The following is a 144,179-nucleotide window of genomic DNA, read 5'->3' on the forward strand; positions in this document are numbered from 1 at the left end:
ACACATCTCCTTCCCAAAGGGAGGCGGACGACTGCCAAGCGGCCCATGGGGCTGAGGCAAAGCGCCTGGCTTCAGAGCTAGCAGGCCAGTGCCTGGCTGCCAGGCCACCACAGAGGGGTCTGCGGCCCACCCGAGAGGATGTGAGACACACTGTGCCAAATAAGGGACAGAATATCCCAGAGTATCACTTTCGCCTCACCAGCTCTGTGCCAAGCAGACAAGGTCTCCGTGGCACACCCAGCCGGGGTAGCTTCTTTGGCCAGGACCCCACTGAAAGGCCCAAGGAACACCACCAATGGGTGCCCTTCCTTGGGAACCCAGGGGCCAGGATTGCCCGCAGGAAGGGGAACGCCATGCCACACCTGTGCACTTTGAATCTGGCCCTGGGAGCCACGTGTTGCCCTCTGCAATAGGAGGACTGACGTCTCTGCGGAAACCATGAATGACCTGGGAACTCAACAAGACACCTGAGCTGGGCAGGCCCGTGCGGTCTCCCAGGGTGCAGCCCTCTCTGGACTGTACCATTACCATCCAGGCAAATGGCCAGCACAGCAATTTGTATTCCGCCCTGGGCACGGAGTGCTGGCACTGCTTGCTGCCTTGTTTGTCGCCAGGTAGGGCCAAGGATGCCAAGCTGGCAGGTGTCACAGCCTGGCTTCCTGCCTTAGCCCACCAGCCCAAGCCAGGAGCCCACTCCATATATGTCAGTGAGAGAAAGGACTCATCCAGGGATCACCGTTGCCTCAGGCTGGGGCTCCACGCCCCCACCCTTGGACCAGGTAAGCTTGACATGCTTGGCCTCTCAACCCACACTTCCATGAGCTTATGCCCCAGGGTCTGTTCTGGCCCAGTCTCCAGCCCTTGACTCCCCGTTCTGGTGCCACAGACATGCCTTTGAGTCCGAGGCCTTGGGGAGCAGAGGCCCCACTGACCCCAGACACCAGTCATTGCCCTCAGGACCTCTGTGCCTTGGAAACCTTGCTCAGGTGGTAAATGCCTCCCTGACCATGAGTCCCCTGCGAGGCTCTCCTAGGCAGAGGCCATGGGTGCTGGTGCTTGAAGGAGTGTGACCAAGGGGAAGCCTGCTGTTCCTGACGCTTACCTTCCCTGGGGCAGACAACGTGCTGGACCTCAGTTTCGATGAGAAAGACGGTAGGGAGTTCTCACTCATTTTGTTCAGCTTTCCAAGGAATGCTGTTGAGGGAGTCATCATCGATCCGAGCACATTTGGGGCCACCTGCACAGCCGACCCATGTGGGCCGAGTAGCTCAGTGGGACAAGCCGAGGGACTCAGAGTCCACCCGCAGTCCGGGTCATGCAGAGCCATGCCACTAAGCCAGAGGAACGGGCAGGCCCCTCTGGCATCAAAACCCCACACACCCTGCTGGCAACCTTCACTGGTGGCCTCTTGGGCAGGCCCGTGAAAGCCTAAAGCCCACGGTACAAGCTTACACTGGGGAAGGCTTACCGTCTGGTCACTCCTGTCGGCAAGGTGCCCATAGTGGGGCACACTTCTTCTGGTGGTCCCGCCAACCACAGGCACTCGGGGGCCAGGAAGGCCTTTTTCTCTTGGCCGATGGCAAGCCTGACATGTCCACTGCACCTGAGAAAAGGGGAACAATCATCCGTGGGAGTGAGCAAGGTACCCAGGGCCTCCACTCGCCACACAGTGCAGAAGGAATCCATGACCAAGCCTTGTGCCTCTCTGCCTGTCCTGTCCCACGGCCCCTTGGGGCTGTCTGCGAATAGGCAAGAAGCTGCAGGCACAGGGGACTGTAGGAGCAGGAGTGTGTGCCTCTTCTTGTGTGTGGAGGGTCAGTGTGTGCTGGGAGGTTGGGCTAGGGGTGTGTGTGGCTGCTCCGCCGTGCAGGCCTGGGGCCCTCCACGGACATACCTGGTGCGCAGATCCTGGCCCTGGAGTCCCGCCACGCAACAGCACAGGACCGGTGGTCTTGCACACCACGGAGCCTCCTTGGACAATTCTGGGACACTAATGTTGGGCAGGGTTTCCCTCTCCCAAAGCCACTCTGGCCAAGAAGCGCCCACCGGCCCAGACACCCATCCACTCCCACAGCTGGCCACCCTGGCAACTTGGACGCCAGCACTGGATGGAAACTCAGGGGTCAAAGGAAAACCCAAAAACTGCCCGCAGGGAGGCTGGCCGCCCTGGCCTCCAGGCTATGGGGCAGAGGCCAACGCAGAGCCCTCCGAGGTGGCCACACGACAACAGGTGCCCACTCCTCTCCACTTTGCCAGAATGACCTGAGCGGCATGGGCCTTGCCCCCACCAAACACCAGTGACAATCCCGACTGAACCACAGCCGTGTTCTAGCCCAGCGTGTCGGTAAGGCCAGAACCAATGGGTGCCAGGGCCCTGGCCTCCAAGGGAATGAGCATCCCCTGGGCTGCCCGGTCCATGGGAGCGTGTTCCTGCCCGCATGGAATTACCCTCTGGCACCCTCTGCCCAACAGACTCCCCTGTTGGCCACAGGATGCTGCAGCGTGGGCATCCGCAGACAGGCTTTGGCCTTTGCAAGGATGCGGCCCGCTGCAGGCAACATGTCCCCTTCCCATGGTCCAGGAACACCAGTGTGGCCCTCACAGTGAGCACAAGGGCTGCAGCCCCACAGGCCAAGGGCACAGTGAGAGAAGACGTCTCTGTCACAAAGGGAGGCCAACCCCTTCCCAACTCCATGTGCTGCCATGGCACTGTGCCTGGCCTTGTAGCTCTCAGGCCCCCACCCGGCTGCGAGGCCACCACAGAGGAGTCTCCAACCCACCAGAACAGACATGGAACAACTGTGTCAAGTCCAATAGACAGAACCTTGTAGAGTAACTCTTTCACCTCCCCAGCTCTGTGACCACAGAGACAAGGTCTCCATGGCAGGACTGGCTGGCAATAAGTTCTTCGTCCAGGGCCCATTGAAAGGCATGAACACCGCCGCTGGGTGCCCTTCCTTGGGAGCCCCAGGGCCAGGAGTGCACACAGGAGTGGGACCACAGTGGCTAATCTGTGCACCCTGAGGCCAGCCCTGGTAGACATGCTTCACCCCCTGAGAGGAGGCCTGAGCCTTCCCAGGAACCCACAACTGACCTGGGAATACCATGAGACACTAGATCTGAGCAGGCCTATGGAATCACCCAGGGTGCAGTCCTCTGCAGACCGTGCCTTTACCGTCCAGTCCAATGGTCAGCACAGCATCTTGACTTCCACCCTGGGCCCAAAGCACAGGCATTGCTTGCCGACTTGTGTGTGGACCGGGGTTTATTCCCAAGGTGGCACGTGCTGCAAACCAGACTTATGCCTTGGCCCACCACCCCGAGCCATGGGCCACTCCACATACACCAGCGAGGGAAGGCGCTCATCCAGGAATCCCATCTGGCTCAAGCTGGGGTTCCCCGCAAGGCTAGGCAAGCTCCCATGCTTGGCAACTCAACACTCTCGGCCATGAGCTATGCCCGAGGTGCCATCCTGGCCCACACAGGTCCCTGCCCTCGGCTCCCAGGGCTGGCATCAGTCATGCCATTGAAATCCTAGTAGGCCTTGGGGACCATTTGCCCCATGCGACCCAAGACACTGGCCATCCCCCTCAGGACCTGCGAGCCCTGGATGTCCCAGTAAGCTGGGGAAACAGTTCCTGGACCGTGAGGCCTCAGGAAAGCTCTCCCATGCTGAGGTCCTCGGTGCTGGTAGTTGAAGGAGTGTGACCCAGGGGAAGCTGCTGTCCCTCACGCTTATGTTCCCTGGGGCAGATAACGTTCTGGACCTCAATTTCGATGAGAATGACTATAGTGAGTTCTCACTCTTTTTGTTCAGCTTTCCACGGAATGGTGTTGATGGAGGCATCATCAATCTGAGCTCATTTGGGGCTGCCTGGCTAACTGAACCAGGCAGGCTGGGAAGCTCTGAGAGATAAGACTATGGCCTCAGAGTCTTCCAGAGACATGAGCCAGGCAGAGCCACACCACTGAGCCAGTAGGACTATCAAGCCCCTCTAGGAGCCAACTCTACACGTGGAGAAAAATCCTTGGGATTCTCTCTCTCCCTTTCCTCTTTCCCTTCTCATGTGCATGCTCTGTTACTTTCACAAAATAAAGAAATCAAGTTTAAAAAAATGAAAGACGCCCTAAATAAATGTAAAAGAGATATCATATTTATAGACTGGTAGATTCAACATAGGAAAATTGTTCATTATACCCACAGTTTTCTAAAGATCTTCTGCAATAGCTATTAAGATTAGAGCAGATTTTTTTGTAGATATAGGCTGATTTTATATATATATATATATATATATATATATATATATATATATATATAGGCAAAGGTATAGCCAAAGCAGTTTTTGATAAGGAAGAATTATGTTAGAGAAATCAAACTATAGTTAAAAAATATTATAAATATACATTAATCAAGGAGTAGGCACAGAGATGTATAGGACAGATTTCAGAAACGGATCCATATAAAATGTCCATTTGTTTTTTCACAAAGATACAAGAAGAACTCAATTTGATTATCAGCAAATGGTGTTAGAATAATTATCATACAACACCAAGGACAAAACAAAAACAAAAAATCAAAACAAAGCCTCAAACTAATCCTCACACCATATACAAAAATTAACTCAAGATAGGCATACCTGAGTAGCTTGGTAAGCTAAGCATCCAACTTTGGCTCAAATCATGATTTCAAGGTTCATGGGATCGAGCACCACATCAGGGTCTATACTGACAGCTCAGAACCTAGAGCCTGATTCAGATTCTGTGTCTCCCTCTCTCTCTGTCCCTCCTCCACTTGCACTCTGTCTCTCTCTCACACACACAAATAAATAAACACTGAAAAATCAACTCAAAATGAATATAGGTCTAAATTATACATCTTTATGAAACACTAAACTATAGGAGATATCCTAAGAGAAAATCCTTATGACCTGGAGTTAGCTATTAAACATGCAACCAAAAATATAAACTTTCCTGTGAGAAATACACTGTTAGAGGATGAAAACAATAAGCCACAGACTATGAAAAAATACTTAGAAATCACGTATCTAACACAAAAGACTTTCATGGTATATGGCAAACTCTCTAATCTCAGCATAAGAAAATAACAATCCTGTTAGAAAAAGAGCAAAAATATAAACTGAAACTTAAAGAAGATACATGGGTGAGAAGCACAAAATGAATGTTCAATATCATTATTCATTAGAATGGTGCACACAGTTTTAATTTTTATTTTATTCTCAAATTATTATCTAAATTCTAGTTAACATGCACTGAAGTACTGGTTTCAGGAGTAGATTTCAGTAATTCCTCACTTACATACAACAGCATAATAAGTGCCCTCCTTAATACCCATCACCCATCTGGCCCATCCTCCTCAACTTCTCTCCATTAACACTCAGTTTGCTCTCTAAGAGTCTCTTGCAGTTTCTTTACCCCTCTCTTTTTTCTTCACCTCACCTCCCAAATGTTTATCTGCTTTGTTTCTTAAATATCACAAGTGAAATCCTGTGATACCTTTCTCTGACTTATTTCACTTGCATAATATACTAGTTCCATCCACATTTTTGCAAATGGCAAGATTTCTTTCTTTTTGATGGCAGAGTAATATTCCATTTTACACACACACACACACACACACACACACACACACACTCATTCATCTTTGGGCTCTTACCATAGTTTGACTATTGTTGAAAATGCTGCTATAAACATCAGAGTGTATGTACACTTTTAAATCTGTACTTTTGTATACTTTGGGTAAATAGTAATGCAATTGCTATGTTGTAGGGTGGTTCTATTTTTTTTGAGGAACCTCCCTGTTTGAAAGTGGCTGCACCAGTTTGCATTCCCACCAACAGTGCAATAGGGTTCCCCTTTCTCCTCATCCTCACCAACATCTGTGGTTTCTTGTGTGGTTAATTGTGGCCGTTCTGACATGTGTGAGGTGGTATTGCATTATGGTTTTGATTTGTATTTCCCTGATGAGCATCTTTTCATTTGTCTGTTAGTCATCTGGATGTCTTCTTTGGAAAAATGTCTATTCATGTCTTCTGTCCATTTCTTAACTGGATTATTTGTTTTTTAGGTTCTGAGTTTGATAAGCACATTATAGATTTTGCATACTAGCCTTTATCAGATAGGTCATTTACAAATGTCCTGTCCCATTCTGTAGGCTGCCTTTTATTTTTGTTGATTTTTTTCCTTCACTGTGTAGAAGCTTTTAATCTTGATGAAGTCCCAACAGTTTATTTTTGCTTTTGTCTCCATTGCATCTAGTGATGTGTCTAGGAAGAAGTTGCTATGTCTGAGGTCAAAGACGTTGGTGTCTATGTTCTCCTCTTGATTTTCATGCTTTATGGTCTCACATTTAGCTTTCACCCATCTCGAATTTATTTTTGTGTATGGTATAAGAAAACAGTCCAGTTTCATTCTTCTGCTTGTTGCTGTCCAGTTTTCCCAAAACCATTTGAAGAGACTGTCTTTTTTCCCATTGGATATTCTTTCCTGCTTTGTCGAAGGTTACTTGAAAATATAGCTGTGGGTCCATTTCTGGGTTTTCTATTCTGTTCCATTGATGTATATGTGTCTATTTTTGTGCTAGTACCATACTGTCTTGATGACTACAGCTTTGTAATATAGCTTGAAGTCCGGAATCATGATGCCTCCAGCTTTTCTTTACCTTTTCAGGATTGCTTGGGATATTTGTGCTGTGTGTGTATGTGTGTGTGTGTGTGTGTGTGTGTGTGTGTGTGTGTGTTTGTGATTCCATACAAATTTTAGGATTATCTGTTCTAGATCTGTGAAAAAATGTTGGTGGTATTTTAATAGGGATTGCATTAAACGTGTAGATTGCTTTTGGTAGTATAGATATTTTAAAAATGATTGTTCTTCCAACCCATGAACACAGAATGTTTCCATTTCTTGATCTTCAGAGAGTGTGGGTAGCTCAGTCAGTAGAGCATCCCACTCTTGACTTTGGCTCTGGTCATAATCTCAGTTCGTGAGTTCAGGCCCTACATCAGACTCTGCACTGATAGTGTGGAGTCTGCTTGGGATTCTTTCCCACACCAATCCCCGCTCTCTGCCTCTTCCTTTCTCTCACTATTAATTAATTAATTAATTAATTAAAAAAATACAAAGTACAGATCTTCTACCTCTTTGGTTAGGTTTATTCTTAGGTATCTTATGGGTTTTGATGTCATTGTAACTGGGATTGATTCTTTTCTTTTTCTGCTGCTTCATTATTTGTGTATAAAATTCAACATATTTCTTTTTTTTTCTTTAACACTTATTCATTTTTGAAAGGCAGAGAGAGACAGAGCGTGAATGGGGAAGGGGCAGAGAGAGAGGGAGACACAGAAACAGAAGCAGGTTCCAGGCTCTGAGCTATCAGCACAGAGCCCAATGCGGGGCTCGAACTCACGGACCACAAGATCATGACCTGAGCCGAAGTCAGCCACTTAACCGACTGAGCCACCCAGGCGCCCCTAAAATTCAACATATTTCTGTATGTTGATTCTATATCCTGTGACTTTGCTGAATTCAAGTGTTAGTTCTATCAATTTTTTTGGTGGAGCCTTTTGGGTTTTCTACATGGAGCATCACATCATCTGCAAATAGCGAAAGTTTGACTTCCTCCTTGCCAATGTGCATCTCTTTTATTTCTTTTTGTTTGGGTACTGAGGCTAAGACTTCCAGGACTATGTTAAATAGTACTGGTGAGACTGGACATTCCTGCCTTTTTCCTGACCATAGGGTTCTTATCCATTATTTTATCAATGTGGTGTATTACACTGATTGATTTGTGAATATTGAACCAGCCCTGAAAGCCCAGGAATAAACCCCACTGTGGTGAATAATTCCTCTAATGTACTGTTGTATTTGATTTTCTAGTATCTTGTTGAGAATTTTTGCATCCATTTTCATCAGGGATATTGGCCTGTAATTCTCCTTTTTAGTGGGGTCTTTGGTTTTGGGATCAAGGTAATGCTAACTTCATAGAAGACTTTTGGATGTTTTTCTTCCATTTATATTTTTTGGAACAATATGAGAAGAAAGGTATTACCTATTCATTATTTTTTAATTTATTTTTTTAAATTTACATCCAAGTTAATTAGCATATAGTGCAACAATGATTTAAGGAGTAGATTCCTTAATGCCCCTTACCCATTTAGTCTATCCCCCCTCCCACAACCCCTCCAATGACCCTCAGTTTGTTCTCCATATTTCAGAGTCTCTTATGTTTTGTCCCAGGTATTACACCTTCTTTAAATGTCTGGTAAAACTGCCTTGGGAATTCATTGGGCCCTGGCCTTTTGTTTATGAGGAGATTTTTTTTAACATTTTATTTTTGAGAGAGAAGAATATAAACAGGGTAGGGGCCGAGAGAGAGGGAGACAGAAGATCTGAAGCAGGCTCTGCACTGACAGCAGCAAGCCTGATGTGGGGCTCAAACTCACAAACTCTGAGATCATGACTTGAGCCGAAGTCGATACTCAACCAACTGAGCCACCCAAAGGCCCCTATTGGGGGATTTTTGATTACTGATTCAATTTATTTGCTGTTTATGGGTCTGTTACAATTTTCTATTTCTCCTGTTTAAATTTTGGTAGTTTGTATTTTTCTAGAAATTTTCCCATTTCTTCCAAATTGCCCTTCCAAAGTTTATTTTATATAATTTTTAATAATATTCCCTTATGATCATTTGTATTTCTGTGGTATTTGTTATAATATCTCCCCTTTCATTTGTGATTTTATGTATTCGGGTCCTTTCTCTTTCCTTTTTGAAAATTCTGGCAAGGGGTTTATCAATTTTATTAATTCTTCATAGAACCAGCTTTTAGTTTCATTGATCTGTTCTACTGTTTTTTGTTTGTTTGTTTCTGTATCTTTTATTTCTGCTCTAATCTTTATTATTTCACTTCTTTGGCTGCCTTTAAGCTTTATTTGCTGTTCCTTTCTAGATCTTTTAGGTATAAAGTTAGATTGTGTATTTGATACTTTTCTTCCTTCTTGAGGTAGGCCTGTATTGCAATATACTTTCCTTTTAGGACTGCCTTTGCTGCATTCCAAAGATTCTGGACAGCCATGTTTTCATTTTTATTTGCTTCCATGTACTTTTTTTAATTGCTTCTTTAATTTCCTGATTGACCCATTCATTCTTTAGTAGGATGCTATTTTTTATGTTATTTATTTATTTATTTTGAGAGGTGGGGGGGTTGCATAGGGAAGAGACAGACAATCCCAAGCAGTCTCCACACTGTCGGCACAGAGCCCAACATAGGGCTTGGTCCCAAAAATCACTAGTTCATGACTGGAGCCAAAATCAAGAGTCAGGCACTTAAATGACTGAGCCATTTTAGCCCCTAGCCTCCATGTATTTGTGGTCTTTCCAATTTTTTTTCTTGTGGCTGACTTCCAGTTTCATAGTGTTGTGGTCTAAAAATATGCACAGAATGATCTTGATCTCTTTGTACTGGTTGAGGGCTGATTTGTGACCCAGTGTGTGATCTATTGTGGAGAATGTTCCATGTGCACTGGAAAAGAATGTGTAAGAATCTGTTTCTTAGGATAAGTTGACTGCAGGGGAAAAGCTCTTATTTTTTCCCGAGGATGATATTAGCTGTGGGTCTCTCATATATGGCCTTTATGATGTTGAGGTACCTTCCCTCTATCCCTACTTTGTTGAGGGTGATTATCAAGAATGGATGCTGTATGTTGTCAAATGCTTTTCTTGCATTTTCTTGTATCTGTTAAGTACATCTTGTCCAGTGTGTCATTCAAAGTCACTGGTTTCTTGTTAATTTTCTGGTTAGATTATGCACACACATTTTAAAATGGCTAAAGTAAGGGGTGCCTGGGTGGTTCAGTCAGGTAAGCATCTGACTTCCACTCAGGTCATGATCTCACAGTTCATGGGTTTGGGCCCCACATCAGGCTCTGAGCCATCAGCACATCCTGCTTCAGATTCTGTCTCTCCCTCTCCCTCTGCCCCTCCCCTCACTTGCACTCTGTCTCTCTTTCAAAAATAAGTAAATATCAAAAAATTTTTAAATGGCTAAAGTAAAACATATTGACTGTACCAAGTGCTCATAAAGATGCAGAGCAACAGGATGTCCTATGCATTTCTGTCAGGAATATAAAATGATCCCAAAACTTAGGAAAATATTTAGGCAGTTTCTATTAAATTAAACATACTCACCACACAATATAGCAAAACTCAATAATGAATATTTACTGTATAGCAAGTGTTGGCAAAATATGTCCCAGTGGCCAACTGCCACTTTTGTAAGTAAAGTTTCATGGGAACACAGCCACACTCATTAATTTAAGCTGCAGTAACTGAGATGTGTACTCTGCGACAGGGACTGTATGGACCTGAAATCTAGACAGTGTATTATCTGACACTTCAAGAAAAAGTTTGCTGATCCCTGCTATTGAAAACAACTTAGGTTTGCAGAGAAACCTATAGATGAATTTTCATAGCAGTTTTACTCATAATAGACCCAAACTGGAAACAACACGAATGCCATTCAATGGATGAATGGATAAATAAATGGTGTACATCCACAGAATGGAATATTGTTCTACAATAAAAAAGAGACTATTGATTCAAACTATAGCTTCAATGTATCTCAGGGGAATGATGCTTAGTGAAATATCCTAAAAGTTACATTAGGTATGATTTCATTTATCTAACATTCCCAAAAGACAAAACCATAGGAATAGAGAAAATTAATTAGTGTATACCAGGAGTAGGATATAACTGTAAAGGGTTAAGGAAATTTGGGGAGTTAAAGGACAAAATACACAACAGTTCTGTATACTGATTTTGGTCATCAATACAAAAATCCACACATGTTAAAATTCAAAGAAATATACACTAAAATAAAAAAAAAACAGAATTTATAATAACTTAAAAAGATTTTGATGTCAAAAGTAACAAGAATAAAATACCTTCAATATTAAGACTTCTGAATACCTAAGCACATTATCATAAGAGAAAAATGGATATGTAAATAAACACATGAAAAAATACTCAATTATATAAAAAATGTGAATAAAAAATACTACCTGATATTATTTGCTGAAATGCCTGTGTTAAAGAGATAACACTCTTTTTTTAAAAGTTAGCTCTATGCCCAATGTGGGGCTTGAACTCACAACCCCAAAAATCAAGAGTAGTAAACTCTAGTGACCGAGCCAGCCAGGTGCCCCAAAGAGAGACTCTTGACACACCCTAAAAAAATCAATCATCAGTCTATAGGACAATATTCCTAGAAGTGTATTAACCAATATTTAGACTAGTTTTATTTGATATTTCAAACTTTCAATTGAAGTATAATATAGATACAGCAAAGTGCATGCATTAAATTATAGAAATCAATAAATTTGCATCTTCCAAAAACAGCAGGTAATCAATAAACATATCCAGAAACAAACACTACCAGCATTCCAGAAACCACCCAGGTATCTTTCTCCATGACTATCTTTAACAGATATTATCTTCTTTGCCCTATGTGTTAATTTTTACTATAGTTTTATAGTAAGCCTTAAAATAACATAGTGTAAAGTCTCTGACTTTATAAGTTTTTCAGAATATCTTTTGCTATTATAGTTGTTTTACCTTTGACATTAATTTTAGAATGACCTTGTTGATATCTACAAAGAAATTGCAATATTTTTTATTTGGATTATACTGAATCTACAAATGAAATTGGGGTAACTGACAGTTCCACTATTTTGAAACTTCTGACCCATAAACAGAATATATCTCTACTTTTATTTAGGTCTTCTTTGATAACTTGATCAGTGTTTTGCAAAGATACTGTACATATTTTATTGCATTACAGAAGTCCCTCATTTTTTGTGCTATTATAAATGGGATTTATCTCAAAGTTCAATTGTTTGTTGCTATTATATAGTAATATAATTGACTTTTGTATATTGGCCTTGTATCTTGCAAACTTGCTAAACTAAGTTTTCAGTTCTGGGAGTGTTATTGTAGGCTCTTTGGGATTTTCTAACATAAGTAATTGAGTTGTCTGCAAAGAAATCTTTGTTTCTTACTTTGTGATCTTTATGCCTTTATTTACATTTCTTGCCCTGTTGCATGGTCATTACTGTACAGAACAATATAAATAGAAGCGATGGGAGAGGACATTGTTGTCTTGTTCCCAGTCTTGGAAGAAAGTACTTAGAAAAAAACACATTGGGTAGTACACTTTTAATACCTACCCTTAACAGCATAAATATTATATGTTGATATACTTCGGTACTTTGAGATAGCAGATATGCACTGCAAACATACATTAATGTAAGTATTATATAAATATACAGATAGTAAAATATAAAAGTGGGTATTTGTAGGATCATATTTATTAGACCAAATTATGTGCTAGTATTCCTTTCATTTACATTCATTCTCAATTTTTTCTCAATTTTTTTTTTAATAATGGAAGTTTTAGAGTCCATTTCAGTATCTGGTAGGGCTTTTTTATTTTCTGATGTTACAATTATTAGTGTTCATGGTTATTTTATTCATTGAGTTCATTTGAATTGTCTTGCTAGATTCTGGAGAAATAAATACACACATTAAAATACATACATACATAAACACATATATAAGCATAAAGAGAACACAAAAACAATTTCTCATTGAAACAATGTATGACAAGAACTTTATCAAGAAAAAAACCATTTACCTATTCCCAAAGTATGAACACCAACCTCAAGGTAACATAAAACCTTCTATGTAATCATGCCAAGGAAGATACAGACTATTTCCCTTATTGACGGATGTTTCAAATTTAACAGAAAATAATGATTAATAATTTAATATATGAAATTTCATTATCTATCCACCTGATTAATTCAACCTAATATCTTTTATGAGACAAATATTATATGGAAAATTGAACTGTTTTGTGTTTTAGAAAAACTTTATTGTGTTTGGGTATTTATCAATTAAATGAAGGCCTTAGAAAGAGCTCATAAAATCCAGCATATAATTGTCCACATCAAAAATATCTAATTAATGTAAAATCTCAATGATGAAAAAAGTAGCAATAATGATCCATAATGATCTTATAAATCTGACCAAAATGATCTGACTATGATAATCTTAATCATGGGATCAACATTACAAAACCATCGTAATTTTTAAGGGAACTTCCAAGCATACCTTAATTCGTATTTCACTGCAATACAAAACAAAACAACTAAACAATTTTCCAAAGTTCTTCATTTTGTTAATCCACACAAAACTCTGATAAAGTAAAATTTACAATTTGGAAATGAGGGTGGATACCAAATAAAAGGACACATAATGAAAATATTCTCCAGAAAGTCATTGAAAAGATGAACACAGAGACCTTAGGGTATGGCACAGATCACATGACATATGAATTTAAAGAAAGCTGGTATAGTTACTCACTGCTCTTCTTAGAAGTGGAGGACTTCATTCCACCCCGTCTAACTCAGAAAAACATGACAGAAAGAAAAGCAAAGACACAGTCTCTGAAAAATTTCTACAGTGAAAAATAACAAACACTAAAATTGATTCCATTGTCAATATTTAATATAGGTATGCAGTGTTCCCTTCTTTCAGCCAACACTAGTGAAACTTTCAGTACTCGTCACAGTTGCTTGACCTCTTAATTCAACCTTTCTTTTGTTTCCTCATTTATTACTTAAGAACATATTTCCTATATACTAATACCTACGTACAACTCTCCATTCAAAGTGAACAAAATGAAGCAAGTTTTGGGTCATACAGTATATCTAAAGTTTCATACTGCTTCATGAGATAGAAGGCTAATGCCCTGCACCAAAAGAAATAAAAGGCATGCTCACAGTGGTATTGTGTTGTCACTTAGGATCATCAAATACAGCCAGGCTCTGAGAGTCTTATTTGTCCTATTAGAGGGCCACTCATCTGGACCTCAGATTGACATCTGGAATGAGTCCCTCAGCATCCTCAGACAATTGTGCTCATCATTGATCCAGACAAACATCCTCCCAAACAAATAAGCATTTCCATAGCCAGGCTTATTTTCTTCAGTCTTATCTACTGAATTATAAAGTAAATGTGTAATGGATAGTTTATTTAGTATCTAAATAATTGAACTCTAATGTACACAGGGCAAAAAAAGCATATGACTTTTCTAATAAAATTACATAAAATCTATTGGGAAAATAAAAAAAAATTGTCAACTGAAATTTCAAGGAGTAATGGGGAAGTATTTACAAATGTGGTAGCAAAAAAGGTGTGATTATAGTAGAATATGAGTAGAAACATTTGGAAAATACTCTTGATTTTCCAATAATAAAAAGATAAATAAATATTTTGGCACATTTAATTATCTCTACAAGATAATTTGCATATATATCAATGATTCCCTGAGATTATTCAGGTTACTTCAAAGAGATTTTTTTTGCTTAATGAGGGAAATTAATAATAATGAATATTTAAGAAACTAGGCACTTGTGGGTGAGAAGCCTATTATAAAAATATTCTACCTTGGGCCTCTGAAATAATGAGCCTAGAATCCCGAATTTCTGACATCACTGGCCACAAATCCTGTGTGATTTCAAAAGCATCAGAACAGCTGTTCATCTCTTTTCCCTGAAGTATGGTAAGTTGTTCCAGTCTTTGACCTGCAGCAAAACACCACAAATAATATAAATAAGATCATAAAATACATGAAATTCATCGATTCTGTAGTGATCACCATAATGCATCCCCACACTTCTAACACTTGCCACATAAATCACAGCTGCTTGGTCCTTTGCCATCTTTGCCATCTCATTTCTTCACTTATTTCCTCTTTGAATTATTCACTCTGTAAATAGTCAACAATCCTCTCTACTATGGAAATTAGTGCCACAGCAATTTTCTCTTTGAGAAATTCTAAAATTATATTCTACCAAATAAAGACTTGATGAAAATGCTCTTTGGTGGGTAAAATGAAGAGCACATGACAAGGGTGTTGTGAGCCTTATATTTGGGAAGTAATAGATAAGAACTTTGAAAATCTATTACAAACAACACAAAAACTGATGAAACAATGGTAAGAATAAAAATAACAGATGGAAAATTTCATAAGATAATGGAAATTATAAAAAACAAATGGAAAAGAACATCATAAAGGCAAGACATAAGAGGACTAATATGGAATAAGCATGGCTGATCCTTATTTAACAGAGAATGCAATCCTGGGAATTCATGGATAGGCTAGCAGAGGTCTTTGAAGGATAAATTCAAGTGAACTGGGGAACTCGAAGTGTTAGGAACAGGAGCTGGACTTCAGAGGCTATACAACATTTCATTCCATTTACTTAAAAACATTTTTTTAATGTTTATTTACTTTTGAGGGAAAGACATAGACAGAGGCAAGAGCAGGGGAGGGTCAGAGAGGGATACACAGAATCCGAAGCAGGCTCCAGGCTCTGAGCTGTTAGCACAGAGCCTGATGCAGGGCTTGAACTCACAGATCCCAAGATCATGATCTGAACTGAAGTCAGATGCTTAACCAACTAGGCCACCGAGGTGTCCCTGTTTGATTCTACTTGAGTGACATTTTGTTAAAGGCAAAACTATAAAAACAGTGTTGTAAGAGATTATGGAGTCAAATGAGGGTTGACTACAGAGTGTAGACAAAGAGGATTTTAGGGGCAATGGAACCCCTCCATATCAAAATTATGGTGTTTTATATACTATTAATTTGTCACAACCCATATAACTGCACATGACAAAAAATGAAATTTAATGTAGGTAAAATAAAAATAAATTACATAACAAGTACAAATATAAACTTGAAAACAGTCTGGGAAAGAACACTGGGACTAGTGTTCATAATACCCACTGCACACTCCTGTGTATTAAACCTGTATATTTATTAGCAGGCACATATGCACAGGAACACCATTTAACCAACGAACAAGATAATCATAGATTAAATGTTTAATACATACAAGAGTGGTATAATTCAAACTCATCAAAATTGCAGGCTAGCTCTAAAATAGTAAGTAGAAGACCACCCTCGTTTGTTTAGAAAAGAAACAGTGTACCCTTCACCAACAGTGACTTTGTTTTTCATTTTCTTCACATTTTTCACAATGTATGAATGTAAAATCCAAGCATTATCATTCAAAAGGACACTTTTCACTTGATGCTTGTGAGAAAGGATAGACCCTGAAGTCATTCATGAAATCACACTAAAAAACATACATAATGTAACATAAAATAACCCTAAAACATACTGAACCACTTGGTTGATGCACCACATCAACGATGAAGCCCACAAGAGGAAGTTTTTCATTGCAGTTCTACATGAATATTATGAAGAAAACCAGTATAATTTCTGTGGCAAAATACTACTCCTCTGAACAATCCCTACTATCCTTGAGTATTATTTAATTCATTTTTTTCTAGATACCTGTTCTATATCTTAATGTTATAAGGCAAGGAAATGCTTTTTATTCAAACCTACATTGATTCCATAACATTTAAACCTGAGAATACAAAAGCAAAAATGTGCAACGATGAAAAACATATACACCCATTGAATCAACAAAGTGTGAGGAAATAGACTTCAACTGTGTATATCACACTTATTCAATTTAATTAATTATGTCTACAATAAGAATTTCCACCAATATTCAACAGAATATTAACTGTGCACAGATGCAACAAATATGATATTAAAAGTCCTGGTCAGGCAGTTCCTCAAAATAGTAACATAGATTTACCATATTCTCACCCCTAAAAAATAATTTAAAAAAATACGTATATACAAAAGCCTCTATACAAATGTTCATAGCAAAGTTGTTCATAATAAACAAAAAGGGGAAATGCAAATATCCACTAAATGATAAATAGATAAGCAAAATCTGATATATCCATACAATGGGATATTGCTCATCCATAAAAAAGGAATGGGTATCTGATACCTGATCAACATGGCTGAACTGTGCTAAGTAATACCTGTATGCACCTGCATTTGAACCAAATACATTGCAAGCTATGATTCGCTTTTATCCCCTAAATCATTTTAATTTTTTCAAAACAAGGATTTTCTACTACATAGCTACAGTATTGTTATCAAAGTTGGTAATTAATATCTGCCTTATATAATACTATAATCTATTTATGAACTTTTTTAGAATTTTTCCAGTTTCCCTTTAATGTCTTTTATAGAAATCCTGAATCAATATTGTATTCAGTTTTCATATCTATTTAGTCTAACTTAATCTAGATATTATGTTTAAAGACTAAATCCCAGTGTTTTTGTGGAGGGGTTTTTTGTTTTGTATAATGTCATGCCAGCTGAATCTAATATGTTCTCCAGAGTTGATTCACATTTATTCACTTTTGTCTGAGATACTACAGAAATAAGGCTACGTTCTTCTAGGTGCTTCCTATAGTGATGCCAGATGATTCCATCACTGATGGTATTATCTTTTATCTCTTACTTAATTCAGGTAGTGTCTACCAGGTTCTCCACCACAAAGTTATCTTCTCTTTGTAAATAATAAGTATATCATGGAGGAGATAATAACAATCTATAAAAGTATCTTGTTTCTCCTCAAACTTTCTCCAAGAAATTTTAGCATCCTTTGATGTTTCCTGGTTGAAACAATTATTATGATCATTCCCAAATATTTTATATCACTTCTACCACATTTATTACAACTTTATGTCTAATGGGACTTCAGTTTCTACACTACTTATCCATTCATTCACTCGTTCATTCACAGATTAATGTTATAAACATCATTATTATTAACCAGTTCTTTTCATTCTTAAAGAGATTTTACATGTTCACACATCTCTGAATTTTATCAGTCAAAACCAGAGATGGCTCACTGCTGTGTCCAGCAGTCCTCTTCAACAGAGGCAGCCTTACCCATCTATGAAAGCTTTCTCCTTCTGTACTTCTACTCCTCCTTCGGTTTCCACGATGTTCCAGAGCCCCAACTGGGAGTATCTTAAATAGTCCATTTCCCCCTCAAAATACCAGAAGATAAAAAGGCAAAGTTAGAAACTATAAACCAATTTTTCTAAACATAATCTAGCCACTGTTGTGGCATAGTCAGGCAGAATTTGTCACAATTCTCTTTATTATTTTGGCCAACATTTTACCTATTAGCTATGAGTTGATAATTATACTTGCAAAACACAAAGTGTGCGCTTCAGAAAAGGGTTCGAATGAATGGAGATAACTGGGGGAAAGTGAACTGATTATGAAACATATAGTCAAAGGAGATAGTTTAGAATCCAGACTATATGGTCATAAATTACACACACAAAATATTCCAATATGAGATTATAACATTTAAGTTTCTATCAGTTGGGGATTGTGTCTTCACTCTGAGATCCTCACTGGCTTTCCCCCTACTATCTGCAGTATTTATGTTTGGATATTGCCTATCATTATATCTCTTCCAAAGGTGGTTTCTTCCATTTAGTGACACTCCTCCTGTTGGCCATTGGTTTGTACTTTGAACTGTGCTCCCATGGGATCCCAGAGCTCTATCTATGAAGTGGTTTCTGCTGAGGAAGACAGTATCCCACCTCCTAAGCACTGCCTCCCCATATTTCCAGAGATCATTGTCTGTAGCTTTACACCATGGAATTTTCCACAAACCAGTATCTTGGCATAATTTTCTCCTATTCTTACAATATCTCAATACTTATACTTTTTAGCATGAGGAATTGCACTGGAAAATTCTTATGGCTCTGACCTTAAAAACACAGGGAGAATGAATATAACCTCAGAAATATGCATTCTTCCCCAAAACATTGTTTTACTCAATGGGTTAGGCAAAATACAAGCACTTTTAATTATCTTCCAATGGCTGTTATACCATAGGGTTGTGGGTTTTTTTTTTTAAGTTGAAAGTAATAGTATGAATCACATAATCAAACACAACCTATTTACACAATCAGACTCAGTTTCTAGCACAGACTGTTTCTATTTTATTTTTTAAAAAGTAATAAATATCTGTACAATTACTATTAGAATTAATTGAGATAGTTCATGAAAGCATTTATCTTGTCATTTGGTACCTACACTAAGAACTCAATAAATGCTATTTGTAATTGAAATACGTGTATTTGAAATCACACACACGCACACACACAAACACAAAAATGAAATAGCAAAATAATGACCAGAACTCATTATCAACATTTTAAAATATTCTTCCTATAAAATTGGTTTATTGACCATATCTGCACAATCACATTTGTATATCATTTTACAAGAATGAAATACAATGTTATTGCCTCAAACATACTTGGTACTCAATAATGGGTATATAAAGCCTGGGTTTTCAAACCAATTAATTTAAACATACATTACCAGATAGAATAGAATATAAACAAGTTGGATAAATGTATCAACATTAATTTACTTAAAATCATGACTTTAGATAAACAGGTTACTAACAATTTTACAAGTACAACTAAGGCTGTAATGATTATCCTTGAGTTTACATACATCTTTGAACACTTAGGTAAATTTTTAAAAATAAAATTGTAAGTCAAAATGTGCTAATTTCCATCTATTTTCCACTGTCTTCTGGAAAGATTATAAAACACCAGGACTGCCAAATTTTCCATGGTTGGTTAACAAATATACCTTTTAATCTGATAGGTGAAAAAAGACAATTGTTGACTTATTGCATTATGGGTGTGTGTGTATGTGCAAAAATACATTTAATTTTATTATATATTTATAATAATTTATAATTATTTCATATATATTATAAAGATTGGTATGGTTGAGCATATTATATGCTCCTGGCCATTCACAATGCTTTTCTTTTCTGAATTATTCCTATCTATATCCCAATTATGTACTGGGATGCTTATCTGAGTGAGGCTTTCATAGAATATTAACACAAAATTGGTCATATAAATTTTAAGTAAATATATGTTTTATTTGACTTCAAAAACAGAAATAGCCCAAGTGTAATTTTAAGTTACCAGATTTTAGAGACTTTTTCTCGTCTAAACCCTCCATGCAATTAACATGAGAAAACAAGAGTAAACTTGGAAGACGTGTACTGTTGACTATTTCAAGTTTTTATAAACTAGGTTAAATAATAGATTTAGAATATATGAATCCTGTTCTGGGATGCTGAAACAATTACAACTGCTCAGATGAAATCAGAACAGACTAAAGTCATTGTATAAGGAGCCTGGATACAATGAAGGAAGCTCAGAGATACCATTTTGATTCAAACTATGCTGAAGGAGAAAAGAAATCAGGCAAGATTTTGGTCACAAATTCCTTGGCAACCTTACAGATGGAATATGAGAGAAATACATTCAATTTTGAAATATAATTTATTGGTTATAACAGGAAAGGAGTTCATGTCACTCTAATTCTTTATACAGTGCTGGTTTTACATTGTTTAGATTATGGTGGAATGTAGCACTCATAGGACTCTCTTGTGAAGAAAATACGGCAAAGGAGGGAAAATAATTTTAATGAAAATAAAATGGAGAAGTAATTCTTAGATATTTTTACTATGTGTCTGAGTTAATCTGATCATTGTTCAGGTTCTTGTTTAACCAATGCTATAGTTCAGGAATTGGTAATTCAAGCCTATAGGCTGCTGTTGTAAAGTTTTACTGGAATACAGCAACACTTATTCAATTACACACTGTGTTTGTCTGCTTTCATACTACAACAGCAGGATGGATTAATTGCAACAGAGATTATACAGCCTGAAAAAGTAAAACTGTCATTTGCTCCTTTACAGAAAAGATTTGCCAATTCATGGTCTAGTATAATACAGACTGAGGCAATAATTCCAAGTAATTAAAACTTGATTATTAAAATATGGAAGTATAGGAAGGCTGGAAAAGCAGAGTCATTATATTTAGTTTATATTTTCCCATTTCCAGCTTATAGGATGAGGAAGCTTTGTTCTGGTTTTCTGAAATCAAGTATGGTAATAAGGCCAGAATTCTTTCTGGGTAGGTCTCTGACTTAATGGCCCTCAGTAGTCATGCTCTCTTTTTGCTTTCTCTTTCTATACATCATCACCAAAGAGACCACTGTTACCACTGTCCACACACATGCAAAGTAACTCCCTTGGTCCTCCATTTCTATGTTCTTCTGTCTCTTATAACTATATATCCATCCTGCCATTAGATACATAGACAGGCAGTGATGCCCAGGTGGCTCAGTGGGTTGAGTGTCTGACTTCAGCTCAGGTTAGCATCTCACAGTTCATGAGTTAGATCCCTGGATCAGGCTCTGTGCTGACCACTTAGAGCCTGGATTCTGTGTCTCCCTCTCTCTCTGCCCCTCCACCACTCACACTATCTCTCTGTCCCTCTCTCAAAATAAATAAACATTAAAAAAAAGATTATATAGACAGGCAGATACATAGATAGATGATAGGTAAACAAGTAAGATGGAGTAAGATGGATGATAGATTATTGATAGGAAGAGATATACTACAGACAGATTATGGAAAATAAATCGATAGGTAGATGGATGAGAGATAAAAGTAGAATTGGGCAGAATTTAAGAATCATTAACATAAGACATAACAACATCATAGTGTTTCTCAAGACTGAGCATTTGTTTCCACAAAAACATGGAATATTTATCTTACATGTCCACTGGAATTTTATTTCTAAATTTCTCATAACATCATAGAACAATCATATGTTTTGATGGTATGCATGGCAAAAACTGCAACAGCTTTACTTTCTTGAATGATTGTCATGGGGTTGACATGTGGGAGTCATGCCAAAGTGACAAAAAATGCCATTCAAATCAAATTTTATATTTCCCAAATTCACGTTGTAACATGCCTATGTCCCACTTATCTTCAATAAAAAGATGGTATTTCAAGATTAATTCTACAGTAAGAGAAGTCACATAAAATGTTAATAACAGTGTATACTACACAAAATATTCCATATTTCTATTCTTTGACCATAATGGTAGGGTTACCAATTAGTTAAATGAAATGATATTTCTGTCATCAATTCACCCTAATCATTTTCTCTTGGCTTTTCTCCTTAACATAATTATCCACACACTCTCTTACTTTTTCGCTGGAAATATGAAAGCTAAACCAGTCATTTAAAAACATGGTATGATTATATTATATAAAACGTTGTGTATTCCCTGCCAAAGGAGCTCATTTTATCAAAACTGTGAAAGAGAAACAGAGAGGAAGACAAATAAAACTGTTAAGAGCTCTTCAGAAATACCCTTTGTTAAAGTATCAAATCCTGCTTTGTTAGCCAAAGTTTTGTTTCTGCAATCCAAAGAAAGTGGTTATATTCAATGAAAAAAATATGCAACGGGCACCTAGGTGGCTCATTGGTTAAGCATCTCACTTCAGCTCAGGTCATGATCTCACAGTTTGTGAGTTTGAGCCCATCGGCCGGCTCCACACTGAAAGCTCAGAGCCTGGACCCCGCTTCATATTCTGTGTCTTCCTCTGTCTGCCCCTCCCCCACCTATGCTCACTCTCTTTCTCTCTCTCAAAAATACACAAACATTAAAAAAAACAGGGGTGCCTGCGTGGCTCAGTTGGTTAAGGGTCTGACTTTGGATCAGGTCATGACCTCACAGTTCATGGGTTTGAGCCCCATGTTGGGCTCTGTGCTGACAGCTCAGAGCCTGGAGCCTGCTTTCAATTCTGCAACTGGACTCTCTCTCTGCCCCTCCCCCACACATGCTCTGTCTCTCTCTCTCAAAAGTGAATGTTAAAAAACAAATAAATAAAAAATTAAAAAAATATGCAGTATTATCTTTAATATTATCTTTAAAATTCTAGGGATAAAAAAGTCAAACGATAATTATATATTCAGTAACAATATACCTCACTAAAGAATGCTTTAAAAATGCTAAATAAAGGGGCACCTGGGTGGTTCAGTCAATTGAGCATCCGACTTCGGTTCAGGTTATGATCTTCCAGTTCTTGAGTTCAAGCCCTGCATTGGGCTCTGTGCTGAGAGCGCAGAGCCTGGAGCCTGCTTCAGATTCTGTGTTTCCCCCTCTCTCTGCCCCTCCCTGGCTCACTGTCTCTCTCTCAAAACTAAACAAACTTAAAAAAAATTTTTAATGCTAAATAAAGACATTCTCAGATAGAAGAAACCTATGAGATGGAAGAAAACAGAAAAATTATCACCAGTAGTGCTAGTGCTAAAGAAAATTCATTGGGAAGGCAGATAATAATAACAGCAGGCAACATGGATCTTCAGGATAGAAGACCACTGGAACTGGTTAATAAATAAATAGAATTTTTGTTTTGAAAATGTTTTGAATTTTGTTTGAAAATGATGTTTTCAAAAACATACCTACTTGGAACAATTTTATCATTGGCTGTAGGATTAATGGCACATGTGATATCTGACAACTGGCATAAAAAGGGTCAGAGACTAGGAAAATTGACATATATGGTTGCAAGATTCTTGTGTTTTGTAAAGTGATATAAGATTTAGTCTCAAAATATTGCAAACAATTAAATATCTATATCTTAATCATTAGAATACCCCCTAAAATATATAAAGAGGTAGAGTTAAAAAGGTAAAAGAAGATGGAATTCTGAAAAAGAAATTCAAACAACCAAAGAACGCAGGAAAGAGGAAACAGAACAACAACAACAACAAAAACAAACAGGAGAGAGACAATGCAGGAGAGTTCAGACTTAAAAATAAATGATAAAAATGGTAGACATTAATCTATTGTTTCAAAAATTAAATGTAAATTTAATAACTAATCCAACTTCTAAAACTTAAAACATATACCAACTATATGCCATCTAAAATGACAAAACTTTACATATAAACATACAGGCTAAAAAAAAAAAAAGATAAGATTTCCATACAAACAGGAAGCATAAGAAGGCTAGAGTGGCTGTATTGATTTCAGATAAATTTCAAGACTATGTTACCAGAGATAGAGACATTTTATAATATAAGAGGGTCAAATTATAAGGAATACATTAATAATCATGAATGTTTGTGACTAATAAAAGTTTCAAATTATGTGAAATGAAACCAAAAGAAATGAAGTAGAACACAAATTCACAATCATAACTGATGAATTTAACTTCAACTCTTTCATTAATTTATAGTACAAGATAAAATATCAGTCATGGAAGATGTGAACACCACCAACCCTCTCCTAATGGACATTTATAAAACACTATAGCCAAGGATTTTAGAACAACTGTACTTTTGTTCAAATTTTCTATGGTATATTTACCAAGATCAACCACATATTAGGCCAAAAACCAAGTCTCAAAAATCATTCAACTAATAGAGAATATGTTTAAATAACCATAATAAAAATTGGAAATCAATAAACTAAAATATCTTTAAAGAAAAAAAAACAGTGAAGGACATATGTATTTGTGTAGCTAATGACATTTTCTCTGATATTCCACAATTATATGTTCTTAATTTAGTTCTGTTTTAAAGTTAAGCAATCCTTATATGAAAGACTAAGTCCACAAAGAACTAAAATACAACTCCTGAATAATGATTTCACACCTGAGGAAAAGATCTGGCAGAAGTAAATATTTTTACACTGTCATTAAAGTAAGGCATTTTACCAAGGTCAAATAAACTTGCGTTATTAAAAATACTATTGAAGAAAATACTTTGAATTTGGAAAAAAATGTTAGAGCAAAGGCAAAAATGTTGACTGAGAACCACAATTCAAACTATTGAGGACCACTCAAGATTGTGACTCGGGAGACTCCTGAGCTTATCTCCTTTCTCGGACAGACTGAATGTATAGCTATATATTGGGCAATTTCCTCTGAAAGAGATCTAGAAACTAGCTAGCTACTCCTACACATTGGACAAATGAGAAAATCGCCACACGGAAACAGGTAGTACAGGCGGAGACACACTGTCACCATAAACAAACCCCAAGGATAACACTACACAATCAATCATTAAGCAACCCCCAACTTCTAGCTTCTTCCTGAATAGCAAAGGGCTTGAACCTTGTATCTAGCACCCCAACTTTTAAGACTCCCACCAGAGAGAGGGTTGGGTTTACAAAACCCCTAGCTCTAAAAGCCAAGGAAGCTTGCATCCAAAAACCTGACAAGAGTATAGCAAACAAAGAAGTAATTCTTACCAGGCATGCAAGCATTCATCAGGGCTATCAATCCAGGAATCAGCCCAGGAGAGAACAGGCAATATTGCCCATCTCACAGTCTTTCTCTGAAAAAAGACTTCCCCGCATTATTTGAAAGCTGCCGCCTAAAGGCCAGTCATCTAATTTAGTATGCTCTAGGGGTTGGCCATCATCTTTCCCACAGACTGGGAAGTAGACACCACTGCCTCCTCTCACTAGTCTAGTGAGCTTTCATAGCTGTGAACTGAGGAAGGGTCAGTCTGACTCCATAGCTAAAAGGGCTTCCATTCACAAGTCCCACAGGCCTGTAGCAAACAAATAAGCAATTTCTAAGAGGCTATCCCATCAGAGATCAGTTCATAAGGAGAAAATAAAATTGCCCATTTCCCTAGCTTTCCCATAAGAGGTTTATCTGAATACTATAAAAGTTGCTGCCTGAGGGCCAGGCTTCTAATCTGGCAAATATCTAGGATCTGGCTGAAATCTTTCACAGAGGACAAGGAAGTGGGTGGACATGTCTCACACCTTCTCCCTTTATCCCACTCCAATAATAAAACCAAATTACCATTATATCCCTGGAAGAACTTTCTACAGATATCTGGTGCCCCAGTTTTTGTAGCAGTCACCTGAGGGACAGGCTGCAAGATCACCTGGCTCTAACAGCCAAGAGGGCTTGCATTCACAAGTTCCACAGGACTTTAGCAAAGTAGTTTTTAATGGTTTAGGAGCACACTCCAATGGCTATATATCCAGGCCCACATCCAACGGAACAGACAAAAAAGCCCATATCACAGGTTAACCTCTGGAAGGAGTTTAATTATATAGTTTCCCACCTGCTGCCTAAGATGCAAGGTTCTAATCAGCCTGTAATTAGGTGCTGATTGTGATCCTCCCCTTTGGTACGGACACTAATGAGTCTTGCTACATCCACAACTAATGAGAGCCACAAAGAAGGCTTGGACATCACAAAGCTTTGAAAGATAACTAGGAACTTAGGCTGAATTGATCAATGAGGTTCATCTAGAAGAGACTATTCTAATAAATCTAATTAATGTTAACAAATCTAATTAAAAGGTAAGTTATTTATCTGATAAGAGAGTTCAAAATAATGATCACAGACATATTTGGCAAGGTCAGGAGAGCAATGCATAAACAAAGTGAAAATTTCAACAGAGATAGTAAAAATTTTTACAAGATTTTATTCTTAAGTAATCTCTACACCCAATGTGTGGTTTGCACCTACAACCTGAGATCGGTAGTCTCACTCTCTACTGACTGAGCCAGCCAGAGGCCCCTAATTTTTTTTTCTTTAATGTATCAAGCAGATTAATGGATAACGATGATGTGGCATGCATATACAATAGAATGTTACTCAGTTGTAAAAAAGAATGAAATCTAGCCATTCACAACAACATAGATGTACCTAGAGGTTATTATGATAAGTGAAATAAATCAAAGGAAGAAAAATACCATATGATTTCACTTATATGTGTGATCCAAAAAGCAAAAGAAATGAACACAGATATACACACACCCCACACACATAGACAAAAATAGTCTCATAAATACAGAGAACTGATGATTGCCAGAGGAGAGGGTTGGGGGGGATGAGCTAAACAGGTTAAAGAGATTAAGAGGTACAAATCTTCAGTTATAAAATAAGTCACTAGTAAAAGTACAGCATAGGAAATATATAGTCAATAATCTTGCAATAATTTTGTATGGTGACAGATGGTTAACTACACTTCCTGTAGTGAGCACTACATAATGTACAGCATTGTCAAATCACTCTGTTGTACATCTAAAACTAATGTAACATTGTATGTAGGTATACCTCAAAAACTGTAAACAAAAAAAGTAGCAAACTAAATTCACAAAGCTAAAGAATACAATAACTAAACTAAAAAACTACATATAGAAGGGTCTAAAAGTAGACTAAAACAAGTGAAAGAAAAATTAGCAAAATTGAGGAAACGGTAAGTTATCCGGTCAGAGTACAAAATTATTGAAAAAGTGAAGATAGCTTAAGGGACTTAGGAAACACCAGCAATGTGACCAATAATACACATTATAGATGTCTCAGAAAAAGAAGAGATAGAAACAAGGATCAGAAGGCTTTTTCAAAGAAATAATGCTTGAAAACTTCCCTAAAATGGGGAAAGAAACAGATATCCAGATCCACAAATCCCAGAAAATACTACATAAAAGAAACCCAAAAAGATTCATAAAAAAAACACATTCTAATTACATTTTCAAAGACTAGGAATAAAATCTTAAAAGCAGCAAGAGAAAGGAACTTGTTACGAAAGGAACTTGTTACATACAAGGCAACCTCCATAAGACTATCAATAAATCTTTCAACAGAAACCTTACTGACAAGAGAGAGAATAAGGATATATTCAAACTGCTTAAAAAAAAACAAAAAACAAAACAAAACAAACAAAAAAAAAAAAAAAACAAAGCAAGAATACTCTGCCCAGCAAAGTAGTTCCTCAGACCTCAGAATTAAAAGAGATTAAGAACTTTCCAGGCAAACAAAAGATCAAAGAGTTTATCACCACCAGAACAGCCCTATAATAAAAGTTCAAGGGTGTTCTTCAGGCTGAAACAAAAAGGATATTAATTAATCATAAGAAACCATATTAAAGTATAAAAATTACTAGTAAACGTAAAAATATAAATTGAGAATAGTCTAAGGTTGTAATAGTAATGAGTAAATCACTTATAACTACAATAAAGATTAAAAGAAACAATTAAACAACTATAATAACAATAATTTGTTGATGGATAGACAATGTAAAAAAGATGCCAGCTGTGACATCAAAAACGTAATATGTTGTGTTAGGGGCACATTGGTATACATTTAAAGTTATTAGCTTAAAATAGACTGCTGTACATAAAAGACATTTTATGTAATCCTCATGGTAACCACAAAGGACAAGTCTATACTAGATACACATAAGATGAAAAGAAAGGTGTCAAAGCATGCTGCTATAAAAAATTATCACATTACAAAATAATAGATTAAGAGAGGAGAAATGAAACAAAGGCATTACAAAACAACAATTTAGAAAACAATTAAAATAGCACCATTAAGTCCAAACCTATCAATAAGTACATTAGCCTTTTGTGTTTTTTTTTATAATTTTAATTTATTTTTGAGAGAGAGAGACAGAGCACGAGTTGGGGAGGGACAGAAAGAGAGTGACACACAAAATATGAAGCAGTCTCTAGGCCCTGAGCTGTCAGCACAGAGCCCAGTGCGATGCTCACACTCACCCCTCAATAAGTACATTAAATGCAAATGGATTAATATCTCCAATCAAAAGACAAAGTGGCTTAACTGATTTTTTAATTAAAAATAAAATTAAATAAACAAACGAGACCCAACTATATACTGCCTAGAAGAGATTCAAGTAAGCTTTAAAGACATACACAGAACGAAAATGAATGAATGGAAAGAGATATTCCCTGCAAATAAACACCAAAATAATGAAGGGGTAGCTATACTTATATCAGAAAAAAATATATTTCAAGCCAAAGTTTGTAAGAAGAGACATAGAAAGTCATTATATAAGGATAAAGGGATCAACTCATTAAGAGGATATGACAATTGTCAATACTTATACACCCAACATTAACACCTAAATATATAAATATTGACAGATCCAAAGGAAAAATACACAATACAATAAATAGCAGGGAACTTCAATAACACACTTTCAACAATGATTAGATCATTCAGATGGAAAATCAATAAGGAAACACTGAACTTCAACTATGTATTAGACAAGATATACTTAACAGATATACACAGAACATTCTATTCAAAAACAGCAGAATACAAACTGCTGTTCTATGAGACAGATACTAGACCGCAAAACAAGTCTTAATAATTAAGAAGATTGAACTCCTATTAAACAGCTTTCCTTAGCACAATGGTATTAAACTAGAAATCAATTACAAGCAAACTGTAAAATTTACAAATATTCCAAAAAAAATTTAAAAAATCAAAAGAGAAATAAAGAAGTATCCTGAGACAAACTAAAATGGAAATACAACATAAAAAAACTTAAGTATGCAGCAAAAGCAGTGTTAAGAGGGTAATTTATTGTGGTAAACACCTACAATCAGAAAAAAAATGATTTCAAATAAACAAACTTTACACTTCAAGGAACAAGGAAAAGAACAAACTAGGCCAAAAGTTAATAAAAGGAAAGAAATAACAAAGATCAGAGCAGAAATTCATAGAGACTAAAGACAATAGAAAATACCAGTGAAACTAAGAGCAAGTTTTTGTAAAAGATAACCAAAACAGAAAAAAACTTCCACTAGACTTACCAAGAAAAAGGAAGACTCAAATAAATAAAATTATAAAAGAAGAGACATAATGGCTGAGACACAGAAATACAAAGAATCATAAGAGTATTATAAACAATGTATGCCAACAAACTGGATAATCTAGAAGAAATAGACAAAGTTCTAAAATACATAAAACTTCAAGACTGAATCATGGAAAAAGAAAACATCTGAACAGATTAATTACTCTTAAGGAGTCTCAATCAGTAGTCAAAAACATCCCAACAAAGAAAAGTCCAGGACCAGATGGCTTCACTAGTAAATTCTACCAAGCATTTGAGTAAGAACTAATACCAATCCTTCTTAAAATCTTCCAAAACCTAGAGAAGGGAACACTCCCAAACTCATTTTATGAGGCCAGCATTACCCTGATACCAAAACTAGACAAGGACACGCAAGAAAATTACAGGCTGATATCCCTGATGAATACAGATGTAAAACTTTTCAACAAAGTATCAGCAAACCAAATTCAACAAAACATTACAAAGATCAAAGACCATGATCAAATGAGATTTATTCCAGGGATGCAAGTATGGTTCAGCATCTGCAAATAAATAAATATACCATAAAAACAAAATGAAAGAAAGAAGTCATAGAATCAGCTCAGTTGCAGAAAAGCATTTGAAAAAAAATCATCATCTCTTCATGATAAAAACTCTCATAAAAGTGGGTTTACAGGAAATATATTGCAATATTTAAAAAAAGCCATGTATGGCACACCCACAGCTAACATCATACTCAATAGTAAAAAGCAGAAAGCTTTTCCTCTAAGAAACAAGACAAAACTGCCACTCTTGCCACTTTTATTCAGCACAGTACTAGAAGTCCCAGACAATGCAATTAGGTAAGAAAAATAAATAAAAGGAATACAGATCAGAAAGAAAAAGGAAAACTGTCACTATTTGCAGATGACCTGATATTATATATAAAAAATTGCAAAGAATCCAACAAAAAACCTTTAAAACTAGTAAACAATTTCAGTAAAATTGCAGGATACAAAAATCAATATACAGGAATCAGTCCTGTTTCTATATACTGACAATAAACTATCAAAAGGAGAAATTAGATACCTGGGAGGTTCAGACAGGGAAGTGTCCAACTCTTGGTTTCTGCTCAGGTTGTGATCTTGTGGTTTGAGTTCAATCCCCACATCAGGCTCTGTGCTGGCAGTGCAGAGCCCGCTTGGGATCCTCGCTCTCCCTCTCTCTCTCTCTCTCTCTCTCTGCCTCTCCCCTGCTCACACTCTCTCTCTCAAAATAAATAAATAAACTTTAAAAAAGTTAAAAAGGAGAAATTAATCATCTGATTTACAATAACATTAAAAATAATAAAATACTTAGAAATAAATTGAAACGAGGTGAAAATCTGCTTACTCAAAACTGCACGACATTAATGAAAGAAAATGAAAATGAAACAAATAAATGAGAAGATACTCTGTTTTCATGGATTGGAAGAATAGTTAAAATGTCCATACACCCAAATCAATCCACGGATTAAATGCAATCTCTATAACACCAATTGAATGTTTCACAAAAGTAGGGAAATTATGAAATTTTTATGAAACCAGAAAAGACTCTGGATAGCCAAAGACATCTTGATAAACAACAAAGCCAGAGGTATCACACTTCCTAATTTTAAACTATATTACAAAGCTATAATAATCAAAACAGGACAGTATTGACACAAACAGACAGACAGATCAAGAGAACAATATACAGGGGTGCCTGGGTAGTTCAGTCAGTAAAGCATCCAACTCTTGGTTTTGGTTCAGGTCATGATCTCACAGTTTGTGAGTTTCAGCTCCACATCAGTCCCTGTGCTGACAGAATGGAGCCTTCTTGGGATTCTCTCTTTCTTATCTCTCTGCCCCATCTCACTTGTGCTCTCTCACATAATAAACAAACATAAAAAAATAGAACAATATACAGAGACCAGACACAAAACCATGCATCTTTGGTCAATTAATTTTCAACAAAGAAGCCAAGAATACACAACAGGGAAAAGATAGTCTATTCAACAAATGGTGTTGGAAACCATGGACAGCCACATGTAAAAAATAATAAAATGAAATAAAATTAGATCCCTATCTTACACCATACACAAGAAAGCAATTCAAAATGTACTAAAGACTTGAATGTAAGACCTGAAATCATAAAACTCCATAGGAATAAACTCTTTGACACTGATCGTGGCAATAACTTTTTGGATGAGACACCAAAAGCAAAAATAAATAAGTGAGGATACATCACACTAAATAGCTTCTGCTGAGCAAAGGAAGCCATCAGAAAAATGAAAAGACAACCTATATAATGGGAGAAAAATATTTGAAAACCACGTATCTGATAAGGGGTTAATAGCCAAAATATACAAGGAACTCCTGTAACTAAATAACAAAACAAACAAAAAACATAACCCAATTTAAAAATGGGCAAGGACCTGTATTCCAAACACATACAAATGTCTAACAGGTACATAAGAAAGTGTTTAACATCACAAATCATGAGGGAAATGCAAATCAAAACCACAGTGTGATATTACCTCACAATTGTTAGGGTGTCTATTATAAACAAGACAGGAGATAAATGCTGTTGACAATGTAGAGAAAGGGGAACCCTTGTACACTATTAATAGAAATGTAAATTCATATACCCACTACGGAAAACAGTGTGTAGGTTTCTCAAGAGACTAAAATGGAAATACCAGATCAACCAGCAATCCCACTTCTAAGTATATATCCAAAGGAAATAAAATTATCTTGACAAGGCAGCTGTACTCAAATGTTCACAGCAGCATTACACATAATAGCCAATGTATGGAAAGAATCCACATGTCCATTAACAGATGACTCAAAAACAAAAAACAAAAAACCCCAAATGACTCAATAAGGAAAAATGAGGTGTGTGTATACATAAGATGGATATAGAAAAAATATTATAATTATATAATTTAAAACATGTAACTGTAATTATTTCAATTATAAAACTATGTGTGTATATACACATATACATTTGTGTGTATATAATATATATACATTAAATCATCTTTAAATATCACTTTACAGATATTATACTTTAAAGATCTTATAACTATGTATGTCAGTTATATCTCAATTAAAAAAATTTTAGGAATAAAGTAGTTTTTAAGCAGTATCAAACAAAAGTCACAGCAAATGACACAATTGAGCCCTTATATTTCCACAGGGAGCAGAGAGAGCATTTCCCTTGCATCATAATAAACCTGATGACAGGCCCAGAGTGGTATCAGTGGTGGTCCTCTCCCTTCCCTGAAAAAATTAAAGAGTTAGCCAAGTGCCATGGCTAAATGAGAATTATAAAACATTCACAGGGAACATATACTTAGAAGAGAGTCCACAAGAACAATCCTATTTGAATTTCCTAAATTCAGACATTTTAATGGGTTTTACCCATTATTTGAAAATACAGACAGTCCCTGTCTTATAATGGTTCAACTTATGATTTTTTTTAAATTTTATGCTGGTCTAAAAGAGGTACATATGCAGTAAAACTGAAGCTCAAATTTTGAATTTTGGCCTTTTCCCAGGCTAGTGATATACAGCATGATACTCTCTTGTGATGCTAGGTAGAGACAGCAAGTAGCAGCCCCCAGGCAGCCAGGTGGTAATTAGGGCAAACGGGTGATGAACTTATAACCACTCTATGCCCATACAACCACTCTGCTTTTCACTTTCAGTAATCAATAAATTACATGAGATATTCAACATTTTATTATAAAATAAGCTTCGTGTTAGATGATTTCTCCCATTTGTAAGCTAATGTAAATATTCTGAACATATTTAAAATACGATAGACTAAAATACAATGTTTGGTATGTTGGGTTTATTAAATGCATTTCCAACTCATGACATTTTTTTAAAACGTTTATTTATTTCTGAGAGAGACAGAGTGTGAGCAGGGTGGTGGTGCAGAGCGGGAGAGGGAGACAAAATCTGAAGCAGGCTCCAGGCTCTGAGCTGTCAAAACAGAGCCCTCCAATATGGGGGTTGAACCCACGGACCATGAGATCATGACCAGAGTTGAAGTCAGATGTTCAACTGACTGAGCCACCCAGGCACCCCTAAACTCATGACATTTTCAACTTACAATATGTTTATCAGGACATAACCCCAATGTAAGTTGAGGAAGATGTGCAAACCACTTTATTCTCAGAGTTAATATCTACATGTCTATGTCTCAGGAAAAGAAAATCATCAAATTTTATGTTCTTCTCTTTCAACATTGTCAAACAGGAGAGATTCCCAAAATACTCAAATAACATCATTTGTCTATCTGAATCACACTATCACTCCATTATTGTTATATTTGTTCTCTCATCATTTATGACTCATTCTTTTATACATGTTTATTTCACAAGTTTTAATGAAATCCTTACTTTCAGACATTGCAGCATAAGACAATAGAAAAAATCCCTGTCAAGTAGGAGCTCAATATATATATATATATATATATATATATATATATATATATATTTTATATAAATATATAATTGATATAAATATATATATATAATTGATATAAATATATATATATATCTTATATTGAGTATTTTTTGTGGGGGCAAAATGACACAACACAAGGCATAAAATGAATCAAAACTGGTATGTACATTGATAAGGATATAAACACATTTAAGAATTTGAAGTAGGGAGCCAAAGCAAATAGGATTCAATGAATGCAGCTATTTACATTAAGGCATACTGACCATCCTGAGACACTTCAGATCTGGGTGCCATTCAACAATGATCTTATCCCAAATTTACCATTTTATTAATAGATGCATTCAGATGCTCATTCTCCACTAACAAAAAGGAGGTATGAAGGTGTGGGGGTCCAGGTTGATCCAAAGATTTCTAGACTTGGGGCACCTGGCTGAGTCAGTTGTTCAAGCCTATGACTCAGGATCATGATCTCACAGTCATGAGTTCTAGTCCCATATTGACTGTAGAGATTAAAAAAAAGTGATTTCTAAACCATTAGTTAGGGAATGACAATGTACATACAGTATTATGAAGGAAACCATGATACAGTGACACAATTTAACAAGGAATTGGTTGGATCTACAACTACTCCAAATTGAATTAATAGCAGTACCTTTTCTAAAGTTATTGAAGTTATGAAGTCTAAGGGTGATGAGTCAGAAGATGTCTTAACCTTACTTGGAACAGCTGACTAAAAGCCAGAAGGAAAGCAAGGAGTACAGATCCTATTTGTTTCATTGTCTTTCTAGAAATCAACACACTATGACAACTTAGTCAACTCCTGTTGAAAGGGCAGTTTTCACCTTTTTATGGTCTCAACAAAGGAGAGTGTTCTTACTCTTCTAGACTTTCCAAACCTAAGAACAAGAAAAGCTCACATACAATTAGTTTCTTGTTTTCTTCAGTGTTTCTCTACTGGACTATCATTAGAAACAAATACATAACCTGATACATCATTAGTCAGTAAACTTTTCTCCAACACGCCTGAATCTCAATACTAAACAAGTGCACTGGGTCACAGAGATGATTATAACTATCATACTTTTGGTAAATAACCATATTTAGCATGGTAGAATGGCATATAGATACACAAAAGAATAATTTTCAAAACTTAAAATTCAAAAACAGCAATATTAATATAGTATTATAAGGACACTGAATTGTCTCACTGATGTCAGCTATATAAATTGTACAATATTGTTCCTTTTAATAATTAAATGCCATTAGTAAGTGACTACATGCTACAATTTAATGTCTTATCATTCACCTGTCCATAACAGAGAAGTGTTGGGGAACCTGGGTGGCTCAGTCAGTTGAGTGTCTGACTTCGGCTCAGGTCATGATCTAGTGGTCTGGGAGTTTAAGCCAGCTCAGAGACTGAAGCCTGCTTAGGGTTCTGTATCTCCCTCTCTCTCTGCCCCTCCCCCGTTCATGTTCTGTCTCTCACTCTCTCTGTCAAAAATAAACATTAAAAAATTTTTTAAAAAAGAGAAATACTAAAAAAATATATTCATTCTATCTGTAAAGCTTCCTATTTGGATTATTTATTTTTTCGTATGAGGGAACACTGTAGAAAAAAAGGACACCAATGCTACATGCCATATCAGCAGGAAAGAGAAGAAGGTTTGCATTCTACTCCTTCACAATTATCAATGGGAATTTATAACTCAACCCATATTTTTTTTATCATAAAAAGTCTAATCCAGCAGATATTCAATTTCTCTATACTAAAATCTACATTTGCAAATTCCAACATAGCAGAGTCTGAAGAATCTATGATTTCGTCAGTCATGGCCAAAACACCCCCAAAAAACATCATACAGGAGCTACCTTGTACTGGGTCTCTTAAATTTTACTTTCCTAGCCTTTTAAGTGATTGACTAATTCATCAAAAACTCACTCATCCACACACTACACAAGAAGTCAACACAATTACAAAATAAAATTACATATCTGCTATATACTAGGCTCTGTAATGGAAAGTCAAATATGAATAGGAAAATATCCCTGTCAAAAGGAGCTCATTATTTCTAGTCTATTAAGACACAGAAATAAAACAAATTTTGTCAAGTGAAATGTTGGAGGAATAAAGCGTGTTATAAATTAAATGGTTCTAACTTAGACTGGTTAGACAAAAATTTCCAGACTCCTTTCTAAAACATTGGGGAATGACAATGCTTAATAAATTTCTGGAACTATCCCAGACTCCATTAAGATAGATTACCCATGGGGCGCCTGGGTGGCTCAGTCCATTAAGTATCCAACCCTTGATTTCAGCTCAGGTTATGATGGCACAGTTCGTGGGTTTGAGCCCCACAACAGGTTCTGCTCTGGCACTGTGGAGCCTGCTTTGGATTCTCTTTCTCCCTCTCTCTGCCCCTTCCCAGCTCATGCTCATGCTCTCGCTTTCTCTCAATATAAACAAACTTAAAAAAAAAAGATCACTGTCCACATTCTTATCTTCTCCTTGACATTAGTGATATTATTTAGTATCCTATAGAACTAGTATCTAAAATGTATCTTCAGGACAGTTTGACCTTGTCCTAATAGCTCCATTCTTCAAAATTCTACCTTCTGTACATTCTGTCTTGCTTTGCTCACTTGATTCCCAGCACCATCCTCTCCTCATGCTCCTTTCATCTGTCCATCATTAGGTTGTGAATTTTTCTTTCACTTGGCCCCTTACCTGTTCCTTTCTTCAACAGTCTTTGTTCAACACCTCACAAATGCCAATATCTCTGGAACTAGTGAGGAATCCTGCCTTAATGAGATAGTCTACTGTGGCCAATGGATGTAGGAGAAGATCAACACAATGCAAGTGGAAACTCAAAGGATAAAGTTGCACAAAGGTTATTACTGAAAAACTGAGTTGTAATGAAGACAACCATTCTATCCTGTATGCATAGAATATGGAATACTGAAGAAGATTTGAAACTATGCAATTGAGATGCATCTTTATTTTATTATGATTCATGCAAACGACTCACAAGATATCAGCATGTGTATGTGTCAGGTTGACACTGGTAACAATATTGCAAGGTGCATTATGGACTTACAGTGCTCCTTTGATTAAAAGTACTACCTACCATCCCCTACCATATAGCGTTTTTATTTAAAATCAATGACATTCTCTTTATTTCCAAAACTAACTGTGCATTTCAATGTCATGTGAAAGCCAACTTCTACCCCATTATTTTTTGAAATGCATTAATTTCCCTTCAAGTACAACAAAATCCTTTAGTGTTTACTCAAAGACGCTAGCTACTCTTGACAATGTTGACAATGGATTCTCCTCATTTACTCATATCTAAATTCTAAAGCATCCATGAGACAATCCTAAGGTGAATATATTCTTACTCCCAAATATATGCCATCTCTAGATCTCATGATTTCACATGTCCATAAGTAAGTCTTGTACTGATTCATCCAAAGTAATATCTAAATCCCCAATTTGGCCCCTGGGCCCAAGTCATATTTCTATACAAAAATATTAACCCTTAAGTTTAATATGAATATAAAACAGGCAAAACAGATCTCTTTCTTATGCATTTTGAGAAACTCAATTTTGCCCAACATAGTAAATGGTATCACCATTAGTCAATTGTTGAGGTCCTGATCATATATCCTATATGAATCTTGTCTCCCCCAGTACCATTCAATACTTTATCAAATAGGACTGACAATACTTTCAGAATACATCCTAAATCCCATTGCATCTCAATAATTCTATGCCATCAACCTAGTACACCTATCATATGACTATTGAATAACCATGTAACTTGCCTTCTTACTTCCTCTCTTGCTACCTTATTAATACTTTATCCAATAACCCTTATCTAACTTGAATATATAAAAATATAGAAAATTTAATAATGGTAAAAGCCAAAAATTGAAATTAAAAAAGAAAACAAAGTAGTTGTCATGTTAGTAATGAATAAAATACAGTCATTAAACAGGGCAATAATTCTTGCCCCAAGCACTAAATTAAAACACTCTACCTTGGAAAATGTTGAATGAGAAATTGTGGGAGGGAAGACATTTTAGGGTCTATAATTCTTGAATATGAAGGATATACCAATTTTTGAATTTATTTTGTGGTAAAATTAAAGATAATATAGTTGTTATATGATCTAATATAATTAACTATGTAGAACAACATAGTACAGAATTATCTGAAACTGTCAAATACAAAGCTGGTATTTTAAACCAATTGCATAGTTTTGCCTCGGAACTAACCTAATGTGGTCACCTATTAAACCAATTATCAGAATAGCTACAGGCCTGAATTTTTGTGCAAATTATTTACCAGAGTAGTAAAACTCTTAATATAGGAAGAGATAGGAGGCTATAATCTTCTCCTTAACTTTTTTCTTAGTCTACCTCACACTGCTCTCTCTGGGAGGAAGAAGCTTCACCTGATTACAGAGACTTCACTATAATTCCTGGGCCTTTTTTTTTTTTTTTTTTTTTTAAATATGGTTCAGCTGGGTGGGTGTGGGTGAATCCATTCATTAGGGAGTTTTTTTTTTTTTTTTTTTTAAACGGTTTTTTATTTATTTTTGGGACAGAGAGAGACAGAGCATGAACGGGGGAGGGGCAGAGAGAGAGGGAGACACAGAATCGGAAACAGGCTCCAGGCTCCGAGCCATCAGCCCAGAGCCTGACGCGGGGCTCGAACTCACGGACCGCGAGATCGTGACCTGGCTGAAGTCGGACGCTTAACCGACTGCGCCACCCAGGCGCCCCTCCTGGGCCTTTTTTTAAGGGGAAGTCAGTGTTTTTGGGCTCAGCCATGTGTTTATTGTCATCTGCATTCTCACTTCAACTTCACGGACTGCTACACTTTGAAAATGCCTTTCTTCATGAAAAAGATACAGCTATGTTGTTCCCTTTGCGTATTCTCCAGGATAAGGACATATGGATTCCATTTAGATTTGACATTTGAAAGGCTGAGTTCTCTTTTGGACTTATCTACACTTCTTCCTGTATGAAAAAGGTTTTGGCAGCACAAAAACTCCCTTCACATCATGGAGATGATAAAATTTTGAGGCTCAATTTTTGAACCTGTTAATAAAACTGTCTTAATAAAAATACAAAAACAATAATTTGATACATGTGGCCTCATAAAAAAGAGGAAAGTGTTTTAGCCAGGAAAATGCCAAAATTTCCAAGATACCCTTATTATGTTATGTATGAAAGAAACTATATTAATATAATAACAGACTTTCCCTGGTCCCTGGCTTCCTACTTATTTTTTTTTCTCCTTCACCTGGAAAGTTTCTTCACTGATTACTTTTTACCTATTTATTTGTACATTCATTTAATTAATATTCCATTTGATTACAATCAGTAATTTTGGCCTACTTCCATTTTCTCCATTATATACTTAATGATAATATTTGCTGAGCCTCTGCTAATGAACTTGTCATTAAAGACTAAATGCAAAGTTGGATACAGAGGCCAGGAGTATTCAGATCACCATTTTTATCCAAAGCCTTAGATACAGCCCCTGTAAATACACTGCATTAGTTTATAATTTATAAATTTGTAGGACAGTTCTATTCGTATCAGATGGCCTGTACCTCTGACAATCACATTCAGATGACTAAAAACATTTCATCAATTCAGCCAAATCATTTTTGAAAACTTAAAATATCTTTATCCTAGAAACCTTACTTAACTAGCATAAAATTTGTGACTGTGAGTAGTAGATGTCTTAAAGATCCCTGGTTACAGAGAACATAGAACAGAATTTAGGGATAAGTTTTAGCCAACATAACCACTGCAGCAGTCTATATCACCTATACAGTGATTACCATAGAAGTCTGGAAGAACAGTGAAAGTTGAAACATGAATAAAAGTTCAGAAGGCCGAGTGTTCATCTTTAGAAAGCACCTTAAATACAGTATTTGCCACCAATGTCAGATCTCTAAAGGGTTATAGAAACAAAGCAATGAGAAACAAAACAGGAACACTACTGATTTACCACCTAAATAGAGTATCAAGTGCATCTGAACCTGGACTCTACTGCTATGCCTCACAGTCAGTTCAAAAAAATTGTTGACCACCTTTCCAATAATAATAATGGCACTGTCACATTCTCTAGCTGGAACTCATGACTCAAAACATGCTTTTCTCCCTCTGCCATGTGAATGCATTTCATAAACCATGTATGAAAGAGTTCTATGTGCCATCCACATTTTACTCCATAGTTTAGATGTAAACTCCATTAAACCCTTCAATTAACCCTTCCCCTGCTTTTTTCTGTCCATCACCATCTCATTTTTTTTCCTAAGTATTTTCAGTAAATACTTTAATAAACATTTCTCACAAGCCATGATACATAAATTCCTCCTAACTACCAACTAATATGCATAACCAAGAACAGAGATTTTGGAAAATCATCAGTGATACTGTTAAGAATCACCTGTAACTACTAAAATTACTAATGTAAAAGTTTGATGACAAATAGGAAATTTATACTTTCAAATGATCTTCCCACAGAAAAACTATTAATTACAAAGGAATGTTAACTTTAAAATAGATACTGGATATCAACTAAACCAAGTAATCAAAATTAATGTCACCCATAATAGGATAAAGTGATATCATTTTCCAGTTGATAAGAGGTAGACACACATCAGTTATTCTTGTCAAAAATGCATAACCTAAACCTATTCAGGATGAAACAAAAAAAAAATCAAAATTTTAGGGATTTTTTAAAAAACTATTATCCAATACTTTTTCAAAAATACAATCATCATTAAAGGACAAAAATTAATGAGAAACTGCTCCAGATTAAGTAAGACTAGACAAACATGACGCTTGAACACAATACAAGATCTTTTTTTCCCAGGTCCAGAAGGATGAAAGATTGCCATAAAGAACAGTATTAGACTGGTGAACTTAATGATAGACTGTTATTAATGTAGTATGTTTATACTACTAACAAATTTCATGATTCAAAAAATTGCACCAAAGTTAATATAAGAGGATTTGTAGGTTCTCAGAGAGTGAATGCTGAGGCATTTGGGTTAAAGAGACATAATATCTCTACCTTACTCAAAAATATTTAATAAAGGAGCACCTCAGTGGCTCAGTCGGTTAAGCATCCGACTTTGGCTCAGGTCATCATCTGGTGGTTCCTGAGTTCGAGCCCCACGTTGGGCTCTTTGCTGACAACTCAGAGCCTGGAGCCTGCTTCAGATTTGGTATTTTCCTCCCTCTCTGCCCCTTCGCCACTCACACTCTCTCTCACTCTATCTCTTGCCCCAAAAAATGAATAAAATAAAAACAATATGGGATTGTGGAGACAGAGAAAAGAGAATAAAGAGGGAAAAATAGACATAGGAGGAGAGCAGTAAAGAAGAGAAAGAACAAACAATGTAGAAAAAGTCTCAGTAAGAGTACATGGGGGGCACCTCTGTAAGATTCTTGCAATTCTAAATATAAAATTATTTCAAAAATAAAAAGTAAAAAAAAAACTGGAATAAGGTATTCATAAACTTCCAAGAAGCATTATACTTAGAAAAGATCATTGGTTTCTAACTAAAAAATAGGAGGACTCTTGTAATTGGAAGAAATGTGTACTACCATTCTTTTTGTCTTAAATAAATAATTCATCACTATGAATTTATATTTATTTATATATGAATATATATGAATTTATATATATATAAATAATATTTAATCTGAATTTACCAAGATGGAGAAATGGATAAACCCATTAGGATATGTACTTTACATCAAATGAAAAGTCTGTAGAGAAACTACATTTATTGGGTTAGAAATACGTCCACAGTATATTTAATAAAAAATATAGCTGCAAAAACCATAATGTCTTTTTGTAAAATAAATTGCACATAAACTGTATGAGCTTAGAAATATTAACTGTAGCATAACTGATTAATGCTTGTTACACCTAGGAAGTAGGAATGAAAGATGAAGGATGAATGACCAAATTTTGCTTTAAACTGTTTAATAATCCTATTATTGGCCCTATTTCAGTGTACTATGTGTCAAACCTGTCTACTAAGACAAGTTAGGCAATGCAGATAGTAGTTCCCTGATTACAATACAGTTTATGTTTTAGAAGTAGTCAATTAAAACTTCCAATAAACACAACCATCTGTATTAAGCCTATTTAGATTAAACAGAAAACAAATAAAAGTCAGGATAATGTGAATAAAAGTGAAATATCTTGGTTGCCTTGAGTTCTTTACTCCAATTTCAAAATTCCAGTGATACCAATAAAATTATAGAACCATGTGTTCTACAGGATGGCATTGCCAAGGCTAAAAATGTCAGTTAAAGAGTCTGGTTCTACCTTAAACAACCAGAGTTGTGACAGCATCGAAGTCTTAAATTTGGGTACTAAGGAAGAGGTCAACTATGGTCAGGCTCTGATCGTGTTCTAAAGTGAGATCTACTAGGTTGAATAAAAACTAAAACTACAGAATATCTATTTGCATGTAACACAAATGTTTTAAGAGGCTACTGTTTTAGACCAACCACTCTAACAACTGAGGGCTCATGATTCAAATGATGAAAGACACATTTTACAAATGGTATCCAAACTGGCACATGGGAGGTACTCAGCTTGTGAGATAGCCTGGTTATAATCTATGGTATGACCAAGGTGTCCATGGGGTTGCATTAATTACATTTACCACATGCAAATCTCATTCCCACTTGTAAAGTAAAACAGAGAAAAAAAAATCAATGAAGTAAATAACAATAGAGAAAAGCTCAAGATATAGTCAGAGAACAAAGAAGTACTTAACATTCTTGGTCATTACTTGCCAAAAAGCAGACCAATTCTATTCCTGGGGAGGTTTATATTTATATTTATATTTATATTTATATTTATATTTATATCTATATCTATATTTACATTTATATCTATATTTATATTTATAACTTGTGCCCTTTGAGATACAATGATGCAATAAGCTTCAAAAAGAGGGAAATAACAACATCAATTTGGCGATGCTGTGGATGGAACCACTGCAGGAAGGTATCTATGATCCTCTTGTATACTTGTTCACCACCTAGGATAGTACAGAGGGAGAGATTGCAAATGAAAATAAACAACAGGTTATCACAAAGCCATTCATCAGGACAAATGGATATCATCTTCTAGCATTTTAGTGATATTTCATGAAAAACAATTCCTATGATCCTAATGCTAAATATCTCCAAACTACAAAAACCAGGTATATTTACTGTAGGAAAATGATGAAACTATAATTTTACTTCTTCAATCATTCTACTAGATTTTGAGAACCAATCTTATATTCCAAATTATTTTCATGTCATTTAACCTTATTTCATTCTTTGAACATTTCTCGTGTAACTACTTAGTGCTAATATATATTATCCATTCAGGGTTAAAAAATAAAAGATAAAGGTACAAAGAAATACTACAAATGTGCTCTGTAAATTTCATAGTGTTTCATAGAAACCTTTCCAAAAAACAAAACCCATTATCAGAGTACCCACATATACATTATCCCTGCTTTCCCAAAAGCTTATTGTGCAGTGTCTGATGATCCTAATAGAAGATGGCCCTAACAGAAGAACACTTCTATTTCAGTTTCAATAAGTGTTGCTTACTAACAAGATATAATGACAAAACCCTAGGTTTAACTATTACATCAAAATAATCAGTTATACCAACATAAAAAGTTTGATGAAAAAAAAAAGGTACTGTCCAATAACTCAAATAAGAATGTATTCCATCAATACACCCAAAAAGATCAGTTAAAATCAGGGTATTGGTGTTAATGCTCTTACCTGTGGTCAAAGTCTCTTTGGTCCTTGCTTATGAAACATGCTTGTGAAAGAAAGAAAAAAATGCTTGAAAATATCTGAAAAAAAAATCTTCATTCACTCATCAAATGAAAGGGTGTTAAGAAGGTACTTCTTTAGAGTAATAGTGGAATATTCCTCAACTCTTGTCTATCCATCTTATCTGATATTAGGAATACCCTAAATCATGCATCTGGAAATAAAAGTCAACTTCCTGCTATCATTAAGACCCATATTATTCGCAGCAAATTATACTTCCAAATATATTTTCTTTCTGATGCCTTTCTATCCTTTTACTTTTTACCCCTACCTGCCTGACTTCCTTGACTCCCTTTATCCATCCATTACTAATGTATTTATTTCAAAACGTTTAATATTTAAATGAATTTAAAATTTACTGAGTATACTGACAGAGATTATAGTCTCTGGATAACATTACATTTTATGGCAAGAGTAGGTAAGAGTAGTAAGTAAAAATCTACATAATCTATATATCAACATTGTCTCAATATATAATAGCTTTTTAAAAATATCTTACATTCCATCTAATTGGCAATCATTCCACAATTTGACAATCCTATGCTTTATCGAATTCATAAATGGTTTGGGATCTTAAAATAGGAAAAACTGATTCCACATCAAACTGGTCAAATATAAACAAATAGTATACCAGTGTTACTGATTCTTACCAGCACTGTTGAAGAATGAAGTCCACAGAAATGATAAACAAGTATAAGAATTTGGATTGATATGGAAATGTCAGGTAGTGAAGCATCTAAAATGTCTCACTTCTTAAGCTGGTAACACCTCAGTTAAAACTGTGGAAAATATGGGGAAATTGTCATATATACAATGACCACCATAAAATACATAAGGTAAAGCTGACTCTTTGATCAACCTCACAAAAGACCTCAAGTTATTAAATAATATACAAAAGTCGGTATAATAGAAACTACTCTCATAAACTCACTCCAATTGTTCTTTCATTTCTTTTTGTTTTGCTCTTTTTAAAAATTTAGGGATACCTGTGAGGCTCAGTTGGTTAAGCCTCTGACTTCAGCTCAGGTCATGATCTCACAGTTGCTGAGTTTGAGCCCTGTGTCGGGCTTTGTGCTGACACTTGGGAGCCTGGAACCTGCTTTGGATTCTGTGTCTCCCTCTCTCTCTGCCCCTCCCCTGCTTGTCCTCTGTCTCTCTCTCTCAAAAATAAATAAATATTAAAAAAATTAAAACTAAATAAAAATTTATTATTGCAACAATATGAGAAAGCAACCACTAATTTTTTTCTAATTTTTAAATAATTAGCCTATTCCCTCAATAGTCCCTCCATTTTTTCCATTCAACTTTACATGGTTATTTTATTATATTAGTCTATTCTTCCAATGATAAAATTTCTGTACCACCGCTTCTTGAATCAAACCATCTATCCATCAATGCATCTATCAAGTCACTCTGAAAACATCAACAATGCTAGCACACTCATGCAATCCATTTATCTGTGCATTGATTCCTATATTGATCCATTACTCTAATCATCCATATCTATACCTATTAATCTAAACATATATCCGCACACGACGCATGCACCCAACATTCCAGTCTGAAATCCAAATTCTAACCTCTAAGTATCTAACTATCTACACCTTCACTGAATATCAAGTCCACCAATCCATATTTATCTCCAGTATTTTTCTGAAAATTTTTTGAAAACATTAATTCTTGATTCTTGCATCTAGCCATCCACTTAATATTCTAGTTTCCATCCATTCTTTCAGCCCAATGTTGAACTAATTCATATATTGCTCTGCCCTCAATTACATAAAGAAATAGTTCCTGGGGTGCCTGGGTGGCTCAGTTGGTTGAGCGGCCGACTTCGGCTCAGGTCATGATCTCGCGGTCCGTGAGTTCGAGCCCCGCGTCAGGCTCTCTGCTGACAGCTCAGAGCCTGGAGCCTGTTTCAGATTCTGTGTCTCCCTCTCTCTGACCCTCCCCCGTTCATGCTCTGTCTCTCTCTGTCTCAAAAATAAATAAACGTAAAAAAAAATTAAAAAAAAAAAAAAAAGAAATAGTTCCTTACACACACTTTTCCAGCCTTCTATTAAAATACCCTTCTTGGAGCACCTGCGTGGCTCAGTCTCTAGATTTTGGTTTAGGCCATGACTCCAGGGTGGTAGGATGGAGCTCTGCATTAAGGCTCAGTGCAGAGTGTGGAGCCTGCATAACATTCTCTCTCTCTCTCTCTCTCTCTCTCTCTCTCTCTCTCTCTGCCCTTCTCCCCCACACATGCTCTATTTCTAAAACAAACAAACAAAAATATGCCATCTTGCATCCACTAATTTTTAAATCCACCTAAGTGGACACTATGCAAAAATTTCATTCCTCATTCTCACATTCTTCATTCTATCTATCCACCCCTATAAACAAGTTTTAAACCATCAATCCATCCCTCCATTCTATGTATTCATTCACCAATCCTTGAATTCTTGCACGTAACTTATCCATTGATATTAGTCACTTTCAAGTTACAGCAACTTCAAAATCTTACTGGCTTAACAAAACAAACATTAACTTCTTACTCATGAAAAGACCTTTGTGGGTCTGATCCATAAAAGTAGCTTTGCCCCATATGACACCTCATTGTTACAGGTCATTCTCCCTTGTGGCATCTCTAATTCAAAACATTATTCTATGATCATCACAAGTAGGAGATTAAGGAGAATCTCATAAAAGCTACTCAAGTCTTCCCCCAAGACTTAATTTGACTGAGTTTTAGTACCTAAGGAACTAAAAAATCTGATTGTTTACAACTTAAAATGACCTTTAGGCCCCAACTCTCTCTGAATAGAAAAGCTCTGCACCTCCCTTAGAGAATGTATCTCACACCACCTATCTTTTTTTTTTTTTTTTTCACACCACCTATCTTAAAAATAATTATGCAGGGTAATAGGTATGGACAATGTCAACAGGCTGATACAGTGTCAGGAAGAACAAAGGACAAGTGAGCATCTTCCAAGTACTAGTAAAATGTTCTCCCTCCTCACAATATCATAATAGATAATATCTTCCAATGAATATGTATCTTGCATTCTATCCTTTATATTTTGCAGCTTTTATTATGGTTGCCTTATCCTTGCTCCATACTTGAACACTGGGAAGTTAGGTACAAATAACTTCTTTTTTTAAAGTTCCTATATCTCTGGACCAAGAATAGGCAAACTGACACACAGATCAGTGCAAATAACCTGATTCCAGTGCACAACTGAGAGATATTGGGACTGTTAGCCAGGTGATTCCTTATTTTTGTTCCCACTGAGAAGGGTGTAAAGTTTAATGTGCATGTTGAAAGTAAAACCAATATGTGAAGCCAGAGAGGTGTCATTTGGTAGATGTTACTATTGTTTAATAAGTTCTTTCTACTCTCTTTGAAAACATGGAGGAAATACAGTTTGTAAACCTTCTAAGTTTACCTTCTAAAACGTGCATGATTGATTTCTTTTATCTAAGAAAAAACTTGTAAAGAAATTATTTCATGAGTTACTTGCAATTTTCCATGTTATCTCTCCAAGTGACAAAAAAACATAAAATTTTATGCTGTGATGGAAGCGACAGGAGATTATCACTGTTTGTGACATTTGGCCTACCAATAATTGCCATGAACCTATGACCCCTAACAAATTCTTGTCACTGTGAGAAATTTATCTTTGCGATTTAAAGTAACTCAGATTTAGCAATTAACCTTCCCTGAATCCACCTACCTATATATTCTTTTAGGCCCATATCCATCAAATCATTCATTCTTGTGTCCATCTATTAATCAGTTCATTTTGCATTATCACTTTATATCCACAGTATCTTATCCACACTCCCTTCCACTCTTGCATTAACCTATATATACACGATAAAGAAGATGTAATATATATAATTACTCAGCCATCAAAAAGAATTAAATCTTGCTATTTACAATGATATGGATGGAGCCAGTGTGTATAAAAGTCAGAGAAAAATACCATATGATTTCACTCGTGTAATTTAAGAAGCAAAACAGATTAACATATTGGAAGGGAAAAATAAAAGATAGGGAAGCAAACCATAAGACTCTTAACTCATGAGAACAAACAGAGGGTTTATGGAGGGAGGTGGGCGGGGATAGGCTAAATGGGTGATAAACACTGGACGTTATATTTAAATATTTAAGTGATGAATCACTAAATTCTATTCCTGAGACCAATGTTACCCTATATATTAACTAGAATTTTAATAAAAACTTGAAGCCCAAAAATAATCCTACATATACACTAACACATTTATACATGTATTCCATCCCTGAATATTAAATTATATATATCCTTGTTTCTTTTTAATTTTTTAAGCTTATTTACTTTGATGGGGGTGGCAGAGAAAGGGAAACAGATTGATGAGGGGCTCAAACTCATGCACCATGAGATCATGAGCTGAGCAGGAACCAAGAGTCGGTCGCTTAATTGACTGAGCCACCCAGGTGCCCCTATATCCTTGTTTCTTAATTGTATCCAGAAGGCATTTCTGAATTCATCCATCAATCCATGCATGAAGTTGTCCATTTAAATAGAAATAGAGAGAGAGAGAGAGAGAGAGAGAGAGAGAGAGCGCAAGCACCAAGCAGGGGTGGAGCAGAGAGAGAAAGGGAGTGAGAGAATCCCAAGTAACCTGTATGCTCAGAATGTAGCCTGACACAGGGCTCGATCTCAGAGTTCATGAGATCAAGACCTGAGACAAAAATCAAGAGTCGGATGCTTAACCAACTGAGCCACCCAGCTGCCCCAGTATCATCTATTCTTTATTCCATCCATCTTCCTGACCTAATGACATCAGTATATCCTTCATGCATCCATTACTTGATTAACCAGTTCTCACATTTATGCAATCATCCCATGAAGTAATCTTAGTTTTTGCCAATTCCACTCAGTGATCAACCAGCTAGGTAGGCATAACTCACTACAGTGGAGAGTACTAAATAGGCCCTCAAGTATTTGATTAAATCAACTTCTTTTTCACTAATGGACATCAAAATAGCCTCACCACAGGATTAACCTCAAATGACCTATTTTAAAGCCTTTGCATAGTTGTGATGAGCACCAGATGTTATATGTGTCCAATCACTAACTTGTACACCTGAAACTAATACTGATTGTATGTTAACTGGAATTTAAATTAAAAACTAAATTAATCAATTAATAAAATTTTCACATAGAATCTCAGGTATCTCTATTAGGACTTTGCAATATTGACCAAATCCTTTAAGAGCTACCTCAAATCATTCTGAAAGATAATGAAAGGAGAAAGCTCAGGATTTGGGAAATGTTCATTACACACACACACACACACACACACACACACACACACACAAAATACCACCTTTACCCTTATACGACTTTTAAAGCAATACCTATTATTTTCTCAGGATACTGACAAAATCACCAAAACCTTGAATTCCTACCTAAATTGAAATTTAACCAATACTTTTATTTCTAACTCTATTCCATAAAACACCATTACATAACTAATTCTCACATCCAATGTCCTATTTATCAGAATTATTTTGAAAGCCCTGTACTATTTTCAGATAGCACCTATGTACCAGAAACAAAGACCATTAACAGTTGTGATAAAATCACCAGAAATACCATTTTGCTCTCATCACTTCCTATAGCCCAATACTATTTTATACTTATATCCCCAAAATTATTATATAGTAACATACATATATTCATCAATCCATTATAAGGTTGTATGTAACTATAAGATGACTACTTAATTCCTATCCATAAAAGTTTTACATTTTATAATCCCAACATTATATGATTTTGCCAGATTCCCCTTCTTTCAGATTGCTGAAAGAGACTGCTGTCAAACATATTGACTTACTATAAATCTGACAGTTGAGAAGATCATTATATCCTGGTTGTATTTTCCATTGTAATTAATTATAAGAATATCCAAGAGTACTTCTTCATGATTAATAACAATTTACATTTCTTCTATAAACTGTTAAAATAACTTACTTATATTTTATTGGTAGTTTTCTTCCCTCTATTAGAATCTCTTATATTAATTAGGGATTTCAACATTCTTATTACATATATCTCTTTAATTATCAATTGGTATTTACTTTGCCCATTGCTATTTAACATCAAATTTATCACTTTCTTTCTGAACAATTCCAGAATTTGAATAACCTGAAATAAAATTTTCCTCCCTCCTAGGATAAAGAGAAATTAAGTTTACCATGTTCTGTAATTCTGATATTTCTTTAGTTTTAATTAAAACCCCTGAATCACTTAAAGTTCCTCCTGTTCTATATCAGCAGAAATAGGACACATTTTATGTTTCTGCATTTGACTAACAATTTCCTCCAATGATTTCAGGTAACCCCACTGCAATATCTTCTAATGCTACTGTCAACATCTGGATTTTCTATACTTTTGTATTACTGTGCATTCAAGTACCTGCCAATAACAGTTTTCTAATTGCATTGCTAGCCATTTCATCTTTCATTCCTATTCTATATACAGTTTTCCTCATATTTATCGCTCAAATTTATAACCAAAATGTCTAACTCAAAAAATGAATTTTTAAAAAATCAAAATTATATTTTAAATTCCCTCATAAGTTACTTCTTAATTTATGATGCTAAAACTTAAGATAAACTCAATTATCATTGCCAATTTTAAAAACTCAACTCTGAAAAATATTAGGTACATCCTGCCTTTTGCAGTGATAGATATGAGGAACAGATGTATTGAGAGCAAGATTCTTCTTTGACATATTTACTGCATATAAAAATATCTGAATCACCTTAGAGGAACCAGATAGCCTGTCTTTATACACATTCTCATAAATATAATGCCATTCTTAGCCTGGAAAAGAGCCTTTTATTTGATGTACTGGACCATAGTGAATTTAATTAATAATACTTCTGGCTTATCACCTTAGTATTAAAAACTATGCCTTTAATGTTTACAAAAAAAGTGATATAACTGGAGCAAGAAGGTGGATAAGAGAGAAGGAAACAATAAGCAAAGAAATGGTATTGATACTTTAAAAAGCTAACCAAATGCCATATTATTTCATTCATATGTGTAATTTAAGAAACAAAACAAAGGAAGAGACAAACAGGAAAACAAAATGGACCCTTAAATATAGAGAACAGATGGTTAACAGAGGGGAGGTGGGTAGGGGGATTGGTGAAATAAATGAAGGTGACTAAGAATACACTCAGTGTAATGAGCAGTAAGTAATGTATAGAATTCTGCAATCATTATATTGTACATCTTAAATTAACATAACACTGTACGTTAACTAGAATAAAAAATCATATTTAAAAGGAAGCAAATTGAGAGTATAAATATACCTCCAGATTCTTTTCTGTCCACTGTTCCTGTTTCTAACTTATCCACATTAGAAACAGTCATTTCTTCATGGAAAATGATAGAGAAACAAAGTGCTCCTGTACTTTTCCCTAATCAGAAATCTTTCCTCTATTTTCTACTCATGAAGGCAAAGAAGTGGGGTTGAACATGTAAGACAAAATGTAAACAGACTTAAAGATGGCAGGGGATAGCACTAAACATTCAATGTAGAATATTCTGTGACTTCTACTCTGAAACAAACATAAAAAAGTGCTATCATTCATAACTAAATGAAAGAAATTAAACACTCCTTTCTGGGTGTCTCTTGATAAAGCTTATTGTCTTCCCAACAGACCATAGAAAAATAGAAAATAACAAAATAAGATCTTACATTGAATGAAGACGAAAGACCACATGTGAGCATACAGAAAGCAGTAAAAATAATTATTTCTGTAAAAATTAGTCAAGGGATTCATAAAACAAAAGGATGTAAAACAGGATATCAAATATATGAAACCTGGAGGGGAGAGGAGTAAATAATGAGTTTAACATTAAGCGACCATGAGGCTTAATGTAGACTGCTATAGGCAGAAGACGGCATATATAAACCAACGGTAACCACACATTAAAACATAAAAGTAATAGATATGAAAAACATAAATGTAACAAACCCAGGAACATCTTAAAACCAAAAAACCAAAGAAAAAGATGAGAATAAACCTACAGAAACTATTAAAATCTTGAGAACAAGCAGTAACCTCTTTGACATAAGTCATAGTAACTTCTTATTAGATATGTCTCCTGAGGAAAAGGAAACAAATGCAAAAATAAATTACTGAGACTAAACCAAAACAAAAAGCTTCTGCACAGTGAAGGAAACAGCAAAACTAAAAGGCATCCTACAGAATGGGAGAAGATATTTGCAAATAACATATCTGACAAAATGGTTAATATCCAAAATCTATACAGAACTCATGAAACTCAACACCCAAAAAATGAAAAGTCCAATTAAAAAATGGACAGAAGATATGAATAGACGTCCTCAAAAAATTAAAAATAGAACTTTGCTACAATTCAGCAATTGCACTACTGGGTATTTTCCCAAGAATACAAAAATACAATTGAAGGGATACATATGCCACAATGTTTATAGCAGCATTATGAACAATAGCTAAACTATGGAAAAAGCCCAAGTGTCCATCAAATAATAAATGGATAAAAGACATGTGGTGTGTATACACAATGGAATATTAGCCACAAAAAAGAATGAAATCTTGCATTTGCAACCACATGGATAGGGCTAGAATGTATTATGCTAAGCAAAATAAGTAAAAGACAAATACTATATGATTTCACTCATGTGTGGAATATAAAAAATAAAACAAATAAGCATATGGAAAAGAGAGAGAGAGAGAGTCAAACAAACAGACTCTTAAGTATAGACAAAAACTGATGGTTATAAGATGGGAGGTGGATGGAGGGTTGGGTTCAATGGGTGATAGGAATTAAGGAGGGCACTTGTGATGAGCACCAGGTATTGCACGGAGATGCACAATCACTAAACTGCACACCTGAATCTCATATTAGATTGTACATTAACTGGAATTTAAATAAAAACCTAAACCCACAAAACAATAAAATGACAAAGAAGTTAGTTCTATGTATCACTATTTACTTTAAACGTAAATGGACTAAAAGCTCCAATCAAGAGACAAAGGGTATCACAGTAGATGTAAAAATAAGACCCAGGGGCCGCTGGCTAAGTTGGCAGAGCATGTGACTCTTGATAGTTGAGTTTTAGACCCATGGGCATAGAAATTACTTTAAAAAATAAAACATCAGCAATCCCTATCGAAATATGACCAGCATTCCTCACAGAGCTAGAAAAAATAATCCTAAAATTTGTATGGAACCAGAAAAGACCCCAAATAGCCAAAGCAATCTTGAAAAAGAAAACCAAAGCTGGAGGCATCACAATCCCAGACTTCAAGTTGTATTCCAAAGCTCTTATCCTCAAGACAGTATGGTACTGGCATAAAAACAGACACTCAGATCAATGGAACAGAATAGAGAACCCAGAAATGGACCCACAAACGTATGGCCAACTAAACTTTGACAAAGCAGGTAAAAATATGGAGAAAATGTTTCTGGGAAAACTGGACAGCAACATGCAGAAAAATGAACCTGGACCACTCTCTTACACCTTACACAAAAATAAACTCAAAATGGATGAAAGACCTAAACGTAAAACAGGAAGCCATCAAAGCCTCCTCCCCTAGAGGAGAAAGCAAGCCAAAACCTCTTCAACCTCGGTCACAGCAACTTCTTAGTCAATACATCTACAGAGGCAAGGGAAACAAACAAAAATGAACTATTGGAACCTCATCAAAATAAAAAGCTTCTGCACAGCAAAGGAAACAATCAGCAAAACTAAAAGGCAACTGACAGAATGGGAGAAGATATTTGCAAATGACCTATCAGATAAAGGGTTAGTGTTCACACTGTATAAAGAACTTATCAAACTCCACACCCAAAAAACAAATAATCCAGTGAAGAAATGGGCAAAAGACAGGAATACACTTCTCCAAGGAAGACATCCAGATGGCCAACAGACACATGAAAAAATGCTCAACATCGTTCATCATCAAGGAAATACAAATCAAAACCACAGTGAGATACCACCTCACACCTGTCAGAATGGCTTACCATTAACAACAGATGTTGGCGAGGATGCCAAGAAAGAGGATCTCTTTTGCATTGTTGGTGGCAATGCAAGCTGGTGCAGCCACTATGGAAAACAGTATGGTGGTTTCTCAAAAAACTAAAAACAGAGCTACCCTATGACGCAGTAATTGCACTGCTAGGTATTTATCCAAGGGATACAGGTATACTGTTTCAAAGGGGCACATTCACTCCAATGTTTATAGCAGCACTATCGACAATAGCAAAAGTATGGAAAGAGAGCCCAAATGTCCATCAATGGATGAACGGATAAAGAAGATGTGGTGTGTGAGTGTGTGTGTGTGTGTGTGTGATGTGTGTGTGTGTGTATATATATACATATGTTTTCCATACACACACACACACACACACGTAAGTACTACTGGACAACCAAAATGAATGAAATCTTGCCATTTGCAACTATGTGGGTAGAACTGGAGGGTATTACGCTAAGCGGAATTAGTCAGAGAAAGACAAATATCATATGACTTCATTCATATGATGATTTTAAGATATAAAACAGATGAACATAAGGGAAGGGAAGCAAAAATAATATAAAATCAGGGAAGAGGACAAAACATAAAAGACTCTTAAATATAGAGAACAAACAGGGTTGTTGGAGGGATTGTGGGAGGGGAATAGGTTAAATGGGTAAGGAGCATTAAGGAATCTACTCCTGAAATCATTGTTGCACTATATGCTAACTTGGATACAAATTAAGTAATTAATTAAAAATAAAATAAAAATAAAAATTATAAAAAACTAAAAATTAAGTAAATAAAAATAAAAAATTAAAAAAATAAGACCCATCTATATGCCATCAAGTGACACATTTCAGAAAGTCACCCGCAAATTAAAGTGAGGGGATGGAGAAAATGTATGTAAGTGGATATCAAAAGAAAGAGTAGCAGTACTCACTATAGTGGACAAAATGGACTTTAAACCAAAGTATTAACCTATTATTCTCAGTGTATTATAAAAAACAGAAAAGAAAGGAAAACTTCCAAATTCATTGTAAGAGGCCAGCATTACCCTGATACCAAAACCAAGACTCCACTAAAAAGGAGAACTATGGGCCAATATCCCTGATTAACATGGATGCAAAAATTCTCAGTAAAACACTAGCAAATGAATCTGACAATACATGAAAAAAATCATTTCATCACAATCAAGTGAGAGTAATTTCTGGGTTGCAAGGTGGCTCGACATTCACAAATCAATCAACGTGATGCACCACATTAATAAAAGAAAGGATGAGAACCACATCATCATTTCAATAGATACAGAAAAATTATTTGACAAAGTACAACATCCATTCATGTTAAAAAAAAAAAAAAAACAAACCTCAACAAAGTAGGCATGGAAGGAACATACCTCAACGTAATAAAGGCCATCTATGAAAACACCCATAGTTTACAGTAAGGAACAAGACAGGATGCTCACTCTCACCACTGTTACTTAACATAAGGGAGGTTCTATCCTCAACAATCAGACAACAAAAATAAAGGAACCCAAATTAGCAAGGAAGAAGTAAACCTTTTACTATTTGCAAATGACATGATACTCTATACAGAAGACCCAAAAGGCTCCACCAAAATACTGCTAGAACTGATAAATGAATTCAGTCAAGCTGCAGGATATGAAAGCTTTGTATGGAAATCTGTTGTCTTTCTGTATGTCAATAATGAAACAACAAAGAGAAATTAAGGAATCAATCCCATTTACAATTTTACCAAAAACAATAAGATACCTAGGAACAAACTTAACCAAAGAGGTAAAACACCTATTCTGTGAAAAGTGTAAAATGCTGATGGAAGAAACTGAAGATGACATAAAGAAATGGAAAAAACATTCCATGGTCATGGATTGGAAGAATGAATATTGATAAAATGTGTATACTACCCAAAGCAATATGCACATTTAATGCAATCCCTATCAAAATACCATTAACATTTTTCACCAAACTAGAACAAATAATCCTAAAATTTTTATGAAAATACAAAGACCCAGAATAAACCAAAGCAATTCTGAAAAAGAAAAGCAAACCTGGAGTCATCACAATTCTGGCCTTCAAGGTGTATTAAAAATCTGTAGTAATCAAAACAGTATGCTACTAGCACAAAATCAGACACACAGAAAAGTAGAACAGAATAGAAAACAAACCCACAACTATATGGTCAGTTAATCAACAAAGCAGGAAAGAGTATCCAATAGAAAAAGACAAGTTTCTCAAATGGTGTTGGACAGCAACATGCAAAACAATGAACCACTTTCTTATACTACACACAAAAAAAATAAACAAAAAATGAATTAAATACCTACATGTGAAACCTCAAACCATAAAAATCCTAGAAGAGAACACAGGCAGTCACTTCTTGGGCATTGGCCGAAACAACTTTTTTTTCTAGACAAGTCTCCTGAGGCAAGGGAAACAAAAGCAAAAATAAACTATTGGGATATATTTTAAACCTTCTACATAGTGAAGGAAACCATCAATTAAACTAAAAGACAACTTACTGAATGGGAGAAGGTATCTGCAAATGACACACCCGATAAAGGGTTAGTATCCAAAGTATAAAGAAGTTATACAACTTCACATACAGACACACACAAAAATAATCCAATTAAATAATTACAGAATTCATGAACATACATTTCCCCAAAAGAGACACACAGTGAGGCACCCAGGTACCTCAGTTGGTTAAGTGTCCAACTTCAGCTCTGGTCAAGATCCTACAGTTCTTGAGTTCAATCCCTGCATCAGGCTCTCTGCAGTCAGCAAAGAGCCTGCCTAAGTTGCTCTGTCCTTCTCACCCTGTCCTTTTCCCGCTTGCTTCTGCTCTCTAAAATGAACATTTAAAAAAAAAAAAAAAGGACACACAGATGGCCAACAGACACATGAAAAGATGTTCTTCACTCATCGTCAGGAAAATGTAAATCAAAACTACAATGAGAGGGGCACCTGGATGGCTCAGTTGGTTAAGCATCTGGCTCTTGATTTCAGCTCCAGTCATGATCTCCCAGTTCATGGACTCTAGCCCACGGATTTGGGCTCGATGCTGTCAGAGAAATCTTCTTGGGATTCTCTTTCCCTCCTCCACTCACACATTCTCTCTCTCAAAGATAAACATTAAAAAAAAAACTATAGTGAAATATCAGCACACACCTGTCAGATTGACTAAAACGAACAACATAAGAAACAACAAGTATTTGGAAGAATGTGGAGAAAAAGGGACTCTCTTGCACTGTTGGTTGGAACGCAAACTTGTATACCCAATGGAGGTTCATGAAAAAGATAAAAATAACTACCCTACAATCTAAAAATCGTATTACTGGTATTTAGCCAAAGAATACAAAAACAGTAAATCAAAGAGACACATGCGTCCCTATGTTTTTTTCACTATTATTTACAATGGGCAACATATGGAAGCAGGTCAGGTATCTTTACTGATGAACGGATAAAGATGTGGTGTGTATGCATATGTATGTATGCGTGTATATTTATGTATATATACATATGCATACACACATCTTTACATATATACTATATACATATATATAAAATGAATTACTCAGCCATCAAAAAGAATGAAATCTTGCCATCTGCAACAATGTGGTTTGAGCTATAGAGTACTTTGGTAAGCAAAGGAAGTCAGAGAAAGACAAATACCATATTCTTTTCACTCATAAGTGGAATTTAAGAAACAAACAAGCAAAGGGAAAAGGTGAGAGGGACAACCCAAGACTCTTTTAACTGTAGAGAACTGATGGTTATCAGAAAGGAAATGGATGATGGGAATTGAGTGCACTTCTTGTGATAAACTCTGATGTTTGGAATTATTGAATCCCAATACTGTCCACCTGAAACTAATATAACAATCTATGTTAACTATAATGTAATTAAAATATTTAAAATTCATAGTGTTCTTAAAATGAATTACTAAATACTGTATTACAATCAAAAAGATTCCTATAAGTGACTAAAGAATTAATAAAACCAAACTGATATGACATTTAAATCTAACAGGATTTGGGGGAAAATATTAAACCCTACCACAGGGATGCCATATACTACTTGTAGAATTAGAAGTGTGATAATTTTAAAAGGCAAATAATCTGATTTCTTCCAAACATAAATAGAAATTATGAAAGTTAAAAAAGAGACACAGAGATGAGGGGCACCTAGGTGGCTCAGTCAGTGATGTGTCTGGTTCTTGGTTTCAGGTCAGTTTATGATCTCACAGTTCATGAGTTCAAGCCCCACACTGGGCTCTGCACTGACTGTGGAGCCTGCTTGGGATTCTCACACTCCCCTCCCCTTCTTCCCCTTTCCCACTCATGCAGGTAAATGCACATGTGCCCTCTCTCTGAAAATACATAAATAAACTTTAAAAAGAAAAAAAGAGGTGGGGTGCCTGCATGGCTCAGTCAGTTAAGCATCAGACTTCAGCTCAGGTCAAGATCTCATGATTCATGTGTTCGAACCCCACTTCAGGCTCAGAGCCTGGAGCTGCTTTGGATTCTGTGTCTGCCACTCTCCCTATCCCTCTCCTGCTCCTGTGCGTGTGCATTCTCTCTCTCTCTCTCTCTCAAAAATAAACATCTAAAATAAAAAAAAAGAGTCATTGCAAATTCAAAGAGAACTACAGATTAACAAACCAAGTGGAATGGAATGCATAACTATTCAAGTGCTGATTTGAACAATAACTATTTTCAAAACCTGTTTGAATGATTTTTAATCTATAAATAATTCAGAGTACTTTAGGTATCCAGCTGTGATACACCATAAAAGGATTTATTATATTTCATATATTTAAAAAAATATAATTTTTATTTTTGGAAGAGACAGTGTGAGCAGAGAAAGTGCAGAGAGAGAGAAATAGACAAAGGATCCAAAATAGGCTCCAGGCTAACAGCAGAGAGCCTGATGTGGGATTCTAACTCACGAACCAAGAAATCATGACCTGAGCTGAAGTCAGATGCTCAACAAATTGAGCCACTCAGGCGCCCCTCCATTTTACATTTTTTAGCAGGTAGCATAATGATTATCTTTTAAAAGTAATGGGGTCCACAAATCTTGAGACTCAACAAAATACATGAGAATAAATTATAAAAGAAAACTAGGCCTTAGTTATTTTTCTCTAGGATGGGACATGGTAAGTACATATCCATATTCTATTTGGGACACAGTGTATGAAATACTCTTGCAAAATTGATAGAATGGTCAAATATTCAATATGTAATGAAACAAAAAAAGAAAACAGATCAAGACATCAACAGCAAGTCATTTAGTGGTTCCTAAAAGAGATAGAATTACAGATCTGTAACAACAGTGAACCTTTCACAATCACTTATATAGTGCTCTGTACATTGGGAGACAATGCCTCTTTCCAAGCACCTCTAATACATTTAGAAATATGAGCTATACTTTTGTTATAGTCTACATAAATATACAAGTATTTATGCATAATTTATAAAGGTATTTATACATTCTATAAATGTTTCTAGATAGTTATAGATAGGTAGGTATGTGACAGAGAATGTATGAAAGAGACAGACACAAAGAAAACCTCAAAGCAGAAATAACCTGGACCACATTAGCTCACCAAAATACATGTAATACACTAGAAATAGTAGGTAAAATCACTATGAATGTAACAGAAAAATATAAAGTTCTTCCAAAATGAAATGAATTGCAAAAGATTAAATATTTTAAAAAAATATTTAACACATATGAAACAAAAAAGCATGGTAAAATGTCCTATATTAAGGGATTAAAAGATTTAGTATTAAGAATAAATACTAATAACCAAAAATAAGATACAAATGGCCTAGATAAAAATGCATGGTGCCTGCTTGGATCCAGACTTTTTCTAATTATTAGATCTTTGGAAAATATGACAAGTTTACATGAAGATTTATTTTAAAAGGCAATAAGGGATTCTACTTAATAATAGATATGATATTGTGGTTATTTAAAATTATGATGTATATGCATACAAAAAATTCAAGATTGAAATATACGATTTGCAGTTTTCAATATATGGCAAAATATTTTTAATTATTCTAGTTGCTCAGCATGTGAAAACTCATTATGATTTCATTATGAATATGAAACTTTTCATAATAAAAACAGACCATACCTAAAAGAGTTAAACATGAAAATACCATATGATTCCTAGCTATTTCACTCCAAGATATATACCCAAAGAACAGGAAAACAGGGACTCAAGACATTTTCATGTCAATATTCACAGCAGTATTATTGACAATGTGGAAGTCACAAACCTTATTATTCAAAGTCAAAAAGTGGAAACATCCAAGTGTTCAAAAACAAATGTTACATATACACACTTTGGAATATTACTGAACCGTAAAAATAAATGAAGTTCTGATACATCGCTTAATTCCTAAGTACCATTCCCTATAAGGAACCAAGTATCCTTAGAGAAACTGATGGTTCCACAAGATAAGAACAAAATAAACCCAGGTACTATTAGGTGGTCAGAAAGTAAGTAAGTACTCAGGAAAGGAAATATGGACATGTTAAAAAGACACAGAAGCCACCTTAAAAGAGACCTGAATGGCCAGATGGACAACGAGATTAAAGAAAAGTAATGAATTTAATCCATGGAATAAACAAAATACCACGAGTCCACACTGAAATGAATAATTAAATATTAAATGGGGAAGGAATAACTCTTATAGTACAAAATTCCAATTAATAAAATGTAGTACTGAGAAAATTTTTAAGAATCAATTTGGCAAATGCCATAGTGTATTAATTTTTGCAGGCAACAAACATCAATAAGTTCTAAAATTAGCAGATAAGAGTGTTAAAATATTTGCAGAACCTTCTCCTACTGATACTAATTATGTAACAGTATGTAATAAAAGTAATAGCAGTAGTCACAAGACATATCAATAGTATGTGATCCCTAGTGATGTACTGAGAAGGGAGTATCACTTCTATAGCAATCTCATCAAACATGCATAACCTCCAGTCCAATGATGAAAATCACACAAGCCCATACAGATTAACATTAATAGTTGGATATTTTGTCAACTCTTCAAAAGGATCAAAATTATGAAAACCAAAGAAAACTGGGCAACTGTCCCAAGCAGAAGGACATTAAAGAGACTTTAACAACTACATGCAATGTAGGATTCTATTTTCAATCATGGATTATAAAAAGATCACTTAAGAGCAGTGCAGCAATTTCCTTTTGTAGATAACTGTATCATGTAAATGAAATATATTAATGTAAGAGGAGGACAGAGAGCAATTTTGCAAGCCAAAAGTTATTTCAAAATAAAAACTAAATAATTAATACTAATACTTCTTGTTTTCAGCCTATACAAGTAATACTCCAAACATTTTGGTAGAGCAGATAAACCAAATACAGACCCCTGACGAAAACAGGACAAAATATGCTGTATATTTAGGATTATATTTTCAGAAACTGCAAATAAAATTTTAACAATTATAATAGGAAAATATATATGGAATATACACACACACATACATGCACATACATACATAAAATGTAGTTCATTGAGAGCAGATGCAAGAAAGTTTAATTTTTAGCCTAATCAAGAATTATGATTGCAAGCATGATCACCTATAACACACAACAAAACATTTTATTAAACCTGTCAACAAGTTTTGTGAAAAATGCTCAAAAAAAAGAAAGCAAGTTTCCTAAAATGACCCCTAAGTAAGCAAACCTTAAACTAATAGGATTAGTATTCATGATCAAGTAACCAAGGGCCCTTTTCTGCTTCCATATATTCTATTAAGAACCACGAACTAAGAAAGAAAACCAGAATTTTGGTATTTCAATTAAATACCATTAGAAAAGTAAATTAAAAAAAGGCTTTTATATTAATAAGAAAATAAAGTAGGTTCACAATCCCCATCACATTAATAAAACTATGAAATGACTGGGAATGAATGAAAAAATATAATCTAGCATTTTCCCAACATAACAAGTTGATTAAAAATAGAAAGACATACCTTGCAGTTGGAGAGGAAGACTCAATTTTAAAGAGATCTATTCTCTCCTAATTAATCTATTAAATTTGGTGCAAATGAAATTAAAACTGCATTTTTTCCAACTTGCAAAATAATTTTAAGCATCAATTGAGAGAAAAAAATGTGACTATAGACAGGGAATATTCTGAAAAAAAGAAGAGAAATGACATAGAACTCAATGGAATAGACTAAAAATCATCAGTAATTTTAAAGTATCAATAGAAGGTAAGGCAAGAAAATAGAAATGCAGCTGATATTATTTGGGAATTTCTAAATTACTATGGTAGAAATTAAAATAATTGGTAACTGCTTAAGTTAATTATTTGAGTAAGTAATGCTTTAAAGCCACAGTAACGATTGATGGGGAAAAAATGACAAAATAATTAACAACAAAAGAAAATACAAAAGATAGTAATGCAGTCATGTTTTAAATAAAAACACAAAACTCAAAAGGCATGAAACACAATATTGTTATATTTCAATATACAACTTCTGTACACCAAAAAGTAAAATATCACAGTAAAATGGTGAAAAAACATGGTATTTCATTTGCAAAGCATGGTAAATGGTTAAAATCGTTAGTCATAAAAGATCTTTTAAAAGCCAGTAACAAAGACACTAGTATTCCAAGGGAAATGAAAAAAAACAAAAAACAAAATAACACAAAACACAGAATAACAAATGACTAGTACAGTTTAAGGACATATGAAGATGACTGAAATGAACAATAACTGAAGAAAAACAATTTCTTTGTAGTAATCATACTATCAAAAATTAAAACATTGACATCCAATGTTTGTACTGTTTTAGAAAAAATAAGTCTCATAAACAAACACTGGGAGACAATATTGATGAGGATAATTTACACAATTCTGGGGAAATCTCTACTTTTAACTCAAAACATAAATTTTGGAAATACTTAATTCCAATGAAGTGGAAGTAGTAGGACTATTTCAACAACTTAGCTGGAGAAGTTAAAAAATAGATTACATATAAGCATGTTCACTGAAGAGAAAATTTGTAGCTAATGTATGGGCCCAAATGACTACTGGCATTATCAATTTGTTTATTGATACACCCCAAAAGGATATGCACAAAACTCCTTAACAGCAGATAATGTTGGGGAGTAGAATTAGGAGGGAGGAAAAAGCATTTAAAAAGTAAAAATACTACCCTTTACAACTTTGTGTCCTTTCAAATCTGGAAAAAAGGTAATTTATTTTTCTGCATCAATTTTAAATTTACCCTGTTAAAAGTGAAAATTATAAATATGTGCACTTAATATTTATGGGAACATTGAAATGAAGCCTTGCAATCATATCATCCTGAGCTTCTCTGTGTAATAGCATCTCCATCATTCAAGCTCCCGAGATTTAGTGCAATGTCAATAATGAAAACAGTCAACATGCCTGGTTACAATTCCCTCCAATGATAATCTTTAGGTAACTTTCAAACAAGGGCTTTCTCAGTCCAGTTGTTCTGGAGGAGTGTCTTACTCCAACACATGAAAGGAGGAGTCTCCATACATTATAAAGACCGTTTTTGGATTTGAAGATGGTGTCAGAAGCAATAACATCAGTTTCCTATTTGGTCATCACCTGAGAGGACACATTAGGAAATGCGTAAAGTTAGGAAGCATACATTATGCAATTATCAGTAGGATCTAATAAAATTATATACAATGAAATGCAACAGCCATTTTATTATGAAGAAATAACAGATGCATCGGAATAACTTTTGAAATTTTCTAGTAAGAAGGCTAGAGATGGCAACTACATTTATTGTGGTGAGCACTGCTTAATGCATAGAATTATCAAGTCACTATCACTATTCACTATTTACAGACCTGAAGCTAATGAGATCAACTATACCTCAGTTTTTAAAAAGCCAGATGTTGGTATCTTGTTATTCCTTCTTCTTACACCTTTGTAAATGGACTGATCCCAACATTCTCATGATGTCTGTGCCTCTTTTATGTATTTGGATGCCTGTATCTCTAGATTGCTCATTCATACACAAACTATTTAATCTATATGCCTTTGTCTACAATAAACATGACAACAGTGCAAAAAAAAAAATCCAATGAAAATAACAAAAGGACCTTAGTCCCTTTGGTAAGAAAAAAAAAAAGGTAATTATATAAAAGACAGAGGCTACAATGGAATTTAATAAGATTTAGATCTTAACCCATTATTCCAGCTGGTTATAAAAATTCTTAAGTAGGTACTTCACCCAAGTTGAAGTTGTCTATTTAGTTTAGTTGTCTATTTAGCAATGTTTTATCCTAAGGGAAAAAAAAAAAACATTTTATCATAAAAGCCTTTATCTTTTAAGGTTATTCTGGGATTAACAGAATAGGTCATTCTGAGGATTACTGCAGGTAGGCAATAAGGCTCTCTGAAAACGAATGTTTAAAGAATTTGTCAGCATTTACTCTTGGCCGTGTATCACATGAATTAACTTTCTAGTGGGAAATAAAGGAAATAAGAGAACCACAGAACTCCTGGTCCATCAGGAGATGGGATTCACTATTTGCTATAATATTAATGGTTTCATTAACAACTGCTCCCTCTCACTCTTTTTATAGTTCATTAGTTTAGTACTTCTAAGGTTATACATCTCAACGTCAGCTTAGTGTACCTGGGCTCTTCTCTCTTTTGCCCTCCTCAAACTCACTTAATGCCCAAAATCATGTACTTTGTTTTCTTTCTTGAACTTCTTGTCTTTTGCCTAATTTATTACCAAAGTTACAATTCAATAAAACTTAATTCTATGCCAGGCAATGAGTAAGATATTTGTTGAAACATATCTGCAAGAAATCCAGAGTACATGAAAAGTGAAATTCTGAAAATCAATTTACTAAGATCATAAAGACAGATATATGATTTGAGAGAACTGTTGTTAATGGATCCCAAAATTATTTAAAAACATCAACTACTAAAATTATACAGCTATAGTTCTCAATTACAATATCTTCTTTCATCTGGTCCTACATGTAACTCTAGGTGAACAGTAACCTTGGCACACGCCCAACATGAGACAGACTATCTACTAGAATTTGGGCTGGTCATATAAAAATGTTAGTGAACAAAATGTGGCAGAAGTGATACTACATGACTTCTGAAGTTGGATCATAAAGACCACATGCCACTTTCAGAAGGTTCTCTCTGAACATTCATTTTGATGATGCTTCCTCCGTTAAACTGATTGTGTGAAGGTGCTCTAATTTAGCTAAACCCAGCCTTCCAAGTCTTCCCAAAACAAGTGCCAGACATATGTGTGAAGAAGTGTCCAGATGACTCCAGCCTCTAAGCGTTTGAATTAATATTAAACACCGTATCTTCCCAGCTGATCCCATATTCTGCCATTGTCAGAAATCTTCACCCACAGAATTCATGAAATGGCACAATAGATGTTTTATGCCACTGCGTGTCAGGATTCTTTATTACTCAGCAACATGTACCCCAAACAGATCTCATTACCCGCTAGCTGCCACCAAAAATTAATTAATCTTAAACAAAGCAGAATATTAACTCCTGCCTAATCAAGTGCCCCTCCCTGAATAAAATAAACACTTATCTGTCCTTACAATCATTTTGCCAAGCAGTATTCCCGAAACCAGAGATGGGAGATGACGAATACTCAAATGAATAATGTTGCCAACAGAGGTCTTATGGTACTGATTCTTGCAATTACAAACAAAGATGGCAAAAGTGTGTTTTCTTAGAATTATCTCCTGACAGGAAAAAAAGAAGAAACATTGGAAGATAAGACACACATACTTCTTATAAAATAGAAAAAGCAGCAAATAAGTGGAGGCTAATTTTGAACTTTGTTACAAATTTCTTTTAATGCTTAGGAAGAATTCCTCATTAATGAATCCCCTATAGCTGATTCAACATTCCAACATCAGATATTACTTTACCAAATACTTTAAGTTTTTATTAAAATTCCAGTTAGTGAAATATTAGTTTCAGGTGTGCAACACTTACATACATCACCTGTTTCTCATTACATGTGTACTCGTTAATCCCCATCACCTATTTCACCCATCTCCCTCGACCACCTCGCCTCTGGTAATCATAAATTTGTTCTCTATACCTTGCTTTGCCTCTATTTTGTTTTGTTTCTTAAATCCCACATATGAGTGAAATCATATATCATTTGTTTTTCTCTGACTTATTTTGCTTAGCATTATACTCTCTAGCTCCATCGGCCTTGTTCACTGCAAGTGGGAAGATCTCATTTTTTATGGCGGAGTTCCTTATCCATTCATCAGTGAATGGATACTTGGGGTGTTTCCATAATTTGGCTATTTGTAGATAATGCTGCAATAAAGGATGGGGTGCACAGATCCCTCTGATTTAATATTTTTGTATTCTTTGGGTAAATACCTCATGATTACAATTGATAAATCATGTTTTTAACTTTTTGAGGAACTTTCATACTGTTTTCCACAGTGGCTCCACCAGTTTGTAATCCCACCAACAGTGCAAAAGGGTTCCCCTTGTTTGTTTGTTTTTTACCAGTTTCCATGAACTTCTGCCTTTATCACACTATAAAAATACTTGCAAAAATTCTTTATTTCAAAATTTCCAATTAATGAACAATAATTTTCTTTATAACATTAATTAGATCATAATGTTTGGTTAGAAATAAAAGCAATTGAAAGAAGACATAAATAATCTCCTACATTCTACATATACTCCACACCTTTACTTTGGTAAAGTTATCTTTTTTTATAGAATTAACTTACTCACTAATTCTCAGGCATGGCTGGATATTCCAAAGTCTGCACCAGTGATATTTTCCTCAGTCTAGCCAAAGCCTTGTTCTAAAACAGAACTTCTTGATCCAGAACCTTCTTACCTGTAGTTCCCAGTTAAGACTTATGAATTAAGAAAGACCATAGGAATGTCAGCTGTCCTCAGATTATCTGTAAATCTCTTCCTTTCATTGTGCTCATCTGAGAAGTAATTATACAATATAGCCAATTAGATACAAATAAGACACCAGGACACACAAATTAGGATGATTTTAGAATAATCAGGAACAGCGAATGGAGATAAACAGCTGATATTACTACACAGAAATAACACAAATGTACTGAAATGTTTTTCATGCCAGTTCTGAATCATATAAGAAACCATAAAGACCTACTTGAAATTCTGACTCAACTACTGTAAAAACTAGGAAAAATCCATTCTCTAATTACTACCATTAATTAAGATTAACTTTCAACCTATTCCAATACTCTTCCTCAAACAACATGATCTAATCAGTAACCACAAATATGTAAATTTATGAAAATTTATCCTTTATAGAAAGTTTCAATGATTTATTTTAATCATTCATGTGTTTGTAAACCCAAATATAATTGTTTAGCACCTACCTGAAATCCTATCCTCTCCCATGTTCATTTCTGGAGTCCCACAATGCTGTTTCAGTGTGTAAAACTCTCTGCTGCATTAGAGTCTCTAAACCACATGCTCTTCATGATCACTCACAAACAATTCATAATGGCCACTGGGAATACAAAACTGGATACAATAGCCCAATACTCGCCAGATATTGATAGGCAAGGATGAAAGGCAGGCATAAACTGGATGTATCTTTAAAATCCCCTTTTTGCTGTTTAGATGTTCCTTTTGAAATACCTTTAAAATTCAAAATGCAGGAAGTAGAAGCAGTCTTCCATTCCCATCTCTCTGTACAGTAATGTTATAATTTTGCCATCCATTCTTCCAGACACCTTTCTAACAATTAATATGTTAATTTCAGATTGTCAAGTAGCAATATATAAATAATAAGACAGTATTTTACTACTTAATGTACACATGTACAAAATTTTTAATAATGCTAAAATATTCATTATAACACTGATCAGTCAGCATTACTTAACTCTATAATCATGTCAGAATAATTACATTCCTCAGGAACAGTAATGATTGACATTTCCAATTAGAACAAGGCATATGCTCAAACCTCTGTAAACACACTATTAGTTGATGTTTGTTCAAAAACTGGCATAATTTTAAATATCCACACAAAACACCCTTTTGTATCAGACCATGTTCCAGTGTCTAAATTATATTCATATGATGAATAAGCTACAACCATTATGATCTTTTGTTGAGGTATATTTCAGATGCTCAACTATTATTTATACTCAATGTATAACATACTTCAGTGTAAATTTGAGATGTGGAATAAATTCCCAGCAGCAAGTAACACCATTTTAAATGTTTACACACTTGAATTTCAATTATTATGGCCAAACTGCTATTCAAAAAAAATACTGATTTATACCTTAATTTATAGGTCAATTTTCTTCCAAAAATGTTCATAATTTATTATTGGCTACTGAGTTGAACATTTTTGACTTTTGTTTCTGATTATCACATAACATACAAATATAAGCAAACACTGGAAATTTTTAAAAAGGTCTTAGAATAAAATATTCATAAGCACAGAAGTTTTATTTTCATTCAGATGTCTATATATGGTAACAGATTAGAAAACAAACACATATGGAGTTAATCATTTTATATTAAAAATAACACACTTAGGGGCACCTGAGTGGCTCAGTCAGTTGAGCGTCTGACTTCGGCTCAGGTCATGATCTCAGTTAATGGGTTCGAGCCCCGAGTTAGGGTCTGTGCTGATGACAGCCCAGAGCCTAGAGCCTGCTTCAGATCTGTGTGTCCCTCTCTCTCCGCCCCTCCCTCACTCATGCTCTCTCTCTCAAAAATAAACATTAAAAAATATTTTTAAATACATACATTTAGATATAACATGAAGCAGGATTATGGAACTATTTAAGTTTAGATTTGAATATTTCCATAGTATTCCAAAAATAAAATGCAAAGCAATAAGCTAATGAGAGTACTATCATATTTATACTCCTAAAACTAAATGTACATGTGCACATATGTATTAACATTTATAACATGTATGTATATGCATGTATACACATATAAATTTACAAAAAGTAGATTTATATAGCATAGCAAAGTAACAACAGTAAGAATATCTTCCACAAATATATCTGTGATTTAAAAAAGACAGTTTCCTTCTCACGTATTCTTTCCTCTTTCTAAAGGTAAAAATCATCCTGGGATATTTTGTTTAAGTATAAAATCTATTATTTTCTTATACATAAAAACCTAACAATCTGAAGAAAAGGAAGGTGATATATCTATCCCTCTCCCCAAAAAACCCACTTAACACCAAAATGTTATATAACCCTAAGAGAACAATTGTTAATTACTTATTACACTGCCAACACTTACAAAAGACAACTTATGGTATTTTACAATAATGAAATATTTACAAATTTATACTTTGTGAAATACCATGCATCTAAAAACACTAGGTATTTTTAAATGATGTATTTGTTATTTACAAAGTTGTCTTGAATATTTTCATTCTGTTCAGTTAAATACAAAACTGAAGAGCTCAAAGAGGGACAACATTTCTCATAAAACAGACTTGCTATGATTAAAATACATAATCAGCAATACAACTGTAAGTTTAATAGTTGTATAGCAATACAATACAAAATTAGGACTTAGGTTTTTTAATGTATAATACAAGGACTAAACAGTGATTAAAATGTAAAATTTTCTTTTAGAGAATGCAAGAGTAACAGTACACCTTTTTAGTAACTTTCTCTTTCTGATACCAAAATTGGCAATAGCTCAAGAAACTTGTTATCAAGAAAATTGTTATCAATTGCACTGCTATTAAAACACTTGATAACAATGAAACTATGAAAGTTTACAATGAATTATTTACAAAATTATACGTTGTGAGACTCTACACATCTAGAAAAGACTAGATGTTAAAAACTAAAACCTTGTATCTATTATTTACAAAGTTGTCTTGAATATTGTCATGCAACCAAAGGAACACATACAGAATTGTGTATAGTTCCAAGAGGTAGTATAAAATCTCTTTAACAAAGTCATTTATATCTCCAATGTTAACAATAAAAATAAATATGGGGAAGATATGAATAGGTGAAGCACAGAGGATTTTTAGGACAATGAAAACATTCTGCATAATACCATGATGGATACATGTCATAATACATTTGTCCAAACCCACGAAATGTACAATACCAAGAGTTAACCATGAAAAACTATGGACTTTGGGTAATTATGAGGTATTGATGTAAATTCATCAGCAGGAACAAATGGTAAGTAACTCTGGTATGGTATGATGATAATGGGACTGATTATGCATGTGCTGTGTGAATAATGATGGGGATTACGCATGTGCTGGGGCAGGAGCTAGATGGCAAATCTCTGTACCTTCCCCTCAATTTTGCTATGAACCGATCTAGATCTGCTCTAAAAAATATCTTAACACAAGAATAATGTAAGGTACATATACTAGGGAAGCTCCAAATGAAATACATTACAATACACCTTGTAACATCAAATGAATTTACATGGTGTATGTTTTTTAATATACAGTTTATACTTATACAATGGCATACTATTCTACTATGAGAATGGGTTAAATGCATAATCTTTTCTATTTCTCTCAACAAAATGAGTGTATGATAAATATTGCATAGCTCCAAGACCCTATTTATCAGTGATCAATTTCCTTGCCATGACAACTTTAAAAGACAATAGTCCTAACACATTTACAATGAAAATGTTTACAAAATTATACTGTAACACTATGAATACATCTGGAAAAATTAGATGCTTAAAACCAAATGTTTCACTTGCCTATTATTTCCGAAGTTGTCTTACTGCTGTGTAACAAATAAACACAGAACTGCGTAATTTAGATTCTGAAAAATTTTCTTTAGTAAAATGAATTTCATCAAGAACCTCAGTACATCTGAGAAAATAAGATATACCTCATGTCCCTTAATAAGTAGAAATATTTTTATATAAAATGGGCACAATTTAACTATTGAAGTCTAATTTTTCTTCTAAATGAAATATGTGAGGCAATGAACTTTTAACCACCCTCTTTCCTGACTATATACGTGTGTGTACACACAAACATAACAAAAATAAGGCTCAGAAGCTTTTAACCCAATTTTCAAATAAATTGTCTTTAATAATCCCAGCATTCCATGGAATCCTACACAAAGGTGAACAACATCCTCAAAAGAAAACGGTTTCTACCTTCTATCATTTTGTTTACCAACATTTCTATATACTTCCTAAGTCAAATGCTATAACTATTATAAATACCAGTGTTTAACAACAAACCACAAAGTGCCATCCATAAGAAATTCTTAAAATAATTCTGAAATATGTCAAACTTATAGTTTACCAACAGCATGACTGTAACATACATGATGTTCACTATCTCTATAAACCAAAAAATAGATTCAAAGCCAAAGAATCTTACATTACTGATGAGAATGGAAAACATCCACCACCCCATCCATTCTCTCACAACCACTGAACATGCAGAGAAACTAATTATATTGATTTTTATAAGTTTGATATTTAAACATGTTTATCAGCAATGTCTGTATATCTAGAAATAAATATTTTATCAAAAACTACATACACAGAAGTCTATAAATCATAACAGCAGAGACTTATTTTACTATTTCATGTCTACAAGCATAAAAAAAAGTTCAGTATAAGAAATTACTCATTTCATATTTAAAATATGAATGGCAATAATTTCTGTACTTTAACAATGAATGTCTAACTAAAAAATCTCAAAGCCACAGAGAGAGAGGCAAACCAAGAAACAGACTCCTAACAATATAGAACAAGCTGAGGGTTACCAGAGGGGAGGTGGGTGGGGGAGGAGTTAAATAGGTGATGGGAATTAAAGGAGTGCATGTGTGATGAGCACTGGGTGTTGTATGGAATAGCTGAATCCTAAATTGTGCACCTGAAACTAATATTACACTGTATGTTAACGAACTGGAATTTAAATAAACTTAAAGAACTGAAATAAAGAATACAGAAAGAAAAAACATCAAAATAAAACCTAATGCTTGAAGATGCTCTACTACATCTATAATCAATGATTCTACCTTTAATATTTCAATAAAAATATACTTCCAAAAATACTGACAGAAATTATATATCTAAAAATGATTTATAAAATGACACTTACCTCCTATACGCAAAACAAAATAATATAATCCCTATCACCAAATACATCCCAAATAGACATGGTGTAGTAATTCAATTTGTCAAAGTAAAGTGTTTTTTTACATTGTCTCTCAAATTGATATCCAAAAAATATACGCAATCAGCAAATCCTATGCAGATATTCTAAAACAAAAACTAACGTCGGTCTATAACTTAACTAGTCATTTAACGGTATCCTCCGGCAACTAAAGCTCATGAACAACACCCTGTATTATCCACCATCAAACAACACAAAAAACAGATTAAAGCCGAGTGATAATTATTTGGCCAAAAGGTGTTCCTATTGTATAATTTTTAATAAACAGTTGTCTTATATATACATATACAATACACCTGTGGGTATATATACATATGTATATGAATGCAACCCCTGTAAAATTAAGGATTAAAAGTTTAAAGTAAAAATTATTTTATCCTGTTTTACACACAGAACAATCTAACAAAATATCCTGAACTTCAGCTGCTCAATTATTTACTTAGACATAATCTGACAGCTGTTATGAAAATTTTTCATTCTACATATTTACAAAACATGCTGATATAATTATTCCTCGGCTTTAAGAAAACATAATAACTGTGTCTAATTATATACACATTATATAAAACTTTTCTTTGATCAGGCCATCCTTTTAAGAACATAGATTTGACAGACCATTACAAACATCTCTAACAAAAACTTGTAAATCACCTATACTATTTTATGTAGTATTTTAAAGCAAGAACAATTCAGTTATTAAAAGTCAAATTACACTGGCAAATAAAAACTTTTCTAACCTATTATGTTTAACCACATGTAGAGATTTTTCTAGTAACTGTATTTCCTATTTGCATACAAACATATCTAAAAACCATAAACAAAGGCAGAGCCACAGTTAAAATGACATTTCCACTATGATGAATCTTCTATAAAAAACAATGTGAGATATTATACTAGACACTGCACATTTATTCCACCCTACAATTTGAGCCTAATAATCCAATGAACACAGAGGCTAGATATAGTATCATTTTTGTCAAACAAAAATGTCTATCCATATAAGTTGATATGTATTTACAGTGATGTCTATGTAGGTAGAGAATTAGATGGTAAAGAACATTACATTGTATATAACACTTTAACAAAAAGTATAACAATATTACTGAAAAGGAATTAATGTTGAGGCAATTTAACAATTCTATTGGAAAAAAACAACAACAAACTACACCTATTTAACATGACAGGATTAATAGGATATATGTCGATTCCCAACTTCTGAGCATCGAGTAAAGCCTCTAGGCTGTTCAAGAACTGTTTCTGCACATATGCATACACGTATAGCCCTCCAAAATTCCCTATTCTCTACCTTCTAAATTCTGTTTTTATTTGCCTACTACAAATAAGGCAGTCTAGAAACTCCTCTCGACAACCAAAATTATATTCTAACATTTAAAATGCCCCAAATATCAGTCATCTCCATGATTAATAGGATGGTTTAACACAGTACTTTTTCCATTATATACATAGCAATAAAAAAGCCCATCAAATCCTAAACATGCATAGAAGCTGGACTCTTATGCAGTAATTCCATCATGGGAATTAAATCTCATACCATAGAAACATTAACATACCATAAAGATATTAACAAATATTTACAGAATAACATCTACAACCACACAGAACAGCCTTAATAAAATTTCTTGTGTAACAGCTGCATACAGAACAATCCTTGCCCCGCACCAAAAGCCTCTCAAAAATCATTCAATGAAATGATTCTAAATGTGTATCATTCAAAGGTATTCTAACAGTTCTATTTTTATAATCATGTATTAAAAATATTTCTTCTAAATGTTAGCAATCGCAATACCTTAAAGTCACAATGCAATTATATTTAGTTATTTCATACAGTATATTCTCAAAATAAACATTAATAACTAGTGCCTTTTTTCCTGATTAATATATTAAACATTCCTCATGTCCATTTCCTCTCCCCTTATCCATAAACATTGAAACAATGAATATAGAATTGTGTGTATCTTTACAAAATGGCCTCATTCCTTTCTAAAATCTTTTCCAGAAGGCAGTTTTACCAAACATGCTTTTAAAAACTTACCTAGGAAACCAGCTCTATTATCACAGCAACCATTTTTAAAAACAATAGATTTGTTTATAATTGTAGTCTCTGTGCTTGAGCATCAGAGTGCAAGAAATATAAAGCAAAGAAAGAATAAAATACAATAAACTATTACATGTTGAATTTCATTCTTTTCACTAACATCCAAAGAACAGTTCATATATATTCATCCTTCACTGAGTATTTTATATTGATTTCAATACCATTACCCAATCACAATTTTCTTAAGCATTTATTTTTAAGCTATATATGTCCAGTAATTAGTCAATAAGTTTACATTCCTAAAATGGTGTGTGAGGTGAAGAAAAAAAAGAAAATATTTGTGTTTATCATGTATGTATTAAAGTCACGTATACAAGGCTCTTACTAGTAAATATTTTTATGGTAAATTGGTAATCCACACCAAAAAAAAAAATACTGAGATTTTTACCAAATCCAAAGATTGCCAATGAAATATAAATATTTGAAAAGCAAGATGAATTTCAGGACAGTATATATCTCTATTTTCTCTGTGATTTTGTAGTTGGTGAAGCTTCTAGCTCAAGTTGGGATGTGTTGTCCTTCCCTTTCGTTCCATATATTCCTAGAATGCTGTCTTATATTTACTTGAGATTGTCCATTCCAAACCAACACTACAAGTTCCATTCACTTGAAACTATTTTCAATTCAGTAGATAACTTCATACATTTGCATTCTGGGGAGTAATTTGGAATTAGAGATGCTGTGCTAATCATGTTGGACCATGAAATAAATATAGAGTACAAGATCTAGGGAGTGTCTCTACAGGAAGGTCCTGGTCAAAGACCCCTTGAATCAGCATGATGTTCAGGCTTCATAGCAGTCCATAAGTATAATTGCTCAGGATACTCCAGAAAAATTTGAAAACTACAATCTGATCAATGCAGAGGCTCTCAGGATATACTCTCCTGTTCACGTCAGTGGCAAAAACGTTTGCACAGTATCCTAAATCATCTTGGATTATAATCACATTGTTTATTGCTGCACAAATTTCGTAAGATTCATATCAGGGGAGTCTTAGGGCACAAAATTTAGGAATCCAAATGTTCAGTGACTTAAAGTGGCAAATTTCCAGTTTTGACAGTGGCAAAAGATCCTCTATTATCAGTTTATATAATCTTTGTCCTCTTCTCTGATTATTGCTTATCTCTAATACTCTTAAAAACATGCCAAATGCAGATTTTTGAAGAAATGTGACTTGGTTTGTCATATCTTTCCCAAATACTGCTCTGGCAGACAGATGAAACAGAGAATCTGAAGCTAGAAGTAAGGGGATCAGTTAGAAGCTTTAATACAGTTAAAATACGACAATTACAACAACAAAAGTCATCTAGAAAGGTAGCTTCAGAACTGCTATCTAATGGAGCTTGAACAGTTGTCTATTGTCCAATAAATTTTCTATGTTTCTGAATGAAATCCTTGTCCATGTTTCTTGGGTTCCATTTATGTCCACGAATGACACCCACTTTCTCACCTAGTTGGTATCACCTTTTTACATCTATGTAAAATTGATTCAAATGATCATACAATGATTTTTAAAGGGTGTTTATGAATGATTCGGAGACATTTCACATGCTTACTTGCCAGTATCTTCTTCTTTGAATTATCTGTACATGTTTTGTCATTTTGAATACAATTGTTCCAAGTCTTTTCTTTTACAGGGCTGTAGGAGATGTTTGTGTACATTACTAAAACCAAGAGAATAAAGAGCCAATAAATTTTGCCAACCAAAATAATGATACATTTTCACATTTTTATCTGGCCAAGTACTGTTACATACTGACAAGTAAACGGTCATATACTCCTCAACAATGTTCTCCTGATTTCTAAGAAATTTGCACAAATGTAAGTTCAACTGAAAATGTCCTTTTTGAAAAATTTAAACATAGAAGATTTATTCTCCTGTGTGCTATACTGAAACAGGTGTAAGTACCCAATAAAAAAGTAGACAACCTTAAGGAATACATTTTCTCTTTCCTCCATGCCCCCCCAAAAAATTTGGCACTCTCTAATTAACAGAGTAATCAAGTTGAGTTTAAGATAATTTTGTGGGGGCACCTGGGTGGCTCAGTCGGTTGAGTGCCCGACTTTGGCTCAGGTCATGATCTCGCAGCTCATGAGTTCGAGTCCCCCGTCGGGCTCTGTGCTGACAGCTCAGAGCCTGGAGCCTGCTTCAGATTCTGTGTCTCCCTCTCTCTCTGCCCCTAACCCACTCACATTCTGTCTCTGTCTCTCTCAAAAATAAACATTAAAAAAAATTTAATAAAAAAAAATAATTGTGTACCCTCAGCAAAGTAGTACAAAAAATGCCAGTGTTTTGTGACTCAAACCATTATAAAACATGAGAAATTTGAGCTTTAAACTGAAGCCACACTTTGCCTATACATAAAAGGAAAATTTCTTGTGTCTTTTGTTCATTTATGCATTAATTCAACACATAACTATGATAACAATATACCAATATAACAAAAATTACTAACTATCCAAACTTCTACCAGATGCCAATTATTATGCCAGGTCTTGGGAGATACAACAGTAAGGACACCAAGACTTTCTAGCGAAGCATTAATATGCTTTGCTCTCCCTATAAGGGAAGAATATGAGAAAATTAAGTCTACTATGCCTTCTTATAACCATGTTTATGAATCATGCTATAATCTTAGACAAAGAAAAATATTATTAGTTAAACCGGGGTTTTTATGCATTGTTTCTTCACTGTGACTTCAGCAATCTTTGAGGGATGAAATATTTCTATTACTTTGCCATCACATAGGGCCATCATTCACTCAGTTGAAAAAAACACTCCATCTATTTCAAATACAAAACCATTGTCCAGACAATCTCACTAGAGAAGGTTATACCTTATACAAGATGTAATTAAGAAAAATTCCCCAAATATTCTTATTCAAAAATAAGAAAACCAATTTCACTGCATTAACTAATTTTCAGAAATCATGTCACAATTTTAAAATATCTTATGTAATTTCTTCTTCACTCCAAGCCACAGGAAAAAAAGTCACCTCGTTCCAATTCTCAGTTCTTTATTTGCTATATCATGGGGGAATGACTCTGATTTGACCTATAACTATATTCTTCAGCATTTTCAAGCTTGGATAAATCCCTGGCTACTTTTCGATGTTTATAAGTAAACACAGACAGTCCGTTATTAACACTATTCCCATAAATAAGCACCATTATAAAAAGCAGATATCAATAACCAAATACAGCTGCCAAAGTATTCACAGATAAGCTATAATAAAATATATTATACTGAAATTTCCCCAGAAAACAGACTCAACCCCAAACTCAACACCCAGAAGTTCATGGGTAGTGGCAGTTTCTGGCCTACTTAAAATGATACAGAAGTGGATGCTTAAAATAAAACCAAACTAGGGTGCCTAGCTGGCTCAGTTGGTAGAGTGTACAACTCTTGATTTCAGGGTTGTAAGGTTGAGTTCTTTGCTGTGTAGAGATTACTTAAAAATAAAGTCTAAACACACAAACACAAACATAAGCCTATAATGCAAATAATTCAAGTTATGCAGTTCTGTGACCAACAGAACATAAACCAGATAAATCTTCCCACAAAAGTAAAAGTATTAGGCAGAAGTTATGAGGTCCAGAAAATCAACACACTATTCAGAGATCACATCTACTTCTAAAATGTTTTTTTTAAACATTAATGGCTCTCTGTAAATTTTTGTTTATTGGTCATTTTTATCCAATGTGAACTTGGTGAATATTTTTGTACTTGATTCGTTATCAAAAAGAAATTTACTTCCTCAAATTAAGTACATAATTTAAATGTATACTGGCAATTTGTTGTCTGAATAAAACTCAGTTGTTTCTTATCAGCATATGTCAACTTCTCAGACCTTGACCTACTGCTGAACCAGAAACTCTGACACAAACTGTACAGGCCCTCCAGGTGATTCTCATGTGTACTGAAGTTGGAGAAAGTCTGATTTAATCTAGACCGTCTAGAAATATACAACTCTACCTATTCCAATAACTGCATAATGAACATATTTGATCAGCACATCTTGCTAATCACAGTAATTTCAACATAAGACACAATACTGCCTATTCATCTCAAGAAAAGACACAGAGAATCTAACATGGCAAAGCTGGCTGAAACCCATACACTGCTGTTAATGACAAAGTAGCAGGTAAATGTTAGTAATTCTGATTCCTAACCAACCCCCACTGGTCCAATATTCAAGGAGGGCAGCTTTCCTCTTGCCAGCAACTGAAAGAATCCAAACACTGTTTTCAATTTACAGGTATCCTTCACACTTATACAACACTAAGGACATGTTACAATCACTGAAACCATGTATTTTTCCTTCTTATCTTCCTTTCTTCCACCAATGCTCTCACCATCTATTGCTAATTCATTCCTTCTATTACTCTCACCAAAGTGTTCCAACCATACATAAATCAGCTAGACTTGACCTCAGAATCCCTTTGTAGGAATGAACACTATCATCAGATTCAAGAAACAAGGAGTCTGACCATAAAGCCAACTTACCCCCTCCAAAACAAAAATAAATCCTGATCATCTTCTAGGGATTCCTATTATAGGGGATTTTCTTTCAATCACCTATAAAGAAACAGCACCACGAGAATGGGGCTATTTGGAAAGGGCTGAGCCAGCAACTACCACTGCTTGCTTTCTCCCAGTAATAACTGACTACCATAGGTTGTACCAAACATCCAAAATCAAATGACCCTTAGTCAACACTACTCCTCAACAGACTCCAATGAGTATTCCCTTCCTCCCTCATTCAAATGTATGCTTTTAATCAAATTCAGTTACTAGAAAGGGTAACTCATTTCTCTCAATCCATCCAGCATATCCCTACTGGACAGGATCAGGAACATTAAGTCAAAAAAGTATGAGGTTTATAAACATACTAAAATTTATGGCAGGGAAACAGGGACTTGATAAAGGAAAGACCTTAGGAAAGACCTTAGAAAAGACTTGTTCACCATTCTTCTTAAAAAAATTGTAATTTTTCTGAACCCCAACAGCTTTTCACTATAAACTATCACTTCTCACAGTATCAACACCCACATTATCTATACACAGACCACACACACACACACACACACACACGCACATACACACACACACACACACACACACCTTAACAAATTAAGTGACTAAGGATAATATCTTGATATAGTCAACTATCAATGGTACATCTTTATAAAGGTTTTTCCTAAATTACCTGTTTAATTACTACTCAACTCCCTTACTACTATCAGCAAATCACAAGGACCTAATCATAGAATACCAATCACAATAACAATCACGGTAACAAAAAGTCCATTACTTATACAAGTAAAGATAAATATTAAAGAAAAATGTAAGACTAAAGACCTCATTCAAAAATTCAGGTAAAAAAAATGCATGGTACTTATTAGCATATCATCTCTAGGGCTCAGTATCAACAACTGCAAAATGTCAATTTCATCCCCTTAAATCACAAAGAGTCAAAACTTCTAAATCCCCATCTATGTCTTGCCAAGATACAGAAAGGTCATTAATTTATTAAGACAACTAAAGTAATCCATCTGGAAACAATTAGCAAAACTGAAAGCAACCGATGGAATAGGAGAAGACATTTGCAAATGACATATTAGATAGAGGGTTAGTATCCAAAATCTATAAAGAACTTATGAAACTCAACACCCAAAAAACAAATAATCCAGTGAAGAAATGGGCAAAAGACATGAATAGACACTTCTCCAAAGAAAACATCCAGATGGCCAACCGACACATGAAAAAATGCTCCACATCACTCATCATCAGGGAAATACAAATCAAAACCACAATGAGATACCACCTTACACCTGTCAAAATAGCTAACTTCAACAGCTCAGGCAACAACAGATGTTGGTGAGGATGGGGAAAAAGAGGATCTCTTTTGCACTGTTGGTGGGAATGCAAATTGGTGCAGCCACTCTGGAAAACAGTATGAAGGTGCCTCAAAAAATTAAAAACATAACTACCCTACAACCCAGCAAATGCACTATAGATGTTTATCCAAGGGATACAGGTGTGCTGTTTCGAAGGGTCACATACACCCCAATGTTTATAGCAGTGCTACTAACAACAGCCAAGTATGGAAAGAGCCCAAATGTCCATCAACAGATGAATGAATAAAGGTGTGTGTGTGTGTGTGTGTGTGTGTGTGTGTGTGTGTACACATATACACACAATGGAGTATTACTCAGCTATCAAAAAGAATGAAATCTTGCCATTTGCAACTACGTGGATGGAACTAGAGGGTATCACGCTAAGGGAAATTAGTCAGAGAAAGACAAATGTCACATGACTTCACTCATATGATGAATTTAAGATACAAAACAGATGGGAAGGGAAGCAAAAATTATATAAATACAGGGAAGGGGACAAAACATAAGAGACTCTTAAAGAACAAACAGGGTTGCTGGAGGGATTCTGAGAGGAGGGATGGGTTAAATGGGTAAGGGGCATTAAGTAATCTACTCTTGAAATCACTGTTGCACTATATGCTAACTTGGATGTAAATTAAAAAATAAATTAAGAAAATAAAGTGTGCACACACACAAAAATAAAGTAATTCATCTCAATGTATCTTTAGCATTCTGCTGAAAACACAAGTCTTATTTTAGACCAAATCAGTATCTCAACAACAAACTAGCAATTTCTTATTCATGTTGTACTTGGAGCTGCCTCATAGCTTAGGGACATGCTCTCAGGAAACAGGTATGAGGTTGGAACTAAATGATTATAGTAGTATGTAATATAAAGAAAAAAGCATCATAGTAGCTACCAAGTTTTTACTCTTAAATTCATCACTTGAAACTCATAATGAAAAAGACAAAGGTGAGATATACAAATGCTACAAACACAGAAGATAACTCTACAAAAGGAAACTGCAGTAGTGGAATTTAGAATCCACCTCTCTTTAGTTCACTGGAAAAACCTACAGTTCCATTCTCCCTAATATGCACAATATTGCTCAAAATATCTTGCAAAATTTACAGTGCAAGAACTTATTTTCAGAATATTTATGTCCTAAGTATATGGGTTGACACTTAGGCTGGACTTCAGAGTACTCACACTGAGTTTCACTTCATCATACTCAGTAAACATAACTCATCATAAATCCAGTCAAGGTCTTTCCCAACAACTACTACAACTCTGTAAAAGGATTAATACCTTCAGACAGTACATCTCTAATAATGCAATATCTTTTAGCTTAGGAGAATGATGATCAACTTTATGTAACAATGTAAGTTAAATAATAGCAATATAATTCAACCCTCACAGAGTTAAGGTGAAAATATGGGGAAAAATTAAAGACAATAAAACTCCAAGAATGTGCCAGAATTATATCAAGATCTTTGCTGTCTTAGAACTAAATAGCTTATGATCCACTTCTACAAGCATATCATCCAAACTGAAAAATGAAATATTCAAATATTTTAAGGACCTAGACCACATTGGGTCTCAAAATATTAACTCAAAATATTCGAGTCAAGTGAGAATCAATGTAAATGGTCAAATAAAATTAAGACAGATCAAACTGATGAAACACAAACTCCAGTAAAAAGTCTACACGGCACTGATGATTCTGAAGGAGCTCTAAGATCTTGGATACAACAAACCAAATTGGTATGGTAATATAATCAAAATTATATCATGGAAAGAATATAGCAGACACTGCTTTTCCTGATATAGGTTTCCTAATAGACAATAAAATTACTAATATCAAGAACTGTACTTTTTAACTTTATTTCTGCTATCACAGCACAGGGGAGGCGGGTGGGAGTATAGGTTAAACAGCTGAGGAGAATTCAGGACTGCATTTGTGAGCCCTTAGTGATGTATGGAAATGCTGTATCACAACATTGTATACCAGAATCTAATATTATCCTATATGTTAACTAACTGGAATTAATCTAATATTATCCTATATGTTAACTAACTGGAATTAAAATAAAAATTTAAAAAGGGGGAAAAATTCTGTAAATAGCAGTACAAATAAATTTTATGTAACATGGGAACAGATAGTCCAATGAATTCAGATGTACAGATATCTAATCCCTCTAGCTCATTGTATTATCGTCACCAGATGTAAATCTATCAAAAATAATTCAAAGTCAAACATCTGGTTGATCTAAGAGGCTTTTTCTTGAGTCTTGGCTGCCTCATCTACTTTTTAAGATTAATCTTGCTCACCAAAGAAAATTAACCCAGTCAAGTCTTCCACTAACCATTTCTATTCCACATTAGAGCTTCCTAAATTATAGGCAAAAAGCAAATCATAAGAGACTCTTAAACACAGAGGACAAACTGAGGGTTGATGAGGATGGGGGCTTGGGAAGCTGGGGAAAATGGGTAATGGGCATTGAGGAGGGCACTTGTTAGAATGAGCACTGGGTGTTGTATGTAAGTGATGAATCACAAGAATCTACTCCTGAAGCCAAGACTATACTGTATACACTGTATGTTAGCTAACTTGACAATTATAAACAACAACAAATACATGATGTTAGCAACATGGATTCCAGAGACAAACTGAGGTGAAACGGAATGCAGAACAAACTAGTGGAACTGTTTCTTTCAGTCTACATTCCTGTCACCAGAGGATACCAAGGCCAAAATGCCACATGCCTTTTAGTATAAGGAAAAAGTCCCTTGAGGTCTCTTCATCTATCATTTGAGAAGTTGAATGAAGTATACTGTAGCTGTCCTATACAGCCTATACAGCCTACTCACATTTGGCGGAGATGGACTTGCTGCATTAACACCTGAAGCTGTAAATCAACATTCACATATAGAACAAACATATCCTTGGAAATGGATTTCAAATATTTCTCTTATTGGCCCTTCATCATCTCACTAAGAAAGAGATCTTCTTATCCCTGTAAAATCAAACAGAATTTTTTTTAATTTCCTTTTTTTTTTTTTTAACCAAAAATGACTGAAAAGTAAACTTTATGACAAGGTACCTAGCTTCACTAAAACAAGACCCAAGACACAGCAAATAGTTTTGACTGGCTCCTATTTAGGAAAAACTAACTACTTCACTGGTAAGCTATGGAGATACATATTAGATAGGCGTAGATTATAATCACAGACATTACACTATATGGAAGGAACTATAATGAATCTAAAAACTTGCACCCTAAAATTAAAAAAAAATAGTTAATTCTGACATTTCTTAAACATCTACTATGTGATAGGCTCTATACCCATTGATCATTGCAGACAACTAAAGAAAAACTAAAAACTTGTCCTCAAACACCAATGGTGTCCATTTGAAGACACTTACCATACTCACTGTATTTCATAATATATTTTCCATAAATATTAGTTCCCCATTTTCCTGGACATCATCACTTAAACATCTCTGTCATCCAATGTGTGATCCAAGAAGTAGTAGTCTCCCTTTACATGTCCTTGCTTCCACTCAGCATATGCATGTACCTTCTGGGATCTAAGGATGAGCTTCCTTTTTTGCTTTCAACAGCATATATGTTTTAAAAAAAGGGAAAAAATAATGAGCTCAGAATATGTATAAACATTTAAAAAAAAGGATGTCTAAGGAACTGGCAAAGTATACTGCTACACCTGCCATTTCTAAGTATTCAAAGTTTGCACAGTAAGCCAAAATTTTCTATTGAAAATAATGTTCTCTGTAAAGTCTACTGAGGCACATTGACTAGATTTCAGAGTGTCATTTAAGCTCAAATTTTAAAATCATTATGTTCAGACAAGGTCCTGTGTCATCATGAACCTAGCCAAGGCCTCTGTAATGCACTATTACTTTTCTTTAAAAGATTAGTTTACCTGTAGTGGTTTACGTTTGTCCTAAATGCAGCTAATACGGTTTTAAGCATCCTTGAGAAACTACTGGGTAGGATCCACAGTGACATGTCAGAAAACTGAGTGGTTAAATTCTCTCCTCCTTTCAGAGTCATCAACTATGTGGACAAAAGGGCACTTCATAAGACTGAAAAAACTGCAATACAAAAACCCATGATAACATGACTTGCTTTACTTATTTAATATAATTCAAATATTGAGATTTATTAAATGAATAGCCAGTCCCAATGGGACTGAAATGCAAAGAGAAGTAACAATCTGGCAATGTGTTATCAACTGGGTAACATGTATTTTAAAACTTTATATGATCTAATAGATAAAATCATTAAGTTTTATTTGCAAAAAGAACAATAGTGTTTTTCCTAATCTTTAAAATCAGATTATGAAAATTCTACGCAAGCATTACTATTATCACATAATTCCATAAATTACTTATATTATTCTACTATAAGTTAAGACCTACAAAAAATAAAACAGGTTTACAAAAATTACAAGACTTCTGATATCATCTATATGTGAAACCTGAGAAAGTTAAACTCTTAGAAACAGAATATAATGGTGGTTGCCAGGGGCCTATGGGTATAAAGAATGGGAAGATATTGATCAAAGGTATAGACTTTTATTTATTTATTTATTTATTTATTTATTTATTTATTTATTTATTTTTAACGTTTATTTATTTTTGAGACAGAGAGAGACAGAGCATGAACGGGGCAGGGTCAGAGAGAGAGGGAGATACAGAATCTGAAACAGGCTCCAGGCTCTGAGCGGTCAGCACAGAGCCCGACGCGGGGCTCGAACTCATGGAACACGAGATCATGACCTGAGCCGAAGTCGGACACTTAACCGACTGAGCCACCCAGGCACCCCAAAGGTATAGACTTTTAATTATAAGATGGGTAAATTCTAGGGATCTAATGTACAACATGGGGACCATTGTTAACAACGTATTATAATATTTGAAATTTTCCGAGTACATCTTAAATGATCTCACCACACAAACACAAAAAAGAAATGGTAGCTGTATAAAGTGATGGATGTATAACTTATCTTATTGTAGTAATCTTTTCACAATGTAAACGTACAGCAAACCATCATGTAGTATATCTTAAAATTACACGATATTCTTGATCAATTATATATTAATGAAGCTGACAAAAATGTACAGAACTTCTAAAATTTGACATGATTAAAGAGCAATGAGTTTACAAAGGAAGGAGGAAGCAACATTACTTTTTATAGTTATACTAAGTCCAGTTTACCTATCATAGCATAAACACAGAATACTACAAATAACTTAAAAACAAAGATTTAAGAAAGCAGAACTATTAAATCCCAGAACTCTATTTGAAACTGTAATTTAAACCACAATGAAAACTTATATTGATATGCAATGCATACATATTTATGAAGTTACTGTTAATAAATGTGACCAGGAAATCAAGAAGTCACTGCCCAATTGTGTTTTAGATATAACGTACAACTAATTTGAAAGCACAATCGAAAAATCCTAAGGGTCAAGTATTTACTGCCATGGAAGTTTGAAAACTTTTATGGTATTATGTGTTCCATTGGAACTCTTGGTAGAAGCTTAGATCTAGCAATCCATAGCAAAAGATCCATATTTTACACTTAACATGCAATTATATATCTATGCTAAGTATTTTTTCAATTTATGTTCCACGATCAAGGTTATCAAATAATTCAAGAAGTTCTAGGCAGAGTACATTATAACCAAATCAAAATACCCATTAGAAGAAAACATCTTGCAGAATCTAGAGTTCTTTTCACTCACCTCTAACTTGCAAAAGACGCCATCATCATTACTTAAGGAGATATTAGAGAACAGGTTTTCTTTGTATATGGTGCACAATCACTCATGTCAAAATCTAAGAGCCATCCATGTCAGCAGATCTACCCAGATAGCAAAGTTTTCCTCCAAAACAGAGAAAGTACCACAAATTATTCAAAATTTGGTCCAGAGTCAAGTGCAAAGAAAACAAAGCTCTTTGCATACCACCCACAAAACTCTTAGAACAAAAGCTATCTATCAACTATATCACAATAAATTTTATCTTAACAGAATGGCTTGCCTCCAGAGACCCAGATAAAGTACTTTGCCTGGGGTTCTGTAACCAAGATGTTTCTTTGTAACATTCACAATCTCTTAAGTATCATATCTGTATTGTACATCTCCTAAACCAAGTAAGACCTGGCTACTTTATGTTCCCTACCTGATAGTGTCCATTAATACTAAACACTACCCTGGGAGAGACAATATAAATTTGATGACATTAACTGCAGTAATTTTGAGGGTCCCTTTTCCTTGGGAGGCTACTGGTTTAAAGGCCATGATTTAAAAGATGGAAACAGGGGGGCACCTGGCTGGCTTACTAGGTAAAGCATAGATAGGACTGCTCTTGATCTCAGGGTCATGATTTGGAGCCCCATATTGGGCACAGACATTACATAAAAATAAAATCTTTAAAAAAATTAAAAAAAATCAAAGATGGAAATGGTGACATGCATACAACCTCTGTTGGTAAAATCAAATGAGAAGGCACAACCAATCTACCAGTATTTTTTTTTAATTTTTTTAATGTTTATTTTTGAGAGACAGAGAGACAGAGCTCAAGAGGGGAAGGGCCAGAGAGAGAGGGAAACACAGAATTTGAAGCAGGCTCCAGGCTCTGAGCTGTCAGCACAGAGCCCGATGTGGGGCTTGAACTCAAGAACCGTGAGATCATGACCTATGCCGAAGTCAAACGCTTAACTGACTGAGCCACCCAGGCACCCCCAATCTACCAGTCTTAAGTTATTAAGGAGTTAATATCAATATTTAACTAGTATTTTATAAGCTAACTCCTACAATCAATAAGGACTGATTCATTACCTAGTTGAAAAGTTAGCAGTAAAACCTAAAAACCTCCTTCCTCTTCCTTTTAAAAGTGACTTCACTGTTGCATAACCAACTCAATCTTTACCTACATATGTGAGCATCCCTTAATTATCTAACTGGAAGAGACTGTCCACTCTTTTAAACACTTAACAGTATATCACTAAGTGATACAGTTGGATATAATTTGTGCTCAATAGTGTCAATGACATTTTAGGGTATAAAGTCGCCTTTATTTTAAGTAACAACCTATCTCAAATATGAAATCTCCTCTAGTTTTAACAATGTGTAAGTAAATACTTACTGGTAAGTTGTGATGATTATTCCAGAATCACATCACCTACTCTGATCACGCAAAGCACAAAAACACTACAAAAGCTGATCAACTGAGGTAAACTTCCAAGAAAAGTAGTATCTCCAATCCAAATCCTTTGATTTAATGAACAAAGTCTGATTTAGTACCACAGTTTCCTTCCATAGGTGGCCTTACAAGGCCTTTAATTCCATCCCTTCTTCCCTTCAGGTATGTATGGCACATTAAAGTGGAGGAGGCCATGTGTAAGTCTTAGCCCAGTCACTTAAACCCCGGTCAAGAGTTTTCTTGTGTCAAGGTTACTGACAGGTATCAGTCAATGCACAAAGTGAAATCTGGGAAGCTTAATCAGGTATCACAACCATTTTATCTTAAGAATTAAAGAGAAAATTATTTAAATGCATTGCTTAACAGAATTCACCTCATCCATAATAACTTTAAGACCAGAAAAATCCCAGTCTTCATTCTGACCTCAACAAAGTCAACAGGCAAAAAAAAATGTACAACATACAGCAGTACCTTGCAGTTTAATTGCTCTGTGCATTTTATTAGCTAATATTAATGCAGCAAAGAGGGAACAAAAGCTCACAAACACTCTACACAGTTTCACAAGAGACATTGCAGGGAAAAAAGTGACTTAAGAAGGACCAATAGTATCCTAGGGTCTTGGTGGACGCATTCCAGGGGGAGGTGGACCTGGAAAAAAAAAAAGCAAAGTTCCATGGGACCATTAGAAAAACATCATATAAATATTCAAGGGCCCGGCTGGCACCACTGTGCAGAAGTATAACCACTCACCTCTAATTCCTGGTGGTGGGGGTCTCATTCCTGGAGGGGGCATGCCTATTGGCGTCCCTCGAGCAGGGGGAAGCCCAATTGGTGGGCCCATGGGTGGTCTCATACCAGGTGGAGGAGCCATAATGCCTAGAAAAGAAAAATGGCAGAAATAAAGGCCTCATAAATGAACTCAGCAAATAACACAAAATAAAACACAAAATAGTATTTAAAGAAATGGGCCTAAATATTAAGCAGAGAGTTGAAGAATTTCTCCTGGACCATTACCACATAAGCCATCCTCAACACAAGAGTCCACAGCTTTTCATTAAAAAGTATTGTTTAAAAGTAGGAAATATACTCCAAGCAACTAGTGAGGTACTTAAAGGGCTGGTTCTTTGTTCAGTATCTTCTTATGGTATTTTTAGTTATCACTTCCTCAAGATGATACAATGTTTTCACAAAACACCTATATATATCTGAGAACCAAATTCTCTTACTTCCTTAGGATTCCTTACCTGGAGGTGGTGTTGCTCGGCCCACAGGAGTGGGTGGGGTCCCCCGTCCTGGTGGGTACTGAGTTGGGGCTCCAGCAATGCTGGCAGTAGCAGCAACTGCAGCTGCTGCTACAGTGCCTCTTCCCTGTGGAGTCATTACCTGAGGAGGCATGGTCAGATATAGTAAAGGTAAGGCGCATCCTCTCATTATTCACATACAAAATAAATGGTGAATACCACAGCTTATTAAATATGAAATAATAGTTGGGTTTTTTTTACTTCTTCCATTATTTTCATTAAAAAAATCTTGGCACTAACACATCCTCCTTTAAACCCAACATGCCCTATTTTAATCTAGTAAGTCCTCTTACATTTTCTCAACTCTGGTTTACCCAGCCATATTTCTCTTTACTTACCAATACTGGTAAGTAACTCTTATCAAGGTGGCTTTCTTTAATCTTTTCCCCTCCTAATGTATATTTGTCTTTCATCACTCTCTATAGCATATGCTGCTTACATAGCATAAGATGTGCACTCAGGCTTTTAAATCTACTCTGCCTCTGGGCACTTTCTCTCAATTATATAAAACCTCCTAGTTCCTCACCTGTTGGGATGGCCCCCCAACCCCTCGGACAGGGCCTGCTAATCCAGCAGGAGCCTGGGGAATTGGAACACCAGCTGGCACTCCTCTGCCAGCTGCCCTGCCAACCCCAGGACCCCCTGCAGCTCCAGCAAGAGGTACCCGAGCAATGCCAGTCTGAAACAAGAAAAATTAGTTTGAAATCAAATGATTTACCAAAGTTATCAATAATCTTATTCCTAAAAGATCACTGCTTTCCACCATTTTTCCTACCACCCAGCTTATATTAGTTCTATATTCACAGCAATAGACAAGTGTACCATCGAGGCATTCAGCAGATTAAATGTACATCTGTCAAACTGTGAATACAAATAAGACACTTCTAACCTTATCTAGGCAGTACCCAACCCACAGAATAACTCTTTAGAAAGTCCTTAATCTCGAAATATAGACAAGTAAGAACTGACATTAAGTGCTAGGCACATTTTATTTAACAAGTGTATACTATTTACTGTGCCTCATTGTACCTTGATTTAGCATCATCTCAAATAACGTAATGTCCTTCCACACTAATGTTCTGTCCTGCCCTATGTACTCCTTACATCTTTCGGGGGTGGTCCTTCCACTGTCATGGAGACCAAGTTCTCCCCACGTAGTAACACCAGACCCAAAACCCGCTTTTCTTCACGTTCTGGCTGCTTCGCATTCTTTGGCCTATAGAGCAGAAACAAATTTTAGTAAGGTAAGTTAGGGATCACTCACTAAAATATTTACATTTCACATTAATAACATACACATGACAAAAATTGATGGCAATATATTCATGCTATTACTAAGTTATGACAAAACAAAGGCAAAAACAAAACACTAGACTCACTGACATATAAGGGTAAATGTTAAAGCCCTTTTCCTATTAAAAATTTACAGAATGTTCCCTCAATGTTATACTACAGCAAAACTAATTTCTTCTTCATGAAACTCAGATGAAAATGATATGGCTAAAACTTTCAAAGATGTGTTTTCATGTTAAGATGGGAAGTATGTTTTTTAAATCATTTTCAACTAAGTAAATCTGGGTGACAGACAACTAAAATGGGAACACGAACAATGAGGTCATACCAAATGATAAAGAAAAAACAGGCTTTGAATTAGAGACACTGTTGTATTCCTGGCCTTTATATCACTTATATAACCATGGGAAATCTTAAAAATTAAAAAAAAAAACAAAACTCTGTACAAAGTCACAACGGTCAGAAGCAAAAATCTACATACTTAAAAGCTACTGACACAATATCATTCAAAAATTGTGAGTACTATCACAGAGAAAAATGCACAATTTAAAGCATTATCCATGTGAAATTATCCCCATAACTTAGTGAAAGATGTTAAACAGAAAAATTAATATGGCTAAAGTTCTCATCAAATGCCTTCAGTATTTATCAATGTCATAAGGGTTTATTTTAGATTAAACAAACAAAAAAATAACACTGAAACATTCACCATCTTAGAATTTCTGATATAACCCTACTTGTTGCACAGGAAGGAGACTGAGAATACATGAAAAGGGAAAGATAAAGCATATGTTATGAATTCTATTCAAATTTGCCTGACAGGAACAGACTACAGCAGGCAGGTGAAGGTGTGCATCACCTACCTTTTTCTTCATTTTTAATAAAACCTAAGTGAAGTGGGCAAATTAAAATTCTGAATAGTATATCATAGACTGTGGCAATAAATTAAATCAAGCCAAGAGTCAAGAGTGATACCTTGTCAGTTCTGCCCCATGATAAAAAACAAAGCCATCTTGAGTGTCCAGAGATATTACAAATACCAACTCAAATACTCTGAATGAAAAGTCAACTGAATGGAAATAGGATGCCACTAAGATCCACAAATTCTTGTGATCTTATTGCAGAGGGTCAACAGTGCTCTATGAAAGGAAGCTCCCTAGTCACAGGTACAAAGAGGAAAGCCTAATGTGGTAAGGTACAAGCACACAGGATATTCCTGAAGAAATTAAATGGGCAATTCAAAAATATAATAGAAGTAAAGAGGGTTAAGAATTGACACCACGTCAACACTGAACATAACGATTTTGACAAAACAAGGTGCATGCAAAGAGGCTGGCTGAACAAATGTTAAATCTGGCCTAGAGTATTCTAATCATATCATAACTCCTCAACCATGAAGAGTAAATTGTTATTCATAAGATCCCTTCAGTCCAAAGGAATGCTACAGAACTTAATAAGATTTATTAACTTTTTAAATAAATATAACTTGATACTCTGCTCATACAGTACGCTTCTATTCTAAGTTCAGTTCATAACTGTGTTTGCAAACTTAAAACAGTAGTGTAAATACAATGACTTCAAGACTGGGAGACTGTAGGGGCACCTGGGTGCTCAGTCAGTTATGCATCCAACTTTGGCTCACATAGTGATTTCGTGGTTCATGAGTTCAAGCCCTGCATCGGGCTCTGTGTTGACAGTTCAGAGCCTAGACCCTGCTTCAGATTTTGTGTCTCTCTCTCTGCCCCTTCCCTGCTCATCCTCTGTCTCTCTTTCTCTCTCAAAAATAAACATTAAAAAAAAAAAAAGACTGGGAGACTGATCTTCTAGGCCAAGAGGTTAGACAACAGACTAACCCTACCTCCTTCAGTTACCCTCTATAATCCCTTACTCCGATTATCCTCTCCCTCAATATCCCATTATCCAAACCCAAAGTGGTCTTACTTGATCTTTCTGAATTCATCACAATCACAGAGGATCAAGTTCATATGCTTGTCAAAAGCCTTAAAGGTGCCAATGAAGATTCGGCCATCTTGCAGGATACATCGCATTCTATAGTCAATGTGTTGCAGCATCTTGCTGCTCTTTCCCACAGTCTGAAATGAGTAAGAAAAGCTGTCTGCAATTACTTTATAACCCTCCCCACCATTTCTTCCCCACTCCTATATCAATCCAAACTTTGTTTCCTTAACACCTTTTCCCTCCCATGTTTTCTCCAAAAATACCTTCACAGTCAAGATACTGGACCAAATTTAGACCCAGGTCAACTCTACTCTGTGGAATCCTCTACTTCTCAGAATGACTATGCAGTTTCCCATCATCCTATTTCTTCCTCATCAGATTCACAAATCTAGTTTCCTTTTAGTATTCTGATTCCTCTCCTTTCCCAATTCGAATCCCAAATTCCACCCTCCTTCAGAACACTTGACCCTGTGGACTATTTCTTTTCCCCTAGATATCTATCCAAACAGTGGGAAATTGCTACCTCCATCAAAAAAAACTTTCCAACTCCCATCAACCCAATGCAAATAGAAACCACTATTTAGTTCCCCAAAGGCCTCTGTCCTAGTTATATCAAACCCTGTATCTCCTCCTACTCAGAACTTGGATCAATGTTTCTCAAGCTTGTTTTGGTTTCATTTACCCTACTAAGGCACTTTTTAAAAATATTTTTATCATGGGGCAGCTGGGTGACTCAGTCAGTTAAGTATCTGACTTCAGTTCATGTCATGATCTCATGGTTTGGGAGTTCAAGCCTAGCATTGTCAGTGAGAAGCCTGCTTGGCGTTCTCGCCCTCTCCCTCTCTCTTCCCGTCCCCCACTTGCTCGCACTCTCTCTCTCAAAATAAATAAATAAAAACTTAAAAAAAAAAAGATTCTCTCTCTCTCTCTCTGAGCACCTGGGTGGCTCAGTTGGTTAAGTGTCTGACTCCAGATTTCTGCTCAGATTATGATCTCACGGTATGTGAGTTTGACACCGAGACCCACACTGGGCTCTGCACTGATTAAGCAGAGCTTGCTTGGGATTCTCTCTCTCGCTCTGTCCCTCCCCCTCTTCTCTCAATAAATAAACAATAAATAAAAAATAGGCCACTAATTCTTACACCTTAAAAAAAAAAAAGATTCTCTCTGCCTCTCCCTCACTTGTGGGCACACACGTGCTCTTTCTCTCCCTAAAATTTTACAAATTTTATCCTAAATCACCCACTCCACTGAAATTTTAAAATGTTGATAATATTGTATCTCTATTTATATCCTGTGGTCCTTTGGAACACCACAAGCCATTGTAAAATCAAATATTCTTTCCACTTCTCAAAATCAACTCTTGCTGCCTTGGAATGTCCTTCCTGTTGAGAATACATGTTCTCAACTATCTAAACTTTAACAGAATACATGCTCTCAATTATCTAAACTTTAATAGAACCACAAACCTGATTAGGATGCTGTATCTCTTGACAGACTAATTGTGTGTGTGTATTTACCTAAGCCTAATGTCCTAAATCCCTCCATTTTCTTTATTTAAAAAAAAATAATGTTTATTTATTATTGAGAGATGGAGAGACACAGAGCATGAGCAGGGGAGGGGTACAGAGAGGGGAGACACAGAATCTGAAGCAGGCTCCAGGTTCTGAGCTGTCAGAACAAAGCCCGACACGGGGCTCGAACTCACAAACTGCGAGATCATGAACTGAGCCGCAGGCAGTCGCTTTATCAACTGAGCTACCCAGGTGCCCCCCCTCCATTTTATGTCTACTATAACCTAAGTAAGCGTCCTCCATCTTCAGGATGGTCCATTATTATTGTAAATCATGTAAATCATGACCAAAACTCTCTTCTGTATTTTCTCACATATAAGATCCCTCTTAAGATGTTTTCCAAACCAGGGTGCCTGGGTGGCTTAGGGACAACTTCAGCTCAGGTGATGATCTCAGTCTGTGGGTTCAAGTCCTGTGTAGGGCTCTGCACTGACGGTACAGAGCCTGTTTGGGATGCTCTCTCCCTCTCTGCATGGCCCTCTCGCTTGCTCGCTTTCTCTCTCTCTCTCTCTCTCTCTCTCTCTCAAAACAAATATATAAACTAAAAAAAAAAAAAAAAAGATGTTTTCCAAATCATTTTATCACTAAAATAGGAAAAGGGACATAGCTCTTCTTCAGTTGATATTCCACACAATGAGATGCCATCTCTAAAGACTGATTTCTTGTTTCTAACATCAAGAACACAAAGACACCCCACACTCTGGTAAACTATTATGTTAGGCCCTTCCAGTAGCTTTTCACCCTTCTGCCTTAATATACATCTTACCATGGTTGCTGTTCCACCAAATCCAATGTCCGAAGAAAGGTTTCAGGATTCTTAATACCTAAGGGAAGGCTACAGATAAAGGTATGACGCAGGTTCTCCTACAAACAATGCAAGCTTGGGGCAGAAGCTTCAAACAGTAGACGGAGCCTGCAGAGGAAAGCATGATCTAGCTGCACTGCAATCTACCATGTTTAAAAACAGGCAGACAATTTTTCATGAAAATAACCATAACAGACATATTTAAAAACACCTCCCATGTTCCATACCCACCACATGAACACCAAATTTCACTATTCCTTCACCTTAACTTCCACATTTTACACACTTAAAATTGACAGTGTTTATTAAATTTTTATATTATGCAGACATTTTTAAATGTCTCAAAAATCACTTTAATTTTCCATTCCAAAAATGTAGTGTTTTTTTTTCATCCTTACTTTAGGTGGTGCTTCATTCTCTGGTCCTAAGTTAACCCATCATCTCAACTTCAACATTTTGATATATCCCTAAGCTTCATAGCCATCTGAATTATTCTCCTGAATTAGTTAAAATTTTGTTCTTAGCGAAGCCACCTAAAGGTTTTCAACCTCAAAATCTCCCTCCTTGACCCTGCCAAAACCTCTTCAAAGTAATTCTAAATAATTTTTTTACCAAGAACCAACTGCATTATCATGTACCTGCTTATGACGTCCTATGTTAAAATGGAGCATAAAACAACTGATTACTTGCTTATACGGATATATAGGTAATTTTCTTAGCAATCAAAAGAACATGATTATAACAGTGTTATCATTTTTCCCAACATACTAAGGAAATTCCTCTGGGTATGGCAAACAAATCAAAACTAGAAAAAAAAAAATCTCAAACTACTAATTATACTTATTTAGAAAGCAAACACACAAATTATATTACTCTTGAATGGGAATTTGGTTTTATGCAAAAAAGTAGCCTAGTATCAAACAAAATCTGATGTAATTTTATTTTTAATAATACAAACATTTTCAGTAAACTTGTCCTCTGTCTTCCATGGAGACATTTTGCAAACAGCTAAGTATACTGATTCAGTAAATTATGAATCCTGTATTTTAGGATGTGAAAATAAAATCATCAAAATAGTGGCTGTGAACCATAACATCAAAACAATAAGGTAAAAGAAATGTTTTGAGGACAGTTTTCCATGTGGAACTATATGACACTCGATCAAAAGAGAACAGAATGGTATGAAAGAAAGAGTTCAGTAAGAATAGGTAAGATGTAGAAAAGAGATTTCCCTATATTTACAAAAATTTGATGGCAGTTAAGTACATTATGAGAATTTTGGAGTATCAGATTTTCTAAAAAAATAAATTCCTGGTATTAGAATATCTCCCAACCTTTGTTCTCCAAATGCAAACTATCATGCGCTTTTTGTGCATTTTTTTTCTTAAAGACTTTCTGCCTATACTGTCCTTAACACTGTCCATACTTCTCCAACATTTACCATAAGTGACTACAATATCTATAAACTTGTCTCTTTTCCCCATCTACCCAGTGTAGGTCTTCAAAGATACAATGACATCAAGGATACCCCCTTTTACAGCATCCAACATTGTATATGACTTAATGTTTTGCATAAAACTGACATGTAATGATCTCAAAAGATCTGTTCAAATCAGCAGACTGGCATGCCCTCCTCTCCCCAAATCAATGTAGTTTGTAACCCAAACTCACAGGAGTAGTTTAAGGTCTATAATATAGATGTTCTGAATTCTGACAGGATTATCTATAAAGCAGAGTCTAAATTCAAGAATACTTACATATTTTTTACCTCTAGTCATTAGCTATTTTCATTTTTTATATCTACTAAGATTTAAAATCTTCAGCAATCCATAGTAACAGAAAGTAAATCATCTACAAAAACAGAAAAAAAAAATAGAAACAAAAAAATTCACAGCAACAGAAAGTAAATAAGTGGTAACCTGAAGTTGGGGGTTGACACAGGGAATGTATGTAAATGAGCATAAGGGACCTTACTTTGAAAATGGAAAGTTCTCAGAGTTCCTGGCAATGGCTGAAGTCAGTAAATTTACAAAAATTTCGGTGATTTTTTATGGTATATACATTATACATTAGTAAAGCTGGTTAAAATGCAAAATGTCAGGATCTTTCAATAACGTGGAAAGTTTGTAACACTGCTTTTTATATCACGGTTACTGCAAAAAAACAAAACAAAACAAAACAAAAAAAAGCTAACCACTCAATAAGACACTATTACTGGAGCATACCCTTTTTACCATCAACAATGGAGATATGCTACCAAATACTTAGCCACAAGACAGTGATTATTAGAAAATTAAAAGATGGTAGGGCTAGATTTCAAGATTTCATTTAAGGGAAAAAAAATGTAATCACAGAAAGGTATCTTACAAGGATTAATGCAATGGAAACCAGCATCAAGTGTGCATTTAAGGTGACACCTCTCCAGCAAAAATTTAAAATTCAAAACAAAACTTTTTACCTTCAGATGCCAAAAAGATTTGAAAATACGGATTTTCCCATCAGCCTCAGTTTGAAATGTTCTGTCCCACCTGACATTTCAGTGAACACACAACTATCAGACCTAATTCACAGTTTAGCTGTAAGAAACCAATAAATTTAAACAATTGTATAGCAGAAGAATAAAAAGGGAAAGCCAGTCAGTCCTGCTTCTGTCCTTCATCTACCCTGTCTGAGTTTCTAAATCCCTTCCACAACTACTAAATGTTGTTAACCAGTTATCAAGTATAAAAATTCACCTCGACATATGAGTTACAGACTAAGGAATTGGAGGGGTACATGGGTGGTCCACTCGGTCAGGCATCTTACTTTGGCTCAGGTCATGTCTTACAGTTTGTGAGTTTGAGCCCTGAATCGGGTTCTCTGCTGTCAGCACAGAGCCTGCTTTAGATCCTCTGTCTCCTCCTCTCTCTGCCCCTCCCCAGCTCATCTGTACGTGCTCACTCTCAAAAATAAACACTAAAACAAAAAATAAATACTGATTTCTCAAAAAAATCTTAAAAAAAAAAGAACTGGAGACCTAGAGAACTGGGGATATGGGACATGTAATATGATACAAAATATTTTGTATAAAATAAGGGATATACATACATATTACTCACAACTCAGAAAAGGGGTTGACTACAGTGGTTAAGAAAGACTTCCCCTAATGAATAGGACCTGAAATTAGAAACAGTTATCTCTTATCCCTAAATTTAGTACACTATAATCATGAACCCTTGTAACAGGAAAATGATATATTACTTTGGAGATTGATCAAATATATCTTCACAACAAACGACAGCAAAATGCCTCATGAAAAGGAAAAGAGTAGCAAAATCATAATGCACTGATGAATTGGCAGTTATGATAAATCTCCTTACGTCAAAAGGCACATAAGCAAATAAATGGCCCAAGTCCCTGACTCAAACATTGTAAGATTTTCCACAGAAGTTCTTAAACTTTTGGGAACTTTTCTAATGACAAAACTTAAAAAAAAAAAAAAAAAAAGTGAAAAGATAAGATGGTTGGGGCACCTGGGTGGCTCAGTCTGCTAAGTGTCAGACTTCAGCTCAGGTCATGATCTCACAGTTCGTGGGTTTGAGCCCCACATCGGGTTCTGTGCTGACAGCTCAGAGCATGGAGCCTGCTTTGGATTCTGTGTCTCCCTCTCTCTCTGTTCCTCCCCCACCTGTGCACGGTCTCTCAAAAATAAATAAACATTAAAAAAGAAGGATGGTCAAACCTAGCCAAGTCACATAAAGCAAATCAGAAATCATATAATGATGGTAATGCATTAGTGCTCATTCAAATCTGGTAAAATAGCACACCCTTCACAGAAAAATGTACAAAAAAGCTTAACAAGTAAAAGGAGGTAACACAAACAAATGGACAATATTCATCCAGAAAGCAATGCCAGTTTAAACCCCACACACACAACACACGCGCACGCGCACACACAATTTTCCTTTTTTGGAACTGTTTATTTATCAAAGAAAAAAAAGGCACCACAGATGGTACTGAGAAACTAGCACTAGTAGTAATTGTTCTAAATGGCAATCAACAATGCTTATGATGCTGTCAGCAATGGAACAAAACATTTAAGAGTCATACTAATATTTATACCCTGCAGTCCTTACCCTAGACTCTTATCCTAATAAATTTAACATACCAAATATATCTTTAAAATATAGAACTAATGTTTATAACAGCATAGTAAAACTAGGAAAAAAAACAAGTACAAGGGAAAAGTAAATAATGAATGAACTGTCATTTATTCATAACAAATGATAATTATGAGCACTAATAAAATGAGAAAACATTAATGATATACATTTAAGTGGAATAAATACAAAATAAGTTTGTTAAAAGCATGATTCCAACTAAAAAAAGAAAACGGGAAAAATTAAAGAAAATTCAACCTTATGGTAGGTTTAAAAATCTTTGGTTTACTTTCACATTTTTCTTGGCTATCACTTGGATGCTTTAGATTTTATAGGAAAAAATGAAGCATATCAATTGTTAAAATATCTTTAAAAACCTACCCATCTACAATTATTCCTTAGACTAACTGTTAGATTTGACCTTCATCCCAGAAATTCATCTGATTCTCTACCTTGTAATGTTTACTTCATTTATATACACTCTTTCCTATAACCCCTTTTTCTTTACAACATTCTATAGTATCACCACTCATCCATTGTCCCAACTTGGTATTTTCATCTTTGAATGTGGTTCTCTAAGATGCCAGTCAACTTTAAGGAAGAGGATTAATTTTAGGCGTTGCCTACCATTTAATCTGTTACAACTATTCTAGTCTGTTGCTGTAATTCCAAATACAGCCACCGACCATACATAAATACGATTACTTGGTTGTGTGCCAATAATTTTTTTTTTTTTATAAAAACAGACAGTGAGTGGGTCAGATACTTTAACAATCCCTGCTGTAGAATAATCCCAGTAAATGAGTGCTGTTTAACTAGCACTTGGGACTAGAATAAAACATAACATCAGAAAATTGTACTTGCAGATAGATTATAATGTAGGATTTAAATAATAGGGGTACCTGGCTGGCTCAATCAATAGAGCATGTGACTCTTGATCTTGAGGTAAGTTCAAGCCTCATGTAAGTAAGGTAAGTAAGTAAGTAAGCAAGCAAGTAAGTAAATAAGTAAGTAAGTAAATAAATAAATAAATAAATAAATAAAATTATAGTTAGGAACTTACAAGAGTATATGAAATGCACTGAGAAGCCAAAACATTCCTGGTTAAAAAAAAAAAAAAATCAATTGTTCAGAGTCATTTAAAGATGGCCCTACTCTGAGAACAGCTGGGGACAATGATCAGATTCTATTGCGTGAATCAATTCCACTGCCTTACAATCAATTCCAGGTTATTATTACTGGAGAATGCTGAGTAAAGGATTCAGCAGGGGAGAATTTTTCTCAGAAAATTTACATTTTTTCTCTTTTGCTTTAAAAGTCAAAATAATAGCTATAAACAAGTCTAATTAATTTGAGTTGTGGGGTAATACATAAAAATAGAAATAAAGAAAATCTAGAAGAAAATTCATTCAAAAGTTCCCTTTCTCTCCTAGTTTCTAAAAAGTGTATTAAACCCTTGGGGTCATTCAAATCTTAAAATTTTAAGGTCACATAAAACATAGAAAGACAGACTGTAAATAAATCTACATCACAGTGAAAAAATCATGGATAATATTTTATTACATTGTCAGTTGAATCAAATACACTGATACATTATCAGCTGATTCAACTACACTGTTGAAAACAAAAGTGAAAAAAGAGAAAACAAAAAAAGGAATAGTTAGCAAATATGCATGGGAAATTATTTAGCTTATTTAAGAATGTGATGTATATTTATAATTCAGTAGGCACAAATGATATGTAGTTAAAACAACCAATGCAGGTAAAAGTGTAGCGTCATCAGGCACTCTATTATTTTCAGGGCAAAAGAGACTAATACTTTGTAATACAGTTTAGAAAAATGTACCCTAAGGTTATAGTCCTGATTCAATTTATTTTCACATCTGCATATCTGAGGAAATAATTCCATCTGATAGGTTATGCTCAGCAGTCCACTGAAGCTTTATTGAAACTACCAGGAAAAAAGATGAAGTTTATCACAAAAGGTAATTACAAAACATTGATTCACAAGATATTTAGCAGCCATTTATAATGAAGTATGTTCATATAAGATTAATTTGAAAAATCAATAGAATTTAGATATGAGTAAAACTACTTAACAAGCATATATAACTGGGAAAGTAAAATATCAAGGTAAGAATGTCAAGATCCTATTGCTTTTACATTTTTTAACTTTCTGCTTGTAATATGAAATTTTTAAGGAAAAAATTTTAATATATCCCAAATAACTAAAGTGACCTCGAAGCACATTATTTATTAGTGACCATGACTGTATCAGCTCTAACCTGGTTTTTCACTTGAAATCAGCTAACCTGGATGTTCCAATACTGCTTTAACCACCTCTTGGTGTCTCTGCTAAGAATGCCTGTCTCAATTCCGCCTGGAAATCCAACACAGGTACTTGCTGCTGCTGAGATCGCCTTGGGTAGAGCTGACACCTATGACAAGAGCACAATACACATAAATATAAAAGAGATTTGCCTTATATGGATAATACCAAAGAAAATGTGGAGACCCTTACATTTAAAAAGATCCTCAATTAGGGTCAGAGCATTGCATTACCTTATGAAGAGACTATTAAGAAGAAACAGGAGTCTCTGTGTACACAGGAATGTGCAAGGAACAGGATACTTACCACTTTGGATAAGTAGGATACTACTGAAAGAATTTTTTTAAAAAAGTTCTTTTGGTTTAAAAAGCCCTGTATTTGAGTGCCTGAGTAGCTTAGTCAGTTGACCGTTATACCCTTGGCTCAGGTAATGAATGAACGCCTTTTTCAGGAGTTTGAGCCTTGCATCAGGCTCTGTGCTGACAGGATAGAACCTACTTGGGATTCTTTGTCTCCCTTTCTCTCTGCTCCTTCCCCACTCACTCTGTCTCTCAAAATTAAATAAACAAACATTTTTTTAAAAAGGTGGAGACACCATCAGTACCATATCCATTACTCACTTCCCAATCCTATCTGGAAACAATCCTTTAACCCCCAGTAAGAGGAGTGAGGCATTTGCTAAGCCATTTTCAGGAGATGTTAAGACTGTCATCCATTCTCTTACTCCTGAGTAACCACCTGAAACAAGGAACTACCAGGGCCCAGGCTTTTTAGAGTCTCAAACTGTAAACTGACTACCTATTAGTCAGAAGGGAATTCCATAGAAAAGCCCTTAACTTATCCCTATGGATCAGTAATCAGGCTGTGAATCTGATTCTAAGAATGATGAAGAAATGTACAAAGTGTTACTGGCTAACAAAACAAGCATAAAAAGTAATCACCAGCAAGTCTTCCCTTGTTAAGTATGTGTGTGTGATGTGTGTGTATGTATATATATATGTGTGTGTATATGTACGTATGTATATATATAACTATTCCATAGCAGTTAGATTTGGAAACGGGTTTCACAAAAGGTATTTCACTATTTTCCATAGTTTTTAAATAACATTTAAAAAAAATTTAATGTTTTCTATTTTTGAGATAGAGAGTGTGTGGGAGAGGGGCAGAGACAGAGGGAGACACAGAATCTGAAGCAGGCTCCAGGCTCTGAGCTGTCAGCAGAGAGCCTGATGCAGTGCTGGAACTCCTGAACCACAAGATCATGACCTAAGCCAACGTCGGACGCTTCAACTGACTGGACCACCCAGGTGCCCCAGTTTTTAAATAACAGTTTAAACATTCTGTTGTATAATAAAGAATTGTGTTAACCTTTGTCCATGGTTTCTGAGAAGTAACCTCTAAATCCTTGAGTTTACCAAGTGATAGGAGTGTGCCTTCATTATTCGTGGTGGGCCCCTTGGATCACACCTGAATTAATGTTAACAAGATGATTCAGGATAAGGGCTGGCCAAGGCACAAAGACCAACCATGTGATTAGAGTGTGGGGCCTTTGAGCTTGATCTCCTGGGAAGGGATGGCATAGAGTGAGATGGACTTCAATCATAATGGCCAATTATTCAATCATTTCAAATACTAGAACTCTAATAAAAACTATAGAAGGCACACAAAGTTCTGGTGAGCTTCCTGGTTGGTGGTCTATACACTGATGTGCTGAGAGTCTATTACATCCTAAGGACATGGACATTACAGATCTTGCCCTAGAAGTCTCTTCAGTTGGCTTATCCTGATTTGTATCCCATATTGTAAACTTAATAGTAAGTATAGTGCTTTCTTGAGTTCTGTGAATCATTCTAACAAATTACAGAACCTGAGAAAATAATGGAAACCTTGAATTATATCTAGCTGTTGAAAAGTTCAGGTGGCCTAGAAACTTTGGGACTTGCAGCTGGTATCTCAATTGAGGGTCATCTTATGGAGAACTGTACCCTTAATGTGTCAAGTCTACATTAACTCCAGAGAATCTGAATTACATTGCCCATGCTTTTAAATTGTCCCATTCTAATCAATGAATAATTAAATCTTTATTTGGGTGTTCTCATTTCCAATCCTTTCATTACCAAATGGCAACTAAGCCCCTGACCTAATAAGGTTTTAAAACATGTTTCAACCAAAAAAAATTTTTTTTGATTCTTTAAACTCCTATTGGAGTGTCTCTTTTGGGTTTAACCTGAAACCCAACTGAAGATTAAGGTAAAACTGAGAAAATAAGATGCAGTACACATAACATTTACTTTGTGAAATGCAGAATGTAAATTTAGAAAAACATCTGAAGGGGGCCTGGGTGGCTCAGTCAGTTGAGCGTCCAACTTCGGCTCAGGTCATGATCTCATGGTTCATGAGTTCAAGCCCCATGTCAGGCTCTGTGCTGACAGCTCAGAGCCTGGAGTCTGCTTCGGATTCTGTGTCTCCTTCTCTCGCTGTGCCCCTCCCTCATTCATGCTCTGTCTTTCTCTCAAGAATAAATAAAACATTTAAAAAAATTAGAAAAACATCTGAAAGTGTACAGAAAATGGTCTCTCCAGAAGACTCTCCGGCCCCAATCTCCAAATTCTCTCAAATTTACAGTACATCAATAAACAGGAAAGACATTCACCAGCCCCCAAATCCAAAACTGATTACTTGATAGATCTATTAGAAGAAAGACTAACCATCAATTTCAGGAGTACAAATCACTTAGCTTCTATTAATAGTTATGGTTGGTCTGTGGGATGTTCTGTCTGCAAAGTTTTAGTTTTTATTCAATTTCATTTTGTATCTTGGATGCAACATGAATAGCAATCCTTCATTAGCCATTAGAACTGGTGTACACACAATTTCTCAGGAATACTGTCTTTTAGTTTGGCAAAAGGTGGGATATTTATGGATTATGATTAAAATAAACAGACTATAACTATCAAATATCCCAATCCTGAGAGAATCCTGAGCATATGTACCAGGGCTTAAAGAATATCCATACTGCTTACCCATCCCCATAATCACACACTCTCAAAACAGAGAGAGGTTACTGGGGAAATTACACTATTTTCCCTAACTCAAAATTCCCCTCCTTCATTTTAGCACTCTCTAGTATTTACATATAATATATACAGAAGAAGTCAGGAAATGAAGTTACTTCTTCTTTGAAAGTAACATGTTTCCAAAGATGCAGACTAGAAAATGACACCTAAGGAATGCTTACAGAAGATGAGGAAGAGATTACCTGTTATGCTGGTGCACACTGATCCTGTATAAGATAAGGGCTCTAACAAAATATAACAAATATGATAGAACCATTAACCACTAACAAAAGATCTCCCTCAATAAACCCCCCCAATACCTCCACCACAATCTCTAAACAACCTCAAATACTTCTAGAGACTCTGGGGAAAATGTCACTTTTTGGGGTGTCTGGGTGGCTAAATTGGTTAAGCGTCCAACTTTTGGTTTCAGCTCAGGTCATGATGTCATGGTTTCGGGAGTTTGAGCCCCTCAACGGGCTCTGAACAGGCAGCATGGAACCTGCTTGGGATTCTCTTTCTCTCTGCCCCTCCCCCACTTGCACTATCTCAATCTCTCTCAAATAAACTTTTAAAAGTTAAAAAAAAGAAAATGTCACTTTTAAGAGTTTTGCAATTACAAAACACATTACTTTATAAGAGAAAATTAACATGGCAAAAAGTCTATTATAAAGGAAAAGTTATATAAAATATTCATTCATAAAATACTTCTTTTCAAAGTAACTCCCCAAATAAAAATGTAATAAAAGAATGAGGTCAGGTAGAATAAATAAAATAGGGAAAATGAGGAAATCATTAGCCTCACCAATAATTTAAAATGTATTTTTTATGTACAATTCCTACAATGTAGGAATATATTGCAATATTCCTACAAGTAAAATGTGCAAATAACAAAAATAGGAGACAAAATGCTACTGCCATTTTATAACAGCTTTTAAAAAAAAAAGCCTTACATTTGAGGGAGAAATAAATGTAAATAATAATGAATATTAATTTTCAAATTGACTGTCCTTATCTTTGTTTATAATAGCTAAGAAATGCAAAACAGCCTAGGGGCACCTGGGTGGTTCAGTCCTTGAGTGCCCAGGTCATGATCTCAAAGTCCATGGGTTCGAGCCCCACTTCAAGCTCTGTGTTGACAGCTCAGAGCCTGTAGCCTGCTTTGGATTCTGTCTCCCTCTCTCTCTGCCCCTCCCCCACATATGCTATGTCTCTCTCTCTCTCAAAAATATACAAACATTAAAATTTTTTTAAAAGAAATGCAAACAGCCTAAATATCAGTAAGCTAATTATGAATGTAATTATGTTATCATACCACCCCTCCTCTAAAATTTGTACAATAAGGTTGATTTATATGCAGTGACATACAAAGACCCCCCCCCAAGATATATGATTGCAGAACAATAAATCTTACATATGTAGGCAAACAAATCACAAGTATGCCTTCCTCCTCTCCCTACCATGTGTGCATACACATGAACAAACAGAAAAAGATCTGAAAGTATAGACATCTACATACCTGTGGATTATCTCCAGGGAGGGAATGGGAAACAACTGATGGTAAGTTGAAGTGAATACTTTTTACCTGAATGTTATGTGTTTTAAAGAGACTATACTCATGTATTTTTATTACTTGTAATTGTGGAAAATAACGAAATTAAACAGCTTTGGGAAAGGGCCAAAAATGCCACCCACTGATACTGTCAAGATTAGAAACAAAATACAAGTTCCAATAAATACTCAGTATGTATCAGGTCATTAAAAATGTTGATATATCTTATATTAAAGTCCCCCTTCTGGAAATCTAAATTTAAAAGTGTATCTACATGTAGATATCCTAACTAAGGAGAAGGAAAAAATGTGTACATTTCAAAAAATTTTAATTTTTTTTAATTGTTTATTTACTTTTGAAAGAGAGACAGAGTGTGAGTGGTGAAAAGGCAGAAAGAGAGGGAGACAGAATCTGGAGCAGATTCCAGGCTCTGAACTGTCAGCGCAGAGCCCGATGTGAGGCTCAAACTCACAAACCATGGAAGCCAGACACTTAACCAACTCAGCCACCCAGGTGCCCCATGCATTTCAAAATTTTAATTGGATAAATGCACTAAGCAAAAATAAAAATCTGAATATTGCCAAGTATAAATAGAAATTAGCATTCCATCAAATGCATAGAACATTTTGCAAACATAGAAAAAGTAGTTTAGTAACAACATAAATAAAACAGGCATGATTTAAATATCAAAGTTGAAAGATGTAGAACTTAATGAAGATATAATCCACATACACATATGGGATAAAAAATGCACTTTACTAAATTTTTGAACAGAAATTAGTACCACATGTTTTAAGAATAATTTAACCATTTTGCTATATTTTCTATATTACAGTCCTATGGTTCTTTCATTAATAAATTCATTTCAATACACCCTCATTGCATTATACTTTGTTCCAATTTGAAAAATAATTATGACCTAAACTGGTTCTCAACCCAGAATGTACTCACTCTTGGTTGCTCAGTGAGGCTGTCCTTCTACGTTTGACTTGTACTTCCACCTCTGGTACGTGCTGCTCCGTGGTCCGTCTCAGGTGTAAGCGGTCCCTGAAACAGAAAGCGGAATTTATTTGATAGACTTCAATAACTTTAAAATAACCACTTAAAGGCTTATTTAGAGCTGTATTTAATATGATGGAGATTTTAAAGTGCTTATAATCTAATTAAAACAAGGTACAGTAGTGGTGTGCTTGGGTGTCTCAGTTGGTTAACCATCTGACTTCCTCCCATGTCATGATCTCACGGTTCCCGAGTTTGAGTCCTACATCAAGCTCTCTGCTGTCAGAGTAGAGTCCCAAGCACTTGGGATCACATCTGCCCCTCTTTCTGCCAGCCCTTCCGCCATTCTGTCTCTCAAAAAAAAAAAAAAAAAAAGTACAGTAGTAACATACATCAATTGTGTCTCAATAAAATTGGGGGAAAATAAACAAGACAAAATTTAAATATTAGAATACCTTCCAACAGTCAGGATCTATCCTAAAGCCACTTTCCCCTTTAGAAGCCCTTTAATGTCAGAAAACAGCACGGTGTGGTGGGGTGAAGATGATATCAGTTAAGCAAAAATAAAGTATTTCCACTTATTTTTACATGTACAGATTAAAACTTTACATTCACTGAAATACATTTATATACACTGACCTACTCACTACCCATACCTGCATAACCCTGAGAAAACAGCAATGTTGATTTCAAAACTAGTCTGAAAATATCTTTTTAGGATAGATCCTGTAGAATAGAATAAAGCATAAAGCTGAAAATATAGAATTTCTACTTAAGCAACTTCCTATGCAAATGCTGTTTTCCTAGGATTTGCACAATAAGAGATAAAAGGGATGCTTAAGCAAAAAATATGTAAAACCAGTAGAGCTACCACCATCTTATGATTTGCAGAACAGCTCACAAAATGGCTGCTCAATGGATCTAAGCATGAAATCTTGCACTTGGTATTCCATGTTAGAAACTACAGGAACCACTCCTAAAATTGCAATTTAAAAATGTTAAATCAGAAATGATAGAAGGAAAAACATTTTATAAAAGTTATGCAACATAATTATTTGAAAGCCAGAATTCAAAGGAAATAGCCCCAAAGCTAATTCTCTGTACTCTTGCTATTTTAAAATTCATGTTAGAACCAAAGTAATACAATCAAATAGCTTTCTAATAAGCCCAAGGTGTTTTATTGCTTCAAAAACTTTAATGTTCTAACCAAGCAAGAGAAATCATTTAAACATCACATCTGTACATCAGATTTTTAAATGATAAGAGTATATAATTTGATAATAACAAAACTCCACTTCAAAATGGGTGAAAGATTAGAACAGACGGCTTTCCAAAGACATACAAATTTACATTAGCATGAGAAAATATACTTAGTATCACTATAGTCATTAGGGAAATGCAAATCAAACTATAAACACAGCACTTCACACCTCAGGAGTGAAGGAGGAGGTGGAGAAATTGCTAGTCAGACCATGAAATTGTGCAGCCTCTGGCACTTCCTAAAATTGTGAACAATATAGTTAACATTTGACACAGTAACTCCACTCCTAGAGGGAATGAAATAAGAAAACATTAACTTGAGTGTGATTGTTCTTAGCAGCATTAATCCTAAGAGCCAAAAAGTGGAAACAACCCAAAGCACAACCACCAAAAAATGGATAAACAAAATATGGTGTGGTATGGTATATTCAATACAATGGAATGTCATTCAGTCCCAAAAAGGAATTAAGTATTTACTGATGAAACATGGCTTCACAAATATACTTAATACAATATTATATTAAAATTATATAATAAAAAGGTCTATGTTCATGGACAATTATGATTAACCTAATAGTATAATTAAGAATACATCATTACCAAAAAATTTTTAAAATGAAAATGTTCAGCTCCTTTACCCCTTCATACCAGTTGCTCAGCATGAAAGGATCTGAGTTCATTTAAGAACCAGCATACGAATTATTCAATTTTTTGAACCCATTTGTAAAGATACATGTAAAATCATCTATAAGCAGATGTGTTTTGATAACATTAGAAGTTTGTTCTAAATATGCATACATGTGTTTGCATTTATAATCTTCCTACTCCATTTCCAACATAGAAACCAGCTTTCAGAAAATAAGCATTTAAAGGAAAAAAGATGGGGTGCTTAGTTGGCTCAGTTGGTTGAGCATGCAGGTATGGGACTCTTGATTCTGGGGTTGTGAGTTCAAGTCCCACGTTAGGCATACAACTTACTTACAAGTGATCAGATCACACAATGTTTTTCCCAGTAGCCTAAACACTGTCAAATATTTAATATGCCTTATATCCTACCAAAAAAAAGAAAAAAACTTAATAGAAATTCAACTACTAAGATCTCAAGAATGAAAAATAAAAGAAAATGTGAGGTCATCTCAGTCTACAGATCTCATAAAGAAAGTCAGTTCCTCTCAAACAAAACCCATGGTATCATTAAAAAGTAAATTCTAAGCCATCAGCATTCAGGAACTAGGAGGCAAAAGAAATCACTTCCTTACCCAACATTTGTTAGTGAAGGAGACAACCTTAACCATCAACAACTCTTACTCAAGCTTCCTGGCTCTGGGCCACAAAAGAGGCGGGGATAAAGGGGACCCGCAATAAAATCCAAATGGAAACTGAAGATCAAAAACTTCATTGTCCCTGTCAGGTTGAGACAATACTCATGCCCTGATTACTTCAAGGATTATTCCTAAATATATCTGAGCACAAGAGTGCAGTGTCAAAAAGAAACTCAAAACAGATTGAAGATCTAAATGTCAGACCTGAAACCATAAAATTCCTTAGAGAAAACATAAGCAGTAATATCTTGGACACTGGCTTCAGCAACATTTTTCTACATGGGTCTCCTCTGGCAAGGGAAACAAAACCAAGATTAAACTATAGGGCTTGCACCCAAATAAACAGATTTTTCACAGCAAAGGACAACATCAACAAAACAAACAGACAATCTACTGATTGCATTCTTGGGGAGAATGTAAACTGGTGCAATCACGGTGGGAAACAGTATATAAGTTCATCATAAAATAAAAATAGAAATAGCCTATGATTCAGTAGTTCCACTTCTGAGTATTTACCCAAAGAAAACAAAAGCACTAATTCAAAAAGACACAGACACAGGTACGCCTGCGTTGACTGCAGCACTATTTTTAATAGCCAAGATATGAAAACAACCATATAAGTATCTGCCCATAGACGAATGCATAAAGAAGATGCAACATATATATTCACATACAATATTACTCAGCCATAAAAAGTAAAAATTTTCCATTTTTGACAAGATGAATGGAACTAGAGGGTGTTAATGATAAGTGAAACAAGTCAGAGGAAGTCAAATACCATATTATTAACAGCACTATATGGTGAAAGATGATAACTACATTTGTGAATACAGCACAACATATAGAGTTGTTGAATCACTATGTTGTACATCTGGAACTAATAGAGCATTCTGTGTCAACTAAACTCCAATTAAAAAAATTAAGAGATTAATTTTGAGGCCTTGACATCTTATATGTGGAATTTTTCAAAAACAAATCTGAGCACATTTAGAGTAAAGGGGAGAAATTAAGATGTAGCATCACCACATATACAGAAAGTATTTCAGCAAAGAAGCACTGTACAGATGCACTAGGCAAACCAAGTTAATACAAAATAATCTCGAAATAAACCCAAACCAGACAGTACTTTGCCCTAGATAGCAATACAACAATCCCTGGACTGTTTCCTCACTTTAAACCACAGAAAGGGTTCACACTGCCTGATCATTTTCAAAATGATTTTCAAAAAGCCCACATACTTAGCCAAATATTCAATAGGCTCAGCAGAGACCTTGAAACCTCAGAGGTCTTTCCAAAGGGATCCGCCATATTGAGATCCTAAGCCTGAGTGAAAAACTACAAAATGGCTGACCGGTATAATACACACTCATTTTGCAAATAGCCAAAATGATCAGAAGTTAAATCAAAATATAGTTATTTGATGCTGTATGTGTATACAAGTAGGAAAAATGAGCAACAAAATTCCAGACTTCTGCTATTTTTAAAACTACTCAAAAAGATTCCACAACAAGCTCTCCAAGGCTTCTGGATTTACGTTTTCCTTAATTACATTCCAACTCAGCACAACCAGACATATTGTTTGCGATAGATGAGGGGAAAAAAACGAAAGAAAAGAAGAGAAGAAAGCCCATCAAAATCCTGCGAAGAAAAACAATATCTTTGAAAATGCCTCCCACAAAAGGTGGAATACAGAATACTAGAATAGTTACTTTGTTAATTGTACTTTCTCACCAAGTTTTCATAGTAGCTCCAACTTCAAAACTGATCGATCAAAAGTATCACTTTAAAAATAAAACGGGGGCAACAATTCCCTAATTCAATACTCATACCCCCGTAGCATTCTACTCTTCTGATATCAGCTCTCCTCTGTTCTTGAGCACAAGAAATTTACAATTCTCAGCTCCTAAGAACCCTGGAGAAGCCCTGATGCCCGGTTTAAGGAAATTGTCCATTTAAGCAACATCACGAAAGGAATATCCAAAGATTAAGAAATAAAACACACTCTTAAAGGTGATGCAGGTTTAGAGTGATCAAATCTGGAAAATGGAAATCAAATGTTATAGGAAGGAGAGTTGTTTAAGGGGTTACTGAATCCCCTCTGAATATTAACAACAATTAGATTGTTCACAATACAACCTAGGGAATCTATGAAAATGAAAAGGTGGGCCTTTCTAAAAAGTCAGAAAACAGATTTAAAATCTCCTGCACCAGTAGCACTGTGGATCATAGGATGGCTTTGCCTTTCTTGCCCTCCAGGCCCCCATCTCTCCTTTCTACAGCACCATAGAAAGGCAGGGGCACAGCTTGGCTGCCAGTCCACGCAGGCATAGAATATACAAATCCTTTGCCTCATTGTCCTCTCCTGTTGGAAGTGACCTTATGGGGAAAAGGGGGGGGGGGGGGGCTCAAGGTACAGGCTCAACAATTCTGTGTCCTTCCCTCAACCCACTGCAGCACAACAGGGAAGGAGCAGCCATTACAGCGGACAGGTGAAGGGAGGTGGCAGCCATCCCCACCAGGCGGAGGCTGCGCAAACCCCCTCCTCTGGTGCCCGCCCCGCTGCAGGGCAGAGACGCTGTTTTCTGTTGCGCCTGCGCAACCCAAATCCTGCACCCTTCCCTACTGCAGCACTTCGGAGGGGGTGGCTATCTACTCTTGCCCGCCTCCTCCCCTTAGCACCACGCTTTGAGGATGCCGCTGAAATTGCCGCGCGGCAGAGGCTACATAAACTACCCCTCCCCCCACTGCGGCACTGGGGAGGGGGTGGCTGCCCCCTACCCTGTCGCGCCTGCGCAGATTTGCACATCTGCAGCGGCAGCCATCTTTGGCGAGTCGCACAATGCTTGTGACGCGGCACTGGACACCTAAGAGCCCCCAAGCGACTTTCGAAAACCTTACTCCGAATGCAGAAAATCAATGCAAACAGGAGACACCTCTGCAGTATTACAGCCCAGAACCTGCATGACTCTCACAAAATTCATAAAGCAAGCTCTGCACACCATATCCCTAATCTTACACCAAAACCACAAAAACAAGGGACTATAACAAACATTTCTTCAGCCATCCCTTCAGGTGAGCGGTGGGCAGCAGCAAACACTTAAGACTGCCTCAGGTCAGAGAAAACTGAACGTTCTCCCTTTTCCTCAAACTGAGGGCTGTGGACCACTCACGGCTGCATCAGGCCTTCACCAAATTCCCTGTCCGCTGCCTCCACCCCAACGCCCCCTCTTACCACGCTCACTCTACCACAACCGCGGTGGCCACACGGCCAAAGCTCCCATACACCACCATCACCACCCCCACTACCATCCAATCGCCCCCCTCCCATCAGCAATAGCATGGCTGCTCCGCCGCCCCCACATATAATATACCCAGGTGGGTCACCCTTTTCAATGTGCCACCCTTTTTGTATCACCCTCATGGCAGCCACCCCCGCCGTCCCTTCCCACCACAGTCCCTCCCTACCACCACCATGACGGTCACTTGCTGCCCCCGCCCACCATGGCCACCAAAATCACCTTGCTCGTCACCCTGCCATCCCCTCCATTATCACTAAAACAGTGGCCACCTCGCTCACCCCCAAACCAACAGCATGGCCACCATGGCGACCCCTTCGCTACCACTGACACCATGAACAGCCCACCTTAAGCTCCCTCCTACTACCACCATGGCGGCCACCATTACTAAAACCACCACTGTGGACACCTCACCCCAAATACCCCTCCTTACCACCGCCATTGTAGCTACCCTGGTACCCCGCCCCCCCCATACCACTGTCACTTTTACCGTATGTCCTACCTTATCGTCTCCTCCTTGGTACTGTGGACTCCCCACTGATCCTATCCCATCATATCTTCCCCTGCCTTTCACACCACGGCCATCACAATGTATCCTCCCAAACCACAGTCATGGCCTCAGATCTCAAGGACAAAAGGCCACTCTAGAAAGGATCTGATGGGACACACTAGAGTGATATATACCAGCCAAGACACAACACGACATGGACAGAACACTTTCCGAGGAGGTACAACCAAGCCTCAAACCCTCATTCAGTTCCCCAGAACAAAGAACCTTAGGGCCCGGATTCCGAGTATATACAACAATACTCCCAAGTTCGGCAAACTTGGAACATTGAACAAACCAAAATGAGTATTTCCCAGGCTGTCTCTAAGGAAAGACATCCACACAGCTGACCTGGCCCGCTCCATCGCGCTGCTAGCCGCTCCTCAGAACAGACCTTCAGGCATCTCCGGCGACCACTCCACTCTGTGTTCCAGTCACTGCGGCAGGGCTAATCACACCAGTTCCACCTGCGCATGCGCAGCTAACCACCCCTCCGACTTTGGCTGCGCAACCGCAACTGTTTGCCGCAGTGCTGAGGTCCTGCCGCAGTGCAGGGGTGCCAGCGCCCCCGCCAAGCGGAATCGTCAGGGCCTGATTTCTACTGCACTTCAAATAGCCAAGGCGCTAGCACCTTTTGAGAACACCACCACCACTCTGAGTTTAATGGCAAGGTCTCTCTTTTTTAAAACATGTAAAATGTTGAGGAAATAATTCTCGGTTCCCCAACAAATCTTTGTAGGCACCATGGGCCAAACAATCCTGATTTACAATCACCTTCAAGTCTTCCAATAGGACAGGTCAGAAATGCTAATTTGAAAAAGTTAAATCAATGCAAAACCACAGTCAATGCAAATACGCTAGATAATTCAATCTGTCTAAAAGAAAAGAAAAAGATATTACATTCATTATTCAAATTTGGTGGGGTTCCCCCCCCTTTTTCTGCTTTCTACAATTATTTTTTCAAATTATGAAAATTATGCCAAAACAATCATAATGTAAGTAAACTCTCTAATACAGAATGGATAGGTAATTAAATTGATAAAGTTGGCTACTCATTTCTCATAAAACAAAAAATGAGCTTGGATCCCTGAATAAAACAAAGCCTTTACTTGGATACATTGAGATTTTTACCAATAATCAGTGATAACTGGAGTGGGGAAAATATCACTCTCATACAACACTAACGAACAAGTACATACAATGATTTTCTTTTTTCCTAGTAACACTCTGTCTACAGATTTAAGGCACTCATTGGTAACTCCAAAATTGCTACGTATGTATAACATGGAAAAGACAATGCTAAGATGAGAAAGCTAAGGAAAGAATCCTGAAGCTGTATTTGCATAGTATTTTACATAGCTTTTCCATTTTCTCAATTCTACACATCAAAAAAACTGAGGCTGAAGGTGGGCTAATGGCATCTAAATGGCTAAAATCCCCTCCCCATTCTCCTAAGCTAGTGCTCTGTTCCCAATCATATACATACACTATACAAACAAGTGTGAAGAGACATCTCAGTGGAGACATCTATCATAATAAAATCTTGGAAACTATGTAATCTGCCTCATGAAAGACAGACTTAGTAAATTGTTATCTATTTATATAAAGAATAATAGACTGATATTATATATAAATATAATCTGGCTGATAGAAAGAATGAAGTTTTGTGCTGCATCATGTGAAATTATCAATATAGGTTTGTAGGTTTTTGATCTACAAAATTGCACTAATGGTTCATTTTTACACATTCAAGTGAAGTAACATATGAAGGAGTTCATAACATACTACCCCAAAAATATGGCATCTGGCATATTGACTATTTTTAGTTACCCCCCTACATATAGAAAGTCAACTCTGATCATGGGAGCGAATAGCAAAATATTATGTAAAATTAATGCTAGGTGGATATTTTATGTAAATATATGTTTACATGCACACTGAAAAAATATATGAAATAACACACATACCACTATAGTTAGTAATGGAAACCATGCCTTGGACTCAGACTCATTGGATTCAAATTCTAGTTTTGATGCTTGATAGCAATGTTACTTTAGGCAATTTATCTAACTTCCTGTGCCTTGTTTCTTTAGTCTGTAAAATATGGAGGAATTGTACTTATACAATGATTTGACAGCTAAGTGAGTTAATATACATCTTTAGAACAGGGTTTGATTCAGACCAAAAACTCTATAGAAGTGTTAGCTCTTAGAATTGCCTCAAATATTACAAAGTAACTTCCACTGGGGAATGAGAATTGGGTATATATGTGATTGTTGTTAATTAAAATCCATACCTTATTCATATTTCCTCAGATTTTTCCTAATGTCATTTTCTTGTTGTAAGATACCACATATATGTTCAGTAGTCATGTCCCCTTAGGCTTCTCTTGGCCATGACAATTTTTTTTGTTTTTACCATGCTTATACTTTTTATAGTGATCATTAATTACTTTTAGAATTAAAAACTAAATATTAAGATAAAATAAAATTATACTTAATTCTCAACTCTAATGTACTTGATTATCTAGTTTATTAACCCCCCCTTCCAAACCCTTTCCAGCCTACTCTTTTTGACAACTCTAACTATTCTCCTCATAATTTTCTGGTTTCTATACTGCGTTAAGAAGCTGGCTTTAGATACCAGAAATGGTATGATGAACTCCCTGAGCCTTACACACAATCCAAACTTCCATATTTGATCACTTATATACTTATAGAGTATAATTTATATCAGTTTACAACCCTGACTAAGCATACCCTGCAATTGGGAAGTGAATATACAGAAAAGAAGACTTTACCAATAAGCTTTGCTATAAGGACTATGTTGCTAGACCCACATATGTCTTTCAACAATTCTATCTTTTCCAAAGTCTAGACCTATCTCCAAGTCATAAACCCAAGGTATGAGCTTAAGGTACATCAAATCTGGAATAAAACTAACAAAACAACTATTCTATATAAAACGAAAGCTGAAGAATTTGCAAAACTGATCATAACTCCTGTATCATATATAAAAATTAAATCAAAAGGGATTAAAGACATAAATGTAAGCATTTAAAATATAAAACTTTTAGATGAAAACATAGGTGTAAATCTGTGTGACCTTAAGTAAATCATGTTTACTTAGATATGATGTACCTACTGTACAAGCAACCTAATAATAATAATAATATAATAATAATAATAAAGTGGACTTCATCACAATTACATAAAAGTTTTTGCTTCAAAGGACACTATAAAGGAAGTGAAAAGACAACCAGCAGAATGGTAGAAAATATTTGCAAATATCATATAAAGGAAGTCTTAAAACTCAACAATAAAAGGATTAAAAAAATTAATGGGAAAAAGATTTGAATAAATAATTCACCAAAAAATGATAAACAAATGGCCAATCAACACATGAAAAGATATTCAAAATTCTTAGTCAATAGGGAAATGCAAAAGAATAGCTCAATGAGGTGCCTTTTCACACTCACTAGGAGGGCTATAATCAAAAAGACAATAACAAGTGTTAAGGAGGATGTGGACAAATTGGAACCTTCATACTTTGCTGATAGAAATGTAAATTAGTGCAGCCACTTTAGAAGAAAGGTCAGGAGTACCTAAGAATTTAACCATAAAGCTATCCTATGATCCACAATTCTACTTTTAAGTGCATAACCCAAAATAAATGAAAACGCACATCTATGCAAAAATTTGTACATGAATTTTCATAGCAGCCTTATTATATAATAGTTGGAGAGAGGAAATAACTCTTTATCAACTGATAAATGGATAAACAAAACATTATATGGTATGGCATATCTATACTACAATGTCATTTAGTATAAAAAGGAATGAAGGGTTGATTCATGCTGTAAAATAGATGAACTCTGAAAAATGTTATGCTATATGGAAAAAAAAATCCAAACATAAAAGGCCACATTTTATATGAGTCCATTTATATGAAATGTACAAAATACCCAAATCCATAGAGACAGAAACCTGAGCAGTGATTGTCAGAGAATGGGGGGGGAGGATGAATAGGGAGTGACTGCTAATGGTTATTGGGTTTCATTATAGGATGATGAAATGTTCTGGAATTAAATAGTAGGGATGGTTGTAAAGCATTGTGAATATCTAAAAATCACTGACTTGTGTGATGATTTAAGAAAGGTGGTTATAATGGTGTGGGCATTATATATTTTTTTGAAATTCCAATTAAGGGAAATTTTATAAAATACCTGACTAGTAATCTGAAAACTGTCAAGGACATCAAAAACAAAGAAAGTCTGAGAAGCTTTCTGAGTCTTGCCACACCAAGAAGAGCCTTGAGACAGGAGTACTAAATGTAATATGTTGTCCTGGATGAGATATGGGAACAGAAAAAAGACATTATGTAGAAACTGAGGACATATGAATAAAGTCTGGACTTTGATATTGGTTCATTAATTATAACAAATGAACCATACTAATGCAAGATTTTGACAATAGAGGAATATATATGTGAGATGTAGAATAATTCTCTGGACTATCTTTGAAATAATTATGTAAATATAAAGCTGTTCTGAAATAAAAAAAAAATTAAGAGAAAAAATTTGATCAGAAAATTATATGCAAAAAGGTCCTAACATGGTCACCTTCAAAGGAGAAGGTTGGTGGGCAAGGGTAAAAAAGCAGACATACCACTAAAGAATCTCTACAATTCTATTTTTTTAATTGTCTTTCATTTGAATTTGTAAACTGTACCAAATAAAAGACAATCAAATGATACAGACAACGTTGTTCAAGGACACTTGTCTGTCAAAAGAATATAATAATGTTAAAAAAGAAAGGAGAAGACATTTGCAATATACACCAAATATATACCCGCTATATCAAGAACTCACTGAAATTCTCTTTTCCTTATTGATTTCTAAGAAAAAAGTGCAAGAGTCTTTGGTCATTATGAAGTACTTGCTCTTTGTGATCTCTCTACTCTGCACCTGCTGAAGATCTCTCCACCTAGGTGGTCCTCCCACCTTCTGCTTTTGTCACACTCAAACCTACACAGCACACAGACTCGCACCACTATTCCTCTGGCAGGACAAAGAACACCAGGCTTCCTCCCTAGCAGTGGAACCCACATCACAGCCACTACAAAACCCAAACCCACCATCAGTAAGAATGGGGGCAATTAAGTAAATACTGGAAGAGATCAACAGGCAGCCAGTGAAAAGAAAATGGTTAGATGCTAACCATGAGGTCTTGATAATTTATACCCACACATTCTTATCCTTGGATAATAAGATGCTTGGGCAACATCTACACAAATCCCAACAGCATTATTCTGAATTTTTTGCTTTTTTAAATAATCCAAATAAACACTGATAACTTCAAATATACAGACTTTATGTTTTCTTAATAACTCAATCTTAGAGGAAAAGTCTGAGGACAAGGAGGAACAGAGAAAAACATTTGTTTTGGGGGCACCTGGCTGGCTCAGTTAGCAAAGCACGCAACTCTTGACCTCAGGGTTGTGGGTTTGAGCCCCACGCCGGGTGTAGAGATTACTTAAAAAAAATAAAAAAATAAATTAAAAAAATTGTTTTAAGTTTGTTTTGAAAGCAGATTTCTATTTTGAGTTTGTTATGTTGCAAAATTATAGAAAAGTGAATGGTAGATTGTGATTGTTTTGACTAACATAAATTGTTTTGCATTTCCTGAATTTGAGGAAACTATAAAAATCCTACCAAGGCTTCAAAATAAGATGTGCTGCTACTTGGATAAAAGTCCCTTGTAGGGGGTAAAAAAACAAAACAAAACAACTTTAAAATAAAACAAATATAATACAAATATAGTACAGAACAAGATATAAAATCAGGCCAATTTTTAAATATAAAACAAGATACTGTGAAGTTCCGTTTGTGTGACCACTCCACAATCCCCAGTCTATCTTTTGTGCCTTCAGGAGGACTTTTGTGGAAGAAGTCTTTAAAATATGACATTTGGCTTAAATAAAAAGCATTTTTGCTAGTATTAAAAGTCATACCCACTAAAACGTTAGTGAAATTTTTATCCCAAAGCATCAGAACTAAAACAAATACAAAGGAAACATATAAAATAAGATGTAAACAATTAGGGGTATCTGGGTGGCTCAGTCGATTAAGCATCTGACTTCCACTCAGGTCACAATCTCACAGTTATTGAGTTTAAGCCCTGAATGGGGCTCTCTGCCGACAGCTAGGAGCTCCAAGTCTGGAGCTGGTTTCAGATTCTGTCTCCCTTTCTCTCTGTCCCTCCCCCACTCACACTCTCTCTCTGTCTCTCTCAAAAATAAACATTAAAAAAAGATGTAAACAATTTGAGATAGAGGTAAAATGATTTAATACCTTAGACATTTGTGGAACGTGGGCAATATTTGAAATGATATTGCAGAGAGACTAAAGTCCTTTTTATGATAAAATTTAAAATTCAGAAGCAGAAATTCAAGACAATAGAACTATGAAGACTACATGGTTTGAAGTCTGCATTCTATGTGAGCAGCTATTTTTTATTAATTAATTAATTAATTTAATAAACACATATTCTGCTTCCTATGTATCAGGTAATTTTCCAGGTACTTTATCATTAACCCAAATAACAACCATATGAGTTGTTTCCTATTTCCATCCCTCTTACATTTTAGGAAACTGAGGCCCCGAGAGGTCTAGAACCACACCCAAAGTCACACACAGTTCACAAGTGTTTGAACCCAGATTCAAGCCCAGCATTCTGGTCACCGTGCCTCTGCTCTTAAAAGTTTTTATAAATCTATACATGCAAACTTAAAGCCTGAGCAGAAAGCTGGGTGAAAAAACGAAACAGAACACATACTTGCTGCACAAAAACCCAAGACAGCCCCTATAGGCTCATTGCTCAAGGCGCTGGGTGGCAGCCTTTCACTACAGGTACAATCTATTCACAGGAAAACTGACCAGGAGATATTTTTGCTGTAGGCTCCCTCCCCCAATCTGGGGAACAGGATTCTTGTAAAATCCCAAGATCAGCTTTAGAAGAGGCTGAGCAGGGGAAGGAAGTGCCTAACTCTCTGAAAATACTCAAACAGGTCACAAGTAACAAAAAAGACATTCTTCCAACCACAGCTTTTGCACACATTCTCACTGTATCCAGGCTTTGGGCAAGAACACCCTAGATGGTCAGCAAACTACACCAAATCTCACCTACTGCCTGTACATTTTTTTACATGGTTGAGAGGGAATCAGAAAGGCAATTTTGTGACACGTGAAAATTATATAAACTTCAAGTTTCATAAATAAAGTATATAAATAAAGTATAATTAGAACATAACTGAATAGAAAGACCCAGTCTTTTCTTCCTGAATGGGAAAAAATCCAGTTTTCCACTCCTATGTGTTTCTCCTTTACTCTCACACTACCACTATGTTCACACAGAACACTTTACTTCTGATATTTCTATAACCAAATTTGTGGGGTGTTTTCTCCACACCAAGTAATTCTCCATGACACCAGCTGGATGTTACATAATTAACTCAATTCTGATACTATCCTACCTGGAGGTAGTGTCATATCCTATAGTTAAGGGCTCAGTCCCAGAAGACTGCTGTCACCCACTTCAGATACCAATTGCAAGGAACAGGGCCACAGGTTACCCACAACTTTTGTTTGGTATGGCTACAAATCAAAAAGTTCCTGTGATCTTCTGTGCCTTTTGGTTTAATTAATGTGCTAGAGTAGAACTCAGGGAAATGTTTACAGTTGACCCTTGAACAACACAAATTTGAACTGTATCGGTCCGCTTATATGTGGATTTTTTTAAATAAATATATTGGAAAAAATTTTGGAGATTTGTGACAATTCGAAAAAACTTTAAGGTGAGCCATGTAGATTAGAAATACTCAAAAAATTGAGTAAAAACTAAGTGCTAATATAAGAATATAGTATATAATACATGTAACATACAAAATAGGTGTGAATCAACTATTTTTATCTGTACGGCTTCTGGTCAACAGTAGGCTATTAGTTAAGTTTGGGGAGAATTAAAAGTTATACATAGGGGAACCTAGGTGGCTTAGTTGGTTGAGCATCCAACTTCTGCTCAGGTCATGATCTCACAGCTCATGGGTTCAAGCCCCTCACTGGTCTCTCTGCTGTCAGTGCAGAGCTTGCTTCAGATCCTCTGTTCCCCTCTTTCTGCCCCTCCCCAGCTTTCTCTCTCTCCTCTCTCTCAAAAATAAATGAACATTAAAAAATGTTATACATAGATTTTCAACTGTGCAGGAGTCGGTACCCCTAATCCCCATATTGTTCAGGATCAACTGTACTTACACTTACAGTTTATTAAAGGATATGATAAAAGGATACAGATGAACACCAGATGAGGATATATATAGGCCAAAGTCTGAGAGGGTCCTAAGAGCAAGAGCATTTGCCTCATGGAGTTTGGATGTATTATTCTCTAAGTACATGGATGTGTTCACCAATGTGGAAGCTCTGTGAGTACCATACTTTGGGGATTTTTATGGAAACGTCGTTAGGGAGGCATAAGCAATTATTAATTCCATAGTTAATTCCACCTCTTTAGAGAAGTGAAAAAATCTGAAATTATAATCATGGCTTCATCTTTCTGGTGGTCAGCTCTCATTCAGGAGACATCTAGGAACCCACTCAGAGTTGCCTCATTAGAACAAAAGATGCTCCTAAGGTTCTTATCGCTTAGGAATTTACAAGGGTTTTAAGAGCCCTGGGTCAGGGATGGGATCAAAGACCAACAATTAAAACAAGACTTGTTTCTAGTATTCTTATTAAAAAATAACAAGGGAACTCTGTGCCAGGAACTAGGAGTATATGTATTCCTTCACTGAAGTGTGTGTATATATATTTATATTTATATTTATATATATTTTTTCTATCATATCACAACAGCCATGCTCATTTGTTTATATATTTACCTTTGGCTACAACTTCACATTTGATATAGTTAAAATTGATGGGATTCAGGCCACAATACTTCAAAATATGTCATGTTGGCATATTGAATATTTAAACTGATGGAGTTTGAGAAAATAGCAGAAGAAAAAAAATTACTTTGCTCTCTCCCCACCCCTCTTCTGAAATAGGACGTAAAATTCTCATGGGAGAAGTACCCTCCTTATACCTGGAGGGAAGGTGCATCCTTATTTTCCAAGACAAATGGATGCCAAGAATCTGAACAAACAGACCTTGCTAAATTTCTCCCGGTTTACTATACTAACCACATACTCTCTGACCTATCATATTCTTCCACAACTGCCCATCATTCATCAAATCTGGCAAAAAATAATCATCTTTGTTTTGTTCTTTAGGTCTTCATTTCTTTATTAAGGCTCCCATGTTGCACAAAATTTATATTAAATAACTTTATATGATTTTCTCTCGTTCATCTGCCTTTAGAATTTTAATTTTCGGGGGTGCCTGGGAGGCTCAGTCATTTAAGCATCCAACTTCTGCCCAGGTCATGATCTCATGGTTTCTGAGTTTGAACCCCACAATGGGTCGCTGTTGTCAGTCCAGAGCCAGCTTCTGATCCTCTGTCTCCCTCTCACACTTCCCCCACTCTCACTCTCTCTCTCTCTCTCTCTTAAACATAAATAAAACATTTGAAAATAAAATAAAATAATAAAAAAATAATTTTAATTTTCAGATCCAGACAGAGACTCTAGGGGGTCAAGGAAAACTTTTTCCTTCCCAACAACAGAAAATGAAGTACAAAAATGGAGCCATTCCCATGGAATCCACCCATTTTACCATGCATCCCACCATCCTAAAGCTGCTGGCTTGATAGAATGGTAAAAATAGGCTAAGACTGAAAGACTCAGGTACAGTGCCAAGTAGTGGCAATATCTTAGAGGAATGGGGCTAGGTTTTCCAGGAGGATGTATATGCTCTGAATCAGCATTCAATATATGGTACAGTTTCTCTGATAGTCATAATTCATGGGCCCAGGAATTAAAGGGTATAAATGGGAGTGGTACCATTCATTATTAATCTCAGTGACTTACTAGCAAAGTTTTACTTCCTGTCTTATGACCTATGATTTGTTGGCCTGAAGATTTTAGTTCCAAAGGGAAGGATACTTAAAAGGAAGACACAAGAGTGATTCTACTGAACTGGAAGACTGGCACCCAGCCAGTCTGGGCTTCTCATGTCTCCAAAACAAATATGGAAGCAACTGTGGGTAACTGACCCTAATTACCAATGGGCAATTGGACTACTAACCACAAGAGAGGTAAGGAAGAACACTCTGGACTATAGGATATCCCTTAGGACATCTCTTAGTATTACTATACCCTATAATGAAAGCCAATAAAAAACTACAACAACCAGTAAAGATTTCTAAAGAGTCTGGACAATTAGTAATGAAGGTTTGGCCACCCCACAAGTTAAAGAACCAGAAGTGCTTGCTGAAGGCAAAGGGGATATAGAATGTGTAGTGGAAGAAGGTAGTTATAAATACCAGCTATAACCACATGATAGTCACCATGTGATAGTTAGGAGGACTGTAATAGTGATAAGTATTTTCTCTTTGTGATATGTTTCTGTGGGTGTATGGGTATTTGTTTTATTTAGGTATCATTAACTTTTCATCATAGTACTTCAGTTGCATGAGATCAAGGAAAAAGTGAACATTGCCCAAAGACTTTGTATCCTTTCCTGGGGGAAGGCTTAAAGAGTTGTTTTTTTTTGGTTTTTTTTTTTTTTTTTTGTATTTTTCTTTAATGTTTATTCATTTTTGAGAGAGAGAGAGAGAGAGAGAGAGAGAGAGAGATAGCATGAGTGGGGGAGGAGCAGTGAGAGACAGACACAGAATTTGAAGCAGGCTTCAGGCTCTGAGCTGTCAGCAGAGCCTGAAGGCGTGGGGGCTCGAACTCAAACTGTGAGATCATGACCTGAGCCTAAGTCAGAAGCTTAACCACTGAGCCACCCAGGTGCCCTGATGAGATTTTACTTTTACCCAAAATAGCTACATCATGTTACACACAAGTAGGACATTGTTAATATCTTTATTTGGAGATTGTGGTTTAAGGAAATTAAGTGTGGTTTAAGGAAACCTATGAGTGCCAAATTGACAAGGGGTGGACTTATGATGGTAATTTTATGTGTTAACTTGTATGGGCCACAGTGCTCATACATTTGGTAAAACACCAGCCTGGATGCAACCATGAAGGTGTTTTTTAGAGGAGATCAACATCTAAATAGACCTTTGGTAAAGTGGATTAACCTCCTTAATGTGGGTGGGTCTCATCTAATCAGTTGAGGGTCTTGATAGAGAACAGACTCACGTCTCCTAAGGAATAGAGAATTCTGTCATCAGCCTGGTTTTGAACTAAAGTACTTAACTATTTTGTATCTCCAGTCTACCAGCCTAACCTGTAGACTTTGGACTTGCCAGCCCCCATAATCACAAGTCAGTTTCTTAAAATAAATCTCTCTGTCCTTAATAAACTGGCCCTTTAGAGAAATGGTTTACAGATCTGTATCCTAGTCACTTGGCCTATATCACAAAAGTTGTCAGGGATTCCTGGTCAGAATAGTGTGATTTAAAATCTTCCTCACTGTATTTATTCTTATAAGTTTTATTAGGAATGCTAATTTTGAAATGTAAACCCTAAAAAATATATTTTTTTAGAAAATGCAAAACCCATAGATTAATTGAATAGCAAATCTAGAAATAAACCTTTGCATGTAGGTCAAATGATTTTAACAAGAGTGCAAAAATCATTCAATGGGAGAGAGGACATTCTGTTCAATACACAGTGCTGGGAAAATTGAATATCCACAAGCTAACATTATAAATCTCATGGGTAAATGCTTCATGACATTAGCTTTGGCAATGATTCCTTTGATAGGACACCAGGGGCACAGAAATCAACAGAAAACTGGATTAAATGGGAATACACCAAAATTAAAAACTTTTGTGTATCAACAGTGTGAAAAAATCCAGAATGGGATAAAACATTTGCAAATTATACACTGATATGGGGTTAATTTGCATAATATATAAGAATTCCTACAACCCAACAACAACAAAAATAACCTGATTGAGACATGGGTAAAGGACTGGAATAGACATATCTTCAAAGAAGATATACCAATCAGTAAAAACCAGTATACAATGAGATACCACTTTACACCCATTAAAACGGCTATGATATTCAACAGCAACAACAGAAACAGAATGATAAGTATTGGTAAGGATACAGAGAAATTAGAACTCTTGTGCTTTGCTGTTAGAAATGTAAAATGGGTTTTTCGAGTGTGGGAGAGAAGATGGTGGGGTAGGAGGACACTGGGCTCATAGCATCCTGCTGATCACTTAGTTTCCACCCACACCTGCCTAAATAACACAGAAAAAGGCTAGAGGACTGGCAGAATGGACTCTCCAGAGCCAAGTGTAGACAAAAGGCCCACGGAAGAGGGGTAGGAAGGGCAGAGAGGCGGTGCGTGCTACATGGACTGGTGGGAGGGAGCCAGGGCAGTGGAGGGGCAGCCTGCCTGGCAAGGTGGATCCCCTGAGTCTGGCTTGCAAAACCGGAGGGGCCGGACAGAGTGAGTTCTGACAGCCAGCAGGACTTAACATCTGGAATGTTATGAGTCAACAGCTCTGCTTGGAGAGCAGGAGGGCAAGAAGACACCAGGAGAGAGAGGTGTTAAGCCCTGGAAGACAGAGCTCAGCTCAGAGAAGATCAAAGGTGATTGCCAGCGCCATCTCCCTCTCCCATCCCCCAGCCAAAACCCCAAAGGGAACCAGTTCACCAAACTTGCTTGCACCACACAAACACCTAACTCTGTGCTTCTGTGGATCCATCCCTCTTACGGGTCTGCCTGCCTCCCTCCTGGTGCCATCTGGGGACCCAGATGGCAAAGGGAGCTAAGCCTGCACCTCCTGCCCCTGTGCACCTTGCTGATCCACCCCAGTTAATACGCCAGATCCCATCAAAGCAGCACCACAAGCCTGGCAGTATGCAAGTAGCCCAGACAGGGGCCACACCACTCCACAGTGAGTCCTGCCCCTGGGAGAGGGGAAGATAAGGTACACACCTGTCTGACTGTGGCCCCAGCAGTGGGCTGGGAGCAGACATTGGGTCTGACTACAGCCCTGCCCACCAACACAAGTTACTCCAGACAGCACAAGGGAAGTGCCCTGCAGTTGGGAGCCACCCCAGGGACTACACAAAATGACAAAACAGAAGAAATCTCCTTAAAAGAAACTCCAGGAAGTAGTGACAGCTAATGAATTGATCAAAAACGACTTAAGCAATATAACGGAACACGAATTTAGAATAATAGTCGTAAAATTAATCACTGGGCTTGAAAAAAATATAGAGGACAGCATAGAATCTATTGCAACAGAGATCAAGGGACTAAAAAACAGTCATGAGGAGCTAAAAAAATGCTATAAATGAAGTACAAAATAAAATGGACGTGGCCACAGCTCGGAATGAAGAGGCAGAGGAGAGAATAGATGAATTAGAAGATAAAATCATGGAAAAAGAGGAAGCTGAGAAAAAGAGAAAAATCCAGGAGTATGAGGGGAGAATTAGAGAACTAAGTGATGCAATGAAAAGCAACAATATCCATATAATAGGGATTCCAGAGGAGGAAGAGAGAGAAAGGGGCTGAAGGTATACTTGAACAAATCATAGCTGAGAACTTCTCTGATCCGGGGAAGGAAAAAGGCATTGAAATCCAAGAGGCACAAAGAACTCCCTTCAGACATAACTCGAATCAATCTTCTGCATGACACATCATAGTGAAACTGGCAAAATACAAGGATAAAGAAAAATTCTGAAAGCAGCTAGGGATAAACATGCTCTAACATATAAAGGGAGACTGATAAGACTAGTGGCATAGCTATCTACTGAAACTTGGCAGGCCAGAAAGGAATGGCTGGAAATCTTCAATGTGATGAACAGAAAAAAATATGCAGCCGAGAATCCTTTATACAGCAAGTCTGCCATTTAGAATAGAAGGAGCAGGGGCGCCTGGGTGGCTCAGTCGGTTAAGTGGCCGACTTCGGCTCAGGTCATGATCTCGCGGTCCGTGAGTTCGAGCCCCGCGTTGGGCTCTGTGCTGACAGCTCAGAGCCTGGAGCCTGTTTCGGATTCTGTGTCTCCCTCTCTCTGACCCTTCCCCGTTCATGCTCTGTCTCTCTCTGTCTCAAAAATAAATAAACGTTAAAAAAAATTAAAAAAAAAATAGAATAGAAGGAGCAATAAAGGTCTTCCCAAGCAAACAAAAACTGAAGGAATTCATCACCACTAAACCAGCCCTACAAGAGATCCTAAGGGGGATTCTGTGAGTGAAATGTTGCAAGGAACACAAAGTACCAAAGACATTACTACAAGCAGGAAACCTATAGACATCACAATGACTCTAAACCCATATCTTTCTAGAATAACACTGAATGTAAAGGACTAAATGCTCCAACCAAAAGACATAGGGTATCAGAATGGAAATAAAAAATACAAGACCCATCTATTTGCTGTCTAAAAGACACTCATTTTAGACATGAGGGCACCTTCAGATTGAAAGTGAGGGGATAGAGAACTATCTATCATGCTAGTGGAACTCAAAAGAAAGCTGGAGTAGCCATTCTTATATCAGAGAAAATAGACTTTAAAGAGTGTAACAGGAGATGAAGAAGCAGATTGTATAATAATTACAGGGTCTATCCATCAGGAAGAGCTAACAATTATAAATGTCTATGTGCCGAATACAGGAGCCCCCAAATATATAAAACAATTAATCACAAACATAAGCAACCTTATTGATAAGAATATGGTAATTGCAGGGGACTTTAGTACTCCACTTACAGTAATGGATAGATCATCTAAACACAGGATCAATAAAGAAACAAGGGTCCTGAATGATACATTGGATCAGATGGACTTGGCGGATATATTTAGAACTCTGTATCCCAAAGAAACAGAATATACTTTCTTCTCAAATGCACATGGAACATTCTCCAAGATAGATCACATACTGGGTCACAAAACAGCCCTTCATATGTATACAAGAATTGAGATCTTACCATGCATACTTTCAGACCACAATGCAATGAAACTTGAAATCAACCACAGGAAAAAGTCTGGAAAACCTCCAAAAGCATGGATGTTAGAGAACACCTTACTAAAGAATGATAGGTCAACCAGGAAATTAGAGAAGAAATTAAAAAAATACATGGAAACAAATTAAAATGAAAATACAACAATCCAAATGCTTTGGGATACAGTGAAGGCAGTCCTGAGAGGAAAATACATTGCAATCCAGGCCTATCACAAGAAACAAGAAAAATCCCAATAAATCTAACAGCACACTTAAAGGAAATAGAAGCAGAACCAAACCCAACAGAAGAAGAGAAATAATAAAGATCAGAGCAGAAATAAACAATATAGAATGTAAAAAAAACTGTAGAGCAGATCAATGAAACCAAGAGTTCGTTTTTGAAAAAAATAAACAAAATTGATAAACCTCTATCCAGGCTTCTCAAAAAGAAAAGGGAGATGCCCCAAATAGATACAATCATGAATGAAAATGGAATTATTACAACCAATCCCTCAGAAATACAAGCAATTATCAGGGAATAATATGAAAACTTATATGCCAAAAAAATGGACAGCCTAGAAGAAATGGACAAATTCTTAAGCACCCACACAATTCCAAAACTCAAACAGGAAGAAATAGAAAACTTGAACAGACCCATAACCAGTGAAGAAGTTGAATCAGTCATCAAAAATCTCCCAACAAATAACAGTCCAGGACCAGATGGCTACCCAGGGGAGTTCTACTAGACGTGTAAAGCAGAGATAATACCTATCCTTCTCAAGCTGTTCCAAAAAATAGAAAGGGATGGAAAACTTCCAGACTCATTCTATGAAACCAGTATTACTTTGATTCCTAAACCAGACAGAGACCCAGCAAAAAAAGAGAACTACAGGCCAATATCCCTGATGAATATGGATGCAAAAATTCTCAATAAGATACTAGCAAATCAAATTCAACAGCATATAAAAAGAATTATACACCATGATCAAGTGGGATTCATTCTTGTGCTGCAGGCCTGGTTCAACATTCGCAAATCAATCAATGTAATACATCACATTAATAAAAGAAAAGAACCATATGATCCTGTCAATTGATGCAGAAAAAGCATTTGACAAAATTCAGCATCCTTTCTTAATAAAAAGCCTCGAGAAAGTCGGGATAGAAGGAACATACTTCAACATCATAACAGTCATTTATGAAAATCCCACAGCTAATATCATCCTCAGTGGGGAAAAATGAGAGCTTTCCCCTTGAGATCAGGGACACGACAGGGATGTCCAGTGTCAGCGCTGTTGTTTAACATAGCGTTGGAAGTGCTAGCATCAGCAATTAGACAAAAGGAAATCAAAGGCATCAAAATTGGCAAAGATGAAGTCAAGCTTTCACTTTTTGCAGATGACATGATATTATACATGGAAAACCAGATAGACTCCACCAAAAGTCTGCTAGAACTGATACATGAATTCAGCAAAGTCGCAGGATACAAAATTAATGTACAGAAATCGGTTGCATTCTTATACACTAATAATGAAGTAACAGAAAGACAAAGAAACTGATCCCATTCACAATTGCACCAAGAAGCATAAAATACCGAGGAATAAACCTAACCAAACTTGTAAGAGATCTGTATGCTGAAAACTATAGAAAGCTTATGAAGGAAATTGAAGAAGATATAAAGAAACGGATAAACATTCTGTACTCATGGATTAAAGAATAAATATTGTTAAAATGTCAATACTACTCAAAGCAATCTACACATTCAACGCAATCCCAATCAAAATTGCACCAGCATTCTTCTCGAAGCTAGAACAAGCAATCGTAAAATTCATATGGAACCACAAATGGCCCCGAATAGCCAAAGTAATATTGAAGAAGACCAAAGCGGGAGGCATCACGATCCCAGACTTTAGCTTCTACTACAAAGCTGTAATCATCAAGACCGCATGGTAGTGGCCCAAAAACAGACACATAGACCAATGGAATAGAATAGAAATCCCAGAATTAGACCCACAAAAGTATAGCCAACTAATCTTTGACAAAGCAGGAAAGAATATCTAATGGAAAAAAGACAGTCTCTTTAACTGGGAGAACTTTAAATGGTACTGGGAGAACTGGACAACAACATGCAGAAGGATGAAACTAGACCACTTTCTTATACCATTCACAAAAATAAACTCAAAATGGATAAAGGACCTGAATGTGAGACAGGAAACCATCAAAACCCTAGAGGAGAAAGCAGGAAAAAACCTGACTTCAGCCGCAGCAATTTCTTACTTGACACATCCCCAAAGGCAAGGGAATTAAAAACAAAAATGAACTATTGGGACCTCATGAAGATAAAAAGCTTCTGCACAGCAAAGGAAACCATGAACAAAACTAAGAGGCAACCAATGGAATGGGAAAAGATATTTGCAAATGACATATCGGACAAAGGGCTAGTATCCAAAATCTATAAAGAGCTCACCAAACTGCACACCCGAAAAACAAATAATCCCGTGAAGAAATGGGCAGAAAACATGAACAGACACTTCTCTAAAGAAGACATCCGGATGGCCAACAGGCACATGAAAAGATGCTTAATGTCGCTCCTCACCAGGAAAATACAAATCAAAACCACACTCAGATACCACCTCACACCAGTCAGAGTGGCTAAAATGAGCAAATCAGGAGACTATAGATGCTGGTGAGAATGTGGAGAAACAGGATCCTCTTGCACTGTCAGTGTGAATGCAAACTGGTGCAGCCGCTCTGGAAAACAGTGCGGAGGTTCCTCGAAAAATTAAAAATAGATCTACCCTGTGATCCAGCAATAGCACTGCTAGAAATTTACCCAAGTGATACAGGAGTGCTGAGGCATAGGGGTACTTGTACCCCAATGTTTAGAGCAGCACTTTCAACAGTGGCTAAATTATGGACAGCGCCTAAATGTCCATCAACTGATGAATGGATAAATTGTGCTTTATATACACAATGGAATACTACGTGGCAATAAGAATGAAATATGGCCTTTTGTAGCAACGTGGATGGAACTGGAGAGTGTTATGCTAAGTGAAATAAGTCATACAGAGAAAGACAGATACCATATGTTTTCACTCTTATGTGGATCCTGAGAAACTTAACAGAAGACCATGGGGGAGGGGAAGAAAAGAAAAAAAAAAAAGAGGTTAGAGAGGGAGGGAGCCAAAGCATAAGAGACTCTTAAAAACTGAGAACAAACTGAGGGTTGATGGGTGGTGGGAAGGAGGGTGGGTGATGGGTTTTGAGAAGGGCACCTGTTGGGATGAGCACTGGTGTTATATGGAAACCAATTTGACAATAAATTTCATATTTAAAAAAAAGAAATGTATAATGGTACATCTGCTATGGGTAATAGTGTTTCCTAATGTGTGTATATATATATATATATATACACACACACACACACACCCTAACCCTAGCTAAGGCTCTCTCCCCATGGGGACCCAATACCAAAGTCTGACAACACCACATGCCTGGGGTCCAGAAGTGGTGCAGGATCACTCGGCATAGAACCTGGAACATCACCATGTTATTTTCAAGGCCCAGCTGTAGCTGCCGGAGAGGATTCCTGAGGCCTACCTGACCAGTGGCCCATACAGTTGTCTGGCCTTGGATCCCAAATACTAATCCTGAACGGCACCCTCCCTTGTGCCTTCCACTCAGCCCTTCGGGGAGACAACTGCATGTATGTGTGTGTGTGTATATATATATATATAGAAAGGAAGAAAATTCTGTCATATGCTTCAATATGGATGAACCGTGAAGACATTATGTCAGTGAAATATGCCAGATAGCAAAGGACAATGTTGTATGATTCCACTTATATGAAGTATCTAGAGTAGTCAAATTTATAAAGACAAAAAAATAAAATACTCATTTCCAGGGGCTCAGGATAGACAGGAAGGAGAATTATTGTTTAATGGGTACAGAGTTTTAGTTTTGCAAGATGAAGAGTTCTGGAGATGTATGGTTGATGATTGCAGAGCAATGTAACACATTTAATGCTACTGAGCTATATACTTAAAAGTGATTAAGATGGTAAATTTTATCTTATACGCATTTGACCACACACACACAGATAGTACAAAGCATTATTACAAATTAGAAAGTTAGGAGATTCATGAAAATCAAGTCCAGATGCAAATTTTAAAGTATTAAAAAATGTCACTGTGTCATACATTTCCAGGGACATTGTTTTGGATTTTACTTTATAAGTGACTGGTAAAACATTTATTTTTTTATCAACAATTCTGAAAAAAAAATTAATTCTATTGATTATTAATACTAAGTAAAGTTGTTTTGGTCCCTACTCCCCTGGCCTTAATCGTCACTAATACATTGATCCAAACTTATGCTACACTCAAATCTGACTGTTTCCACTGAGATTCTGGTTTCCAACCCTCTCACCGTTTTTACCAGATATCAGGAATCTGGGCTCCCTGAAAGTTAATATGTCATCAAGCTTGGTCTTGATGACAAAGGGCATGTTAAGCTATCCCTGATTCTTAGAGACAAGTTTTAAGCAAAAAATAACAGAATATAAATAAGTATATGTTTTAGGAGGAGACTGACTCATTATTACACAATTCACAAGATAGTCACGGACATTTTCAGTCAGAAGAAGCAGGAAGGCTGCAAAATGGAGAAATAATATAACCAACACAAAGAATGAACATCTACAGTTCACTTTTCCTAAAAGCAGGAAGAACATTCTCATACTTCACCTTATTTGGGGGCAACTTTTCAGATTCCATTGGTCTGAAAGCTCTCCTGTTTGAAGTTTCCCTTGATTACATTTGCACCGAACAAGCCACATGTTCATGTATGGGAGCAAAGCAACCTCCAATCCAAATGACTTGGTATAGGTCACTCTCCTTGAGATGTTTCATGACTTCTCTCTCTTCCCAATACTGTCCTCAAAACACTCCCTACTTCACATTAAAGACAAGAAACAGTCCCCATTCCTCCATGGTCCTGTCACATCTGAATCTCAGGTCAGACTCTTGCGTCTAGCCTAGGACTTTTATCTCCCTTATTTTAGTTTGGACAGTACAAACTTCAGGAAGGCTTTCAGGAGGTTTTCAGAGGTAGAGACACCTTAACACAAAGCACATTTTATATGCCAGTACTTCTATCTGCATTTCAAATAAACACACCAATTAAACATTAATCTAATGTCCATCAGAATGTAACCTCTAAAATTAAAGGGGTCTTATGTTCCTAACTTGTGATCTCCCATAACATACACACAAGTAATTGAATGACTACACCTACATGGACATTCAACAATAGTTTAATTATATAAATCAGGGGTCAGCAACCTTCTTCTGTAAAGAGCCAGGTAGGAAATATTTTAGGCTTTAAGAGCCATAGGTCTCTGTTGCAACTACTTTGCTGCTACAGTGCAAAAGCTGCCAAAGACAACGCATAACCAAATGGACATAATCGTATTCCAATAAAATTCTACTTATGGACACTGAAATTTGAAGAAATAGTATCCTCTTGATTTTTCCCAGCTACTTGAAAACATAATCAATTTTAGCCCACATGCCACATACATACAGGTAGAAGTCTGGATTTGGCCACAGGTTGTACTTACTGACCGCTAGTATAAATGAATACAGTTTGAACCAGTTCCAAATGTGTCTTTATGATCCAATTCTTTCTGTTTTTCCAGTTATCCTGCAGACTTCTCCGTATCTTACCAGAGGACTAGCCCAGTAACAATCCTTCAATGCATGCCATGTATCCTCCATCCCATGGGGCCTAATAACCCATCAAACCCCATACATTGTCTCTCTCTTCTCACTCCCTATGTCTGTGAAACAGATATTTTCCCTTTTTGGAAGTATCTCCAAGCTTAGTCTCCTGGCCTAGGAACCTCGATAAAATCCACCCCCTTTCCATAGCCTGGAGCCCTAACCCAATCATGTCTTCCCTAAGAATCCCTACCTGGGAGTCTTCTGCTAGGGTCTCAAACAGGACATTCACAAACACAATGTACTTAGCTCATCATCCTTTCATAAACAGTAGATTGTCTGACTGCTTGCCTTCTCTCTTTTCCAAATCAGCTCCCCATAAGAGCCATAGATTTCTTACCAACAATTCCACAAGTGAGCTGGCAAAAAGTAAATTTTCAATCATCATTTTAGAATCAATGACTCTCACTGCTGGGAAACACATTATACTCAAAAAAAAAAAACTGAAACAAACTTGAAATCGTTTGGTATATGCGACATCATTGCTAGTAAAGACAGGGATAAGTACGGTATAGTAAGCTTATGAGAGGATTGTCACCAGGCAAAACTAAAAAAAAAATATAAGTAGCAGTGGCTCTGTGGTGGTAAGAGATAGGCTGGGGAGAGTACCACAATGGTTGAAACTTGCTACCAGGGCTGGCTCATGGCTCACAGAATATTGAGCCGCAACCCTAAAGGTGAGACCCTTACCTCTGGGGAACTTGCTACCTTTGTACTGTGATTTATAATATATATCTTCACCCCCTTTCTGGCACAGAGCTCCTAAAATTCTTGGAATTTCCTGTGATGAGAGTGCTAAAATTACCTTTGGTTATGTTAATGAGGTAACATTAGAAGGTCTGGAAAGAAGGGGTCTGGTTTGGTTGCCAGAAGCAGGTGATTAGAGGGTTGGAATTTTCAGTCCTATGTCCCTGATATTGTGGGAGGGGGAGATGGGCTGAAGATTAAATTATTAGCCATTGTAAACTGATCCAATCAACCATTCGTATGTAATAAAACCTCCATAAAACCCCACAAAGTTAGGGTTAGGAGAGCTTCCAGGTTGCTGAAACAATGGTTCCATGTGCAACGTTCTGGACCCAAACTCCATGGAGAAACAAGTTCCTTTGTTTGGGACTTTGCCATGTGTGTCTTTCCATCTAGCTATTCATTATATCTTTTGTAATAAACTTGTAATCTGTGAATAAACTGGTTACTTGAGTCCTAGGAGTCACTCTAGCAAATTAATCCCACCTAAGGAGGAAGCCATATGAATCTGAATTACAGCCAGTTGGTAAGAAGCACAGGTAACAACCTGAATTTGGAAATTGGCATATGAATGAGGGGGTAGTTTTGTGGGTCTGAATCCTTAACGTGTGGAATCTGATTTTATCTGTGGATAGACGGTGTCAGAATGGAGTTCAATTATAGGTCACCCAGATGGTCTCTAAGAATTGCTTGATGGTATGGGGAAAAACTCCCCACACATTGGAATCGTGTTCAGAAAACTTAATACTCCATATTCAGCTAGCCTTGAGTACCACTCTTCTCTAGCTCCCACACCAATGCCAGCTCCAGACCCCACTGGTTAGGAGAGAAAGACAAAAGAACTAGTTAACTTGTGGGCTTCCCTTCAAGTACTCAAAACGTTTTTTTTTTGTTTTGTTTTTTGTTTTTTTTTTTTTAATATATGAGCTTCTTTATTTTCTATAACATTCTCTGAAAAGAGTAAGAAAACTGATGCACAGATAATGTGACTGAAGTTCCCACACCATTTTTTTATTATTATTATTTTCATCATAAGGCTAAGAAGATCACAAGCATATGCCAGTGAATTGGCAAGATCTAGATCCAGATAGTATAACAGATGTGGAAGATGTTAAGATGCTTAAGAAGAATATGGGGCACCTGGGTGGTTTAGTCAGTTGAGTATCCGACTCTTGATCTCTGCTCAGGTCATGATCTCATTGTTCATGAAATCAAGCCCCATGTTGGGCTCTGTGCTGACAATGTGGAGTCTGCTTGAGATTCTCTCTCTCCCTCTCTCTGCCTCTCCCCCACTTGTGCTTTCTCTCCCTCTCTCTTAAAATAAATAAACTTTTTTTTTTTTTTAAAGATGGGTAAGTAGAACTTATTAAAGAATGCAAAGAGAGGCACCTGGCTGGCTTGGCTGGTAGAACATCATGCCACTCTTGATCTCAGGGTTGTGAGTTTGAGTCCCACATTGGGTATAGAGATTACTTAAAATAAAAAAAAGAATATGAAGGAACATGTAATGATATGACAGAATGTTAGAATACATTATCACTTGTTGGAATGGAGATAGTCACCAATTCAAATGCTCAATAAACATTAGTTATGCAGACGAAATGTTTGGCCACTGAACTCAGTTAATGGCAGAAACTCCTGAAATAATTCCACTGAATGAAGATGATCTGGTAACATAAGGAAGTGTTCTAAAAATTGATACCTGATCTTGAAATGATACTCTACCATTTAGTCAAAGAACGAATGGTTAAAGGGAGACTTGGAAAGAGAATAAAGGGTTGGATAAACAACAACAGATACTGAATCTCTTCATGTAATACACAATGAATTTAAACATCACATAGTGACATTTTCTGAATTGAGAGTTTGATAAGCTGAAAACAAAAATGGTTAAAAGAGGGTGCCCTGCTGTCTCAGTTAGTAGAGCATGTGACTCTTAACCTCAGGGTGATGAGTTCAAGCCCCAGGTTGGGCATAGAGCCTACTTAAAAAAATGCCTCAAAAAAAAAAAAAAAAGTATATGAGAGTATCTCATGAGTATCTATGAGACCATTTGAGTATCTATGAGACCATTTCCCTCTACCTGATATAGCAAAAAGAAAAAAAAATTCAAGAATCAACTGCATAGGGGCAACAGGTTGGCTCACTCAGAAGAGCGTGTGACTCTTGATCTTGGTGTCATGCAAGCCTCACATTGGGTGTAGAGATTACTAAAAAACAAACAAACAAACAAACAAAAGAATCAACTGGAGGCGCCTGGGTGGCTCAGTTGTTCAAGCATCTGACTTTTGATTTTGACTCAGGTCATGATTTCAGGGTCCTGAGATCAAGTCCCACATATGGCTCCACACTGAGCAAGGAGCCTGCTTAAGCTTCTCTCTCTCCCTCTCTCTCTGTGCCTCTCACACTCTTTCTAAAAAATTAAAAAAAAAAAAGAATCAACTGCATAGCTGATAGCACTACATAAAACGTTACAGATTCATATAAATAAACTATTTGATGTTCCACAGGATCCAGTTCAAAATTAGTGACTCCCTTTGGCCACCTTATAATGAATTGCTGTTACTCCTGGAGATATCTAGAAGATCCAACCCAGATAGAATTGGAAACCTCCTATCAGTAAAAGGATTGTCTCTTTTTCACACAATACTTAAAGAATCTTGTCACTCAAGGCTAATGGAAACTCTGAGGACTATCTCCATAAGAACATTATTTACACATAAAAGCACAAAGGCCATCTTCCTTTTATCCTTAAAATTGCATATACCCCGGGGGCCCTGGCTGGCTAAGTTCAGTAGAGCATATGAATCTTTGATCTCCTGGTTGTAAATTCAAGCCCCCCCTTGAGTATAGACATTACATAAAAAAACAAAAAAAAACAAAAAAACAAAAAAAAAAAAACAAAAACAAAAACAAAAACAAAAAACAAAAAACAAAAACAACTGTGAGGCCCCTGGGTGGCTCAGTCAGTTAAGCATCTGAGTCTGGGTTTCAGCTCAGCTTGTGATTTCACAGTTTGTGAGACAGAGCCACATATTGGGCTTGCACTGATGGCATGGAGCCTGCTTGAGATTCTCTCTCTCTCTCTCTCTCTCTCTCTCTCTCTCTCTCTCTTTCTTTCTTTCTGTCTCCTTCTATTCTGCCCCTCCCCTGCTCATTCTCTCTTGCTCTATTTCTCTCAAAATAAATAATCTTAAATTTTTTTTCTGAATAAAAAGAAGGCATATGCCACAATCTATTTATTTTAAAGAATTTACCTTTGTTTATTTTGAGAGAGAGAGAGAGAGAGAGAGAGAGAGAACAATCATACACAACTGGGGGGAGGATCAGAGAGTGAGGGAAAGAGAGAGAATCCCAAGAAGGCTCTGCACTATTAGCACAGAGCCCAATGTGGGGCTCAAACCTACAAACCCTGAGATCATTACCTGAGCCAAAATCAAGAGTTGGAGGCCTAACTGACTAAGCTATTCACATGCTCCTCTATTATTTATTTTAAAATGATCTTCTCATTCAGTCAGTGCTCTAGAGTTTTAAACTATATGGACAAGAATGCAAGTAAAAATATTCTAGACTTAGTCATTATATAATATTTAATGTACCTCACTTCCTACAATATTCTTTGGAAAATAATTTATGATATTGTTAATGTAATATTTTCCATTTAAATTTCAATAGTTTTTTTTTAATGCATTTGACTTCCATTTAGTGCTTAATCCTTTTATACTTAGGAATTATAATATTATAATTTATGTATATATAAATGACCAATAGATAAAAAGGTGCTCAACATCACTCATCATGAGGGAAATGCAAATCAAAACTGCAATGAGAGATCACCTCACACTGGTCAGAATGGCTAAAATCACAAACACAGGGAACAACAGGTGTTGGTAAGGATGTGAAGAAAGGGAAACCCTCTTGCACTGTTTGCTCCTGGGAATGCAAATTGGTACATCTGCTCTGGAAAACAGTATGGAGTTTCCCCAGAAAGTTAAAAATAGAACTACCCTACAATTCAGTAATTATACCACTAGGTATTAATGCAAAGATTACAAAAATACTAATTTGAAGGGATATATGCACCCCAATGTTTATAGCAACATTTTCTACAATAGCCAAATTATGGGAAAAGCCCAACTGTCTACCAACTGTTGAATGAATAAAGAAGAAGTGGTATATGTATAGAATGGAATATTCCTCAATAGTGAAAAAGAATGAAGTCAGCGCACCTGGGTGGCTCAATGAGTTAAGCATCTAACTTTGGCTCAGGTCACCATCTCACAGTTCCTGAGCTTGAGCCTGCATCAGGCTCTCCATTGTCAGCACCCTCTATCCCTCTCTCGCCCTTTCTGTTCCTCCACTGCTCATGTTCTCCCTCTGTCAAAAATAAACATTAAGAAAAAAAAATAATGAAATATTTCCATTTGCAATGATATAGATGGACCTAGAGAGTATAATGCTAGGTGAAACAAGTCAGAGAAAGACAAATACCACATGATTTCATTCATAGTGGAATTTAAGAAACAAAACAAGAAAGCAAAGGGAAAAAATAAGAAAGAGAGACGAAGCAAGAAATAGACTCTTAACTGTAGACAACAAACGGATGGTTACCAGAGGGGAGGTGGGTGGATGGAGGGATTGGTGAAATAGATGACGGGGATTAAGGAGTACACTTGAAATGAGCATTGGATGATGTATGGAAGTGTTGAATCACTATATTGTACACCTGAAACTAATATTACACTGTGTTGACTAATTGTAAATTAAATTTAAAAACTCATTACTAATAATGTACAGATGGAACAGGACACAGATTCAGAGATTTCTGGAGTATCTTCTGAGAATTTAAAGTGAGGACATAAGCAGAATGAAAGAAAAATATTTATGCATAAAATATCCTTTGCCCCCTTAAAGAAAAAAATATAACAATATAACTTATTACCTCCTTTATTCAATTTTACTTGAAAACATGTATTTTTCTCCTGTGGCAGAGACTGGTTACTAACATAAAAAGTATCACATGGACTTTGACCTCATGTTCACTATTCCATAGGAAAAGAAATGTTGGACCCATCTTGGAAAAAAATTCACATATGCCTTTTATAGGAAATTGTGTGGCAGCCCCACGGAAGGTTGTCTGGGGTTGGCCATGGCCCTGGGCTTCTTCTGTCACCCAAGGCTCAAACAGATAAGTTGCCACACTCATGAGGGGACACCCACTTGACAGGGTCCCTACAGCTTCCCTAAGCCACTGTCAATTCAGGCCCTGTGTACCTACAAATATTCCTCATTCCCCTAGATCAAAAGCCCTTTCTCTTTCCAGAACACTGCTTGAATTTTCTGTGACATTTTTGAAAGTTTGATATTAAACCTATGATGCCTACATTGTGTTCCTCTGTCAACCAATGGGAAGGAAGGAAGAACAGAAGAATGAACAATGGGAGGGGAAAAGAGGAGGAGAGGAGAAGACAAAACAGGGAGACTCTGGGAAAGAGGGTTCTCAATGTGGAGGAAGGTGATACAGATAGGGAATGGAGGAAGGCAAATCAAACCCTGTGTGACTAGATTGGGATTGCAAGTATCATTGTAATTACATGTGAAAAATACATGCACACACAGTTTTTATGGATCTATATATCTATACACAGATCCTCCACAACTTATGATGGAGTTATGTTCTGATAAGCCTGAGTTGAAAATATTAAAAGTCAAAAATGTTTAATACACCTAACCTACCAAACATCATAGCTTAGCCTAGCCTACCTTAAATATGTTCAGAAATCTTACATTAGCCTACAGTTGGGCAAAATCAAACACAAAGCCTATCTTATAATAAAGTGTTGAATATCTCATGCAATTTATTGAATACTGTACTGAAAGTGAAAAATATAATGGTTGCATGGGCACAGACTGCATGGCTGACTGGTAGCTGTGGCACCCTGCTATTGTCCAGCATCAAGAAAGAGTATCATGCCTCAGATCACTAGCCTGAGAAAACATAAAAAAAAAAAAATTAAATTTGCAGTATTGCTCTCTTGGGTCCTTGCTTCCAAGATGACCAAGGAAAGAAGAAATAATGGCCATGTTGCAAAAAGGGTCACATGTAGCCTATTTGTGGCACCAGCTATGCCCACTGCATGCCCAAGGACAGGGCCATTAAGAAGTTCCTTTTATGTGGGTGGCTCTGTTGGCTCAGGTCATGATCTCATGGTTCATGAGTTCCAGCCCCAGATCAGGCTGTCAGCGCATAGCCCACTTCAAATCCTGTATCTTCCTCTCTTCCCCTCCCCTGTTCACATACACACTCTCTCAAAAAGAAAAAGAAAAAAAAAACATTAAAACAAAAAAAGTTCCTTTTATTCAGAACATAGTAGAGGCCACCACTGCCAGGGACATTTCCAAAGTGAATATCTTAGTTGCCTATGTGCTTCCCAAGCTGTATGTGAAGCTACATTACTGTGGGAGTTGTGCCATTCATAGAAAAATGGTCAGGAATTGCTCTGGTGAAGCACAAAAAGACCAAACACCCCTACCCAGATTAAAATTTTCTTTTCTATTTTTCTTTTAGAGAGGGAGAGAGAGAATGTGTGTGTGCATGGGAGAGGAGCAGAGAAAGAGAAAGAATCTTAAGCAGGCTCCATGCTCAGCCCAGAGCTGGACATGGAGTTCCATCCCACAAACCATGAGATCATGACCTGAGCCAAAATCAAGGGTTAGATGCTTAACCAACTGAGGCTCCCAAATATCCCCAAACCCTACATTTAGACCAGCTGGTGCTTCCCCACAACCTCCACTGAAGTCCATGTAAGGAAGTAAGTCCTTAAGTACTGAAGAGAAATTGTTCTCTGGAAAAAACAAAAACAAACAAACAAACAAACAAACATGGAGTTTATACTTTAAAAAAATTTGAAGCATAATTTCTACGAAATGAGTATTGCATTTGCACCATTGTAAAGCTGAAAAATCATAACTTGAACCATTATAAATTGGGGACTATCATAGTTATATAGAACTACATATTTTTTAAGTTTATTTATTTAGAGAGAGAGAGAGCACAAGTGAGGAAGAGGCAGAGAGAGAGAGAGGGAGAGAGAAAATCCCAAGCAGGCTTCACACTGTCAGTGCAGGGCCTGATACAGGGCTCTATCTATCTCATGAATCATGAGCTGAAATCAAGAGTCAACTGAGCCACTCAGGTGCCCCAATATCTATACTTTTTTTTATCTGAAAGGACCTAAAATCAATTTTAATAGCACCAAGACCTTGATTTCTAAACACCTTTCCCCTATGCCTATTTTTAATTTATGAATTTGAATGGTTAATATATTCACATGTTGAAAAATCATAATGTACAAAATGACATGTAATGGCAAGTCTGCCTTCCATCCCTGATGGCCATATAGCTGTATTTGCCTGGTGAAGACTCAGTTTACAACCACTGTCCTGGCATGATGATGAATAGTCCCTTCTTCCTCTCAGAAGTATGTTATTTTGGATAAGTTATATAGACACTCTAGTTGGATCCCTCTTCCTTTGCCATGCTGTCACTCTAAGACATACAGAATCACCTGTGTTATCAGTGTCTATGTATACTTCTGGAAGAATTTTATGCATATATAAGTAAATACATATATAAATATATATATGTATATATATATATATTTTAAAGAAATGGCTACTGTTAACTTTATTTTGAAGCAAATTTACATAGTATATAGAAATGGCAACTCACTAATTTTAAATATTTTGCCATATTTGGTTTGTCATGTTTTGAGCTACTATCATTTTCACCCGGATTGCAGTTTCCAGCCCCTTCCTTTCTCAACCTTTTAAATTATTTGGGAAAATTAATACACAAAAGAAAACTCCAAGAGGATAATATTGAACACTTTATGGAGTAGGACACTGGCAGAAATGATAGAAGAGGAAAGGGAGTGTTAAAGCAGTAGAGTGGGGGGTGGGGGCACATAAGGAAGGCTTGCAATCCTAATTTTGAGAATCAAAGAATTACAAAAGCATCTATGTACCTCCTGACTTATCTGTGATTGACATAAAACACTGAAAATATCCTTTCTCCCAGCAGCCCTTTATAAACTTAATGACTAACACATACACCATGGTAGTATAGGCCTAAATAAATAAATGACTGAAATTTTAATTTTTCCTACCTCACTCCTGAATAACTTCAGTGCAAGCCTTCATACACAATTCCATGTAAGTCAATAAAAGGAATAATCATGTGGATTTTTCCCTTATCATGTTCACAGTCCAATAAAGAATTAGAACTATTTAATGGAATTAAAATTTTCTTGTTTATTTATTTTTGAGAGAGAGAGAGAGTGAGCGAGCTAGCAAGTGAGCGAGCACAAGCAGGGGACAGGCAGAGAGAGAGGGAGAGGGAGAAACAGAATCCAAATCAGGCTCCAGGCTCCAAGCTGTCAGCACAGAGCCCAATGCGGGTCTTGAACCCATGAACCGTGAGATCATGACCTAAGCTGAAGTCAGACTCTTAGGTCCAGTGGTGACTAAACCACTCAGGCACCACTGAAATTTGGATTTAAGTAGTAAGAAAATAACTACAGATAAACAAGAGGTCTTAGTCCCTCATTCCCCACCCAAACCTCTAGCTAGACATGCACATATCTATTCACAATATCCATTTATCACTTTTCATATTGCTGAATATAAGAATCTGGTTTACTCCTACTTTTAAGTGTAAGGATCTAAGGATATACACACTTAAAAGTTCATGGCAGCAGTGTTGGTGATAATTGAACACTACACATGACTCAGACAATCATCAGGTATAGAAGGGCCCTATCTTGTGGATTTTTTTGTATACCATATAAAATGGTATCACTCATACATATGTACATATATTTAATGTACACAAGTATGCACAAGTGTTAGTATTAGATATACAGTAGTGATAGACATAGAGATTAATAGAATTATCTGGAGATGAAAATGAACAACTGGAACTACATACATACAGCATAGATAAATATTGAAAACATAACACAGCCATATTCTGGAGATACTGTGGGTTCAGTTCCAGAATACTGCAATAAAGTGACTATTGCAACAAAGTGAGTCAAATGAATTTTTTGGTTTTCCAGTGCATATACAAGTCATGTTTACACTCTACTGTGCTACTGTAGTTTATTATGTGTGCAATAGCATTATGTCTTAAAAAAAAAAAGAACATACCTTATTTTAAACATACTTTATTGCTAAAAAATGCTACCCATCATCTTAGCTTTTGGTGAATCATTATCACTGTTATAAATCTTTATAATAAATAAATTTAAAAGTTTAAAATATTGTGGATGTGACACAGAGACATGAAATAAGCAAGTGCTGTCAGAAAATGGCACAGGTACACTTGGTTAATTCAGGATTGTTGTAAACATTCATACTGTAAAAAAATGCAATATTTGGGGCTCCTGTCTGGCTTAGTCAGAAGAGCATGTGACTCTTGATCTTGGCGTTGTGAGTTCAAGCTCCAGGGATGTAGATTACTAAAAACAAATAAATAAATAAAAAGGGGCACCTGGGTGGCTCAGTTGGTTAAGCGTCCAACTCTTGATTTTGGCTCAGGTCATGATCTCATGGTTCATGAATTTAAGCCCCATGTCAGGCTCTGCACTGTCAGATTTTCTCTCCCCCTCTCTTTGTCCCTCCCCAGCTTACACACTCTCTCTCAAAACAAACAAACAAACATTTAAAAATAAATAAATAAAATAAACTTTTAAAAAATGCAGTGTCTGT

At 36.0% G+C, this 144,179-nt stretch overlaps 3 protein-coding genes, 3 long non-coding RNA genes, 6 other non-coding genes and 1 pseudogene across 12 annotated transcripts in view; 2 read left to right on the forward strand and 11 right to left on the reverse strand.

Annotated features, from left to right (window-relative positions):
- Positions 1-1,737, reverse strand: part of LOC125910207 (uncharacterized) — a 41,117-nt gene extending 39,380 nt beyond the window's left edge. Inside the window, exon 1 of the long non-coding RNA XR_007453892.1 lies at positions 1,513-1,737. This is a non-coding gene — a long non-coding RNA (uncharacterized LOC125910207). The remainder of the gene's footprint in view (positions 1-1,512) is intronic.
- On the reverse strand, positions 1,127-1,219 carry LOC125910540 (small nucleolar RNA SNORD116). The gene has a single exon (XR_007454041.1). It is a non-coding gene; the product is annotated as a small nucleolar RNA SNORD116 (small nucleolar RNA).
- A 2,026-nt stretch (positions 1,738-3,763) lies between the features above and the next one.
- Positions 3,764-3,856, reverse strand: LOC125910544 (small nucleolar RNA SNORD116). Its single transcript, XR_007454044.1, has one exon. It is a non-coding gene; the product is annotated as a small nucleolar RNA SNORD116 (small nucleolar RNA).
- A 1,760-nt stretch (positions 3,857-5,616) lies between these two features.
- LOC125910211 (uncharacterized) lies at positions 5,617-32,486 on the reverse strand. Its single transcript, XR_007453894.1, has 2 exons — positions 17,910-32,486; positions 5,617-14,658 (listed from the first exon to the last, which is right to left on the reverse strand). It is a non-coding gene; the product is annotated as an uncharacterized LOC125910211 (long non-coding RNA).
- On the reverse strand, positions 13,939-14,005 carry LOC125910643 (small nucleolar RNA SNORD109A). The gene has a single exon (XR_007454136.1). It is a non-coding gene; the product is annotated as a small nucleolar RNA SNORD109A (small nucleolar RNA).
- A 10,355-nt stretch (positions 32,487-42,841) lies between the features above and the next one.
- Positions 42,842-67,351, reverse strand: LOC125910210 (uncharacterized). The gene is made up of 7 exons (XR_007453893.1): positions 66,835-67,351; positions 65,555-65,701; positions 61,948-63,563; positions 47,577-47,706; positions 44,511-44,639; positions 43,807-43,846; positions 42,842-43,061 (listed from the first exon to the last, which is right to left on the reverse strand). It is a non-coding gene; the product is annotated as an uncharacterized LOC125910210 (long non-coding RNA).
- An 11,343-nt stretch (positions 67,352-78,694) lies between these two features.
- Positions 78,695-78,765, reverse strand: LOC125910634 (small nucleolar RNA SNORD108). Its single transcript, XR_007454129.1, has one exon. It is a non-coding gene; the product is annotated as a small nucleolar RNA SNORD108 (small nucleolar RNA).
- A 2,573-nt stretch (positions 78,766-81,338) lies between these two features.
- On the reverse strand, positions 81,339-81,405 carry LOC125910626 (small nucleolar RNA SNORD64). The gene has a single exon (XR_007454122.1). It is a non-coding gene; the product is annotated as a small nucleolar RNA SNORD64 (small nucleolar RNA).
- Positions 81,406-83,967: 2,562 nt separating this feature from the next.
- Positions 83,968-84,040, reverse strand: LOC125910636 (small nucleolar RNA SNORD107). The gene has a single exon (XR_007454130.1). It is a non-coding gene; the product is annotated as a small nucleolar RNA SNORD107 (small nucleolar RNA).
- A 3,817-nt stretch (positions 84,041-87,857) lies between these two features.
- On the reverse strand, positions 87,858-94,368 carry SNRPN (small nuclear ribonucleoprotein polypeptide N). Its single transcript, XM_049613955.1, has 7 exons — positions 94,279-94,368; positions 91,921-92,072; positions 89,791-89,902; positions 89,213-89,365; positions 88,630-88,768; positions 88,136-88,261; positions 87,858-88,033 (listed from the first exon to the last, which is right to left on the reverse strand). The coding sequence occupies exons 1-7, from the start codon at positions 94,279-94,281 to the stop codon at positions 87,996-87,998; spliced, it is 723 nt and encodes a 240-aa protein (XP_049469912.1). The 5' UTR covers positions 94,282-94,368; the 3' UTR covers positions 87,858-87,995.
- A 6,420-nt stretch (positions 94,369-100,788) lies between these two features.
- SNURF (SNRPN upstream open reading frame) lies at positions 100,789-113,285 on the reverse strand. The gene is made up of 3 exons (XM_049613956.1): positions 113,169-113,285; positions 106,345-106,440; positions 100,789-100,894 (listed from the first exon to the last, which is right to left on the reverse strand). Exons 1-3 carry the CDS (start codon positions 113,180-113,182, stop codon positions 100,789-100,791), a joined length of 216 nt encoding a protein of 71 aa, XP_049469913.1. The 5' UTR covers positions 113,183-113,285.
- A 22,179-nt stretch (positions 113,286-135,464) lies between these two features.
- On the forward strand, positions 135,465-137,031 carry LOC125910406 (centromere protein K-like; annotated as a pseudogene).
- Positions 137,032-140,462: 3,431 nt separating this feature from the next.
- Positions 140,463-141,216, forward strand: LOC125909036 (40S ribosomal protein S26-like). The gene is given in 4 exon segments (XM_049611965.1): positions 140,463-140,499; positions 140,502-140,582; positions 140,759-140,945; positions 141,168-141,216. Coding segments are annotated over 4 exon segments (354 nt in total).
- Positions 141,217-144,179: the final 2,963 nt, after the last annotated feature.

Source organism: Panthera uncia (assembly GCF_023721935.1).
Source record: "Panthera uncia isolate 11264 chromosome B3 unlocalized genomic scaffold, Puncia_PCG_1.0 HiC_scaffold_1, whole genome shotgun sequence".
NCBI lineage: Eukaryota > Metazoa > Chordata > Mammalia > Carnivora > Felidae > Panthera > Panthera uncia.

Excerpts from the sequence above, each read along its gene's own strand:
- SNURF (XM_049613956.1), bottom strand. Across the intron at positions 100,895-106,344 it reads GCCTCACTGAGCAACCAAGA|GTGTCAGCTCTACCCAAGGC; the intron begins GTGAGTACATTC and ends CTCTTGTCATAG.
- SNRPN (XM_049613955.1), bottom strand. Across the intron at positions 89,366-89,790 it reads AAGGACCACCCCCGAAAGAT|ACTGGCATTGCTCGGGTACC; the intron begins GTAAGGAGTACA and ends TTCTTGTTTCAG. Across the intron at positions 88,769-89,212 it reads TTGGGGGGCCATCCCAACAG|GTAATGACTCCACAGGGAAG; the intron begins GTGAGGAACTAG and ends ATGCCTCCTCAG.